The sequence below is a fragment of the Cannabis sativa genome, chromosome 8 (assembly GCF_029168945.1).
Source record: "Cannabis sativa cultivar Pink pepper isolate KNU-18-1 chromosome 8, ASM2916894v1, whole genome shotgun sequence".
NCBI classification, from domain to species: Eukaryota; Viridiplantae; Streptophyta; class Magnoliopsida; order Rosales; family Cannabaceae; genus Cannabis; species Cannabis sativa.
The window spans coordinates 48611836-48734486 of NC_083608.1; the positions used below are offsets into that span (position 1 = coordinate 48611836).

The 122651-nt window shown below is 35.1% G+C and overlaps 13 protein-coding genes across 19 annotated transcripts; 5 read left to right on the forward strand and 8 right to left on the reverse strand.

Annotated features, from left to right (window-relative positions):
* Positions 1-244: 244 nt before the first annotated feature.
* LOC133030014 (CRM-domain containing factor CFM2, chloroplastic) lies at positions 245-6896 on the reverse strand. 3 transcript variants are annotated; one of them, XM_061102192.1, is made up of 16 exons: positions 6623-6896; positions 6349-6491; positions 4674-5486; positions 3848-4466; positions 3643-3773; positions 3143-3427; positions 2907-3063; positions 2468-2760; positions 2292-2351; positions 2149-2208; positions 1948-2058; positions 1728-1781; positions 1529-1639; positions 1119-1350; positions 873-1003; positions 245-742 (listed from the first exon to the last, which is right to left on the reverse strand). In XM_061102192.1, the coding sequence occupies exons 3-16, from the start codon at positions 5376-5378 to the stop codon at positions 515-517; spliced, it is 3177 nt and encodes a 1058-aa protein (XP_060958175.1). In that variant the 5' UTR covers positions 5379-5486; positions 6349-6491; positions 6623-6896; the 3' UTR covers positions 245-514. The 3 variants fall into 3 exon arrangements, with proteins under 3 accessions (XP_060958175.1, XP_060958174.1, XP_060958176.1); XM_061102191.1 differs by having other exon boundaries at positions 6612-6896; XM_061102193.1 differs by lacking the exon at positions 6623-6896 and having other exon boundaries at positions 6349-6597.
* Positions 6897-7998: 1102 nt separating this feature from the next.
* LOC133030015 (uncharacterized) lies at positions 7999-9807 on the reverse strand. The gene is made up of 6 exons (XM_061102194.1): positions 9514-9807; positions 9157-9192; positions 8809-9010; positions 8605-8683; positions 8400-8517; positions 7999-8286 (listed from the first exon to the last, which is right to left on the reverse strand). Exons 1-6 carry the CDS (start codon positions 9705-9707, stop codon positions 8262-8264), a joined length of 654 nt encoding a protein of 217 aa, XP_060958177.1. The 5' UTR covers positions 9708-9807; the 3' UTR covers positions 7999-8261.
* Positions 9808-26624: 16817 nt separating this feature from the next.
* Positions 26625-28060, forward strand: LOC133030345 (uncharacterized). Its single transcript, XM_061103029.1, has one exon. It carries the CDS (start codon positions 26883-26885, stop codon positions 27858-27860), a length of 978 nt encoding a protein of 325 aa, XP_060959012.1. The 5' UTR covers positions 26625-26882; the 3' UTR covers positions 27861-28060.
* A 1571-nt stretch (positions 28061-29631) lies between these two features.
* LOC133030346 (metalloendoproteinase 3-MMP-like) lies at positions 29632-30675 on the reverse strand. Its single transcript, XM_061103030.1, has one exon. It carries the CDS (start codon positions 30624-30626, stop codon positions 29766-29768), a length of 861 nt encoding a protein of 286 aa, XP_060959013.1. The 5' UTR covers positions 30627-30675; the 3' UTR covers positions 29632-29765.
* Positions 30676-34983: 4308 nt separating this feature from the next.
* Positions 34984-37782, reverse strand: LOC115721426 (protein NRT1/ PTR FAMILY 5.8). Its single transcript, XM_061103031.1, has 4 exons — positions 37055-37782; positions 36713-36930; positions 36071-36588; positions 34984-35971 (listed from the first exon to the last, which is right to left on the reverse strand). The coding sequence occupies exons 1-4, from the start codon at positions 37116-37118 to the stop codon at positions 35131-35133; spliced, it is 1641 nt and encodes a 546-aa protein (XP_060959014.1). The 5' UTR covers positions 37119-37782; the 3' UTR covers positions 34984-35130.
* Positions 37783-44861: 7079 nt separating this feature from the next.
* On the forward strand, positions 44862-48094 carry LOC115702930 (uncharacterized). Its single transcript, XM_061103032.1, has one exon. The coding sequence runs from the start codon at positions 45090-45092 to the stop codon at positions 47673-47675; it is 2586 nt and encodes an 861-aa protein (XP_060959015.1). The 5' UTR covers positions 44862-45089; the 3' UTR covers positions 47676-48094.
* Positions 48095-50212: 2118 nt separating this feature from the next.
* Positions 50213-54293, forward strand: LOC133030348 (uncharacterized). The gene is made up of 15 exons (XM_061103034.1): positions 50213-50624; positions 50773-50870; positions 50966-51066; positions 51235-51313; positions 51401-51461; positions 51565-51611; positions 51716-51808; positions 51933-52023; positions 52408-52456; positions 52576-52695; positions 52774-52921; positions 53037-53129; positions 53217-53289; positions 53911-53949; positions 54030-54293. Exons 1-15 carry the CDS (start codon positions 50567-50569, stop codon positions 54128-54130), a joined length of 1251 nt encoding a protein of 416 aa, XP_060959017.1. The 5' UTR covers positions 50213-50566; the 3' UTR covers positions 54131-54293.
* A 195-nt stretch (positions 54294-54488) lies between these two features.
* Positions 54489-60037, reverse strand: LOC133030347 (alpha-mannosidase 2). Its single transcript, XM_061103033.1, has 4 exons — positions 59254-60037; positions 58799-58948; positions 58265-58297; positions 54489-57695 (listed from the first exon to the last, which is right to left on the reverse strand). The coding sequence occupies exons 1-4, from the start codon at positions 59818-59820 to the stop codon at positions 54957-54959; spliced, it is 3489 nt and encodes a 1162-aa protein (XP_060959016.1). The 5' UTR covers positions 59821-60037; the 3' UTR covers positions 54489-54956.
* Positions 60038-78776: 18739 nt separating this feature from the next.
* Positions 78777-82158, forward strand: LOC133030349 (E2F transcription factor-like E2FF). 2 transcript variants are annotated; one of them, XM_061103036.1, is made up of 11 exons: positions 78777-79253; positions 79369-79436; positions 79531-79583; positions 79695-79772; positions 79859-79912; positions 80009-80090; positions 80226-80293; positions 80382-80454; positions 80553-80614; positions 80728-81142; positions 81621-82158. In XM_061103036.1, the coding sequence occupies exons 1-11, from the start codon at positions 79165-79167 to the stop codon at positions 81632-81634; spliced, it is 1056 nt and encodes a 351-aa protein (XP_060959019.1). In that variant the 5' UTR covers positions 78777-79164; the 3' UTR covers positions 81635-82158. The 2 variants fall into 2 exon arrangements, with proteins under 2 accessions (XP_060959019.1, XP_060959018.1); XM_061103035.1 differs by having other exon boundaries at positions 78778-79253; positions 81668-82158.
* Positions 82159-83572: 1414 nt separating this feature from the next.
* On the forward strand, positions 83573-86943 carry LOC133030352 (uncharacterized). The gene is made up of 5 exons (XM_061103040.1): positions 83573-84185; positions 84321-84582; positions 86038-86136; positions 86250-86464; positions 86637-86943. Exons 1-5 carry the CDS (start codon positions 83719-83721, stop codon positions 86710-86712), a joined length of 1119 nt encoding a protein of 372 aa, XP_060959023.1. The 5' UTR covers positions 83573-83718; the 3' UTR covers positions 86713-86943.
* Positions 86944-87670: 727 nt separating this feature from the next.
* On the reverse strand, positions 87671-89144 carry LOC133030351 (probable galacturonosyltransferase-like 10). Its single transcript, XM_061103039.1, has one exon. The coding sequence runs from the start codon at positions 89008-89010 to the stop codon at positions 87880-87882; it is 1131 nt and encodes a 376-aa protein (XP_060959022.1). The 5' UTR covers positions 89011-89144; the 3' UTR covers positions 87671-87879.
* A 3424-nt stretch (positions 89145-92568) lies between these two features.
* Positions 92569-101705, reverse strand: LOC133030353 (paired amphipathic helix protein Sin3-like 2). 4 transcript variants are annotated; one of them, XM_061103042.1, is made up of 23 exons: positions 101391-101705; positions 101235-101310; positions 100183-100539; positions 99904-100084; positions 99719-99817; positions 99452-99622; positions 99054-99348; positions 97984-98120; positions 97710-97785; positions 97603-97632; positions 97287-97480; positions 97046-97200; positions 96565-96689; positions 96205-96459; positions 95423-96097; positions 95256-95311; positions 94505-95128; positions 94318-94418; positions 94095-94233; positions 93857-94009; positions 93496-93659; positions 93170-93281; positions 92569-93039 (listed from the first exon to the last, which is right to left on the reverse strand). In XM_061103042.1, exons 2-23 carry the CDS (start codon positions 101306-101308, stop codon positions 92830-92832), a joined length of 4383 nt encoding a protein of 1460 aa, XP_060959025.1. In that variant the 5' UTR covers positions 101309-101310; positions 101391-101705; the 3' UTR covers positions 92569-92829. The 4 variants fall into 4 exon arrangements, with proteins under 4 accessions (XP_060959025.1, XP_060959027.1, XP_060959026.1 ...); XM_061103044.1 differs by having other exon boundaries at positions 92569-93064; XM_061103043.1 differs by having other exon boundaries at positions 92569-93064; positions 99054-99351; positions 101391-101657.
* A 1804-nt stretch (positions 101706-103509) lies between these two features.
* Positions 103510-110796, reverse strand: LOC133030350 (ABC transporter B family member 15-like). Its single transcript, XM_061103037.1, has 7 exons — positions 110338-110796; positions 110173-110227; positions 109908-110086; positions 109362-109819; positions 108221-108761; positions 105685-106620; positions 103510-105198 (listed from the first exon to the last, which is right to left on the reverse strand). The coding sequence occupies exons 1-7, from the start codon at positions 110578-110580 to the stop codon at positions 103810-103812; spliced, it is 3801 nt and encodes a 1266-aa protein (XP_060959020.1). The 5' UTR covers positions 110581-110796; the 3' UTR covers positions 103510-103809.
* Positions 110797-122651: the final 11855 nt, after the last annotated feature.

A 122651-nucleotide genomic window follows, 5' to 3' on the forward strand; every position in this document is an offset into this window, starting at 1 on the left:
TTGGTAATAACACTGATGAAGACGTGGCAAAGGCCACTGGCCCAGACCACAAGAATGCAAAAAGCTCAATTCCCCAAGTTATGAAATTCGTTTTCTTTATCTCCCATTATTGCTTATCTTCTTCTTCTCCTAAAAATAAAGGAAAAATACACATAACAATCGACTCTACAAAGGGTAGTTTTTATTGGTTGTAAAGGTATATTTAATTACGTTAAATTTATGTAATTTGATCGACTCCAGCTTATGAATAACCAATGCATTAGTATATGGCCATTCTCATCTCATCCTCATTGGTAACATACAATTAAGTATTAATCTTAGTCTAAATAATTATATTTACTGATACAAGTATGAACATTGTATTTTGTATTTTGTATTTTGTAACCTCAAGGATAGTACCTGAAAGAGATAGAGAACAGTATGTAGTCCAGGCAATTGTGTTTCAACGGCGAAAATGGGCATACCGAAGTTATAAGCAGCAACAAACCAATTTTTACTTGTGTTAAAATGAATGCTATAGAGTTGAGTCGTCTTCCCTGTTTTGAGACTCAAATCCACACTCTGTTTTGATTGCTGCCAAGAGTTCAGGAGACACACCAAGCTGAGTTCCAAGTTTTCTCCTTGCATTTGCATCATTCCAGTTCTTCTTACCAGATTGATCGTAACTGCCCCCTGCGCCCCAACCTCGGTAAAGTATGATTTTGCTAGGCTCTTGAGAGACTAGAACTGCGCCTGTTGCTTGCTGAAAGTAACAGAAAATCCCATATCTTGTTAGCCTTTTTTCTCTTCGGGGGATGAGTTTGTCAATAGAATAAAGATTAGCATGTTTTCTTTTAGGAAAAATATGATCACTAGGAGTTAAGAGTTCAGACCTCAAGCATGAAAATGACTTCCTGTACTGAAGTTCCTTTTGCTCTGCCTTTCACATTCACAATAGCAAGTGGGTGCTTTTGAAAGTGAGTCTTGATTGTTTTAACAACGCCTGTTATAATGTTGCTCTTCCCTGATAAAAATATTGATATGTGATGAGCTCTTATAAGTCAACCCTTGTATGAATCAATAGCAAAATTTGTAACAAGGGAGAGCAGAAAAGCAATGACTGAGCTAGAACTATTTACCTACAGCAATCACAGGGCGTTTTTTCATCTTAAGGGCTTGCTTCCGGAGAAGAAGCCTCTCTCTGTTGGAAAGTTGTATAGCTGTAGAGGGCATCTCATTCAATCCATTTTCTACCTTATTTGGAACTGATGGTTCCAGTTCATTTTTGTCTGTAAATGAATCTATTGCTTTGGTATCAGAACTACAATGTTGCAAGGCATCAGCATCAGGAGTGTGGCTCATTCCCTTGGACTGAAATCCACATAAAATGAATCGTCACAATGGAAATCAAAGATATCAATTTAAACATAACACTCCTCGATATCAGTACAAATTTATCAGATGTGAAGACAAAACCAAATTGAAACAGGTTAAATAATTTTTTTTCTGATTCAAAATCATTTATCTATAAGCTAAAGTATTCTCTTACCCCAACAATCTCTTCCACTTTTGTTGTTGGAAAAGAGATAGAATCATGTTTGACTTCAACATCAAACCTCAAACTTTCAGCTGATTCGGTCTCATTCACCTTATCTCGAACCTATATCATATCAGTTGTAAATTTATTCCTACCAGGAACATTAACTGGTTCAAACAAGCATAAGTTAACAAAAATATGAGTGCCTCACCGAGCTACTTGAATCTGAATCACCGACTGACTTCTTTTTAATGACTTCATTTTCCTAAATATAAAAGCACAAAGATACTTAAGCAAAAGGGAGAAAAAAAATTCTAAAACAGCAAGCAGAAAAATAAAGAAAGTGATAGAATTCCCCAGTTTAAGCCTAGTAATCTAAATGTCTACTAAGAAATTCTTAACGGTAAAATGAAATGTGATATATATCTTACCGCAACAATACCTTCCCCAGAAGTTGTGGGAAGAGAGACAAAACCATGCTTCCCTTCAGCATCAACCATCAAACTGTCAGCTGAGTCTATCTCATTCACCCTATCCAGGACCTAAAATATATCATAAAATTAAGTTTTTTCCAACCAGAAACATTATATGGTTCAAACAGGCATAAATCAACTGAAAGATGAGTGCCTCACCACATTACTTGAATCTGATTCAACAATCGAGTCCATGTCATTGACTTCCTTCTCTTTAACCTGGGTTTCAAAAGTTTATGTACAGAAGGTACTGAGCAAAAAGAGAGGAAAATTTAAAAAGAAAAGATAGTGATAGAACTCACCATTCTAAGCTTTAAGTCATCTATATGTTTATTGATTCTCAAAACATGGAGTTTCAGCGACTGCATGATCAAATCAGGTAAAATCAACAAAAGGTGAAGTAGATATCTTGGAAGACTACTAAGAGCTATAGGAGGCATCTACTTTTCAAATAAGCATACAAAATGTGATGACTTACCTCACGACGTTGTGCCTCAATAGAGCGTTTCATTGCCGTTTTCTTATTCATAAGTGTCTTAGGCCTCAAAGTGGCAGGCCGCTCATAATTTTTTCCCCGATACACAATTATTGCATAGCCTTTACTCACCCTTTCCACTGCTACTAATATCCCACCGCTTTCAGCCTCTAAGGTCCGCGCTACTTGGTGAACAGCTTCCAAGCTTCTCTCATTACTTATAACCTTCACTAGTTCCCTATATTTCCAATGAAGATGCATGTTTTCAATTGTTCCATCAAAAACACCCCGCCTACCTGAGTATGTGCGAAAAATGATTATTGGACCCTCTTTGAGGAAAGCTATCATTATGATAAAGGCTTGATGTTCAATATAATTAACTCTAAAGCAAGCAATATTTGAACCTCGACTAGACTGGAGCCACTTCATCATATTGACTCACCCATTAGTAGGAAGGCATTCATTCTCAAACCAATCTTCCTCAGCATATATCTTTCTTCTTCAGTTATACCCTCTTTATCTGCTTCAGGAGTTTGGCACAACTCTGCCTTCTCCAGCTCAGCTAGAAGTTGCTCTGCTTTCGCTTTCTTTTCCAAGGCCTGTGTGTTCAAGAGATTAATACATATGTAGCCCAAAAGAGATATGCATTAATCAAGTGTAATACCCAAAAGACCATACCACAGACAATTTAAGACTAGTTTTTCTGACAGAGTCCTCAGTAAATGTTAGCTTTCGCTGTTCACGAATCACACTATGTTCATTTGGACCACTTGGTGTGGTCTCAAGTTCATCTTGTGCAGATGTAACTGCTGTGCTGTGCTCTGCCCTCAGTTTCTTTCCCTGCATTACATATTTCCTCCGTTCTTCTATTGCAGAAGAAACTGCAGGTGGTAGAAAATCCTTCCCTCTATACAAGACTATAAATTCTCTATCCCGTGCAATTAGAGTTCCTCCAGTCAAACTCTGCAACAAAAAGCAGTTCACATAAGAAGTTAGCATATATACATTTGGATAAGATTCTTCCTACTAACATGAACAAGTGAAAAGAAGCTGATATTCTATTTTTAATACTACTATGTTTCTTTTCTTTTCCTCCAGGATTTGCTAGTTTAATAAGATTGAGGTGCTACAACTCAAAACAACAAAAAATCTAAACATTATTTTGAACTATTGGTCACCTTTAACTCTTCTGCCATGAGTTCACTGTTAGTGTTCTGTACCCCTCTTTTAACAGCAATCTTGGCAACTTCACATTTTTCCCAAAGCTTGATGATAGAAGCTGCCAATCCCTGATGTTTCCTATTTCTCCCTGAAAAGACATGGAAGTAACTATATAAATGTTGACGGTATCAACTAAAGCTATGGCATTAGAATCCAACTCACCCAATGCAAAATGGCACGGCAATGGCCGAGCAAGTCTCCTCAACGTGGTCATTTCATCATCTGTGAGTTTAGGCTGCACACCATACGGAAGAAGGCGAAAAGGTTTCCTGTATCCAGGAACAACAGCAGGAAGAAGATCAGCATCCACCGGCTGGGGGTCATATCCCCACCAATCGGAAAAACGGGGACCCAATCCATCTAACATGCGGTCAGCTTCTTCAGCCATTTGTGCCTCTCCAGGCAGCTGAAATCGCACTCTATTCTGTAATCCAACACCTTGTACTAAAGCAGGTTTAGCCATTTTATTTTTATTTGTGGGAAGCTGAGCATCTACTCCATCCACACTAGAAGAAGCCCAAGTCTCATTTTGTTCGTCATCGTCACTTAGTGAATCGCTTAATGCACCATGAGAGGCCTCTTCAATAGAAATTACTCCATCCACGCTAGAACTAGGCTCATTTGATTCATCATCTTCACTAAGTGAATTGGTTAATGCACCATGAGAGGCCTCCTCACTCGAAATTTTATTGCTAAGAAAATAGGGATACTTATAATTTGTCCCTCTGTATAAAACTATCTTACTTCCAGACCTCCAAACGACCAAACCTCCAGTTTTTTTCTGAAACATCGGCATCAAACTAAAATGATTGATGCTACACTATTGTAAACTGACAACTGAAATATGATTACCGATACGTAAAGTTTTTATGCTTTAAAAATGCAAAATTGAACCCCAAAATAACAAAATCCTTCTCAATTATGAAACCTAAGATTATGGCATTGCAAAACCATAATTTTGAAGAAAAAAAAAAAGAGGGGGACTAACCTCCAATAATTCATGGGTTCTCTTCATATTCATCCTGCAAATATCCTCACAAAAGATTTTCACGACCTCCGATCGTCTCCACCGCTCATGAATCCCATTCACAATGCCTTCTGTAATCCCAGCCTTCCCTACCTTCAGCTTCTTTTTCAACTCAATCCCTAATCTCGTTAACCTCCTAAGCTCTGCCCTCGTCAAGGTTAGCTCTGCCAACGTCGGAACCGTGGGCTCCCTCATCTTCTTCGTTGACTCATTGTTCTTCTTCTCCTGCCTCACTTGGTCCCTCAGTTCATGAAACCTCTTAATGCCTGTACCGGTTCCCGGTTCTGGAACCGGATTGTGCGGCGTGCTCCAACTAGTGTCGATTGTGTGACCAACACGATGATTGGCCAACCGTTTTGGCAACGGTAAGAAAATTTCACCAGCAGAAGACTTCGCGACATGTTCGAGTTCAAGACTCGGAACTTCTTCTGTGAAGCCAAGACCTCTAAGCTTCTCGGCAATTCTTTGGATGGCGGACTTAGGTAGTATGGTTTGGGTTTCGGATTTGGAGCTGGAGTTTCGGATAATGAATTTGTGTGAGGTCCAACTCTGGCGGGTAGTGAGAATCAGCGGTGAGGAGAAGAAGAGTGTAAATGGGTGGTGAGTTGGGTGTTTTGGCGGTAGAGTTGGGGTGAGTAGTTGAGCTTGAGTTAGAGGGGCTGACATTTTTCAGTACACTGTCATGGAATTCGGGTTTCAACAAATGAGGGAGGGAATGCTACTCACGTGGTACAACACTAAATCAATCAGTTTGGTCGAATTATAGCAAGTAACCTGCCCAGATAAGAAAAAACATACTATTAACTTGTCCTGGTTGGGTAAAGTCGTTCAATCTAGCTCCGATGTATTTTTTTCCTTCTGATTTTAGTATACTATTATCTTTCTTATCATCCTAATATATTCAAAGTGGAAGCAATAAATTAACGTAACAATCAACTAAATTTAAACATCTCAAAAACTTTCAAACCCAAATCTCAGAATTTCATAGTGTTTCTATTATAAGTGCCATAAATTCAGTACTTAGAACACAATGGTTATGAAAAGGCAGTTCAGTAAATAATTTTCTTGCTAAAAAATTGTTGGAGGATGTGATCATGTTACTTCAAATAAGTAAAAATTCCAATAACTGTTTCCCTACTATCTTTACTTCCAGTAACTGTTTCTCTCATCTCCTCACTTCAACACAAATGCATTATTTTTTTCTACTTATTTTGGTATGAAGTTTTAAGTACAAAAACATTTTAATTAACTTTGTCAAGTTTAACCAATCTATAAAGTAAATGAGTAAAAAAAAAAGTGATAAAAGCTTTCTTTGATGCATTTTCTCAAACATGTGATTTGCATAAGAAAAAATTTGAAACCCTCTATCAAATTATGTTATCTAAATTACTCAAAAGATTATTTTATCATCATTTGAATTATCTCGGTAATCAAGTAAACCTACAATAAATTCAATCTAAAACGTATAAATATTGCAACAAAGGATTGAAACCCTCAAATTTTAAAAACAGGAATCGATCCAAGTAAAATTTCTAAAGAAAATAAAAGAAATTAAATCTCTTTTGCTCAAACAATTCATCAAAGAGAAAGATAAAGAAGTAAGAAAAACTGTATGGCAGGGAGATAAAGAACATACCAGGACAAAAGACAACAATGACGACGGTGGCAAGAGATGAGTGTCGACAATGGTGTGAGTGAGCAGAGAAGATGACGAGGGACTGTTTTCTTTCTAAAGAGATTCGATTAGGAATCCCACCATTTTAGTTGGGACTGATTATCCTACAGAGCAAGAGATAGAAAAGCAAAATAAGAAAATTTAGAAACAAAAATCAGAGAAGCACATTTATGTGATGTGCATAATAATAATCACAGAGAAGATGTTCGAGTTGTGGAAGATACAAAAGTTGAACCAATCAATTAGAGACAAAGAAGATGTTGCTCAAATGCTCAATTATTTGTTGGGAACAGGAGATGGAGAAGACAACTCTGCCGTGCGTGTCTCTGAGCTGCCGTGACCAGATTGCTCTCCCATGCGTAATGGAGTCGACGGTGCCGGTGCCGGTGCCGGTGTACCGTGAGAGTGAGAATGAGAGTGAGAAAAGATATAATTTTATTTTATTTTTTGAAAGGGAGAAGATATAATTTTGGTTTGGTAGGTTGTAAAAAAGTAAAATAAAATTTCTAAAAATAGTTTCAGATTAACCATAAAAAAAAAATAAATAACCAGGTTCACTTATTAAAAAAAAATAGGTTCATAATAAATTATTTTGTTGTTTGTCCCTGACTCATGTGAAATTTATCAAAAATAAGTAAATTACTTTGTTACAAACCTTTTGAAATTTATCAAAAATAAGAAAATTTATCAAATTCATAATAGATTGACTCCATTCATTACTCTCACAAGGTTCTCTTATCCTTACTCCTACTCTGATCTTATTGCATGAACAATGTCCTCCTCCTTAAGATTAACTCAAGTTGAACTGTGATGTCAAAGTAGATATAGAAAACATGTGTATTGCAGTTATCGCTGGAAACCACCAAAGTGAAGTGACTTGGGTGAACATGGCAAGGTTGGAATTTTTTGATGCTCAGTGTGGCGAGACAGCTGCTTGTTGCTTGGCTTTAGAAATGACAAAGGATAAAGGTTGCAAGTTTATTATTGTGGAGAGCGACTCTAGGGTAGTGATCAATACCATCAACAGTAAGGATTCTAGATGGAAAATTGTGAACTACCTTTTGTTTTGTAAAATAACTTATCTTTATTTTGTTGGTTGTTTTTTTTTAATACTTTTAGAACTTGTAATTTTACAGCTCATAATGTGACAAATTAAGTCTTTACCCACAATCAGTATAGTTATTTATCTCTCTACTATTCCACTAAATATTTTTTGTAGTGACCGTAAAATCTAATTTTCTTTTATCAATGCAAGTTTCTTTTAAAAAAAAACATTTTTTTTCTTAATTCATAGTACACCTTCTAATTGGTTTTGGTACATTTTTTATTTGTGTAAGCATATGAAAAAAAAAAAAAAGCTTAACCTCAATTCTTTTTATATATAATTGTAGGAAAACTATTTAAATTTTTTAAAAATTTATAAATTATTTTAATTAAATACAACATATACAATTATGAAATGAAATAAAAAAAATGAACTAAAAAAGCACACACACACATTATGAAAACCAACATTTTATTCTTTATTTTTTTGAACAATTTTATTAGATATTTTTGGTTTGGAATAATTACTTTAGAAATTAACGTGAAACGACGTCGAGGAGAGGACAATTCACGAGAAACGACATGTCGTAGTTCTGTATGAAAAACAACAGTGTACAATTTCATAGGAAGGAATATATATAAACAACAACAATCATTTCTTTCCACAACAAATGATCATCTTCATACCAATTTTGTCAAGTTATGGAGATGAAGCACTGTTTGTTGTATGAAAAGTAAACAATATTACATGATTATTTACATTATTTTTCATCCTAATCACAATTCACAACCACACAAGCCAGAATGAGAATACAAAAGTTGAGAACAATTCACAGACCAAAGGCAATCTCTTTCCTGATAAGAAGAAAAACTATTATTAGTACAATGAACATAAACACTCTCTACTTTCCAACCAAAGGTGAATAATTAATCATATAAAAGGGTATCCCAAACATGATTTTACTCACATTTTGGGATGAAGGTACTCATCTATAGTGAGAGGTTTAGGACCACCAAACCAATCTATCAAGAAAATATTCTCAATCTCTAATTTAAAGAACTGGAAGTTGTGATACTTAGGCCAGCCTGCAAAAACAAATACCCCAATATTAGAGACCAAAAGATAAAAAGAAAGAGAAAATACCCCAATTGGCAATACACAAGTATTTTTACCCTCCATCTCTGAATGTTTGGAGAACAAAGCACTTCTAGCAAACTCTACTTCTTCCGAGTTTTGATCGATCAACTTCAACTGAAAAATCATTCCCAATGTTTTGCTAGTTAGCTTTGAGTTGACATAATTTTACAAGTACCAAGTTAACACTAACACCATAACATGTCTCAACAAACAAAGTAACTCTTTGCATCATCACATACCTTTCCTGTAAGTGTTAACTTAGCACAAGTGGGATTCTCAGGATCTATCTTACCACAAGTTCCAACAGTATGTTCACTAACAGTAAGTGAAGCCCTTGGATCTTTCAAAGCATCTCTTGCAGTTGGATCAAGAGCTGTCAAGTAGAAATATGGGACACCTTTGCCTTTACCAGGTACCCCATCACTAAATGAAACCACATTCCTGGATAGTATTATTTAACACAATAATGTCAGGGTTAATATATTTTGGTTGGGAAGATTGGGTTTTTAACTAATGATGAAGTTTACAATAAACAGGCAAAATAAGCTGAACAAGAAGAACATATAAGAGAATAAGGAAAACCTTACCCAAAAGGTGCTCCTTTCAAGTCACTTGAAATGGTACTACAAAATTAAAACAATTAACTGTAAGTTACAAAGATTTAGAGCTTATTTCCAACAAAGATAATAAGGCAATTGGGAAGTATTAATCAAACTATGAACAACTAAGAATAAATAACCATTCTTAAGCAAAGCAGAGTAGAATAACAAAAATTCATTCCAGAATTAAATGATGCCCCAAAAGAAGAAAAAAAAAATGGGTTTTTGATCAGCAACAAAACAAAATTATATAATGAATCGAAAGCCCAGAATTCCAACGAGGCAGAGAATACAAGAGAGACGACCCATATAAAGTAAAAGAGAAAGAGAGGGAAATTGACATACTTTAAGACACCCCAGGAATTTTGAGCGACCAACCAACGAGCAGTAGCAGCAGCATCATTAGGGTCTGGTTTCTTGTTCAGTGATAAAAGCCGTCCCTGTACACAATCTTGGACAGCCAAGAAAACTGAAACCAAATACAGCAAATACAGAAAGGGAACACCTTTGCCTATTGTCATGTTGTTTATACCAATCATATATTATTTTAGTTCGTTTTCTCTTTATATATAATGAATGAAAGAGCCAAGGTTGAGTGGAGTATTTATTTCTGTATTCAATAATATGCTAATCGATAATGCATAAATATATATCCTAAAGGATAATATATATCTTTTAATTTTAAGAAAAAAAAATTAATTTACAACATAAATATTAAATTTAGTATCTTCAATGGAAACAATATTTATAATTGTTAAAATACACATATCATTCTGAAATATTTATTTTTTACTGTTAATTAAATTTTTTATTTTGACTTTGATATCTACCAAATCATTTTCTGACTGTTAAAAATTGGAATATTTACATGAATATGAGAAAAATGAAATTAATTTATATAAATATGATAAGAAAACTTAATAAAAAAATATGGTATTTAAAATAAAACATTAACATATATGAGATATGCCACTTTAAATTACCATAAAAAATATTAAAATTCGCTTTATATTTTTTTAAAAAAATAAAATAAAATAAATAAAACTACAGTGATTGCCGGAGTTGTCAACAATGCTGGAAAAAGGCATCGTAGTTTGATAGTACCGAAGTTTGCTGTCGGTACCAGAAAAGTCACCGGAGTAGCTATCGGTGCCAAAAAAGTCACCAAAGTTGCTATTGATGCTGGAAAATTCGTCAGAATTGCCATTGTCGCTGGAAAAATTACCAAGAAACTGGTTTATTCATCAATAAAGTTGAAAAAACAAGTTTCCTTGTGATTTTTTCGGTGACAATGCCAATTTCGACGACTTTTCTGGAGTTTGTTGTCGGTGCCGAAAAAGTCGCCAGAGTAGCTGCCGGTGTTGGGAAAGTTACCGGAGTTGCTGCTAGCGCCAGAAAAATCGTCGGAATTGGCGTTGTCGCCGAAAAAATCACCAAAAAACCAGTTTCTTGGTGATTTTTTCTGCTACAATGCCAATTCCGACGATTTTTTCAAAGTTTGATGTTTGTGCCAGAAAAGTCATCGGAGTAACTGCTGGTGTTGGAAAAGTTGTCCGAGTTGTTGCCGATGCGGGAAAAGTCATCAAAATTGACATTGCCATCGAAAAAATCACCAAGAAAATAGTTTATTCCTTAAGAAACCATTTTCTTGATGATTTTTTCGGTGTTTTTTTCGGCGACAATGCCAGTTCCAATGACTTTTCTGGCGTTGACAGCAACTCCGCAACTTTTTCGCCACCAGCAGCTACTCCAACAACTTTTCTGGCGTCGACAACAAACTCCGGCGACTTTTTCGACATCAGTGACAAATAAAACTGCCTAAACAAATAAAAAATATTAAATGTGGGCTTTGAAAATCTAATTTACATATATATGGCATATGAAATACCATAAAAATACTTAAAACAAAAAAATGTCATATAAATTGGCTAAACTTAAAAGTGTCATATTTAAGTAAACAACTTTTAACATTCCATGGTGAGTGTAATTTTCTCTTAAAAATTTCCTTGAACTATTGAGATTGTTTGATTTAAAGGCTTTTGTCTAATTTCATTTAATTTCACTAATTCAGTGATTGTCCATATACTAAATCATGCTCTCCAGACTTTGATATTTACCAAATCATGCTCTTCGAACTTTGACATGTACTAAATTATGCTCCCTGAACTTTTATCCATGTTAGACTTTTTTACTAAAATTAGAAAAAAAAAAAAATCCTTAAATCTAACAATCTCAATAGTTCAGGGGGCATTTTCAATGACCTTAAAAGTTCAGGGGACATGATTTGGTACATATCAAAGTTGAGGGGGCAAAAATCCTAATTAGCCTTTATTTAAACTATTTTTTTTTATAAAAATAAAAATTTAATAACTTAGACCAATAAAAAATTATCACGTGACAATTTACTTAACACTTAAAAATTATGTTCTTCCAAAATTTCTAAAATTATAACTTACATATTATTAAAAATTTATTTGCAATGAAAATTAAATTCAAATATTTATACAATAAATTAAAAAAAAAATGCCTTTTTAATGAATTTTTTATTTTTTTTTCATACAAAACAGCATGCCAACACTGGAACACGTGTCTTGCATTATTTATCCTGTCGTGTTGTATAACATAACAAAAGATATCATGATTATTATCATCTTTCTTCCATTAAAAAAATATTATCATCTATCTTTTTCAATTATTTTATGAAAAAAATTATTAGTGTTTTAACTTTTAAGAATGGTTAACGAAATTTTAAACATATAATGTTATTTATTTATTTTTGTTATTATTATTTTTTTGAAAAGACATATAATGTTATTTACAAATTCAATTTCTCAACTTTGTTTTTTTTTTTTTGCTTTTAATAGAAGTCATGCTATAGTTGAGAGTCCAAGATGAGGCAAGGAGTTAAGCTCCTTTTTTTTTTAAGAGCTAAAGAAAAGATGAGTTTGCAAATATCTAATTGTGACCCGTCAAATGAAAAAATAAAAATAATGTAATCTATTTAAACTGATCTTTATTTTTTTATTTTTTTTTTATTGTTGTTAACTTTTGGTGTTCAAATAATTGATTTGAAAAAATAAATGTATAGTATATGCCTTTCAAAATTAAATTAATTACCGTTTAAATTAATGTTTGTTGCTCCTAAAATCGCCCAATATACGTGGACCAGTCAGGAAAGGACACGTGGATCAAATTACTTGAGAAGAACTACTAAGTCTTTGAATGACACCAGGAAGCGTTACTCGCACGGGTCCAGGAGGATGCACCCGGAGTACAAGGTACTCCCGGAAGCGAGCATAGCTCAAAGGCACTCCGGGATGTGTCAGGTCTCTCCCGAGACATCAAGTCGCATTTAATGCTGCATGGGAGGAAGCGTGTTGGGACTGTACACGCAATAAAGTCTGACGGCACATCCCCCAAACAGCAGCGCTACAGTAATGATCATTTAAGTCTAGTGACGGCTACTCTGCGAAGAGTCACGTCCATCATAAGACAAAAAGGACATTCTCCATAAAAACCCTACAGCACCTAGGGATTTGACCATGCATCACCCATGGTATATTCATCGGAAATGCCCAACTTTATGGATACTTACAGACACATGTGTAAGTACAATTCTAGGGATTGCCCCGCTAAAACACTATAAATACCCCCTCAAAGCTCATTTAATGGGGTCGGAGAATCTTGGCTGCTTAAGAGCAAACAGAGAAAAAACTCACCAAGAACATTCTTTGTATTAAAGAGAGAAACATTCTCCCAAGTGTAGAATCTGTATTAAAGATATCCATAAATATCAGTGGCTCGTGGACTAAGGCTCATTAACGCCCCAACCACGTAAAAAGTCTTCATCTCGCTTTCTTACAGCTCATTATTATATTCATATTTTATTAGTTGCCGAAAACCTCGGTCAACATTTTGGTGCTTTCATTGAGAGCTGAGGAAAGCTGCTTCGCAACAAGCATTTAACTTCATAACAATGGTGGAGACAAGAGCTACACGTCACCCTCGCCCTCTAGAAGACGCTCAAGATCCCAATGAAGAGGATGTAGCCTCGAGGGCAGCGGAGGAGTCCGAGGAAGAAGTTCCAGATGAAAACCACGAGGAACACCTCGACGAATACGCTTACGATGATGGAAGCTACCAAGAGCTGGTGCTCCTCAGACAAAAAGCCATCGATCACGAAGCTGAGATCGAAGCTCAGAAAGTGCAAAATCAAAAGATGCATGAGGTGATGCTAGCCATGCAAAAAGCCATGGAGGCAGCTGGCATTCACGTGCATCCCAAGGCAATGGCCGCTGGACTCGAGGAGGAGCCAGCTACGTCTTCGCCTAATTCCCAGCAGCAAAGGCCTAGGGAACCTAGCCCTATAAGGCACCCTGCTGAGGAAAACCAAACAAAAAACCCTACTTCTGCCCCTGGTCGGAAGAAAAAGGCGCGGGATCCGCGCAAGGTCCGCTCGGATTTCCCTAAAGGGAAAGGTCCGCGAGAGGGCAAGCCCCGAAGAGGGAGTCTTGGCCCTCAGGATCGAGGGGACCGAAAGAGCGTTTCCGTGCACCGAACCGGGGGTAGAGGAAGAGGAGGACAGAGATGTCCACCCGTTGATTTGAGAAATCAAATCAATGGGAATCAAGGTGACCTACGGGATCACCTTGATCAAAAAAGATACAGACCCGAAGTCTCCTCGGGTACTGTAAACGAAGGGATTATGGCAGAGCTTGCCAGCCTTCGAAAAGATATTGCCCGAGTCTCCCGAAGGCAGAAGGGAGATGACTCCGACTCGGACAGTGAGGACCGGGAGCCTTGCGCCAAGCATATCCTGGAGGCGGAGCTCCCTAAAAACTTCAAAATGCCCGAAATGGCGGCATATACTGGGAACTCCGACCCCAGTGATCACCTGTCACGATTCAACCGAGTCATGACAGTCATGCGGGTCAGCAATGACGCCAAGTGCCTATGCTTCCCCCTCACTCTGAGCGGTTCGGCGGAGGAGTGGTTCAAGAAACTAGAACCAGGTTCGGTGGGATGTTGGAACAAACTCCAAACCAACTTCCGGAGACAATTTGTCGCCGCCAGGAAGGTCAATTTGGAAGTTAGTGCCTTGACTAACATCAAGCAACTACCCACCGAGACTTTGAAAAATTACATCAAGAGGTTCCGAGAGGAAGCCTCGAAAACCAAGAAGGTTGACGACGGACAACAGCTTGCGCTTCTCCAAGCAGGAATCCGTACTGGGACTCCCTTCTGGAACGAATTACAGCAAGAAGGCGCTGCTAGCCTTCAGGACTTCCAGAAGCGAGTCCAAAAATATATTAACCTCGAAGAAGCCCAGATCGTGGCTTACGGAGGCTATTATCCAACCGGGATGGCAGGATACATGCCAGGAGTATCGCCCTCGGGTACTGTCCCGACCGCGACCCCTCCGGTTAGTGGCATACAGTTGTCTGCCACTCCCGGGTACAACCAAGGGCAAGCTCTGCCCCCGGCATCTTCCCATTACGGCAACCCGTCCGGGGTGAATGGACGGGCTCCTTCACAGGCTGCCCCAACCGCTAGCTTAACAGGCCCCACTCAAGGGTCTAGAAGCAAGAGGTCTTCCAAGGGCAGCACCCGAACGAGAGAGAAGCGCCAAAAGAAGGGGTACACACCCCAATACACCCAGTACACAGAGCTCACGGACTCTCAGGAACGTGTCTATTTTGCCACAAGGCAGAATACGCACTACCGGAGGCCCCAGCCATTGTACAGGGACAGCTCCCGGAGAGATCCAAGCAAAAGGTGCGAATATCATAACGACATTGGCCACAGCACCAACGAGTGTAAAAATCTCAAGGATGAGATTGAGAATCTGATCCGGTTGGGCCACCTCTATGAGTGGATCAAAAATAGGTTACCCCACCTTAACCCGGGGCAGGTGGCCGGGGGCATGCCTTCGGGGACACCAGGGGGTACAGCAGGAGTATTGCCTCCAGCTGCTCCCGCAGGTGACACCCAGCATATACCCGGACTACCGCCCCGGCCTAATGGGCGGGTAGCCATGATCTCCGGAGGTCCCCATATCGGAGGAAACACTCGGAAGGAGCGAAAGAGGTATGCCGAGGCCGCAAGGCACAGTGAAGTGTGGGAGGTCACTCAACTCCCAGCTCAAAGGCCTCGGCTAATGGACCAACCCATAACGTTCACGGAAGAAGACGCCAAGACGGTGCGTTTTCCTCATCACGACCCGCTGGTCATAGAGACCCCCATTGCAAATAAAGTGGTGGCCAGGGTCCTGATTGATAATGGAAGCTCCGTGAACTTGCTCTTCAAGGAGGCCTTCACTGCGATAGGGTTGACCGACCGGGACCTCTCTCCTAGCGGATCGCAGCTCACAGGGTTTAACGGGACAACTCTAATCCCGATGGGAAAAGTCAGGCTCCCAGTTACCCTATGCCCGGACACTCCACAGAGCACGTTTAAGTATTGCACCTTCGTGGTGGTAGATTGTCCAACAGCCTACAACGCAATCTTAGGCCGACCGGCCCTCGTCGACTTTGGTGCAATAACTTCTATCCGACACCTGTGCCTAAAATTTCCTACTCAGGAAGCCGGAGTCGGAACGGTGAGGGGAAACCAAGGAGAGGCCAGGCAATGTTACAACGTTGCCACCCACTTGCCAGTACTCATGGTCCGGGGGCCCCCTGAAGTAGAGAAGGCTGAAGAAGACGAGTTGGATCCTCGTATAGGATCCGAAAGGGTTGTAGAACCAATGGAGGACGTCGAAGAGATCCCAGTGTGCGACGACGACTCCACCAAAGTACTCCGGATAGGGAGAGGCCTAGATCCGGAGGAAAAAAATAAAATAATAAAAACACTGAAGGGCGCCATTGATGTTTTTGCATGGCGCCAAGAGGACATGACCGGCATCAGCCCTCATGTCATCACCCATGTCCTCAACGTCAATCCGGACATGCCCCCTATACAACAAAAGAGACGCCCGCTCGACTCGGCGAAAGCCGAGGCCTTAGAGAAAGAGGTGGATAAACTTTTGTCTAACAGCATGATCCGCGACGTATACTATCCGGAATGGCTAGCCAATCCGGTCCTGGTGCCCAAGCCGAACGGGACTTGGCGGGTTTGCATAGATTTCACAGATCTAAACAAAGCCTGCCCAAAGGACTGCTTTCCGCTGCCAGATTGACCGGATGGTGGACGCCACCTCCGGATTTAAAGCTGCTATCTTTCATGGATGCCTATGCGGGTACAATCAAATAAAGATGCATACGGCGGACCAGAGTGCACTAGCTTCGGACCGATAAGGGGGTATACGTTACCTAGTCATGCCTTTCGGACCGAAAAACGCCGAGCAACCTATCAAAGAATGGTTAACCGGATGTTTAAAAGCCTCCTGGGACGAAACATGGAAGTATATGTAGACGACATGCTCGTCAAATCCAAAGCATGCAATAGCCATGCAGACGACTTAGAAGAATGTTTCGAAGTCGTCCGAAGATACGGCATGAAGCTCAATCCGAAGAAGTGTACCTTCGGAGTCAAGTCGGGAAAATTCCTGGGCTTCATAGTCAGCCAGAGAGGGATTGAGGCGAACCCGGAGAAAATTCAAGCTCTCTTGGACATGCCATCCCCCAGGAAACATAAGGACGTGCAAAGTTTGACCGGAAAGGTGGCCGCGTTGAGCCGTTTTATCTCACGATCCACGGACAAGTGCATACCCTTCTTCAACATACTGAAGAAATGCCAAAAGTTCGAATGGACGGACGAATGCGAGGAGGCATTCAAAAGGTTAAAAGACCATATGGCAAAACCTCCTATCCTATCAAAGCCCGTCCTTGGAGAAGACTTGTTCCTTTACTTGGCGGTCTCCGAACATGCGATCAGTGCTGCATTGGTCCGGGAGGAAGAAAAGATCCAGCATCCCGTGTACTATGTTAGTAAACGCATGATAGGGGCCGAGACAAGGTACCCGGTCATCGAAAAGCTAGTATTCTGCCTCCTGATGGCATCACGGAAGTTGAGACCATACTTCCAAGCCCATCCAATCAGAGTTTTGACCAATCATCCACTCCGGCAAGTCCTCCGTAAACCCGAAGCCTCCGAAGACTCCTCAAATGGGCAATGGAACCGAGTCGGTTTGACTTGCATTACGTGCCCCGATTTCGTAAAAGGCCAAGCCTTGGCAGACTTCATCACCGAATGTAATGAAGCCGAGGCAACAGCCAATACTCCGGAGCCACCCATCCCCACTTGGAGAGTATTCGTGGATGGAGCTTCAAACGAAAACGGTTCGGGAGCCGGAGTAGCTATGATATCGCCCACTGGGTTGCGGCTCCAGGCAGCACTCCGATTCAACTTCACAGCTTCGAATAATGAAGCCGAGTATGAGGCCCTAATAGCAGGGCTAAAATTGGCTAAAGCTGTAGGAGCCAAAAGGGTGGAAGTCTACAGCGATTCTCAGCTGGTCGTAAACCAAGTATCCGGAGAATACCAAACCCGCGGCGAAAGAATGGCCGCGTACGTAACAATAGTCCGAGAGCTGCTCCACGAGTTCACGGACTATAAAATAGAAAGAATCCCCCGAGAAAAGAACGCTCATGCGGACTGTCTGGCTAAGTTAGCCTCGGATAGTGAGATCGAAGAGCTGGGGGTAGTACCCGTGGAACGCTTGGCAGAGCCAAGCATCAAAATAAAAGAGACCACGCAAACGGTTGGGCAAGAACCCAGCTGGATGGTCCCCATCATAAAATACATAACCACAGGTGAGTTGCCCCAAGAGAGGGCACTGTCTCGAAAGATTCGGTATCGTGGCTCATCGTTATGTAATGATGGACCAAATTCTCTACGGAGAGGACTCGGCATACCTTATTTAAGGTGTGTATCGGACCACGAAGCTAGACAAATCATGCTGGAGGTCCACGAAGGGTTCTGTGGAGATCATACGGGAGGACCCACTCTGCAAAGAAAATATTGAGGCGGGGATACTTCGGCCAACAATGAAAAAAGATTGTATAGACTATGTCCAAAAGTGTGACTCGTGCCAAAGGTACGCGAACATACCGAGAGCTCCTCCAAATGAGATCACGCTGATGACAAGCCCCTGGCCCTTCGCGGTCTGGGGCATAGATCTCATCGGGTCTCTACCTACGGGAAAAGGAGGAGTAAAGTATGCAATAGTAGCAGTAGACTACTTCACCAAATGGACAGAGGCTGAGCCTATGAAGACAATAACCGCTAAGAGGGCGTTGGACTTTGTTGTCAAAAACATAGTGTGTCGATACGGCTTACCTCACAAAATAGTCTCAGACAATGGAAAGCAATTTGATTGCGAGGAATTTACTGACTTCTGCAACCGACACGGAGTAGTAAAAAGCTTCTCCGCGGTAGCCCGACCTCAAACAAACGGCCAAAGTGAGGCAAATAATAAAATCCTAAAGGTCACCTTGAAAAAGAAGGCCGGCTTGTAAAAATAACTGGCCCGAAGAATTGCCAAGTGTATTGTGGGCCTACCGGACGACCCCCAGAACCACAACCGGTCACTCGCCGTTCTCAATGGCATACGGTTGTGAAGCAATGGTCCCGGTGGAAACATTATTCCCATCCCACAGGAGAACGACTTATGATCCGGCCACCAATCAGGCCCTGCTCCAAGAAGCTCTGGATCAGGTCGAAGAACTCCGGGATGAGTCCCAAATACGGATGGCCGCTTATCAAAAGAAGGTGACCAAGTATTTTAACTCCAAGGTTAAAAATAGAAAATTCGCTATCGGTGACATGGTCCTAAGAAGGGTCTTCCCAGCCACCCAAGAACCCGGAGTGGGGGTACTTGGACCAAATTGGGAAGGACCATATGAAATCGAGGACGAAATCGGCTCTGGCACTTACAAACTGAAAAGAATGGACGGAACTACTGTCCCAAGAGCCTGGAATGCCGATCACCTCAGAAAATACTACCAGTAGCGAATTAAACTTAGCTTTTGTTCAAAGAGTTTGTACCGTCCAAATGTATGCCTCCTCTATATTAAATAAAACTGAGTGCCTTAAAAACAAAGTTTCTATGCCACTCAGGGGGGTACTAGGGTATACCGCACGGACAAACAAAAACAAGCTAAATAAAATATCCTGACCCAAAGGGCAGGTCAAGCTAAGTAAAACATCCTGACCCAAAGGGCAGGTTAAGCTAAATAAAATATCCTGACCCAAAGGGCAGGTCAAGCTAAGTAAAACATCCTTACCCAAAGGGCAGGTTAAGCTAAGTAAAATATCCTGACCCAAAGGGCAGGTCAAAAACATGCGCAAAAATAAAAGGCGTAAGTATGAAATCCTGAGCCGAAGGACAGGTTGAAATATATAAAGTGTGGAAAAAAGATCGCACATATATATAAATAAAAAAAAATATCCTAGCCCGGAGGTTAGGTCATACACATATAAATGGCCCGGGGACAGGCCTCAAATTGTCTCCCCTTTAAATAAAGGCTGCCGCCTGTAAGTAAACTGTTCTAAGGCAGCAGCAAGTATGTACAAAGAAAAAAAAAGAGTTATGAAAAGAACGGGTACAATCTGGGTCAATGATAGGGCAGCTCAGTCAGCCGCGGCGGAAGACGAGGTCCGATCCGTGCCTCAAGCTCGGCATCAAGTCTCTTCTTCTTCTCCCGAAATTTGGCAATCATGTCCTCGGGTTTGGGATAGAAAGAAAGCTTGATACTCTGATCGTTGGTGGCCCAAGCCATATAGACACCATCATCAAAGCGCTTCGGGCACCGGGCACAGGAGACGGGAGAAAGGAGCTCGGCCCTCTTGGCCTTCCTAATGGACTGATCTTTATAGTCCCGAAGCTCCTTCAACTCCGCAGCCAGAGCGGCCTTGGATTCAATATCCGACTGGTGAGTCTCCTCTAGAGACCTCACCTTGGCGGCCATTTCGTCCAAAGCCTCCCTGGCCTCCCGAAGGTCCCGCCTAGCCTTCTCGGCAGCCTCGGTTTGAGTCCTTAGCTCCTCCTGATGATGGGCCTCCATCCTGCCTCTCCGCTGGGCCTCGGCCTGGATCATGTCCTCCGCCTGAGCTTCCCTCCGGATGGCCTCCTCCTCCCTGGCCTTGGCCCTCTCTTCCTTAGCCTTGGCCGCTGCTTCCTGGCGTTCGGCGGCCTCCTGGTAGATCTGCCTCTCCGCAGTAAGGTCTTGGAGGACCTTCTTGACATCGTTCATATCCCCAAAATCGGACAGAGCGAAGCCATGGCTTATGATGTTCTTGGAGAGGCGACCAGCCTCAGCGGCAAGCTGAACCATAACGGGACGTAAGGAGAAATCTCTCAAAGGAAGAAAACAAAATGCAAACACCATAAAGGAAACGCAAGAAACTGCAAAGTACTTACCACTGTGAGGGAATGGCTGAGGTCCTGGACTTGGAAGATAGAGTTCAGGGAAGCGCAAGTGGCAAACCGCTTAGGCGCACAGCGTGTAAGCTGAGAGGCGAACTCACCGGTCATTTCCGCGGCAAAAGGAGCCAGAGTGGGCCCTAGGAGGGGGCGGAACCAGTCTGCCAAAGGATCCAGGTTGAGGTTCCACGGATCATGATAGTCCGGATGGTTAATGCTCGCCTCAACCTCCGATCGCAGAATTCTCCTAAGGGCCTCCACATCGGCATATCCCCGGGAGTACTCGTCCATAGCGTAGTTGTGTTTCGCTATGCGAAGCTCCTGCCTTGCCTCATCCCCCGGAATCGGGGTGAGCTCAATGCGAGGAGGAGCAGGATTTTCCTCCATCGGAGACACCCCGCCGTCTAGGCCATGAGCGGGAGTATCGGCCCTCCGAGGCCTCTTCGGTTCGTCTTGGGCGATCATCTTGCCCTTGCGCTTGCGGATCAGAGCCACTTCAGACTCCTCCTCGTCCTCCTCTGCTACCACTGGGAGAGCTTGAGGGTCTCCAGCACCCTCGGCGGCTTCCTCCGAGAAGTCCCACCCTTTCCCCTGGCCTTCTCCCGGAAGCACCTCCTCGTCATCCACCAAGTCGATGGTTTCGGGAGGAGCGCCGGAAGAAACCTTCAAGGAAGGGGCCGGGGGAGAGGGGGTGAAAGCCGGAGGAGCCACCGGAGTATGGACCCCAGCCAGCCGTTCCAGGATGGCATCCATGGAGGTACCTGTTCCAATAAAACAAGCAAGTGTTAAAAGTCCGTGAGAAACTACTTACAAGGAGGTGCAGCAAATAAACTACTCCTACCCGGACTCCCTAGTTCGGCCCTAGCAAAGTCCCGAACTTTAATGCTGGCAGCATCATCTCCAAGATAACTGTCCGAGGGACGAAACCAGCTGGACGCTATGTAAGCCGACGGACCTAAGGGAATAGGTTCGGAGGGCGGGGCCCATCCGGGACCGACCTAGGTAATCTCCTAAGTTTGTAAAATAAAACTCCTTCAAATGATCCCCCCACCGGGTCGACGGCATCTTAAACCTACGGAGACGCTCATCGAACCCTATGGGCCTACGACTGGTATACTCATCAACGGAAGGAACATATTGAATTATCAAAGGAGACTTACCACCAGCACCAGAAGTGCTAGCACCGGGAGCGCCCGAGTTTGGTTCGGACCGAAGGCCGGGGCGGGAAGTCTGGTTCTCGGAAGAACCTTCAAGACGAAGGGGTCCCCCGGCGGAAGGACCTCCAATCTCTTCTTGAAGTATCTTATCAAAAAATTTAGCTTCGGACTTCCCGCCAATGGCTTGGCTCCTCCGCACCACCGGGCTCCCCACACGGAGCCCTCTCCCAGAGGCAGCCTGGGCACTGGAATACGCCTTCTCCTGGGCCTTCCGGTAGAGATAATCTTGGTACTTCTTCTCTGCCGTAGCGATAAGCTCATCCCGGAAGGCCTTCTCCGCGACTGGCGCCCTCACGTTAGGGCAGATAACCTTGGAAAGGTTGGAGTCATCCACGGATTGGTGAGAAAGGATAAGTTTGGCCTTTCTACAATTCTCCGTGGTGACCAAGCCCCCGACGTCAAGATCGGCATGGTCATAAGAGGCGAAGGCTTGGGCCCTTCGAAGGAACGCCTGAGTGGTGAGCGTCCGCTGGTAAGGTGGGATCCGCACCCACTCCGTGAGCAGCTCCGGATGGTCCACGGCCCTAAAACCGGAGGAGAAGAAAAATCGGTGGCGGTACTCCTTAACGTGAGTCTCGCCTATTATACGGAACCACCCCTTCGTTAGCGGTGGTGGATCCGAACCCATAAAAACCATCCTTAAGTTTGTCCCCTTTCTTGGGGACGGATACAAGTTCGTAAAAATATAAAATTTCCGCCGGGCTGGGAGACCCCCAGCCGCGTGCGGCATAAAAAATAAATAAGCCTGAGAGCAGGCGGTATGCTTGGGGAATAAGTTGGTATGGCGCAAGGCCGACAAATACAAGGAAATCAACAAAATAGTCCTGGAGCGGGAGCATTGCACCGGCCATCAGATGGGTCTGACTCCAAGCCCCGAAGCCATCATAGTTGAGGTTGGGTGTCTCCGAATCACGGGGAGGCCGGTGAAAGGTCCCTGAGGTAGAGGGCTTGATTCCAGCTACGTTAATGATGTTCTCCAACTGGTGAGGGCAGGTCAGGGTCGATCGGAGCTCGGCCGCCTCCCAGCCAGTGGCGCGGGACTTGTACCCTTCCTGGGCAACAGGTCCCAGAGAAACCTCCTCCAGGGTGGCAATACTCTTCCCCTTCTTCTTCGAGGACTTTGAGCCAGAAGCAGACATGATATGCTCTGAGAAAAACGAAAAGAAAAAAAAAACCCAGCAGTTAGGCCCCATATCAAACCCTAAACCAGAAAAAAGGGAGTGGGGGTCCCCTAACCGCTGGAAAGAGGCCCCCTCCGGACACGTGTCACCTGGGAAACTCGAAAGAGAATCCCTGAACAAGTGTCGGGTGCAGTAAAATCACAGTAAAAGTGGTTTTGCAAAAAGGAAAAGAAAAAGTCTTCCTATGCCCTAAGCAAAAGCTAAACGAAGGATACACAGCCTTCTTAAAACAAAACTGTATGCCTACAACTAATACAGTAAAACGTAAGAGCAGAACTCAAAGAGCTCAACACTCACACTCCAGAAATCTCTGAGTGCGAACCCAGAAAACAAACAAAATAAATGTAAGCATGCTATTGTCTAAAGATGCGAAAGACTTACAGATTGATTGATGAACTGGGGGTACTGGGTATGGTTGAGCGAGAGCTGAGAAGCACTGACGAAATCAAACACTGGAAGATTACAGAAAATGTTCAAGTGTTAAGACGGTTTGTGCTACTTTGAGGAATTTTTCTCTCTGAGAAATTCGAGCAAAAATGGTAAGGAATGGAAAGTAACCGAAATGAAGGAAAGGTGGTGGCTTTTATAGGCAAAAATGCATGAGGAACAGGCGTCTTCACCTACCAATCGTACGGTAGGGGGAACGCACGATTCGAATTCCCAGCAGATCAACGGGCCAGATCAATCCGCCATTAAGGCGGTGCAAACGTTTGAGTATCCACCTGACACCATCAATGCGCCGCATCAATCATGGGGCGTGAAACGAATCGACCTCTGCAAAAGTGAATCGCTGCATTTAATGCCATTATTAGACACACCTTCACGCGCCCCACGCCGTATCGTAAGATCGAGGAGGCGGCTGGAAACATTCCTACGAACAAACGTATTGTCGCATTAAATACCATCATTTAATGTGCCCCCCACGCGCTCGAGACTCGAGCTGGGGAAACGAGGAGTCAACCGGAGACACATGAACAAGCCTTGGTTTATTTTTACTAAGTAAACAAGGCTTGGGGGGTAAATGTTGCTCCTAAAATCGCCCAATATACGTGGACCAGTCAGGAAAGGACACGTGGATCAAATTACTTGAGAAGAACTACTAAGTCTTTGAATGACACCAGGAAGCGTTACTCGCACGGGTCCAGGAGGATGCACCCGGAGTACAAGGTACTCCCGGAAGCGAGCATAGCTCAAAGGCACTCCGGGATGTGTCAGGTCTCTCCCGAGACATCAAGTCGCATTTAATGCTGCATGGGAGGAAGCGTGTTGGGACTGTACACGCAATAAAGTCTGACGCAAGACATCCCCCAAACAAGAAATGGGCGCTACAGTAATGATCATTTAAGTCTAGTGACGGCTACTCTGCGAAGAGTCACGTCCATCATAAGACAAAAAGGACATTCTCCATAAAAACCCTACAGCACCTAGGGATTTGACCATGCATCACCCATGGTATATTCATCGGAAATGCCCAACTTTATGGATACTTACAGACACATGTGTAAGTACAATTCTAGGGATTGCCCCGCTAAAACACTATAAATACCCCCTCAAAGCTCATTTAATGGGGTCGGAGAATCTTGGCTGCTTAAGAGCAAACAGAGAAAAAACTCACCAAGAACATTCTTTGTATTAAAGAGAGAAACATTCTCCCAAGTGTAGAATCTGTATTAAAGATATCCATAAATATCAGTGGCTCGTGGACTAAGGCTCATTAACGCCCCAACCACGTAAAAAGTCTTCATCTCGCTTTCTTACAGCTCATTATTATATTCATATTTTATTAGTTGCCGAAAACCTCGGTCAACAATGTTAAAAAATAAATATGAACTGAATAAACATTAAAGTATCAAACAATATTTTTTAAAAAATAAACTCATATGTAAATTCTAAATTTCAACTTCAATATTTAAATGCAATCAAAATTATCAACTAAAAATTCTAAATTTCAAAATAAACTCTATAAAATACAAACTTTAAATGTAAAATAGTTTAACTATTAAACGAAATTTATATATTATGTTATAAGTAATTTTATCAAAAAATATGTAAATCGGTTTATTTGGGTTATTTGGGCGGGTTAGAATAATATTAAACCCGCTCAATATATTCATTGGGCGGTTTGAATTTTTCATAAAGTTATTCGGATTGTATTTTTTATCGGTTTCTTCGGTTTGGTTTGGGCAGTTTATCTGGGTTGGGCAGTTTATTATTTTTTTTAACAGCCCTAATCACAAGGGATTACCCTCCCCTTAATAAATACTAGCAAAAAGTGTAGAACTTCTAACACTTTTAGCTAGACCATCAACAAAAACCAACCCCATCCGCTTAACAAAGGAAAAAAATACAAGACTTAAAACGCTTAGATAACTCTAAAATAGAAAGAGAAACATTAAGAAAATTTCAATTAGGAACACATTGCCCTTTCCCCAACGCCAACGCCTGAACAACAACTTTTGAATTTGAAAAACTAGAATTTTCGAACCCCTGCACTGATTTGCCTAGGATAAAAGAGCAAACGAGGCTGAAACTCTTTGAACGTTATAAGCCCAAGATTCATTTGTAATATTATACATTACCACAACCAAGCCAGCATCTCCTTGATACCACAATGCATTAATAAGTAACACCAAATCAAAATCTTCCCTCGAGATCCCAACATCAAGAGGTTGAACCTCCGAAGCCGTAGCAGCAACCTCAAAATAATCGAAGAACTCAACAAAATTCTGCTGAATCCGCTTAAGAGAGATGCCCAGATTAACAGCCCCACCTTTAAAGAAAAATCTATTCCTTATACTCCAAACTTCATCGAACATACATGCCATGTACACTAAAATAGATGAACGAAGATTAACAGGGACAAACAGCAAAATATTTCCAACAAACTCAATCATATTTGAGCAAGGAAAATTTCCAATAAGAGAAAACACCCTGAAAATCAGAGTGCCCTCGACACGCTGCATTCCCTAGAGGCAAAACTCTGTCTCAAAGCCACACAATAAATAATACTTGTCCCCACCAAAAGGCAGTTTGTTTCTAATAGGAATACCCTCATTTATAATCCTCCAGAGCACCAATGCCAAGCTCCTTAGGTTGATTTCATTTGGCACAAAATTATGTAAGACATACAACAAGTACATGGAAGTAGGGTGCATCAAACGAGTTTACTAGATCCGAGTTTTCGTATTTCAGGTGTGAGGATGTGTATATCAAACACATTCAATTAATTGGGTGCGAGAGAAAATAATTTTTTGAGCTATTTTTATAACAATAATATTTTTAAAAATGATTAAAAATATATGAATATTTATTAATTCTTTTTATTTGGACCCTTAATAGAAGTGGGCTCTAAGCACGGACCCAGCCCGCCTTAACCTAAGACCGACCCTGATATTGGGTTGTATCAAATTTCGGTTTGAGTTTGGGTTTTAAAGGGAAATTCAAAATAAAGATCTACTTTAAAAGAACAAGTATACATATAAGTAGATAAAAATGCATATATGAGTGAGGTGAGGTGAAAGAAGAGAAGTAGAGATTTGTTTACTGATTTTTTTTTACATACTTTTACGGAAATTCATATAGCACAAGAGTATCTCAAACTGTAATTTTTTTTATTTTTTTTTAAAAAAAATATTTAATAATTCCTCTAATATTTTTAGTTTGAGAAAAATTCTTACCACAAAACTCTACCATGATCATAGTTAACGTTTGGGAATAAATATATGTATTGAAAAAAAAAAATCTTAAAAAAAGTCAAGAAGAAGAATTCGAGAAGAAGTATTGAAAACAAAATGGAGGCCACCAATCAAAATTGACTGTTAACTAACAAAGCCTCAAAATCAACGACCAAACCATCTAAAACTACTTCTTCTATTCTACTACATCAAATCTCCCATCTTCCCCAATTTTCCAGCCTACAAATCCAGAAAACTAATCTCATCTCATACAGAAATGGGGTTCTTCTCCTTCGCCTTTGCTGGCGTTGGATTAATATTCATTGGTGCATGGGAAGCTTTCACCTTTCTTTCCTCAAACCCAAATCAAATCTCACTTCCATCTTCACCTCTTACCTCGATTCAAACCCCCTCACCATCTTCCAAATCAAATTCCCAGATAAAAACTCCATCTTTTTCTTCCTCCTCCTTATCGTTCATCTCCATCTCCATAGTCTCTTTCCTCTTTATTATAAATTCCTTGGTTTCCTTATATGACGCGATTGAGTTACGCGACCGAGTTGGAACGGCTCTTCAATTACAGGTTCTAGCAATTGCTTCTCTCTTCTTGCTCTACGGCATCATGGGTCTTATGGTAAATTTCTCTTCTTCGCTCGTCAGTTTAATCGGTCTTTTCGCTTTCGTCGAAGAATTTCTATTGTTTTACCTCCAAAGAAAAGACCCAAGTGGAATTGAAAATCGTTACTTTGATCTTTTGTTAGTTCCTATAACCGTATGTCTATTCTCCACAGTTCTTGATTTGAAATCACCCAAATCGATTTTTTCCAAATTCGCTCGTGGGATTGGGTTAATTTTACAGGGAATGTGGTTTTTACAAATGGGTTTTTCGTTTTACACCAATTTAATCACTCATGGTTGTACATTGCACGAAAAGAGCAGAGGAAATTACACGATCAAGTGTAAGGGACACCCTGATTATCACAGAGCTAGGGCTATTGCTACACTTCAATTCAATTGTCACCTTGCTCTTGTAGTGATCATAGTTTCGATTTTTTACTCAATTGTGTCTCGGAGAAATGGTAGTGCTGATTTTATGCAGTATAAGCCACTCGTTGCTGAAATGGCTACATTTGAGAATCAGAGCCAGTTCACTTTGGACTCTGATGAAGAAGAAGAAGAAGAGGACAAAGTGGCTAACCAAAAGGCAGCTGAAGTTGTGGAATTTGGTGTTAATGGTCATGTATCACATCAGTGAGTATACAAATTCAAAATTTTATTCAACATTATTAGATTTTGATACTGCTAAATTTGTTTTTCCTTTTCAATTTTGTATAAATGATCTTGATTTGGGACCTTCAATCTATGCAATGCACATGTTGAGTCATACTTTTGTTTCTTGTACTTAAAAAGTGTGGAAGTCCACACTCTCATAATGAATATTAGTTTAGTATTGAATATTGTGATCAGTTAGGCTAAATATAGTTAGAAATGAGCTAGTTTGGATAAGATTTGCTTTAATTTTAAAAGGGTCATTATCATCCAACATGGCTGCCACTTTTTGCAGTTTTTGCATTATAAAGTGTAGTGTGAACATGCCAAGTAAAGTTGTGCAAAGTGCTGTTCTTTAAATATCACCTTGACCTAACAAGTCCATGTTTATTTCGGTTTGGGGATTGGGAGCTTTCTGAACTGTTTTAATGGTTAATAACTTCATATACTTGTAAAGAAAATTGATGTTTCTAGTCGTTTGTTGTTTTGGGCTATTTTTTTTATTCAATTGGGAAAACTAGAGTTGTAATTTGCTATCTTTTGTATTAACTTCTTGAATGATATTGTTGGAGTGCTTAGAGTGAACTTTTAAGTAAGCTCTTTAGCTCTTCTAGGCACTCAACTTGTACACTTAGTGAAACATAAAAACCTTTTTAGGATCATGTTAGAAGTATTTCAGTGTTCATTTCATTGATCACCAGTTATCGCTAGTAGTATTTTGCAACAACATCTGAAGGTTGGAAACCCCTGGTTTTGGAACCAAAGGTAAAAAAAAATATTTGACCGATATGCGTTAACACTCCTGTGAGGTGTAATATTAGTATTGGTGCAATTCAATATCGGGTCTCATACCTTGGTGTCCCATAGCATGCTATGCTCTTAATTTATATTCTTTGTGAAACCAAGGAAGTGGCAGTTGGGGTTTATTAACTTTAATGAGCTCATGGATTATTGAGTTTTTTGCTCTTGACAACAAGATGTTCAAAGAGGAAATAGAGAATGGTCTCTGCCGTAAAGCTCCTATCTTATATTATGACTGTATCATATCATGGATTGGTATGGTTAAAATGCATCAACTTGGATATGTAGTATTTGTATTCTGATAAAGAAATGGGACTCTCATTTTTCTCATTTGCAATGTGCATATGTAAAATTAGAAATGGAATATGGATAGTCATTTGATCGAATGTATCAAGTTTCTCTACTTGATTAAACACATCAGTTTTTATAAAAGCTTATAACAATTGCTAATTTAGTAATTTCCTCTGGGGCTTCACTCTCTGGCCTAACAGCTTCATTTCTATCATAACGGTTGGACATTCTATCTTTATGGGTTCACTGTATAACAGCCAACAAGATTGAATATTTTATTTGTAACTAGAAAGCATATTAAAATATTTTAATCCAATTACTTTATTAGTTAAAACTAACTTGTGAAAATTTAATTTTATAAATCAATTTAGTCTGTCATTGTGATTTTTAAACTTTGAATGATGAAAACAATTTTTTTTGGACCTTATAAAATACAGTACTTTGATAATTTAATTAGGACTTTTCAATTTTTCTGAATAAAATATAATAAATAGTATTCAAAAAATGGCCTTTTTAAATAAATAATGATAAAAGTTTAAAAATAGTATTTTTGAAAAATAAATAAGAGCTTTTTTTTTTCTAAAAAAGTTTTTGAAACAGAAAACATTGTCAATCTTATCAAAAGAGATTAAATTATTATTAAATGAGTCGAAAATGATATTTATTAAATAAAAACTAAACAAATTTGTATTCCACACTGATTTAAAATGAATAAAAAAAACCACTTCAACAATGAATTACTCAGTAGTAAATCATAAACTATTACAGGAAAATTTATAATATTAATTAATTAGTTCAATCAAACAAGATTGTATAAAGCATTAATCCCTTGAATATCATCACCATGCAACCCTTTGGTGATTCCAGCACCAATCTCAGGATACATAATGGCCCCTTCCACCGAGCTATGCTGAAGCCCAAGAATATGCCCAATTTCATGCAAAGCAACAGTCTCAACGTCATAAGCCTCAGCAACAGGCCCAATAGCCCAACTCTCCTCAGCATCGAAATGGACTCTTCCATCGGGTGGTGAGAAAGCGTGTGCAAGGGTCCCACCAGCCCCATCAAATGGGTCCCCATCACCATGGTTCCTTCTCTCAAAACTCACCGTAATATCCGCCTTTTCATTGTTTTGGGCCTCAAAGAATGTGAATTGAGTGTTGGAGGCCCAAGTATTAAAAGCCCGGCCCACTGCGGACACTGCTTCGGTTGGAGTGCCGTTGAGGAACGTGTAGGTGAGGTTGAACTTTGTGGCTGGCCACTTTGGCTCTCCTTGGAAGAATGAGTAGTGAGACACTATGTGATGATGACGTGGCGTACTTTTATTGGCTGAGCGCATTCTTGTTTTATTTTTGGCAAAAATATCTGGGACTCCACAACGAGGCTTCATCATTTTGAATAAGGTTTTTGGGTCTAAGATTCCTGTGGGTTTGAGGTTGTAATTGATTTGGTATGTTTTAATAGCTTTTTCTAAGGCATAGTCGAAATCATCTTCATCATCAATATGATTAGTTGAATGTTTAGTGAAGTAACCAAAGTGTTTGAGGTAGTTTTTGAGATCACGAATGCCTTGGACATTGTCACCTTTTTTACAACCTTGGAGATTTTTGAGAAAATCAAAAGGTGATGATGATGATGATGATGATTTGATGATCATCATGATGAGAAAGGTGTACGTGAGTAGGCGTGAATGAAAAGCTAGTAAGGATTTAGAAGAAGCCATATATTTGATATGATTATATATTAATATAGTAATATATATAATATATGAAAACTATATAATTACTATATAGATTGATCTATATATATGTGCACGTACGTGAAGAATGGTGTATATAAACTAGCTTTCTTGATTTTTTTATATGTTTTAAGATTGAATATAATTTGTTGTAGTTTTTAAGGTAGTATTTATAATAGCTAGAATTCGATTTGTACTTATGATGATGTGAACATTCGATTCAACGTTGTTTCTTGTTCTCAAATTTTCAAAATATGACAATTGATAGACTCGTTTGGCTACAAAATAAAAGTCCATTAATTAATATATAAAATGGACTAGTCAAATATCTATATTATACTACCAAGGAAGAGGACTACTAACTATATATATATAGCTACTAGTAGGACCCATATGCAAGTGCAAGGCTGCAATATCTAATTTCCTTAGTTTGATCGAATTAAGCACTTATAGAATACAAAATACATTTAGTAAGGAAATTAGAATACAAAAAATAGAAATGTAGTTATTTGATACTGTGATTAGTCTTATCTCTGTGAAATAGTTTTTAGTATTTAGTTTTGTCTTTGTGATATGTTTTTGAATATTTTAGTCGTGTCTGTGTGACATGATTTCGTTTTGTTTTGTTTCGTTGTTGGTTTTTTTTGCTCTCTGATAGCTCGTTATCAAATATTTGTTAGTGGTTGAGAATAATAAGTTTTCTGCGACTAAATGGATTGTTATTAGTGCAGTTATTTACTTTCCACAATAATTGAGTGTTCAAGCTACGAGGTTGAATGAACCTACTGCAACAAGTTCTACTATTGAGTTTTCTGAGCAGTAGATGAAATTGAATATAGGTGTTCTTAAGATTAATTGTGATGTTGCAATCTTTTTCATCTTATTTTATTTTTAACTTTTTTTGTCAAACGATTTAGAAATTAAACAGCTGATTATCTGGCTCGTTTTTCTAATTCTAATTTTGATCGTGTCTCTAAGAGAAGATGTCACGATTGGATTGTATACTATTATTTTAACCGATGGCTATTAATAAAATTGCATATTTATTAAAAAAATTAGTTATTATTTAAAAATCACCTCTAATTATTACATAAACATTTCATATAAATTTTGTTTATATATTTTTAATTGAAATGATTGAATTGGCTAGGATATAGATTAGTATATTTAAAATATTACTCAATAAAAAATAATATTTCTTGATTTATCACATAATTTTTTAATGAAAGTGTTAATTACAACCTCCTATTATAACTTTTAGTCAACCTTCACGTCCGAAATCATATGCCGAAATATTTTTTTTCAATTTTTTTTCATAGCGGTATTCGTTATAGTTCAATATCATCCCTGTAAACTTTTGAAAAATTCCGAATAGTTTACAATACCAAAACCAGGGTTCCTGATATTCCACATTACCACGCGCGTTCAAAAAACTTCAAACGTATTTTTGACACTGTAAACTATTCGAAAATTTTTAAAAATTTACAGGGATGATGTTGTAAGCATAACGAACACTCCCGTGAAAAAAAAAATGAAAAAAAATATACCAACATATATTTTCAAACGTAGAAGTTGACTAAGACATTGTAACAGGACGTTGACGGTAACACTCCTCTTTGTTAATTAAGGTTTAATTTACTATAAATAATACTTGATTTTTAATAATTAATTAGAAGATCCACAACACAGATATATACTCCCTATATATGTATGCTCGTAACCTTATATAACGTGTATAATATACACATATTTATATATAATTAAATACAGTCAAAAGTGGTAATCTCAGTAACAGTAGTTGCAGAAGAGTCAAGTTCGTTATGTTCATATATATCAATATCATGTATAGTACGTATATATAAATATATAATTATATTTGCCTTCAATCATTTTCAATTGTAAATTAAAATATTTCAATTGAGAATTCATACTTAGCTACCTCCGCTAATTAATCCAAAAAATGAGGAGAGACGTGGAAGAAAAATATGACACATGAAAATCAATGATAAAACATATGGGAAAATCAACTCTTAATTTCATATTCATCTTGATTGTTGATTAATGTTCTCTAAACATGGAATTAATGATAAGACAAATCAGTACTAACTACTTTCTCTATATATGTATAGATGCATTACATATTATATAAATATATATAATATATATATATATATGTATATAATGTATATGGGTGTGAGTCTATGTTAGCTAGCTTAGCTTATCTTCTTTTGGGTATCTATGATCAGTGAGAGAGATGATCTTATTTTAAGTATTGTTTATTATAATTAAAAAAATCTTGCATTTTTTTGTCTTTAAGATGGTTGAAACTAGATATGTGTACAAATTGTTACATGAAAGTGGTATAAGGACTAATTAGTAAATTGTCAGTATTATTTAATTAGTATAAATATGTAAAATTATTCTAAAATGAATCAATAAATGAAAATAAATTACAATTAGGAGTATTCTTATCAGAAGATTGACATTGTCTGAAAAGTTTGGCACTAACTCGAAAACTACAACCCAATACTTTGTATCACAAACATATTTTTAAACAAGCCGGCTAGTTTAGTGGCGAGAGAGGAATGGGAAAAAAGGAGAGGTCATGGGTTTAAACTCAAGACGCTATAAAGCTATTAATTGATTGTAAAATATCATTATGCTACACTAAAAAAAACATATTTTTAAATTTTTAATTTTGAACCATAAATTTTTCAAAATTTTTAAAATACACAAAAATTTTTAATTAATATTACTAATCATAATAATATACTGTTATTATATTTAGCTCAATTTCACAATATACAAAATTCAAATTAATATTAGTAATCATCAATTAAAAATCATAATAAATCTCAAATTTTACACATTTTTTTTTGTTATATGGTATAAGAAAAAAGGCTAATATTATATAACAATGCATACCTTTATTACATTAAGGGTTAATTACGGCAAAATTCTTAATAGTTTCATTTTGCTTGCATTTAATTTTTATAATTTAAATTTTGACAGCAAAACCCCCAACACTTGTGTTTTAATAGCAATTTAACTTTTCAATATATTTTAAGTGTTAAGTTTCATGTTGGACTATCCATATATGTATTTACATGGACACAGTCTATACATGACACAATTTTATTGGCTAATTGGATTGCATTCCATAATTTATGTCGTTTTTTTTCTGTTGTTGAGACTGTCTCTTTTCTTGAGGATCTAGACTTTCTCGTTTGAAGTTTGTTTTGGTTTAAATAAAAAAAAAAAATCAATTTTTTATAATTATTATTAAAATAAAATCTAACATTGTATTGTGTCAGGCTATTTGAAGATTTGGTAAATGAAAAATTAATATTAAATGAAAATAAAAGTTGTTGTTCTTTCATTGTTAGTATACATAGAATTTATAACTAATTTGTTGTTAGTATTTGTTTAAGTTATTACTTAGTTGTTAATTTCCAGCTGTATAATTTGTTTGTTAATTTCCAGCTATATACTTTGCTTTTCTCTGTTAGTAGAGTTGTTAGCTTTATATGCTTGCTATAACAGAACAATATTACATTCCATACAAGAAATTCCTTCACACAAAAAACACTTTGTACATCAATTCTACTTGTAACTTTTATGGTATTTATATAGGGGAAATAAATCATGGTTTTTATCAATATCAATAAATGCACAGCAATAACTTCCACAATTACAAATGGTTAACCTAAAAATTGAAAAAAAAAAAAAAATTATGCAGTTACTTATTTTTTTTAAGGATATTTAGTAATTTGAATGCTTAAGATGTGTTTGGAAGTAACTGTGTAATTATTAAGGCGATAATTACACAATTAAAGTATAATTACATTGTCAAACAAATATGTTAAATTGTATAATTAGCTTCCATTACACACAAATTCAATTATACTGTAACTTTACAAATGCGTCCTTAATAATTCAATAGATGGGGTTATCAAAATTAATAAAGAGATTTCAAATTCAAATCTCATTTCTCAATATTAAAAAAATCAATAGAAAAATAAGAATGTGTTGGAATTAAATACACTCTACAATGGTAAAGTGATTAGTTTGATATGTTAAAATAAAAAGGCTCAAACTTTTTATGACAAAAATGCATGGTATATAAACAGAACTCAGAATGTTAATGGCATGCTTTTTCTTTTTTACAGATTTTTATTATTTACAGATGTTTTGGCTAGCTATGTTTGGAATTGGAAGTAGTAAAGATTGAAACTTTAGATATTGTATATTAAAGCAAACAAAGCTAGCAAGAATCATATGCATCATCAACTCTTTCTTCTTTTTTTTGTTCCTTTTCCTAATTAAAACTACACAAATGTTTGAACTTTGGACTTTTAACATTAACTGGTGTTCTTCAGTTGCTAAGAAAAGAAGTAAAATTTGAATGAGACATAAGAGTACTCATTTATGTTTGTTCATTATCTGAGTTTTTGGTACTAGTATAAAATCTACACAAAACAACATACAACAAAAGACTGAGTGTGCTTGACAAGGCCAAAAGCCAGTAGTAATTGTCTAGCCGCGCCTGGCTCATGTCATCAGAGAACCAGCTATTCCTTCCCTTTGTTCTTGTCAAGTCTTCAATAACTGTTATAAGAAAAGCACTCAAGAAACTCCCAACTCCAAAAACACTATTGTATAGAGCAAATGCCATGGTTCTCATTCTAACAGGAACTTCAGAATAGAAAAACTCTTGCATACCAACAACTGTAAATATGTCTGAAATGCCTAAAAGTATGTACTGAGGTAATAACCAAAAGATACTTAATGACACTGTCTCAGTATTAGATGATCCTTCTTTTCTACTGATCTTTAGCCTTTGTGTTTCAACACATGCTGCAATTACCATTGCTATGACAGAAAGAAACATCCCAGCTCCCATTCTTTGCATCACATTAATACCCTTTTTGTTTCGAGTAACCAATCGCGTAAATGGGATAAGAACTTTGTCATATAGAGGCATCAAGAGAATTATAGACAATGTAATTGAACTTTGTAGTGTAGCTGGTGGGATTTGAAAGTTACTTCCTATATTTCTCTTCATTGTCATACCTTGCTTGGTGAAGAAGGTTGCTGGGAGTTGAAAGATCACGGCGAACATTAGAAGCATTGTCCATATGGGCAAAAGCCGCAGTACTACTTTTGTGTTTTCGAGCATGTAATTAGTAGTACTGCTTTTCGGGTTCTTGTCCAAGCTTTCCATGGCTCCCAAGTTTTGATGATGACAAAGAGGTTTCTCTTGAAGCCTATGTAATAAATAAAGCAAACAGTTAAGATCATCACAATCTGATAACTTACATGTAAAGTAAGGCTATTTTACATAAAACAAAAGTTAAAACACTTACTCTAGCTCAACCATGTCATTGACATTTGGTAAGGCTATTTTGCAACTTATCAACTTTGATAGAGTTTCTCTGATGTTTTGAATTATGTTAAGAAGAGATTTATGATGCCCCATATTCTCAACCTGTTTGTATATGTAAATTCTACTCCCAGATGAGAAAAAAGCTATTGATATAACCATTGCTATGGCAGGAATAGCAAACCCCACAACCCAACCAAAAGTGTCTTGTATATAGGACATTAATGTAACCCCCAAAAGACTACCACCACAGATACCAAAATACCACCATTGAAAGAAAGAACTCTTGATGTTATTACTAGACTTTTGCTCATCTTTACTGCAGGGCAATTCTTCTTCCTCATCTAGTTGATCTGCTCCAAAGGCTTGTAAAGATGAGTTGTAACCACCTTGGCCTAGAGAAATTAAACAAAGTGACCAGAAGAGAAAGGTGGTAGATCTTGTTTTGTTTGCAGCAGACCGGGCCCATACCGAAGCAGATGTTGTCAATGCCACTAGTCCCTAGAGCCAAAAGAAGTACAAAATTTTATTAAAAAATAAAAGCTTTTGACCATATTTGGTTGGCTATAAGGACAATGAATTGGCCTTTAATGAGACAGAGTTAAAACTCAAATGGTTCACTTACCGCAACATAGAGAAATGAAGAAGCCAATATGGTTGTATACCTATGCAAATAAGAGTCAGCAAAAGGTGCAAACAAGAGTGGCAACATGGATGTGAAACCACACCAACTATTCACAGTTTTGGCTGCAGCAGAATTACTCATGTTTACAACATCTGTTAGATATGTCACTAAATTTGATGCCACTCCTTTGAATGCAAATCTCTCCATACCAGCAATAACTGTTGTTAAACAAACACATGTTAGTTTTAGTACAATTCAAAACAAGGTTGACATGGTCCCCTCCATTAATCTTGGGAAGCTTTTTAAAGCAAAAAATGATATCAAAGAACCATAGTTACTTACCTATAAGTAGAATGCATGAACAGCTGAGTCCTCCTTTCCCTTTCCCTTGCTTCCCTCCAGCCATGAGAAGAAGAAGAAGAAGAATATGAAAATTGAAGTAACCAAAGTAAGATTATAATCTGATCTTTATTATGCTGTCATCTGAGGCAAAATGTCCACCAACAAACGACAGTACTATCTTAATTAGTATCCATCATCATCACCAGTACAAATTTCCACTCTTGGTTTTCTCTGAGATTATCTAACAAACACGTCAAACAGAGTTTTCTTTATATAGCTCAGCTCTTTACAATATTGGTACACTAGATATGTCACTAAATAAATTCTACTCTCCAACATTGCTTTGCATTATTAATTTTTTTTCTTCTCACAAATGTAAAAGTTAAACCCCACTTTAGAATACTAGTTTGGACGGATCTCTATTATATATAGATGGTGTGTCAATGTGTCATGGTTCATAAACTTTATGTCGACATTAAAAAATAATACAATGTTCATGAATAACCAAATTTATATATTAATTTTACTCTCACATACTATTCTGCAGCAGAGATTGATATGATATGTACTGCACCTCCTCTTTATCATGTGCCACGTCATTGCCACTTGGCATCTTCTTGACACGTAGGTGACAGAATCTGTTCCAGGTAGACCAAAACAAAATCTCAAACTTAGAGCCATAAAATGCCATAGTTTACTGATATTACCATATACAAACTTTGAATCAAATCATGATCATGATCATGATCACTTCACATCATTTCAAAGACTATATATTTGGTCCCTAAAAGAGGACCAGACAAGACCAAACCAAACCAATCCCTTTACTTTAGAACGAAAGTAATCTCTTTTAAGTTTGATTAATGAAGATACCTTAGACCCTTTTCCTTTCAGGGAAAAACTCCTTTGAATCACGTAACTTTTACCACCTTATTATCTCAACTGTTAACTTTTGCTTTGTCCAAAAACCCATAAAAAGAAGTGCATTTTGTGAGTGTCACCAACAAAACTACATATATAGATTAAATATAATATATATATTTTCTTTCTTATTCTTCTCTGATAAACGTTACAGTAAACTATATGAAACGACAAAACGTTTTGAATGCATAATAAAGCGTAAGGCAGGCACAAACGAACACACAATTCACACAAGCAAACACACAAACAACACACAGACATAATATTAAGGCATTTGAAAGTTGAGTGGGCAGTGCTTAGTGACGAAATAGGCAAAAGGGTACTCAAAACTAGTGTCGTTTTAGCTATATAAGTCATCAATGGTTATCTCATATCAATCTTTTAACTCTTTAATAAATAGTAGTATGTTTTAGTAATGGATTATTAGCTTTCTTTTTTGGAAATTGGGTGCTTTTACAAAGTAAAATTTTTCCACGTTAAGAGGTTTGGTGTTTCATGAGAAGGAAAAGCACTTAATTTTGTTCCTAAATGGGTACCCCCACACACCACTATGATCATCAGCTTTGTTGTCAAACTTAGTAATCAATCAAATACAACTTCAACTAAAATTACAACATCATCATCATCATTATCATCAACTAATCAATTTCGTCGAAGAAACATGTAATCTATATTTTCTTTTTGTTTGGCTGATTTTTTTTGAGTGATGAGATAAGAGGACTTAATTAATTTGAGCCAAACTTCTTGTTTGCCTGCCACATGTTTAAACATGCACCTCATAGATATTTTATTATTAAAACTAGTCTCTCTTCTCTTCTCTTCTCATTATTTTACATTTTGTAATTATGAGAAACTTTTATTGTGTATAATTTGCCACCACCACCAGGGGTTTAATAAGTTTTATTTTATAGGAATCTCCATGTAATATTCTCTTTATGGAGGTGAAGATGGTTGAGATATGGATTAATATTTTTGGGTGTTTATACACTACACCGCTTTTTAAAATAAATGTACCGATACATTCTTATTTGTTTTAGTATAGAAAAAAATAATTTATTTTTGTATAGTCGTATGTTATAATTATTTAAAATATTCTGTAAAATTTAAAAAAATTCAAAATAGTTTATAATATTAAAAGTAATGTTCAAACAATTTATTTTAGAAGTATGTAACAAAAAGTTTAACCTTATTTTTAATGTGTTAATTTTTTTTTCGAATTTCTCAAAATTTTAAAAAATGTCTTAAATAGCTATAAAGTACACGATTATAAAATATTGCTAAAATAATTTTTCGAATGCTGAAATAGATAGGTATGTATCGGTGCACTGTTAAGATGCATTGTAGAATTTTTGAATGTTTTTAATGTAGTTATTTTTAGTCTAAAGATGATAATTTAGTATAGGGTATTTCTATAATACATCTCTTAAAAGAGGTCTATTGATGTATTTTCTATTTATTTCGGCATCTGGACAAATTTTTTAGTTCAATTTTTTTCTATGATCATCTACGTTATAGTTATTTAGTCTAGTTAACAAAACTTGTTTTAGTGGGCGTTTTCATCCAATTCTCATGGATTTTGAAAGAAGTAAGGAGACAACTCCAATAATATATTTTATTGCCTATAATATTTTCACTTGTAAAACATATTATCATCTCACAAATTTTTAGATCAAATGTTGACACCCTTGTAGTCAGAAAGACTTCAAACATAAGTGTTTTTATTCTTGAAAATAATAATTAGGCATACATTATTTCAATATAAAAATTCTTTATATTATTATAACTAATTGTTTGGCATGCCAATTTATTTTCTTTACCTATATATTTTGTAGATAGTTTGCTCAAATTGGTTGTTTACCTCGATTTACTTGATGGATTATCAACAAAAATTATGTAAACACTGATCGCTAATAATAATGCTTTTTATGAAAAATATATATATAATTATATAATTCAATTCTTTTTTTTGAAGGAAAATGGTAAACTTTATTAGAATGAACTTTCAACCATTACAATAGATAAAAGATCAGCAGGAGCAGTACTCTCACTGAAAATACGATCTGAATACAAACAAGAGCTACGAGCAAGACAATGTGCAGCTTTGTTTACAGAACGTTTAACAAAATTAATAGTGACTAAGGGTAAGGAAGCCAACAATGTACGACAAGCAGACACATGTTGACCAAAAGGAGATGGAATGAATACCGAACCTCGAACTGCTTGAACAACAACCAAAGAATCCGTCTCAACATCAACCCGACCCCATTGGTGTCTCTTTATCCAACTCAGAGCCTCCTTAACCCCCACAACTTCAGCTATGACCGGGTCCACGCACCCCTCCAAGAGGACCGTGAAGGCTTCAATGAACCGCCCATCATGATCACGAGCCACTCCAGCCGCTCCAAATTTTCTGTCATTTGCAAAGATTGCGCCATCAACATTTACCTTAATCTTTCCCATAACCGGTTTCACCCAATGCTCCAAGTCTATGTTCGAACCCGAAGGAACAAATAAAGACCCCATTCTCCTTTGTTGAGCATTTCTCCATTGATTAAGGACTACTCTTGCCAATAGAATAACCTCTGCCGCTGACAATGATTTCTCCCGCCAAACTAGCTCATTTCGGGCATGCCAAATTGCCCAAATTACCATCAATAATTCCTCCTGTGCCATAGTAGAATGCTGAAGTATCATCTGACTAAACCAATCCCAAAATGACGTCCAAGACACTGAGACCATATTTAAACTCGACCTCTGCCAACATGATCTTGCAAAGGGACACAGAACCAATAAATGGATGATCGTCTCAGATGATTGGTGACACATGGGACATAGTTGATCCAGAGGAATGTGCTTGGTATTAAGTTGAACTTTAGTAGCCAAACAGCCTGTCAAAGCACGCCACATAAGTTGGTGAACTTTCGGGGGGACTTGAAGCTTCCAAGCGATCTTCCAGATTTTTATCTCAAAGTCACTAATGTTAGTGACATCAGCCTGATGTAGCAAGCGATAGGCCTCCCTTACAGTGTAAACACCATGCAGATCCAGAGACCAATACCACGTATCAATTGTAGATTCCTGAACAATGTTGGTCTTCAAAATTAACTCCTTATCCCGATCATTGAAAATATCGGAGATCACTTCCAAATCCCAACATCTTTCTCCTGGCACCATGAGATTGTTGACCTTCCACTGCTCCATACCATTAGCGATAGTAGTGACCCACGGATGAGAAGTGTCTTCTAACCACGGATCAAACTGAACACTAATACTTGTACCAGGACCAACAACCCGTCGAGCGCCCTTCTTAATCAGCTCTTGTGTTTCGAAGATGCTTTTCCAAATAAAACTAGGATTCGGACCAAGAGAAGCAGTCAAAAACGACCCATGAGAGTAATATCGAGCCTTATAGACCCGACTAACCAAAGAATGCTCATTCGAGACTAATCTCCAAGCTTGTTTTCCGAGCATAGCTAAGTTGAAATCCCGCAAGTGACGAAAACCAAGCCCACCATGATGTTTATGCCGACACATATGCTTCCAACTAGACCAACTGACCCCACGTTTTTGATTGGAGCCCGAACTCCACCAATATTTGCTCATCATTCCTTCTAACTTATTACAAGTTTCCACAGGCAACAAGAAAACAGACATAGCATAAGTAGGGAGAGCTTGGGCAACAGTTTTGATCAGCACCTCTTTACCTGCTTTAGAAAGCAAACGACCTTCCCAACTCAAAATTCTTTTCTGCATCTTATCCTTCAAAAAACCAAGGATGGCATTCTTATTACGGCCCATAACACAGGGGAGGCCGAGATACATACTATTGTCAGGAGCTTCATGCATGCGGAGTAGATTACACATATCTTGTCGAGCAGTGGAGGTAGTGTTTAAACTAAAGAATATATTTGATTTTGAATAGTTAACACACTGACCTGAAGCTTGTTCGAAAAGTTGAAGTAAAAGAAGAACGCTATGAGCCTCCCTAACAATGGCTTTGCAATAGATGTAGCAATCATCAGCAAACAACATATGAGAAACAACAGGAGCACCATTACACACCCGACACCCATGAAGAACACCCCTGGCTTCAAATCTCTTTATAAGAGCAGAAAGACCCTCAGCACACAACAGAAACAAATAAGGAGAGAGGGGATCACCTTGACGAAGACCCCTCCCCGGTGTAATCGGCCCCATCTCACGACCCCCATGAGTAATTGTGTATGAAACCGAAGAAACACAGTGCATAATAAGATCCACCACTCGATCTTGGAAGCCCATTTTAAGCATCATGTGACGAAGAAAAATCCACTCAACCCTGTCATAAGCTTTGCTCATATCAAGCTTCAGAGCCATATAACCTTCCTTTCCGACCCTCTTCCGCTTAAGATAATGCATTACCTCAAACGAAACCATAATATTATCAGTGATAAGACGCCCCGGGATAAAAGCACTTTGGTTTTCAGAAATCACAGAAGGAAGAACACTCTTCAACCGATTAGCAAGCACTTTAGAACACACCTTGTAAAGAACATTGCAGAGAGCAATAGGGCGCAGGTCTCCCATGGTAGTGGCATTTTTCTTCTTAGGGATCAACACCAGATTAGTATGATTAAGACCAATTGGCAAATGACCAACTAAGAAAAAAGAACAAACCTGTTTAATTACATCAGCGCCCACAACCGCCCAAAACTTCTGATAGAACCCTGGTGTCATACCGTATAATTCAATTCTTAAACCACCTATTGTTCAAAAAAAAAAAACCTTAAACCACTTACTGAAAATTGGTTCACCATTTTTAATAGTTATTGGTAACATTATTTAGTTTAAAGAAAATCTCCAAGTATTAGTGCTACAGAAAAATTTACATATTGTTAAATATACATATGTGTGAGTCTTATCTAATTATGATGCTTACACCACTTATATATTGTAATAGTGTTATTAACTCATATGTTGAAGAGTAAAACAAATTAAAATTTATTCAAAATTTGGAAGGATGAGAGAAGTATTAGAAAAATTATATTGCAATTACTTTGAATTAACAAGTAGTGTAGTTAACTAAAAGATTTGGGTCACGTTTTAATTATATAAAATTATAGTCTTTGGAAAAATATTTTTAATTAATAATATGAGGAATTGGGCACGAAAGGAACAACAACACCATATTATATTTAATAAATTTAATTAGTGCGCCTAATAGGGCTAAAACGTAACGTTGAACACTTTCTTATCCGTCCAACAATTTCTTTTGAAAAAATATTTATACAAACACTAGTGTTTTTAAAGTTTTATTATCTATTGTTTCAAAAAATAATAAATTTATTATACATTCTTTATTTTTGATCAAACAATCAAGCCGAGCCACCACCCACCAGCCCTTCGTTTCCTCCTACATTTATCGGACATGAAGCAATCGGTAAGTTACCGAGATCATTTTCGATGTGACAATGACAATTTATACTAAATTCTCACACATTATTAATATAAGATTCTCTAACAAGTTCAACCATATTTTCTAACCAAAGTGAGGCACGAAAGTAATACTATCAGAACAAGCTCTTTGTATATCAATAGCTTTAGAATTGCTAGTTGTTTGGAGTCAAGCTATAATACCATTTTGATTTAAAGCATCTTCAATAAGAGTTGTTTATTAGAACGGTCTTATTACATATATAATGTGGTCTAATTTTTAAGGTCAATTTTATGTGAAGTGTTGCTTAATATAAACAATGACCACACGATAATTTTTTTTTATTATAAATGGCCACTCCTATAATAATGTATGGTTTTCAGAAGCTTCAATTCGAAAAACCAAGTTTTAGATGTGTTAGTTTCTTTCGAGTGTTGTAATTTTTATTATGTTCCTAGGAAGTTTTTAGCATGTGTAGATTCGTTGGCAAAGAGTACTAGAATTTCTAGTCAATCTGCTAGCATTGTTCAAGGGGAAGGAATCTCCATGTGATTCCTATGTTCTTTTCTTAGTTATTGAACTCAGTTGTTCTTCCAAAAAAAATGAAAATATGTTGTTGTTGGCATATCCATATATCCATGATGGAATTAGTAAATAAGGTATTGCAATCGGTTAAATACAAGGAAGAAATTACATTTTTTTGAGTTAATTGGCTGGGACTCGATCCCATGATCCTCTTTATCCAATTAAGCTTGCCCCAACTGGTTAGAAATTGTTCTATACAAGTAGGAGTAAAATAATATAAAGTTTCACAAATAGGTGTGAAATTTGAAATTTAAATTGGCCTAAGTTAGGTTAGGTTTATAACAATCACATAAGTTATAATATTGTTTAGACTTTTTCATATTTTGCTTTGTTGAAAAGATGAAGGTATTTGTAAGGGTTAATTTTACAAATGTACAAAAACAACAGAAAAATAATAAAAATACGGTTTCACGGAATTTTAAATATTTTTACGATTTTTTTTTTATTTTATTTACATAAAATACGGTCTTTTATGTTGAAATTTTGTTCATTTGTTATTAATTTTTTGTTATATGTGTTATTTTTTTGTTGTTATTTTGATGTTATTTTGATGTTACTTTTATGTTGTTTTCTTGTTGATTTTATGTTGTTTTCATGTTATTTTTTGGAAAGCCGTAAAAATATAAAAAAATATTCTTTGAACGTAAAAATATTAATATTTTACAGAAAAAAATAGTGTCTTATCTAATTATTCCTATTTGTAACTAGTTACAGTAGCCATATCACGAGTCCAGTAAAGCCCAATTTAGCCCAGTTGAAAATGTTAGTAAGTAACTGAGTCCAATAAGCCCAAAGGTGTTTCGACCCAATATGAAGAAAGCCCATTAATTTATTCTAGAGTGGTTAAGCAATTAATTACGTTAATTAAATATTTTTGGGCTCTAATGGCCTCAAGTCTCAAATCCAAAAGACCTAATAAAACCAGAAAAGGACAAAGCGCCATAGTCGTCTTTGCCGGGCTACGAGTCAGTCTTCGACGGACCCCAAACACTCCATCGGCTCACCATTATCAATTTCTTCACAGATCTCAATTTGGTTCTCCAAACCGATGCTTATGAACAAACCTCAAAGCTCCTTTCACTGACCTGACCTTAAAGATCACTCTTTTACTCAACCATGGCGGATCACCATCACCATCTTCAACAACACCGTCCTCACCGCCTTAAAGTGCCTTCACGCGCCGCCGCAGCTGCCCCCACTACCTTTGTTGCTACTCCCACCACATCTCGGCCTTACCCTGTATTTCCGTTCGCGTCTTCAACTCCGACTACTTTAGCTACTCCATCGAAACACCGTCTTTCGTCCCTAAGCTTGAAATCTTCAAATTACAATAACAACAATAAGTCTTCGCTTTCTTTTCTGTTCCTTCTTCTCTTCTCTCTCCGGTCACTTTATTCACTCCTCCCATTTCTTCGTTCCTCTCCTTCTTTTTCTTTGTTTCCTTTCTCGTTTCTGGTCTCACTTCTCTCGTTTCTTCTCACTTATGTCTTCTCCATTTTCACATCGTTCTCTTCGTCCTCCTCTTCCTCTTCGAGAGACCCTTTTCATCAAAAGCAAAGTCAGCCTATCTTTTCTCTGACCTCTCTCACTCTATCCGAGCATAGAATTTTAGTCGCCAGATCGATTCTCCTCGCCGTAGTTTTTCTACTTCGATTCCAAGCGCTTCGGTACTGTGGCACTGCCGCAATGATTCTCGCCGAGTTGTGTGGAAACGTGGCGGCGCGTTACGTCGGTGAGGGACGTAATCGGAACATGGATGATCAAAGTTTATCCTCCAAGGTTCGTGGATTTCTAGCTCTGTTTCTTGGGTTGTTTTTTTTGTCTCTGAGTTGGGATCGCATTGAATGCTTTCCTTTTTCGGCTATCAAGTTAGGATTTTTCATTTTCCCAAAAGACAATTGTCTGAGAATTTGGCCAATGTTGCTCCCTTTTCTTTCTGGATTTTTGGGTTGTTATGAACGTGTTTCAATGAACTTGGGAAGTGTTAGGCAGATGGGAAGAAAAAGGGTACGATTGATTTCACTGTTTTTCACAACGGTGGTGCTTTTCTTTCCTGCTGCTATTAGTATGATCATGTTTGAAGCCAATGAAGATGGTTTTTCCTTTAAGAATTTGGTTTGGCCACTGGCAAACACAGTTGTTTTTGGGGTCTTGTTGACTGAGAATTTTAGTGATGAGAAACTAGTGAGTTCTAAGGATTTTCGCAAAGAGTTTGTGGTTACCTTTGTTTGTACTCTTGTTTTGGAGTTGTTTTATTTTCCTGAGCTATCACTTTGGGGACTATTGCTCTGTGGTTTACTCTTGTATATAGCTGTTAGGGAATTGGATCCTTTTTATTCAAATTATCTTGAATTGGGATTGGAGTCTTCGGAATCGTTCACTGAACTTATTATGAAGCCTATTAGACACATTTTGAGTGAGAGGAAATCTAGAAAGATTGCACTCTTCCTGATGATCAACACTGCATACATGGTTGTGGAATTTGTTGCTGGGTTCATGAGCAATAGTTTGGGGTTGATATCAGATGCGTGTCACATGTTGTTTGATTGTGCAGCTCTTGCTATTGGACTATATGCTTCGTACATATCAAGATTGCCTGCTAATAATCAGTATAATTATGGTCGTGGGAGATTTGAGGTTCTTTCTGGATATGTTAATGCTGTTTTCCTTGTTTTAGTTGGATCACTTATAGTTTTGGAGTCTTTTGAAAGAATATTGGATCCTCAAGAGATTTCAACTAGTAGTTTGTTAACTGTTTCGATTGGTGGGCTTCTTGTTAACATGGTTGGATTAGTGTTCTTTCACGAGGAGCATCATCATGCACATGGTGGATCATGCTCACATTCTCACTCTCACTCCCACTCACACTCGCATAGTCACCAACAACATTCGCATGATCATGTTGGTCATGATCACAAAGGTTGTGAAAAGCATGAGAGCATCTGTGTTTCTCATGAAAGCCATGAACCTCCACACAGTGATGAAATTCATGGACATAGTCATCACATGAGCTCTGAAAGCTTAACCGATAAAAACCAGGCTGGGAGTAACAAGTGTGATGGTCATGATCACCATCAACATGATCATCACGGCCATGACCACGTCCACCATCATGATCATGACCATGACCACAATGACGCTCATCACCATGGTCATTCTTGCCAACATGACCACAGCCATGCGCATGGGGGGAGTAACCGGCACGATCACCATGACCTTATTTCCAATGGAGAACAATCACATAAGGATCGTCATCGCCACATCGACCACAACATGGAGGGTATTTTCTTGCATGTTCTGGCAGACACATTGGGAAGTGTTGGAGTTGTTATATCAACCCTCTTAATCAAGTATAAAGGATGGCTTGTTGCTGATCCTGCCTGCTCTATATTTATATCAGTCTTGATTGTATCTTCAGTTATCCCATTACTCAGAAATTCAGCAGAAGTTTTACTCCAAAGAGTCCCTAGGGTGCATGAGGAGGATTTGAGAAAAGCCTTAGCTAAGATTAAGAAGATGAAGGGTGTGTGTGGCATTCAGAACATGCATGTATGGAGTTTCACAAACAGTGATGTGGTTGGAACTCTCCGTCTTCGTGTCTCAGCCGAAACAGTCAAGGCATCTGCGAAGATGGAAGTGTCAGACATACTAAGTGAAGCTGGAATTAAGGATCTGACCTTGCAGGTTGAATGTGCTAAGTAAGGAGCTTATTAGATCTTGTTAACTCGTCACCATTTGAGAGGGTATTCAAGGAGAGAGAGAGAGAGAGAGAGTAGCATATTCTCTTACAAAACAGCATAGCATGACAACTGCATCAATCAAATGTATATCTTAAGAGTCCAGACAACATGAGATGAAAAGCTTCAAACACTGTAAGCTCTGTGATCCACCATCTCTGCCTAAAATCGCTGCATCTTTTCGTCTCTCCTAAGGATGATGATTCTTTTTCATTCTCACCGTCCTAAAGTACACAACAATTTAATTGGTTTTATATGTTTTTTATGCATACATGTAAGAAATACTCAAAAGGGAAGGATTTATTTTCAAATCTTACTGTTGTTCATGGCTCATTTAGTTATGTCCATACCCAAATGATATATAAACTCACTTTCTATGACCAAGTTTCAATTTTTGAATTAACAAACATAGTTACATCAAGCCCATTAAAGTTAACATAATTACTAGTAGTTTCATTCATAGCTTCTTGGGGATTGTTCATTTTTGACGTAAAAAACACAAAATCCATATCTTTGCTTTTGGGAAAGGGCAAAAAAGGAAGGGGCTTTAGCTTTATTTGCAGAGAATCAAAGAAATGAAGCTGTTCAAATCCCAATGGGTCATATATAGTGGGGACTATTGGGACATATATAGAGTGGGGAGAGAGAGAGAGAGAGAGAAAGAGAGAGATGGCATTGGAGGAAGAAAATGAGAGAACATGAAATTAAGCAATGTAATTTATACTTCCATAAGAGAGGAAAAAAAATGTAATGTATAAACTTATTATATATTAGTGGTATCTAGGCATCATCAAAGTCATCAAGCCAATGACCAAGTGTGGGAGAAGGTGTCATGGTCCACAAGATTTTCTTAATTTTTTAAAAAATTATATGTAAAATATAACTAAAATTCAAAATAAATATTTTTTTTATGTTTTACATGTATCCCTATTAATTTTGGATTTCGATATGTCATTGAATCTAGTGATTCTAGTCAATTAATTTATTTATTCACAGCATGGGCAATTAATTTATGATTTTATCAAAAAAAAAAAAATTATGTTCAATCACATTGACTGTGCGTAATATCAAATTGTTAAGAGGTCTAAATCAACAATATGAATAACAAATTGTGAGGAAAGAATCCAATACAACAACACTACACTTGTCATAAAGCAATAATTATATAATTAAATCAAATGAAATATAATTGTATGTGGTACCACTAATTTTTTTTAGCATTTTTCTCAAGGGCATTGTCATTATGTTTTCTATGGGTGTATATTGGTAGATTTGATCGAGTTGTATTATTATACTTGAAATTCGACTATTTATCAAAAATTGACATGTGTTTTACAAAAGGAATATGAATGATCCCAAAAGGATATAGTAATTAAATTGTATTATTAAATGTGATTTAAAATAACTCGTTCCATATAATTAAAGTTGATAGAAATATTCAAACCCGTTGACTACAGACGAGACATTAAGGATCGTGCAGTTCATTGACCCACATACTTGGAAATAAAAGCTTGCAACTCATTGACCCACACAATTATACATAGAGAAGATTACATTCATCCATCTCGCTCTTAACGCTACCTCGCTGATAATTTTATAATATGAAGAACAATGCGAGAAGAAGAACAACTATACTTAGCATTTTTTCCCTCAAAAAGACGGATCACAAAGATAACTCATATTCAGCGAGAAACAATCTTCTTAATTAGCATAACCGTTTAAAAGATAAAGACAAAGAGCAGTTGGGTAATTATTAAATATTATCTCACCTACATATAGATGAAACGTGAGAAATATCCACGTTTCATGAGCAGTTGTAAGTAAATAGATCCCAATAAAAATAACAGTCAATCTATACACCTATAAATAGAGGAAGAATCCATAGAAAAAGGAAATAGAAAAATTGAGAGAAAATACTATCATTTATCTTCATTGAAATTTGTACTTTGTATGTTTAGTTAACGAAAATCTATATTAACATGTATATTTTTACTAATTTAATATAAATGTTGGTTGCAAATATCTAATTATAACCCGCCTAATAAAAATATAACAAATTTAACTCGCCTAATAATTTCATCAATTTAGTTTGGTCAACCTATTCAAACATAAGAAAATGTATTTATTTTTTTTATTATTATTGTTAGTTTTTAGTATTTAAATAATTAAATTTGGAAAATAAATTCTATATATTTTAAGATTAAAAGTGTTGTAAGCTAATTTAACTGTTAAAAACTTTAAACAAAACATAAATATAAATTAAATAAATATTTAAGTATTGCAAAAAAAAAAATCTTTAAAAGATAGAAAAAATATATATATTAATGTAAAATTTTTAATTTTAATTTTATATTATGCAAAATATCATAGCCAATTTGAATAAAAAATATATTAATCGGTTTATTTAAGTAGATTAAAATATATTTTTTTTTTTGAAAAGGATTAAAATAATATTTAACCGGCTCAATATTATATATTCATTGAAATGTGTTTTTTTTTTTTATCGGTTTCTTCATATTGGTTTGTAAATTCTTTTAACAGCCGAGTTTCCTTCTTTAAACGACGTCGTAGTTGCTGACGAATATTCTGAATTCCGTGCAATCAAGATCCGATTTTCAAAGTTGAAACCAAAATTAGCATCTGCTTTATACAGTTGATTTGTTTTAAAAATTATTATTTATACGAACTCTGAACTCAACTCTGTTATATTATTTATACGAACTCTCAAGTCACACTGATTGAGCAACTAAACTCATCATAATTTATAGTTGTTGACACACTCCACTCAAGTTTTATTCTTTTCGACTTACTATAATTTAGATTTTACAGTCAATTCGAGATCTTCCTTTCCCCGGTATGGACAACTCAGAAGACAAGGTTGTCGCCGTCATTATGGTCGGCGGTCCAACAAAAGGTAAAACTTTTCTGGGTTTTCTTATTTTATAATATAAATATATATATAATTCATAGACATTAGTTCTTTCTTGGTTTTTGAAAATTAGAGTGGAAATTGTTTTTGGGTTGTCTGATGATTTATTTTATTTTTGTGGGCATATGGGCAGGGACTAGATTCCGGCCTCTTTCGTTCAATACTCCGAAACCACTTTTCCCATTGGCTGGGCAGCCCATGGTTCACCACCCAATTTCTGCTTGTAAAAGGGTTTGTTTTGCAATCACTTGTGGATGACAAAGTTATCATTTTTATGAATTTCAACAAGTTTACTGATACTTGCTTTGGTTTTCTCACTTGTGTAGATACCTAATTTAGCACAAATCATTCTGATTGGGTTCTATGAAGAAAGGGAATTTGCACTTTATGTCTCTTCAATCTCAAATGAGCTCAAAGTTCCAGTCAGGTAAACTTTTAATCACTACTTTATAATTATGCATCTCTTAAGTTTACTAACGAATAAGGAATCAAATATCTGAATTTTTCATTCCCAAATTTAGTAAGAAATCCATCCAAGACTATTAAATCTTGGTCAGCCCCATGATTTTATACATTGTTTATTTTATGGATGTAGGTACTTGAAAGAGGACAAGCCACACGGTTCTGCTGGTGGCATTTATTATTTTAGAGATATGATAATGGAAGACAATCCGGTTTGATTCTGCATCTTAGTTTTGAAATGAAAAGTTATGCTTTTATAGTTTTATCAAATTTTAAATGTGTTTTATATCTATTGGCAGTCACATATCTTCTTGCTAAATTGTGATGTTTGCTGCAATTTTCCATTGCCTGATATGCTTGGTGAGTTTTACTCTGGAAGAATATGCTGTTGTATAGCACATTATTATGTAAGACATTTAAGAATTGTAATTGTTTTGTGCGATTTTTCGATTTATTCCTTCAGAGGCTCATAAAAAATATGGTGGAATGGGAACAATGCTAGTTATTAAGGTAAGTGCATGCATTAACTACTTTGAAAAATTAGCAAGCAAAATATGTTTGTGGGGTGACTATTGTTTCTCTTGAAATTAATCAGTCAATTTTATTGAGTGTAGGTTTCTGCTGAATCTGCTCATCAGTTTGGTGAGTTGGTTGCTGATCCAATCACCAACGAGCTGTTGCATTATACGGAAAAACCCGAGACTTTTGTATGTTTACTTTGGTTTTTGCATTTGAATACCTTAACTAGTCTGTTAAATTTTTTAATATACTATTGGTTTGTCTCAAATGTCTTTCTTAGTGATACGGGTTTTATGTTTTGGAAAAATACAGGTGAGTAACTTGATAAACTGTGGTGTCTATGTCTTTACTCCTGAGATCTTTACTGCAATTCAAGATGTTTCCACTCACAGGGAAGACAGAGGTGAGTCTTCTTTTAGTTGTTTGTATTATTTACTGGTACTTGATATCAGAAGAGTTCACAGATTATTGGCTCTCAAAATTCAAGATCCGGAACCATCTAAATTATCGTTTGTTTATTAAAGGTTACACTTCTTTTAGCTTAATTTGGCATAGTCATTTAGTTCATGCATCAAAATTCGTTAGGAATTTATGGAAAAGGGCATGCATAATGTTTCCTTACTCGGAAGGATGCATCTCAAAATTACAAAAGATAGTACATTGCAATAAGCTACATATGTGCTGTTTTGATTGATCATTTTGCTACAGTAGTCAGTATTTGATCTTTTAATGGGGGAAAATGAATTCTTGTTTGCAAGTCTTTGATTTACATTTTCTCCAAATGCAGCTAATTTACGACGTGTTTCAAGCCTTGAAGCCCTCCAATCTGCAACAAGGTTAGCTCTTAACTTAAAAGAAAAAAATGGTATCAACAGCTGTTACTGTCAAATGCACTTCAATATTATACATCAACAAACAGTTCCACTACTTTCATACTGATACACATTTCTTTCAGCCGGACCTTTCCCACTGATTTTGTGAGATTGGATCAAGATATTTTGTCTCCCCTTGCTGGGAAGAAGCAATTATACACATATGAGACCATGGATTTCTGGGAACAGATCAAAACTCCAGGGTAGAGTGATTATGCATCAATTCTTCATTTGAATCATTTTTTGTTTTGTCTTGACCTAATCTGATGTTGAAATTACAGGATGTCTTTGAAGTGTTCGGCTTTGTATCTTGCTCAATTCCGACTTACAACTCCCCATATTTTGGCCGGTGGAGATGGTATTAAGAGTGCTATGATTATCGGTGATGTTTATATTCATCCATCAGCAAAAGTACATCCAACTGCAAAGGTAATTTCATCACATATAGTATTCAACCTCTACCTTTTGACCTCAACAGATTCATAGTCTGCTTGTATAGTCACATGTTTTTTCTTTTAATCTATGGCTCTCTTTCTCTCTACAGATCGGTCCCAACGTCTCTATTTCAGCGAATGTTCGGGTTGGTGCAGGAGTAAGACTTATCAGTTGCATCATCTTAGATGATGTTGAAATTAAGGTACGAAAGTCTATGCACATAAAGCTTTTATGACCTCAACTTGATTTATATAGTTATAAAAAATAAATTTTATGTTTCATCCAACAGGAAAATGCTGTAGTTATTCATTCTATTGTTGGCTGGAAGTCGTCTCTTGGAAAATGGTCGCGTGTCCAGGCAAGTACATCGATATCATATTGTAGCCATTACTTTTCTAAGACTTCAAATATTGGATTCGACATTGAAAACTTAGATTGAAGGGAATGTGCGAAATCCAATATAGACATAAACCCAGTGATTTTGTGTGGCTGATAAAAATTTGATTTTGGGTAAATAGCGGCATAAGTATTCCAAGTTTTGAGTTTGCAAGCGACATAAACTTTATGATTTTTTTAGCGGCATAAGTACATAATGTTTGTAAAACTGTAATTTTCCTCCGGTATCATAATACGGACTCTGATATTGTCTTAAACATGACACATACAAGGCTCAAATTTTAGATTTTTGGATTTGGACGGAAACATGTAGTATCAGTTACTTTCAAATCTTCTTTTGATTAATTCAAAACGGAGTCTGTACTGACGAAACTAGTGAAAATTGTAGTTTTACATACATTGAGTACTTATGCCGCTTACAAAGTTAAAACTTCTATTCCGTTATTTACCCTTTGATTTTTGAGGGTTTTGAAGCATCTTGGACCAGTTTCAAACACTTTAAAACTAGCCTTAACTTTTCCAAAGAATTTATACCTTGTTGAGACTTGTGTGGTTAATGAAAATTTGATATATATTCTTTCAGGCAGAAGGAGATTACAATGCAAAGCTTGGAATCACCATTCTTGGTATGCAACCATGCTTCTTGCTCTTCACTAACTATGATGCTCAAATGATTTTCTTTTATTGAATATGTTATTTTATGCAGGCGAAGCTGTGACCGTTGAAGACGAAGTTGTGGTGATTAACAGCATTGTTCTTCCAAATAAAACTCTCAACGTTAGCGTCCAGGAGGAGATCATATTGTAGCATTTGAGATCAGAAGAGCCAGCCAACTCTGTTATCTTAGTTCTGTTTTATGCTTGAATTTTTTATGTTGCTAGAACAGCAAATAAAGATGTCATTTGTTTATTACCCATTTGTAGACAATTTTTCAGATGAATAAAGGTTATGATATTTTTGGTCAAGAAAATTAGTGATGTGCAAATGCTTGTTCTTAATAAATGATCCAAATGCAAGAATGCTAAATATAAAATAGGTTTTTATTTTATGTGTTTGTGTAAAGGTCTCATATACTAGTTACAGCTACCCAACACCACATGAAGTCTTGTAGCACTTTCAAAAAAAGTGCCTTATAGCATCAATCAAATATCATATCTGGGCAAAATTCAAGCAATATAACATTATACTACTAGAGCTGTAATATACCATACTAGTGTAACAAGAGTGTACTCTCAAAAAAAACAGGAAAAGAAGTAGCAAAAAGATTAGGATTGTAATACTTGTACCAGCACAACCTAAAATCCTCAAATGCATCTAACTCATACAAGGAAAGCAAAATTGTGCGTGCGATTACTAGTACACTTTTCTCTCTGTTTTTGTAGTTTCAAACCTCAAAAGGTAGTTCCTTGAATCTTATCACAAGCCACATTAATCACCTCTATCAAATCATGTTAACAGTAACTGTACATTGAAAATATTCATGAGTCTATTTTCTTCTGATCATATTTCTCGGCAAGAATAAGTCCGGGTGGGGAAATCATTGCTCTGCTCATTTGGATGCATGGCCCCCCAAATCTTATTGCTGGTGAATGAGCTTAACTTCAGCAAAATGGCAAAAGACCAATCGAAAAGATTATTGGTGAGGCCGTAGATCCAGCTTGTATGCCTGTATTTCCATAGGAGAAATATAAACATTTCCCTCTTGTGAAACATCACCAAACTGCTCAGTATACCCAAGCATCTCAGTATCTTCTTGTAAGAGGTTTAAGGAGGTTGCTTTAGCATTCAACACTGAAAGATCCTTGAAAATGTAAAACAGATTCACAGGTTCTTCTGCGACACTGGTGCAATGTGATCTGCCCTTTCGACAGAAGGATGAATCCCACTTTTGCCTCTGCAAGACTAGTACGAACTTAGGATCTCCGTCTGTTTGCTGAGAATATTTCAAAGGTCGGGGAACCTTAAAACTGACAATGTGCAAGTCACATGGTAAGGACATAGCTAAAGGGGAGAAAGATCTTGGGGGTGGCTGCACTGATATATCTTGTGGTTTCTTGGCAATAAATGCATGTAAAGGATAGTTCAAGTGAGAACCAATACGGTGAGAAAGAAGGGAGGGACTTAATGGCAGATGGTTTGAAACTGGGTTTGAAGTGGAAGAAATGTTGGATTCCACGAGAATGTGAAAGATTACGTTCATTGCCCGGTTGTCCATCACTCCTTGCCCAAGACCACGTCCATCATCTCTTACCAGACGACGATCAAGCATTATCTCTAACCAACCATCTTTAAGGCTTGCCACACCCAATGACTGCCTGGAATGGACTGAGAACCGCCTGCCATTAGATCCTTGCAAGAAAGCATGAGCAGGCATTGGGTAGTAATTCCCCTGCAATGGAATTTTGTCATAGGTTTCTCTCCGGCTCATCTGGAAGCCATTTAAATCAGTATAAAATATTTTCTTGCTATCGATATCTGTTTTGTATCTTGCTATTATCTCTTTGTCATTGAATTCATCACCAAGAAGCTCCACATGATATTCCTTCTCTATGAGAAACTCCTGAATAGTATTTTCTCCATTATACAAACGGGTGCTATGGGAAATGGGGCCTCTCTCCCATTCTGTGTGTGGATGAGAGTACACTTCTTGCATCAGATGGCCCTCAGAGATCACGATCAGTCCACCAGATTTAACTATTGGTTGAGCATCACCAGTAGGTTTGAATAGGTAGGCTCCGCTTCCCCAACTTGAGTACATCGATATTTCCTCACCAATAACATTGTGAGAACCATTTGTGTATGTTACTTTCTGCAGCAAACCAGTCTTGGCATCAAAAGTGAGGGTTTGATGTCGATTATGGATTTGGACAGTGTCATCTTTGGCTTTTGAACAAGCATAAGAAGCTGGACAAGAAAATGAGCCAGAATTAGAAATGAATTTTAGTTTTGCTGGCTTGGCTTTTTCACACCTAACTAAACCTTTAGCAATGTAATATGTTTGCAGGCCTAGGGCAGGAATAGAAGCTTTCCAATAGACACGATGTTTCCCAGTGAAAATCTTGCTTTTGTCATGCTGCAATTCAGGAGATATTTGACTTTCGATGCAAGTCCAGTTTGAATCCAAAACAGCAACATCAGGCTTATTAACAACAATCATCACAACTTCTTCTCTTGTTTGCTCTGAAGGATTGAAAAAGACTACTGATTGGTAAGTTCCTTCATGAGCAATTATTGTCTTATGAACAGGCTGAACATCATATTTTGATCTCACCTGTGCAGGCTCAAAAATAGAAGGGTTATGGTCAGATTTTTCATGTCGTATCTTAAGGAGCACTTCAATTGCCTTAGACATGAAAATCTGCAGGTCTTGCAAAGACATATGCATCCGAGTACCATAGTCCGTAACCACGTGATCCTTTGCAGTACCAGTTACCCCATCATGATGCTGAAAAAGAGCCAAGTTTCTTCTTGCAGCTGTCAGTTTGTAGGAGAATCCCACTGGCAACTTTTCACATTGTGCCCTCTGACAGTACCCAAGCAATAAGGCCATCATCATATCTGTGGCACGAAGTGTTTCCTCCAATACCCGATCGACAGCCTTGAAGAAAGGTCTCGACACATAATAACCACTCCAATAGTCCTTCTGCCTATCAGCATAAGTAAAGAAGTCACCTGATAGAGAAGGAAAACCTCCAACCTGAATGGATCCAACCTCACCAGGACGGGAGTAATTTATTCTATCAGCCTCCTCACGTACAGTTCGAAAGTAGTCCTCCAAAGTTCCAAACTGTGCCTCCGCATTTAAGGATGGATTAGAATTGATATGATCAAATAACAATTGGTAATTCCTAAACTGGTTTTCGGCTTCATCAAGACTGATGTAGCGGAAATCATCTCCAAGAGGGACAAGAAGCGTATTTGTCCGGTATAGGACCGATTTCTTCCTATATTGATCTAGTAGTTTAAATGCCCTTTCCTTAACATTCTCCTGGTCGGTTTCTACTGGATGTTCACCCCATGGACAGAGTTCGTACATAGAACCACGCATCCGAGCAAAATCAAACTGACAACAAATAGCAGGCTCTGGGCCACAGGTATGTGGAATATCATAAGAATAGAAGGGCATCATGTGGACAAAAATATCAGTAGTCTCCTCTGCATCCCAACTCTGACGCCATATGTATTCCAAATTTTTATGGCGTGCAAGCTCCTTCTTCAGCTCGTAGTGAGTCCTCTGAATAAGCATATTTTCAAATCCCATTCGACGAAGAAGATATGCCATGGTAGGCGAGTAACCAAATGGATCTATTGCCCAAGAATTTTTGGGAACAACTCCAATGGTGTCATTCAACCACATATTACCCTCTGTGATCTGATACATCAATTACACAAGATAAAACAAATATTGAATCAGTATTTCTAAGTAATCACCCATTAAATACAAATACATGCCAAAAGAATCATGTTCTAACCTATGCAATCAATCTAACTGTGTTTAAAATAGAGAAGAACCTACTGGAAAATAAGAAAACGCACCGAGACTGACAAAACTTGCAATTAAATTACCAGAGGCCACAAAGAAAAAAAAAAACATATGCCACATCAATGCATGAATGGTACAATGAAACGATGGAACTTTGACGCTTACCTACTGGAAACCTAAAAAAAAATACTCAAAGAGTACCTCAAGATAACCATCAAGCCATAAATACTTTAAATTCTATGATTTAATGAAATTAACTCATCAACTAAACAATCGCCTATATACTCTGCAGATTATGATATGAGTAAATATCATTAACAATAAATAAATGCCTTTCCTTGTCACAATGCCCATATTTCTTGGAGAAGTGCAAGAAAAAAGACAAATGCCCGTGGAAAATACAGAATTATGTCGATGTGAAATGTAGTGAAATAGAACAAAGGAAGCTTTAAGTTTACCTGCTCAATTATGGCATAGTAATGTGAATTGGCCTGCATCACAAAAAAATTACAATTATAAGCAAAGATTCCATAATAGTATATCAGTAATGCCTAGATTCTAAAATGATTTTATACACAAGGAGTAAGATCTCAATAAGTAAGAACCCAAATTTTGCCAAACTAAATAATCCAAACGAACATAACCAACTCTTCACTGGCTAAACCAAACACTAACAAATTGTATGCACAGTATATTACATGGATTCAGATGTAGAAGAATTTTCACTTTCCAGCAGCCAAGCTACTTATTTAGCCAATTTTAAGGACATAAGAAACTAAGAAAGTAGAAATATAATACTGTGATCTAAAAGATATGATGCAACAGAAATATTGAGAACTGTTCCATTGAGAAGCAAGGAGTGTGTTCTTGGTATATGGAAAAACAGCAACATAACTATTTACAATGATATATAAAAGGAAACTTTGTGATTAAGCTATGGAAAAACAAAACCATTTGAAGACTACAATATAGTTTAGAATGAAATGACTTACCTCATCATTCATCACCCATCCACCACCAACAATTTCTAGCTGACCAGTCTTTACTAGATTAATGAAAGATTCCTTTTTGCTTTCTGACGAATCTCTCCACCATCTCTCCAAATAAGACATCTCTTCCCATATGAACTTTCGTCTAGGGTCCTACACATACAAGTCCAGACAATGCAACTAAATTCTTAAGAAACAAGACTAGTAAATATAGAAATATGAACCCAAAATACTTAATTGTTTTTCTACAATAGAACATACATACAGAATTTGATAAAAACTCACATAGAATATAACCTGTAACATTAACCAGTTCATCAAAACAATAAAACAAAAAGCACCCACTTCAACATACTCTACTTTGATTACAAAAAACATCTTAGGAAAAGAATTAAGCTAATCATAGTAGTTTAATTACTAAGTACTCAGAACAAATATATCAAAATCAAGGAAAGAACCTTGGAAAGAGTGTCGACGATAGTATCAAGTATGTGCTTAGATTGTCTAGTATAGTACTCCTCCACAGTGAGTTTCCAACCCGGATCATTATGCGAATGAGGCACAACAAAAATCTTCAATTTCTCCGAATCCCACTCATCCCCTTTATATGCAACATTCCACCCTTGCTTCCAAGCACCACCATCTTCATCCAAAAATTCAATCCTATCATACAAATCCTTGGTGGTGATATCAACAGTGGCTCCATCACTTCCTGAGTCAACCATAACAGGCTTCCTGAAACTAGGCTTTCTAGGTTTCACAATCCGGGTCGGCGTCCGCGATTTGAAACGCGAGGTAATGGGTCTGGGGACGCCATAACGAAGAACAACGATGAAGAAGAAGAAGAGAGAGACAGCAAGGCCGATGGTGAAGAAATTAGCGAAAAGAAAGTCCCGGAGCACAACCCTACGGCGAGATTTTCTGGAGAACTTAGATTTGGAATTGGAGGAAGGAGAAGAGGAAGAAGAGGCAGTGGATGGGAGGAGAGAGTTGCCCCAGCCTCCACGGCGGGTGGAGAAGGCCATTGATGGAAAATGATTGTGATGATTCAGAGAGATGATCGGAGGAGAAGGGTGGCGCCGGAGGTTTTCATAGCTGTGGATTTTGTGTTAAGTTAAGATCGGAGATGAGATCAAGTGATTGGGATCTATGAATAATAATGTAATAAGGTTGCAGAGGAAAAATCAACGAAAGGAACAGACCGACTTTTGTTACTGATAGTGATTGTGGGGCCTACTTACTAAGTATTTATATTTACACAATTTACAGCACAGTATTTTTTTTTTTACTATTTGATGGTCTCCAATGTAATTATGTAAAATGTAAAATTTGTGCTAAATTTTGCACAAAATTTGAGTTTGTGTTATATTTAGGTTATTTTTTATAATTGTGCTCCAATATAAAGATGTAAAAAAATATAATTATACTGATCATCATTAATATTGTATTAAAAATATACAAACATCGTTATTCTCTTTATGTTGAGATTTAACCCTAAATCTCAATAAACCTATCAATAGTTTCTTACATTTTAAGTCTAAAATATGCAAAAATACAATACATTTAAATGAATATACATAAGGAGAATAAATCTTACCTTTGACGACATTGTCGTGGTCGTGGTGGGTCGACCTTGTTGGGTCTATTTAAAGAGCTAGAGAGAGAAGGGACTGAGGGGGACGCGAGTGGTGGGTGGTGGGTTGAGCTCCTTAGTTCGTTCAGAGAGCAAGAGAGAAGGGACTGGTTGGATCTGTGCTTTGGGGAAGAATCTGGTTTTTTAGATTGGTTCGATGCAGGCCTAATATAGGCCTAATGTATCATGTTGTTGGGAAGGAATTTAGGTTGAAGATGTACGTCCAATATAGGTCCAATGTAGGGTCGATTGTAGTGCCCTGTCTACTTTTTGTGTTTTTGTGAGACTTGGTAGGACCAATGTAGGGTCCGATGTAGGTCCGATATACCTCATAATATTGGTATTTTTAACTTAGGCTCGATAGAGGACGATGCTAAGCCCGATGTATATTATAATTTTGGTAGTCTTAGACCCGATATAGGTCTGGGTAGGCACGATACCTCATTCAAGTTTGGAATTTTAACTTAGACTCGATATGGGACGAATAGGTGCCCGATAATTGGTCTGATAGGGGACCATTGTGATTGTTCATGCTTTGAATGTAATTTCTAGTTCGATGGAGGATGATGGTGGGCCCGATGTTGGGTCGATACTTTGCTACCAATGGTCTAACTTGTATTTTTTTCATAATACAAGACATCCACGCCTTATTAATTCTAATTTCAGAACATTACATAGATCGTATCACTTGGTGTGGCGGTAGTTTTTACTATCCAAAGATTAAAGTAAAATTTGCGGAATACCAATTATTTGAGAGGGTGAAGGAATCCCTTTTCTAAATAATTTTTTGAGAGGGGGCCACTTAACTTTTTTGGGTGTATTGATCCATCAGTTGTTCATGCACAATATTAAATCTGAGAAGGAATATGAACTCCACTTCTATATTGCAAAGAAAAAATGTAGATTCAGCCGAACCGAGTTTGCCTTGGTGACTAGGTTGAACTTGTTACTCGGGCCTACAGAGCAAGAAATAGAAGAGGAAGCAAATTCCAATCAGTTGATTGTGGAGTACTTCAATGGTGATCAATCCATCACATTTGGCCAACTACGCAAAGTTTTTTAAGGTTGCACAAAAATTGGTGATGACCTTATTTGTTATGGGCATTCTCATTGGTAAAGAGGAGAAGACCGTGGTTCTTCATTTTGTGATAAGAATGATTGACAATGTACAGTTATTCTATGAGTACCGGTGGGGAAATATTTCTTTCAACAAGTTGATAAGAACTTGTAATAAAGACTTCAAAGAAGTGAAAAACTATATGAATAAGAAGATTGAAAGGGGAACTTGTCAAAATGAGGTAAAGTACTCAGCATACGGCTATACCGCAACGTTACAATATTGGGCATATGAGTCCATATTAGAACTGGCTAATGAATTTGCAGTAAGGAAGTCGCATTGCTGTCCTAGAATGGTCAACTGGGAAAGTAAGAACAAGGTGAAACTCGACAAGGATGAAGTAATAAAATTATTTGCTAGAAATATAAGTTTTTTACGCTTTTGTCTTGGTCATATTTTTTTCATATTAATTTCAATCTTATATTAGTTCATTTTTTATTTGTAATTGACTGTACTTTGTATTATGTCCTCGACCTAATGAGGAAGTATTTGTGAGGACCATCATCGGAGGTGATGCGCCTTTATTTGTTGACTTGAGGAATTGATTTTTCATAAACTTCTCTTAGCTCGATATTGGCCCGATACTTGCCCAATACTTGTATTGATTTTTTTCATAACACCAGGCTAGCATTGGGTCCCACATCGGACCAGCATCGGGCCAGTCACTTTTTTATAAGAAAATATTGTTGTAAGTTGATGAAAACCTGTTCATGCCACAAATGCTCAACAAAGTCCAACAAGAGTTTAACAAGTATGCGTAACACTACAATACATAACAACACGATTACTAAAATTCAACAGTCATTTTTAACCTTTGTAGGTGTAAGACTTTCTGTTGTGCCCCTTGCCACCACACTTGCTATAGGTTCATTTTATCACAATTCTTTCACCATTACAAGCAGTTCGGTTTGACTTTATTCTTCAAATATTTTGCTTCTTAGGTTGCCCTACTAGTCGCTTCTCAACAGGCACTACAATTATCATATTCTTTATGTCATCAGACAATTCCTAATTATTCTTGTCACAAACTGGCATAATTGTGCCTTTATATGTGCTCCTCCTATATTATGTGGTGTAATATGGTGAGCATAGTGCGTACATGCTAATACTTCATTGCTAAGCTGCATCACATGCATGAGGACAATGAAACTTTATAATTTGGAACAAGCCACAAGTGCAGGCTTGTTCATGCAAGTCCACTACGACACCAATCTCAACTGATCCTCCAGGTGGACATTCAACATGTAAGGTCTACATGTTTCAACGTTCAAATACCGAGATTTCTCAAACTGCAATGCCAAGTCCTCTTCCATTTCTGGTGTTAGGGTCTTCGTCCACTTGTCAGTTTTTTCTTTTCGCGTAGCAAACCACTGTTGGACTTTGAACCTCAGGAATTCTACAGAAGGATTGATTGAAAAGCCTCTTAAGTCCTTAGTTGTGTTGTTAAAGCTCTTAGCCCAATTACTCATCATTACATTATAACGTACCCCCTAGAAAGTATGACCGAGCCTATTTCTCAAATTCAATTTTCTCAAGATATAATGCAACCGCAATATTCATTGCCCCAAACTTCTTAAATTCTGTATGAAACTTTGTTTTTGAATACTGTAGGCACACACCGTGGTGCGCATCAAAGATCACGAGCTCTAAAACATGAACAATGTTTTGATGCCTATCTAACACGAGTGCTAAGTTCTCAACATCACTAATTGCTTCTTTCAAGTTTCACATAAAATAGGTCCAAGAGTTATGGTTTTTGTTGTCAATTACCGCGAAAGCTATCAAAAAAATGTGACTGCCTAAATCCAGTGCCACTGCATACAACATTTGCCCACCATACCTAGTCTTCAAAAAAGACGTATCAATGCATACAACAGGTCAGTAAACACATAAACTCACGCCTACAAGGACCCAATGAGAAGAAACAATACTTGAAGCGACCATCCTCTACCACAACCGTGATGGTACTTGAATTTCTCAACTTTAGCATGTGCAAATAACCAGATAATTTCGAGTATGAAGCTTTAAGTGTACACCTAACTAGGTGTAGTGCCTTCTATCTGCACCTCAAGCTTTTTCATAACTCATTTGGATCCGGAAATCTTTATGCATATCTTTCCTTATATCGAAAGCCAAATGATCCGAGCTGTCAGTTGTGAATTTATCCTTAATTAGATGGGCAATTATGTTTAAACTGTCGGCTATAGTTTAGCCACAAATTTAAAACCGTCGCGTATTCCCTATTTAAAAAATCAAGTTAAACTCTTAAAAATCGTCGCAAATTGCCCTCATGAGTGTTCTAATCTGTTAGGAATATCTAATTTTTCTCAATAAGTTAAAACACTCATTTAATTTTATTAACGACGATTTTCTAAAAAAATATAGTGTTTCAAGGATCGTTGGAATGTCTAGTTTTGTAGTAGTAAAGAGAGATCGTTTGCCTTTTGATATAGAGTTCTTCGTTTTCGATGAAAAACAAATAAAATCTCATTTATCTAGGAGCAATCCTTAACTCTCCACAAGAGATAAAACCATAAGAAGAATTCATAAGCATTGGCATTAGAATGTCTTGTGTATGTTATGCATCGCACTAAATTAGACATTATGCAATGGAGTTATGAGTGGATATCAATCTAAATCGGGATTGAAACATTAGATAACAATTAAACATATTCTGAAATACTTGAAGAAGACTAGAAACCATATGCTAGTCTATAAGAGGGATGTTCTAAACCCTTTTAGGCTACATCGACTAGGATATCCAAACTTGTGTCGATCACAAAAAAGTCTACATATGGAATATGATTATTACTTTAGGGGTGGATGCGTGATTTAGATAAGCATTAAGCAAATCTAAAATCCCAGCCTCTAAATAGGTGGGAGAAGTATTCCCTTTCTTTTATCCTTATTTAATTAAGTTCTTTCATTCTTAATTTTAATAAATTAAAATAAATAAATATAAAAGAAAGAATGACTCTCTTACCTTTAATTCTCATTATATATTTGTAATACCCGGGATTAAGAAAAGGATTAGCAAAACCCTAACTAGATAATTATGAGTTAATTGAGGAATTATATTATTATATAGTTCAACATATGTGAAATTATATGAATTTAAGATGTTAAGACCCCGTTAGTGAGCCAGGGGCATTTTGGTAATTATGACCCGAGAAGGGTAAATTGTTGAGATTAATTTAATTACGTGCTTAATAGAACTATATTATTATATAGTATGCATGTGTTGTCTTTTCAGGTGTGTTCTGACAGGTTAGCACGGTATAGTCACACCCGGGAATTTCGGGCCGAACCGGGTTCGGGCCCGAAATGTAAATTGAATTGATTATTTGGCATTTTATTTGATGAATGATAATCTGAAATTTATTTGAAATTAATTGAGCATGAAATGACTTATTTACCCTTGTGAGGGTGTAGATGTGAATAATAAGCCATGAGGGCATTTTGGTCATTTGACCCCTATTTACTATGTTTGATTAAAATTGATTTTTAATGAAATGAAATGCAAAATTCTGGTTTTACTTTCACTCTTGGCCGACCCCCTCTCTCTCCCAAACCCTCTTATTATTTCAAAGTTAAATTTGAAGAAAAGCTTGGTTCTTAGCTTGTTTTGGAGCTTTGAAGTTGTGAATTCTTGAGCTTGGAGTTGAGGTAGATTCTTGCTAAGTTTATGTGAAATTTATGGTTGAATTCTTGCTGAAATTATTGTGGAAAAAGCATGCTTTAAGTTGTTTGATCTTGGTTTGCATGTTTAGGGAAATGGATGTTTAATCTTGATAATTTGTGTGTTAATCTCTTGATTTGTGTTTGATTGGGCTTAGAGTACAATTCAAGGATGTTTTACATGCTTAATCTAATTTTTTTATCTATTGTTTTACTGCTGGAAATTGAATAAGTATGTGTTGGGTTAAAGTTCATGTTCTTGAACTTGGAGTTTTGCTAGTTGAAGCATGATTTGTGATTATTGTGCAATCTGAAATTATGGGGTTTATTGTTGGATTTTGATGCATAATTATGTGTTTTAGACCCTATAATATTTGCTAGCTGCTGTAAGTGGGTTAATTGTGAAATTGGTAGTGAAAAGCAAGCTTGAGTTCATGGAACTCAAGCTTGGTGCTTTAATGGCACTTTTTGATTTTTAGTGCAATTGTTGGGTTTAAGTTGTGGAATATGTTTATTATGACATATATTGATGCTCTGGAAAGTTTGGGAATGTTTGGGAATGATTTGAGTGAGTTTTGGGGGTTTAAAGATTGAGAAATTTCGTGTTCTTCGCCAGGACAACCGGAATTCCGGTTGGTTCATCCGGAATTCCGGTTGGAGTTCATCGGGAAATGCTGAAATTTGTTTTGGCCATAACTTTTGACTCGGGACTCCGTTTGGGACGTTCTTTATACCGTTGGAAAGCTCTTTTCGAGCTCTATATGATTATCTGTATTTGAAATGCCATGAATTTATTTTATGAATGTGAAATCAGGGGTTAACCCTATTTGTGAAAATCCCGGATTGTGTGTGACTAGGATTACCGCACTGGTCGGGAGCACCGGGGATTTGGAATCTCTACTATTGCGGGACAACAGGTAAGACAGTGATTAGCACGTAGAGTATGCGCAGTGGCGCTTATGTTGAGAATGATATGCATGAATGTTAAGTAACCGGGATTAGGGTTATTACCCTAATAGGAACGGTCTAATAGCCTAGGGTTATTACCCTAGTGATATATGTGTATAAATGCCATGCCATGTTAATTGAAATGAGATTTAAGGATTATGTGCTCAAGGCATAATCAGGTTGGACTCGGTACTTATAACCGAGATGAACCGCTTCTAAGGCCTTAATGTATTTAGACGTGTGAGAGTAACACGTGGGTCTACGTCACGTAGATTTAATTAGATGTGTGAGCGCAACACATAGGTCTACGCCACGTAGACATAAATGGGCATGATGAAATAATGATCAGGTCTGTGCTATACAGACATATGTGAATGAGCATAATATATTTGTTATGATTTATCTTGTCTTCTTGGGCTTGGCTCACGGGTGCTCTACCGTGCGGGGAAAGTGGTAAGGCATTGGGCGATCGGCCATGAGTTTCGGGAGCGGGGCGAAGAATGTACATGTTCATGCCACTTCGGACCAAGCGGGTTATGGGTCTAACGGTGTTGACTTTTGTATTCGTTTTGCCGCTTAGGTCGGCTAGTAAGAAAGAACTTGTAATAAGTTTGTAAATATTTTTGGGATCCCAACTATTTTGAAAAGTTTTAAATATATTACAAGTTTATTTTCGGTACGTTTAATATAAAAGTTTAAATTCTGCGCTATTTTAATTAGTAATCCGGTTAGGGGATTAGGACTTTATAAGTATTTTGGGTAGCGTGCCTAATTATTTAGGGCGTTACAATTTGGTATCGTAGCGCCAAGGTTTTTAAACTTCCCGTAGGCCGAACATGTACATTCGTCGTCGAGATAGGCTCGACTCATGGTGCGATAAGTATTGAGAGTAAATACTTTAATGTTTGTGTGATCATTTGTTTACCGCTTTCCATTTTAGGCAGTATGCAAGCATCTAGAGTATGTATGTGTTATGTGTGATGCCATGCTATAAATACTATTTGTTTATGTAAATATGTATGAGATAAATAGATGAGTTAGGGTTTAGGGCAATAAGTGCGTAAGTGCGGTATTGGTGCTTAACTCGCAAGGGTTGTTGATAATAGGGGTACTAGTAATGGACCCTCCGCAATCATCCAGACCACAGGGCGAGCAAGTAGAGCCTGGGGTTACCCGAACCGATCCACCAGCACCGCCTCCACCTCCGCAAAATCCGGGGGATAATGCGGGGGCTGTTAATGCTAATCCTCCTGCCGGCGCGGCGGATGTTTCATGAAATGCGAAGTGTCATACTTCGTCAAGGGAAGAGTTGCAACGTTTAAGGCAACAAGCCGCCCAGTTAATCAAGGGTTACCACCAGCTCCTGTGCCAGTGGTGGGTAACCAAGGGTATATTATGCCGCATCGAGACTCTGTGTTCGAGCGGTTTGTGAAGCTGCAACCTCCGGCTTTTCTGGGAGGTATAGATATTATTAAGGCCGATCAGTGGATGAGCACTGTTACCCGCATCCTCGATAATATGGGGGTGACGGGAACTGAAAGGGTGAATTATGCGGCCTTTATGTTTCAAGATCATGCCCGTGTCTGGTGGGATATAGTGAATCAGACTCGAGATGTCAGTGTGATGCATGGGAAGAGTTCAAGAAACTTTTTGAGGAAAAGTTCTATAATGTGGATGTAAGGACTTCACACCAAGAAGATTTTGTGAAGTTGACTCAGGGAAAGATGTACGTGGCTGAATATACTCTGGAATTCGATCGGTTATCTAAATTTGCTGGTGATCTGGTGCCTACAGATTTCACCTGAAAGTAGAAATATGTTCGAGGACTAAATGCTACAATTAGTCGGGACTTGAAGATTACCACATCACATGACACTCTGTATAAGAGAGTGGTAGACTTGGCCTTAATTGTTGAGGAGGCCGAGCAGCAAGTAATGAAGGAGCGAGCCGCAAAGGATGCCGCCATGGCATCAAACCCTCCCCGGTGGTAATGTCGGTAAGAGGACCGACGGTGGCAACCCCGAGCACAAACGGAAGGCCGAGGCTTCGGAGCTTCGAGGGGAAATAGAAAGTTTCGGGGAAACAGAGGTGGCCGTCGGGGTCGCGGGTCCTCATTCCGATCATATCCAGGAATGTTCTAAATGCAAGAAGCATCATCCCGGTGAGTGCCGAGCCAAGGCATGTTTCCGGTGTGGCATGGTGGGCCACTTTATCGAGATCGTCCCCAAGCCAAGAGAGAAGAGCCTAAGAAGAATGTTGCTCGTAACCCGGGCGACTTTTCACTATAACTCAGGCAGATGCTGATGCTAGTCCGTCAGTTGTGACAGGTCAGTTATCTATTAATGGTTGTGCTTATACTGTGTTATTTGATTCGGGAGCTACTCATTCATATGTATCGAGTAGAGTGATAGAAAGTTTACATAAGCCATGTGATATTTATGCTTCGGGTTTGGAACCCTGTTACCCTCGGGAGACCTGATAGTATCCACAAGGTGGATTCGGTCCTTGTCTTTTTGGATTGACGGTTGTGAGTTGACCGCCAATCTAATTGAGCCGCAATTATCGATTTTGACATAATCCCGGGAATGGATTTTACGTCTAAATATGGAGCGATGATTGACTGCAAACGGAAGATGGTGGTGTTTGAGCCCGACGGTGCTAACCCAGCGGTGTTCGTGGGTAAAGTTCAAGGGGCACGCATACCGAGAATATCACTGTTGAAAGCTAAAGACCGATGGGTAGAGGTTGTCTAGTGGTTCATAGTTACTACGGTGGACACTAGCCAACTGTGACATCGGGGCCCGAGAATACGAGATTGGTATGTGAGTTCTTTGATGTCTTTCCGGAAGATTTGTCGGGATTGCCACTGTTCGGGAAATTGAATTTGTTATTGAATTGGCTCCGGAGTGGATCCAAAGGTTCAAGGCACCGTACCGAATGGCTCCAGCTGAGTTGAAGGAATTGAAGATACAATTGCAAGAGTTACTGAATCTGGGATTCATTAGACCGAGCTACTCACCTTGGGGTGCTCCGGTTTTGTTTGTGAAGAAGAAAGACGGAACCCTACGAATGTGTATTGACTACCGGGAGTTGAACAAGCTTACCATTAAGAATAAGTATCCTTTACCTCGAATTGATGATCTGTTTGATCAACTGAAGGGGAAGACAGTCTTTTCCAAGATTGATCTTCGCTCAGGCTATCATCAGCTGAGAATTCGAGAGGAAGATATCCCGAAAACTGCGTTTCGTACTCGATATGGACACTATGAATTTCTTGTGATGTCTTTTGGACTCACTAATGCCCCGGCGGCATTCATGGATTTGATGAATCGAGTGTTTAAGGATTACCTAGATAGGTTTGTGATTGTGTTTATCGATGACATTTTGGTGTACTCTGAGACAGAAGAAGAGCATGAGTTGCATCTCAGAGCGGTTTTGCAAAGGTTACGGGATCACAAGCTTTATGCTAAGTTCAAAAAGTGTGAATTCTGGTTATCCCGTGTCTCATTTCTGGGGCACATAGTGGATAAAGATGGGATCATGGTGGATCCGGCCAAAATTGAAGCTGTTCGGGATTGGCCAGCACCGAAGTCAGCTACAGAGGTCAAAAGTTTTCTGGGTTTGGCTGGTTATTATCGTCGGTTCGTTGAGGGTTTTTCAAAGATTGCTGTACCCTTAACGGAGCTGACCCGAAAGAACCAGAAGTTTGTTTGGACTGATCAGTGTGAGAAAAGTTTCCTGGAGTTAAAGCAACGCTTGATTACCGCTCCTGTACTAACTCTTCCTTCAGATAAGGAAAAGTTTGTGGTATATTGTGATGCCTCGAGACAGGGTCTCGGCTGTGTGCTTATGCAGGCTGGGAGGGTAATAGCTTATGCTTCTCGGCAGTTAAAGGAGTACGAGCAGAGGTACCCTACTCACGATTTAGAACTTGCAGCAGTGGTATTTGCGCTAAAGATTTGGCGGCATTACCTTTATGGCGAGAAATGTGAGATATACACTGATCATAAAAGTTTGAAATACTTCTTCACCCAGAAGGACTTGAATATGAGACAAAGACGTTGGCTAGAATTGGTGAAGGATTATGATTGTGAGATCCTTTATCATCCTGGTAAAGCCAATGTGGTTGCTGACGCTTTGAGTAGAAAAGGTCAGAGTCAGTTGAGTACTATGAAGCAAATCTCCCGACAGTTAGCAAATGAAATGACTCGAGCTCAGATTGAGTTGGTTGTGGGGCAATTGGCTAATATTACCCTACAATCCACTCTTTTAGAGAGAATTAAAGAAGCACAAAAGCAAGATTCAGAGTTGATAAAAACCCGAGCTAGGGTTTTGGCTGGGAAGGCTAGTGATTTCTCAGTAGATGAAACGGGAATGTTGAGATTTGGAAGTCGAGTTTGTGTGCCTATGAATGAAAACATCAAGAAAGAGATCATGGATGAGTCTCACACGACTCCTTATTCAGTTCATCCAGGGTCGACAAAGATGTACCAAGACCTGAAAGCCATGTTTTGGTGGCCAGGCATGAAGAATGACATCGCTGAGTATGTTGCAAAGTGCCTTACATGTCAGCAAGTGAAAGGCCGAACACCGGCGACTGCGGGGGTTCGCAACCACCGAAAATACCGGAATGGAAATGGGAAGATATAGCTATGGACTTCGTGGTAGGTATGCCTAGAACCACGGGACAATTTGACTCTGTGTGGGTCATAGTGGACGGAGTTTACAAAGTACGCTCACTTTTTACTGTTCGGACGAATTTCTCCATTGATCAGTATGCTGAATTATATGTTAGAGAAATTGTTCGTCTGCACGGTGTCCCAAAGTCCATTGTGTCGGATAGAGATCCGAAGTTTACATCGAGATTCTGGGAGAGTCTGCATCGAGCTATGGGAACTCAGTTAAAGTTCAGCACAGCTTTTCATCCTCAGACGGATGGACAATCCGAGAGGACCATTCAGATTTTAGAGGACATGCTACGGGCATGTGTGCTTGACTTTGAGGGATCATGGGTAAAGTACCTTCCCCTGATCGAGTTTTCTTATAATAACAGCTATCAGGCAACAATCGGGATGGCTCCTTATGAACTTTTGTATGGAAGAAAATGTAGATCGCCCATTCACTGGGATGAAGTGGGTGAAAGAAAGTTCTTGGGTCCCGAAGCTGTTCAGAAAACAAGTGAGGCAGTTGATAAGATTAGAGCGCGAATGCTCGCGGCTCAGAGTAGGCAAAAGAGTTATGCCGATCCAAAGCGTCGAGATATTGATTTTCAAGTCAGGGACATGGTATTTCTCCGAATATCTCCGATGAAAGGCATAAAACGCTTTGGGAAGAAAGGAAAGCTTAGCCCGAGGTTCATTGGACCTTTTGAAATCCTTGAGAGGATAGGGCAAGTAGCGTACAGGTTGGCTATGCCCCCACAATGTGTGTACATAATGTGTTTCATGTTTCAATGCTTCGGAAATATGTCTCAGACTTGTCCCATGTTCTGAGTTATGAAGCATTGGAACTTCAGCCGGACTTGTCATACGAGGAACAACCAGTGCAAATACTTGATAGAAGAGAAAAAGTCTTGAGAAGCAAGACTGTAGCACTGGTGAAAGTACTGTGGAAGAACAGTAAAGTAGAGGAGGCAACCTGGGAGCTCGAGACGGATATGCAGCAGAAATATCCGGAGTTGTTCAGGTAAATTTCGGGACGAAATTTCTATAAGGAGGGGGTAATTGTAATACCCGGGATTAAGAAAAGGATTAGCAAAACCCTAACTAGATAATTATGAGTTAATTGAGGAATTATATTATTATATAGTTCAACATATGTGAAATTATATGAATTTAACATGTTAAGACCCCGTTAGTGAGCCAGGGGCATTTTGGTAATTATGACCCGAGAAGGGTAAATTGTTGAGATTAATTTAATTACGTGCTTAATAGAACTATATTATTATATAGTATGCATGTGTTGTCTTTTCAGGTGTGTTCTGACAGGTTAGCACGGTATAGTCACACCCGGGAATTTCGGGCGGCAGGGTTCGGGCCCGAAATGTAAATTGAATTGATTATTTGGCATTTTATTTGATGAATGATAATCTGAAATTTATTTGAAATTAATTGAGCATGAAATGACTTATTTACCCTTGTGAGGGTGTAGATGTGAATAATAAGCCATGAGAGCATTTTGGTCATTTGACCCCTATTTACTATGTTTGATTAAAATTGATTTTTAATGAAATGAAATGCAAAATTCTGGTTTTACTTTCACTCTTGGCCGACCCCCTCTCTCTCCCAAACCCTCTTATTATTTCAAAGTTAAATTTGAAGAAAAGCTTGGTTCTTAGCTTGTTTTGGAGCTTTGAAGTTGTGAATTCTTGAGCTTGGAGTTGAGGTAGATTCTTGCTAAGTTTATGTGAAATTTATGGTTGAATTCTTGCTGAAATTATTGTGGAAAAAGCATGCTTTAAGTTGTTTGATCTTGGTTTGCATGTTTAGGGAAATGGATGTTTAATCTTGATAATTTGTGTGTTAATCTCTGATTTGTGTTTGATTGGGCTTAGAGTACAATTCAAGGATGTTTTACATGCTTAATCTAATTTTTTTATCTATTGTTTTACATTGGAAATTGAATAAGTATGTGTTGGGTTAAAGTTCATGTTCTTGAACTTGGAGTTTTGCTAGTTGAAGCATGATTTGTGATTATTGTGCAATCTGAAATTATGGGGTTTATTGTTGGATTTTGATGCATAATTATGTGTTTTAGACCCTATAATATTTGCTAGCTGCTGTAAGTGGGTTAATTGTGAAATTGGTAGTGAAAAGCAAGCTTGAGTTCATAGAACTCAAGCTTGGTGCTTTAATGGCACTTTTTGATTTTTAGTGCAATTGTTGGGTTTAAGTTGTGGAATATGTTTATTATGACATATATTGATGCTCTGGAAAGTTTGGGAATGTTTGGGAATGATTTGAGTGAGTTTTGGGGGTTTAAAGATTGAGAAATTTCGTGTTCTTCGCCGGAAAACCGGAATTCCGGTTGGTTCATCCGGAATTCCGGTTGGAGTTCATCGGGAAATGCTGAAATTTGTTTTGGCCATAACTTTTGACTCGGGACTCCGTTTGGGACGTTCTTTATACCGTTGGAAAGCTCTTTTCGAGCTCTATATGATTATCTGTATTTGAAATGCCATGAATTTATTTTATGAATGTGAAATCAGGGGTTAACCCTATTTGTGAAAATCCCGGATTGTGTGTGACTAGGATTACCGGCACACAGTCGGGAGCACCCGGGGATTTGGAATCTCTACTATTACAGGACAACAGGTAAGACAGTGATTAGCACGTAGAGTATGCGCAGTGGCGCTTATGTTGAGAATGATATGCATGAATGTTAAGTAACCGGGATTAGGGTTATTACCCTAATAGGAACGGTCTAATAGCCTAGGGTTATTACCCTAGTGATATATGTGTATAAATGCCATGCCATGTTAATTGAAATGAGATTTAAGGATTATGTGCTCAAGGCATAATCAGGTTGGACTCGGTACTCATAACCGAGATGAACCGCTTCTAAGGCCTTAATGTATTTAGACGTGTGAGAGTAACACGTGGGTCTACGTCACGTAGATTTAATTAGATGTGTGAGCGCAACACATAGGTCTACGCCACGTAGACATAAATGGGCATGATGAAATAATGATCAGGTCTGTGCTATACAGACATATGTGAATGAGCATAATATATTTGTTATGATTTATACTGTCTTGCTGGGCTTGGCTCACGGGTGCTCTCTTGTGCGGGGAAAGGGTAAGGCATTAGCTGATCAGCCATGAGTTTCAGGAGCAGGGCGAAGAATGTACATGTTCATGCCACTTCAGACCAAGCGGGTTATGGGTCTAACAGTGTTGACTTTTGTATTCTGTTTTGCCGCTTAGGTCGGCTAGTAAGAAAGAACTTGTAATAAGTTTGTAAATATTTTTGGGATCCCAACTATTTTGAAAAGTTTTAAATATATTACAAGTTTATTTTCAGTCTGTTTAATATAAAAGTTTAAATTCTGCGCTATTTTAATTAGTAATCCCGGTTAGGGGATTAGGACTTTATAAGTATTTTGGGTAGCGTGCCTAATTATTTAGGGCGTTACAATATTCGTAACATGTCATAAAGTATTTTATCATATTCAGAGTTGATGAAAGACTAAGAAGACAATGAATATGGTCATAACTTAGAGAGGGTGCTAAAGAGCATACAAAGTGAATACTTTAAAATCATTTTTTTTTTTTTCAAAAAGATGTTAATTAGGTTGGTATCTATGCTTATTTTGGTATTAATGTCAATCATAAAAATACAAAATTATTTTCTCCCTTTCACTCCATATCACTTGGACTCACTAATAACAATCACTTTTTTGTGACAACTTTTATTAGTGATGCTGTAAGATGTATAAAGAAGAATGACAAAGGAGACAGTTAATTATGGGGTAGAAAATGAGAAAAAAAAACATGTACAAACACTGATTATCACATAACATAATAATGAGCATACACCTTTATTTATAAACTCATATAAACTTTTCTAGTAATTGGTATTATATTTAGAAAAAGTATAACACCAATTTTACATTATTTTGTACACTATAAAGTAAATAAAGAAATATTTGGTTAAATTGCAGAGTGTGATTAGCTTTTTTAGAAAGAGGAGAGTGTGATTAGTTTTTTTCTCTTCTCAAATAAAGAGTGTGATTAGTTGGGTCACACAAAAGTTGCACGTTTATCTGAATTTCTAATTATTTTGGCTCTAACTTATATCTATAACTATATAAAAAGAGAGAATACTCTTTTCGGCTTTCTATAATAAATTACAAAAATATCTTTGGTGTTCTTATTAATTACCATAAAATCTTTTTATTTAATCACATGAATAATGATAGTTTTTCTAATATGAGTTATTGTGATCCATGGCATAGATTAGAGAGCTACATTTTTACTATTACCATTTTCAATTTTTTTTTGTTGAACAATATCATTTTGGAATATTATTTTAACTATGATAATAAAAACATAATATTAAATTATTCAAATCTTTAAGTTTTTTTATAAGTTATGCAATTTAATTTTTATTTAAAAATTAATTTGTAGCAAAATTAATTAGTAGTCTACAACATTACATTTAAACTATTATGTAATTTACATATAGTTTCAAAGTTGTAATTAAGTCAGTAAATATTTTTTTTATCTAACAAATTAAATTTTATACCAATTTAGTACTTTTTAGGCACCCTCCATTAATAGAACAAATTAATTAATTTAATTTATCTTTGTTTTAATTTATTAAATATTTTTCAAAATGATGTAATGTACTTTTTTAAAAATGAAAAATAATTTAAAAAATCTAGAAATATTTCTAACGTACGCGTACATTGTAACATTAACAAAGTATTTAAAAATTTAAAAATATAATAATATAAAATTAGTTTTAGAATAATTACTAAAATTAAATTACATAATTTCGTAAAGCTTTTACTAAAAAAAATTAATATGTGTGTGGTACTTAATTAATAGATAATTCAATTATTTTTACAATAATTATTGTGAGGTATAATTTTACAAAATATATATATAGAAAAATAATTTAGTTTAATTTAATATTATTTTTACAAAAATTTAAGTCTTTTTTCTCATAGAATAATAAAAAGTTTTTGGAAAATTCTACAATGCACCCCCTTAAAATGGATATATTAATGCTACCCTATCTGTTTTAACATCCGAAATATTTTTAGTCAAATTTTTTCTCATAGTCATGTATGTTATAGTTATTTAAGACATCCTGCAAAATTTTAAGAAATTGAGAAAAGTTTAACACACCGAAAATTATGTTCAAACAGTGTGTTGCACGCGTGACTATTTTATTTTATACACGTGTAAAATAGACTGTTTGAACATTATTTCCTATATTGTAAATTATTCCAAATTTTTCAAAATTTTGTAGAATATCTTAAATAGCTATAACGTACATGAATATGAAGAAAAAAAATTAGACTAAAAAATTTTTCTGGATGCCGAAACAAGTTAAGAGTGCATCAGTACATCCCTTTTAAGGGGGTGCATTGTAAAATCACCCAAAATTTTTTTATATAACATGAATCATATTTTATAAATGCATTATTATTAAATTAATTTTATATAATTTATTCTATTTTAATTATATAATGCACGTGCATAGCACGTGTTTTCTCTACTAGTATAATAAAAAGTGAGAAAAAATTTGTAGTTCATAATCTAAAATGATGTTTTAGTTGATTCTTTATCTTCTTTGACATTTAAAAAATATTTTAATTTATTTTTTTCATGATTATATATATTGTAATTATTTATAATAATTTATAAATTTTCAAAATAATTTACAGTGTTAAAAAATATTCAAACAATTACTTATTAAGTATATTAGGAAAAAACTAATAAAAATTGAATTTTATTTTAGGTAGAGATATTGGCAACAAAATTAATTGAATTTTATATTTTCTAACACTTAACTATAAAACTGATTTTTTTGACCGTAAAACTATTGCACTTCTGTTTTGGACACATGTATATTTGTGTACACACGCCACATGTACACTTGTGTGCACATGGACAGTTCACTGTAACAGTTAACTGAGACTTTTAGATAGAATATTAATGACCAAAATAGAGTACCGTTTAAGTAGTTTTACCACCAAAAAATCAGTTTTTTATGGCCGCCAATATCCCTTTTAGTTACGGTAAATAATTTAAAATTTTATAAAAAAATTATAAGTAACTTTAAATAATTACAATATCTACCATCACGAAAAAATTAGAATAAAAGACCTCTTAAATATTGAACAAGATGTAAGATCTACCAAAAATATACTATATACTTCTCTAAAGAGAAAATATACCTGTACTTATCCTTATTTTTTTAGCATTACTATTACCATTATCATTATATAAAAGTAGTGTCTTATAAATAGTTTTTTTTTTTTTTTTTTTTTTTTTGAAGAAAAGCGTAATAATACATTAAATGAAATTAGACCTCATGGTCGTTACACAATAAGTTCTTCGGAACGGAGTTGATCGGAATCGATCCATACACTTGGTGGGTGAAAGCCCACTTAGCAACATTATGAGTTGCATAGTTGCAGTTCCTACTAACATTTGAAAAATTACAACAAATAAAATAAGGAGAAGACCTAGTACAAAAGGAGACATAATTCTCTAGGGCCCAATGGGATACCTTCCCATTGAGAGCATTGATTGCTATGTCTTATAAATATTTAATAATATTTTATAATAATTATTAAATTAAATTATATTGGAGTTAACTTAATTATACTAATATTTATGCAATCTCTTGGCTTTTTTTTTTTTTTTGTTTTTTTACATTTTCCCATGAACACTCTTTTAAGTTAAAATAAGTATCAATTGTAAAGTGATCATTTACTGAACCAAGTAAAATTGAAATTAAGAAAGACAACATCATTTAAACAAAATGTGTCAGTCAGTCTGTCTGACAATTATTGTTTGTTAAAGAATTACAACCTTGGGCCTAAAAGAAATGTCAATAGTATACCAGCCCAGTACAACAAAAGCCCTTGTGGGTCCCATCCAATTCGATTCTTCCTTTTTCGGTTAAAAATAAGAGAATTGTTAAAAAGTTGTTAGTTGTCGTACAGTCAGTAATTATTTAGTTCCCGTATTATTATTAATGTAATTAAATATTAAAAAATTTATAATTTAAAGTTACCTCTAATAGAATATTAAAATATTAAGTTTAATAAAATTTTACATTAAATATAAAAGTTTTTTTAATTTTTATACTTTAAAATAGTTTTTTATTTTTTTTTATTTTTTATTTTTACGGAATTCTACATAGAAACCCCTCTTGCAACTAGCACTGTAACTTAAATTGCAATAAAAAATCGTACAGAAACCTCTATTGCAACTAGTGCTGCAACCACTTTAGAAACTCAAACCGTAAATTTGAAAAAAAAAATTAAAAAAATAGTATTTAGAGTAATTCTCCTTAAATTTATTTTAACGACACCCTAAAAACTATTCTATTTATAACAAAATCTATAATATCTTAGTGTGACATTATAGTGTTTATTAAGCCACTAAGGCTAGCTTAGTTGTGAGGGAGGGATGGGAAAAAGAGAGAGGTCATGAGTTCGAACCTAGAACCTTAAAGCTATTAAGCTATTAAATGATTATAAAATACAATTACGCTACACTCAAAAAAAAGAAGATATTATAGTGTTTATTTATAATTTAACAAAATAATATAATAATAAAAAAAATATGATTTTAGTGTAACTTTTAATATTGTGATTGGAATAAAAAAAATTAATTTTAAAATTTTATTATTTTTGTATTGATTTAACACTTAATTTAACATTTATCATTAGAGTTGTTTTAAGTAAATAACTTTTAAACTTGTTGAGTACCACTAATGTCCAATGCTCTAAAAATAATTATTCTAAACAAAAAATTAAAAATTAATAATCATCTGCCGTTACTGTAATTATCATTTTCCTGCAAATTAGGTTGCGAAATACCCAGTTTACCCCTTCACCAACTACATTAAAGTAAACTTAACAAGGTCAAATCAGTAATTCAACTCTAACCGCGCTGAGCAATGTTAATTTGAATTCCCGCGCCTTTACATTCTCAAAAACGCCGTGACCGACTGGTTTAAAGCCAGTTGATTGAGATTTAGATTCCAAACAAAAATAATAATAATAATAAAAAAAATAAAAAAAAATGAAAATAAAAATAAAAAATTCAGATCGATCAAATTCGAAAACTGACATTTTTCGAAATTTGTAAACCCGCCTAATAAGAATCATATTCTTCTTCATCTAACTTTCAATTCAATACTTTATCCTTATGATTTTCAGTTTATAAAGAGAAAAAAAATAAGAACTTGATAATTTTAGTATTTTTTTTTTTTTTGGGAGTTCAGCTTCAGCTGTTTTGAAACAAAAATGTCTTCTTCTTTTATGTTTATGGAGTCCGATTCTAGACCCAATGTATATTGCCGTAAAGAAAAATCTCTTGGAGTTTTGTGTTCCAAGTAAAAATGCTATCTTTTTTTGTTTGGTTATTCTTTTGAGCTGTATGTGTGTATATATAGATACAAGTTTTTGTTTTTGATCTTAATTCGTTTTTAATTTTCTCGTTTTAATTAGTTTCTTGAGGTTGTATAATCGGGAAGGCGTTGAATCCATTGGTCTCGATGACGCTGCTTCTCAATTAGGTCTTGATCTGCTCTTTCTCTAATCTATGATATGAATCTGGGTTTTTCTTCATTGAGTTTAATGATTGCCAATATTGATTTTTTTTTTCTTCAGGAGTTGAGCGGCGCCGCATGTATGACGTTGTCAATATATTGGAGATTATTGGAGTCAGTTCTCGAAATTTGGTTTTCTTATCATTTAATTTGAAAGCTTAGATTTTTGATCCACTCTTTCTTCGCATCTTAATTTTCCTGAAATGGGTCTTTTGGCTCATTTAGGTTGTCGCAAGAAAAGCTAAAAATCAGTATACATGGAAGGGTTTAGGGGAAATTCCACGTGCTTTGCAGCAGTTGAAGGTAAATCTAGCTTTTGTTATTCTTCTCCTATTGAGTTTATATGGAACCCATAGCTTTAACATACTTTAGTTTTGTTTTCCTTACAGGATGAGGGTTTGAAGGAGAATTTTAGTGCCTCAGTTAGCTGCAGCTCTTCTAGAGTATGTTGTTACTTGTAGATTTTACCTTAGATTTCCAATTGGTGGTTTGTTTCAACTAATCATATCATCTAATTTGTGAATTGCCCATTTTACTAGGTTTTAAATGACAAAGAGCTTAGTGGGGTTCTGAGTCTGAATTCGAAAGAGGAGGAGTACTCTTCTGTGTCTTCGAAAAACAGTAATCACCATTGCCTTTTTTGACCTGTGTGTTTGATCATGTGAGGTGGACTCACTTTTATGGTGGGGATAGTTTAGAATTCTCAATCTTCTGATGAATGACTTATTTGGGGGGTTTTTACACTTGTTGCTGCAGAAAACAAGAGAGACAAGTCTCTATCACTTCTCACCCAGAACTTTATCAAGCTTTTTCTTTGTTCAAATGTGAGTTAAGTTTATAAATTTATGATCTTTTATTAGCTAACTAGTTTCCTTAATTATAGCAAGCTGATACCTTAGTTTCCTTGTTTAGATGGATTTGATATTGCTTGAAAATGCAGCTAAAGGATTGCCAGGTGATGCAGAAGATCCAACGGCTTTGAGAAGTAATTAAATCTTATAAGATGTTAATAATAATTTAATTCTGATAGAGACAATAATTAAGTCCCAAAACTAATGCTTTCTTTGTGTTTTTATTTTCCAGCAAAGGTTAGACGTCTGTATGATATTGCAAATGTTTTATCTTCAATGAATCTGATTGAGAAGGTAAAAGATAATCATAGAAACCTTAGCACATGAGAATGTAGGATTAATTAACCATATAATAGCTTCGTTTATGACATTTTTCTACCCCTTTTTTTTGTTAAATTGATTTGCAGATTCGTCATCCTGATAGTGGGAAACCAGCATATAGGTGGTTGTGTTGGGGAGCAAAGACCAAGAATGAAATTGATAATACAGATTCTAACCAACCTATAAAGAGAATATTTGGTGCTGATCTCACAAATTACAATTTCAAGAGAAAAAGAGAAGATACCACAGAGGATTGCAAGTCAAATCAAGAGAAAAGTAAGCAAAAAATTTGTAAATCGTCTGAATTGGAACAAAATGAATGTGTCTGTGATGATGAAGAAGTGAAGCCGCGTCCAAAATATGCCTCAAAGGGTATTGTATTTGGACCTTTTGCACCTATTAGTTTGGCTATGGAAGGAGATGCAGCAAATAAAAGAGTGAGACAGGTTCAAGATTGGGAAAGTTTGGCTTCTACTTATCGTCCTCAGTATCGGAACCAAGGTACATTTTGAACTACAATGCACGGAACTAAGCTTTTGGTGATGCTCAATTTAGTGGAAAACACAAAAACATCAACATTGTCAAAGTTAACACCATTGTTGTAGGATTTCAATTTTTTTTATTATTTATTGGGACAATCTTTGATAGTGTAGCTACAAAAAGCTGAACAGGAACAACAACAAATCGATTCCAACCTTGGCTTTTTTGCTGTTTTTTTTGATTTGATACATCTAGTTTCCCAACTTTATCTATATGCTATCTACATTAGAACAATTCCTATGTAAATATTCTCTTGTCAAATTGTCCATATAAGCTGTCTAGTGTCCACATTCTGGCAAGGAACTTCCCATTAATCTCAGCTTTCTTGCCTTTCCCAACTTAAGCTTTTAGATTATTAGTAAATCCATCCTTGGTGGTCAAGTAGTGTTGCATGTTCTGAAAAATTTATATCGATCCCGGTTGTGTTTAACAATGGCAGCTACTAAATTTTAGAGACGGGTTTCGTTTTGTTGATGATCATGGCAGCTCTATGTGACCTCTTTGCTCATTACATGGAGGCTTGGAAATCATGGTTCGTGGATGCTGTAGAGAAGCAAGAAGGTGCGCTGACATTACTGTAGAATAATCTGTTGTTAACTTCATTTAGGATTCTCAACCCCATGGTTGACTGTGGATTACTCTTTTCTTCTTCTTCTTCCTCTTGCCACAAAGCATATAGGTGTTCAAGGAATAAGTTTCTTGCTATGGTAGCAAGGATTGTGATCATCACTTCCTACACTAATCATACATTAAAAGCCCTCATTTTTATTGTCAATCACTTCTTGTCATTCACTAATAAGAGTTATATTTATTTAATTAGCCAAAGAGTGTGGAAAATGTCTTGAGAGCTTTCTTTTCTTCCTTAGAATAATAAATAATTCAGTAGCTTTCTGAAGCTTCAACTCTTGTGTTTATAGCCATTGGAGATGTCTTATTACTATGTTTCTGCATATATTGATTTGGAATATCAATTTATTTACTCAGTCAGACACCTTATTTAATTGTCAATTTCTACTTAGACACCTTATTTAGTGACTAATAAGAATTATTTAATTAGCTAAATGATGTGGAAAGTTCAGAACTTTCTTTTTTCCTTTTGAATAATAAAAACACTTTTCTGAGTTTCAACTATAATTTTGGTAGGCAATAGTGATGTCTTATTACTTTGTCTCTGCATATATTGAGTTTGAAAGTAAGTTATTTTATTTCTCATCATTTTTTTTTTCATACATGCTTTGTTTTATTCCATGTGAACATATGAATAATTATTAATCATAAATCACTCCAATTTAAAATTTTGTCACTTGCAAATTTTGACCAAATAATGGGAATCACTAATTTTATTTATTAATCAGGGCTTTTTATTTATTTATTTTTCTTTTTGACAACTTTATGTATCAATTATTTAAAATCTTTGTATACATAGTATACTCAATGCATGCAAAGTTTATTTATTTATACTCTCAAAAGTTTCATAAAAAAATTTAACTAAAATCACCTTTTATAATCAATCATCTAGTGCATTATTAGCAACTTTATCTTGCATATATTATTTAATTTTAAAGAACTCAAAAAGATATTTTCCTTTGTTTTTTTTAAGAAAAAGAAATTATAACAAGGAAAGGAATCTTAATAGATAGTGAGTACCCCACACCTAATCGTATCAGTCCTTAATAACCACAGCTGTTATTATACTTGACCATTTTTTGAGTGTTCCTTCCAATCAAAGCTCAACCAAGAGCCATTAGCAATCTTCTAAGATGTTTTTCTTTCTAATGCTAAAATATAAGAAAAATATTAAGGGTAGTTTAAGGGTTAACAGCAACAAGATATTAAATACTGTTATTAGTGCATTTTAATATTGTGTCTCATAATTCTTTTAAATTTAAATTTTGAAAAAAGGTAGCCATAACACTATTAGTGCATTTCTATTGCCTTATAATTTAGAGAAATGCTAAAACTTTCAACTTTAAACTAATAATTTTTTTTTTTCAAAAATAACACAAGTTTTACTACTATCTATCGGAAATTAGTAACTCCAACTCTAAGGGCATGTTTACTTAAGGGAATGATAATTAATGGTACGATATTGATTCTCATACTATTTCTTAAATTAAAACATTTTAATTGTTTTTTTTTTATTTATATAAATAAAATAATATGATTCTGATTTTCTTTATAAATAATTTAGTAAACAACATACTAAAATATTATTTCTGATTATTTTTTATTTTAAACCGATTCTGTCTTTGATTATAATAATAAGAGGTTCTAATTAATACTCTCTTATTCTAACTGAGAATCCGTTATTATAATTTAAAAGCAGGGGTATTATAGTCATTAAACAGCACAAGTTACAAAAACAAACAGAGTTTGGTAGGTCCCAATGGGAGAGTAGTAAGAAAAAGACTCATCGCCGAAACCAAGCGACCCGTCTGAATGAAGTGGCAAAATCTCATACACAAAACAAACAAAGCATAGAGAGAGAGAGAGAGAGAAAGAGAGTCAGAGAGCTCTCGCGCTTAGCTCATCTTTCCATGGCAGCCACAGCTCGAGCTTTCGTTCTTTCTCGCTTCACAGACCTATCTCTACGGCCTCGACAGCCTCCCCAACCGCCACCACCTCCGTCACCGCTCTCCTCTTTTTCACGGCAACGTTTTCTTCCTTCCTTACAACGGCGTCGTTTTGCTAAGTCATCATCGCCCGTGGTCAAGGTTTGCTCCCTCATCTCTGGAGTTGACGGAGGTGGTGTTTCCGACGAGTTTGTTTCGACTCGGAGATCTACCTTTGACCGGGGCTTTTCTGTAATTGCTAATATGCTTAGGCGAATAGAGCCTCTAGACACTTCCGTTATTTCCAAGGGTGTTTCTGATTCAGCTAAGGATTCCATGAAGGAGACGATCTCTACTATGCTAGGGTTGCTTCCTTCCGATCAATTCTCAGTGACGATAAATGTTTCTAAAGGTCCTCTCGATCACCTTCTCGTGTCTTCCATAATTACCGGGTAACACAATTTTAGCTCGTGATTTTCGATTTTAGTTGTCAGCTCGTTTAACAAATTTTAGCTGGAATTGGAATTTCCTGTTCATGGATAGTGATTTTGATTGTACTAGATTGGATTGGATTGTTGTAAAATTAGGTATACACTGTGGAACGCAGAGTATCGGTTATCGTTGATGAGGAATTTCGATATTCCGACGGAAAGTTCTGAGAAGTTGAAACAATCATCGCGGGAAGGGGTTTCGGAAGAAGGAAAGATTGAAAACAAGGACGGTGAAATTGTTTTTGAGACGACTATTGAAGAATTAGAAACAACGAGTCCTCAGATTTTTGGGAACCTATCCCCGGAAGCTTTGAACTATATTCAACGGTTACAGACGGAGTTATCTAATGTGAAAGAGGTTAGTCCCAGTTAATATATGAATTTTGGACGTTTTTTCTCTTTCGAATTTGACCCTGAACAAAGAACTGAAATTTATATATTGTGTGTGATTTAATCATATGTAAATATAGAACATTTAACATAGGTGCTTATTGACTAGTAAAAATTGTGTTAAATTAGAGAGCAAAGCACATCTTTTTTCTATAAGGTAATTGCTTTGATGTCAAATCCCTAAGGCCTATGGTTTCCCCTTTGCACGCTTAAATGATATGATCACCATAGAACTAGTTTTCGTTTTCTGGGTTTCAAAGCTTATCTAATCTTTCCCTTATAAAATATTCTGTTTCCAATATTTTTGCATCAGTTGCATGATACTCTTTGACTTGCTTACAAACGTGACACGTGTGTCACATGCAATTGGCTAAATAAGTGCTTAATTGCTCATTTCATTGTTCTCAAACGATAGGTTTACTCATTGCTTAGTTTTTTCTTTTTTTATATGATTTAATGATAAAATAATAAATCTATTTTAAAAAAAATAAGTTGATATAAAGTATTCTAATAACACTCAAAGCAACTTTCTTTGATTTTTCGAAAGAGATACTTCTTTCTGTAGGAAGAGCTTATAAACATATGAAGTACTTCCAAAATTCATCCAAACACAAGAGGTAACTTTTAGGCTTTGGAAGAGCTTTAAAAAAGCGTGACATATAAAGCTTACATAGTCAATAACAAGTGTTAGAGTTGAGAATTTTGGGTGAAAAGCTTTGCATTGGCGTCTTCTTGATCTCTCATCTATGCCTATTGCTGTAATGGCTGCCCTTTTGACCTGTCAATTATGTTGTGGGAGTTGTAGGGTTAGCCTTTTCCAACTTCTGTTGGGCTAACACATTTGCTGACTTTAATGTGTTTTTATTTTCAACATAACTTGCAGTCATTGTCATTATAGTTTGCTGCTAAAAACATGTTTTGCTAGCTAGCCTGTATCCTTTTATCTACTGATGGAATGCCAATCGAATGTCATGAATGTGCTAACCAAGATGGAAAAGCTGATGAGATATTTGCAGCGAAAGTCACTAAAGGTTGCACCAAAGTCATTTCACACTAATTTGATGTGGGTGTGTCACCTTCCATTAAATCTAACATATTACTTACTGAATTTCGTCATGTTAAATTGGTGTGAATTGTGACTTTTGCCGCAAAAAAACTACTAAGTGCAATATTTCAGACTACACACTGATTTTCGTTTGTCAAAAAATATTACTTAGTGACATGCAACCTATAATACTACTTATTAACTTTCAACCCAAATTTCTCAAAATTGATTTGTAATTACTGAACCATGTTTATGTTTTTTTTCCTTAGGTTTATCAATTGTTCTCTCATTTAGACCTTGAGGTCTTATAGCTTGCCCTGTATGATTCCAGCGTCCTTGTTATGCTCTATTGAAACTGATCGATGTACTTCTTTGCAGGAACTGAATGCTCGAAGACAAGATAATCTACAAATAGAATATAACAGAGAACATCGAAATGATTTATTGGATTATCTTCGGTCTTTGGATTCTAATATGGTACTATCCCAAGGCTGAAACCTCTACTTCAAATTTATTGGAGGTTTAAAGTCCAATACATTGTTTTGTGTGTGTCTGTTTCGATTGATCATTTGCTTGATACGTTCAAACAGGTGATTGAATTATCGAAACCATCTTCATCAGAAGTGGAAGAAATAATACACCAACTTGTTCAAAACATATCTCAGAGATTCTTCAAAGACGACGGCGATTCAAATTTTATTGGGGAGTCAGTGACGCCAAACAGAGAAAATCTTCCTAACGACAATGATGAATTTTGCAACACCATGGGCACCTCACGGGATTACCTAGCGAAGCTTCTTTTCTGGTGAGAATTTCGTCAGTGTCATTCATAAATGGCTTGTTATAATATTATATATCCACATTATGTTTGTATATATTAGTGAATATGACCTGTGAGTTATCTTATCTTGACATGGCAAAGGAAGATGAACATACATAGTTCTCTCAGACACTGAATTTATCCTTCGTTTTGGCAGGTGCATGCTATTGGGTCATCATTTAAGAGGCTTGGAAAACAGATTACAATTAAGTTGTGTTGTTGGATTGTTGTAAAGAGAGGAAAGTGGGAAAATCATGTATATTCTTACTACCTCCTTTTCCTTTGTCTTTTTTCTTTCCTCCCCCTCCTTTTTTTATCTATATTGTTCTCATTTTCTTTTTATAAAATTAATCTAAGTTAAACCATTCTCAAGTTCCGATCGATCACTCTTTGTTGTCATAATAATGACATTTTGTATTTCATTCACTATAAAAGCAAGAGTACAGAAAATCAGAAACCTCAAACAACTTCAGGATTATGTGTAATTTGTAGTTGAGGTAGATCCTCCCTTCCATCCGTTTTGGCATTTAGAAATTTCTTTTAGTTTTTTTTTCCTCATAATCGCGTAGATTGTAGCTATTTAGGACTTTATGTATATTTTCAGAAAATTTTGAATAGTTTATACTAGTCACAATAGCTTCTCCATTTCCTTGTTTGTTTAGTGTGATTTCATTAGATGATATGCTTGCATGAACATGTTGCTCGCATTGTATTTGTAATTTTGAAGGTATTTCTCAAGGTTGTCTTTATTTTTCATCTTTAGACAAGAAATTCTTATATTACTGCTAGTAAAACTCTGATGGCATTTTATAATTAATTAATATTTTTTTAAAAATTAAAATAAATAAAATTCAATATTAAATTACACAGATAAATACATTTTTTTTTTCCATTAATTATGAAAAGGAGAAACTTTATCTAAACTAAACCCCAACATTAGTTCTTCCTTGCACAATTTTTTAAGGGTAGTAAACCTTACTTAACGGGATGTTTCGATATATTGAAACTGAATTGATTGCCAATTTGCCAAATGGCTTAATGAATTATGTAAAGAATCCAATGTGCATTAATTAGTTTTATTCTCTTAGCTGTTATCTTGCCATTCAGCATTTCCTTTCTCCACTATCAATAAATAATAAATAATAAATGAAATAAAATAAAATAAATGATATCTAGTACGTAACAGCAGTATTGAACAGGGTGTCAAAATCTGTGTCTCAACCACTGAAGTGGTTTTAATTTCAATAGAAAAATCATTTATGTGAATACAAAAACTGTTCACATTGTTGTATCTCGATATATATACACTCTTTTCATCTACATATTTATAATAAAATATAAATAAATTAATAATTAATAATGAATCAAATAAAAATAAATTAAATTCAAAAACATCCTCATCAACTGTCAATTTGTTGTTTTGGATTTTGATCATGATGTTCATCATACGATCTGTAAAGATCATAAGGCTCCCAAAGATAATCAACAGGACAAGGCATCTTGGATTCAAGCCTCACCCATGGCTTTCCCTTACCACTCCAATGAAGCAAACTGACTGGACCAGGGTGCAATGACCTACAATTGTTGACCACATTATCACCACCAAGACCATGTTGGTTCCACCTATGTTCAATCCCTTCAACCTCACCACCAAAAACCAACAAAAATGGTGGAAGAGAACCCAGTTGGTAGATTCTCCTCTCTCTTTGAATCTTCATCCATTTCTCAATCTTACTAGTGTAATCTCCTTCTCTCCATTTAACCAAATCCATAACCATAACACCTGTATTGAAATAACAAGGACTTTTCTTCTCATTATTATTATTATTATTACCTTCAAAAGCTTCACTAACCATTTCAATATCTGACCAAAACTCTTCAGAGAAATAGCTTTGAAAATTAGCATGACAGTATTCTGGTGCTCCTATTACTCTTGACCCACTTAAGGTAACCTCCCAAAGCTTCTTTATATCATCTACTACAATGGTATCTGAGTCTAAATAGATAACTCGGTCAACACACGAGTCAAGCAACTCAGCCAAGTAACTTCTTGCATAGTTTAATGGGTTATTAAGAGCTTGACGAATTGAAGATGAAATCAGATTAGTTACTACACTTTCTTTGAATAAATAAAGCTTGAATTTCAGAGAAGGGAAAGTGTAACGAAGAACACGATTAAGAAACTGGGTATTTTCTATTGAATCAGAATCAGAAGCAACGAAGTGAAAGAAAATATTTTCTGGGCAAGAAGTGTGTCTTAGAACTGAATGTACAGAAGCAATTGAGCCTCTTAAGTACTCTGAATCGAGAGTCATTGCTATGTGAATAGCTAAAGGATTACAAGATAATGGTAATGTAAGAAGTGGGCAATCTAATCCGTTTCTGTAATCTGGAGCCTCTAAAAAATGGAGGGGAATGGTTTCGGAATCGGTTATTTCTCGGCCTCTGTAAGTGATTTTCTCGGGAAACAAACGAGAACAAAACGATGATGAACATAACAATGAAAATATTAAAAAGGTAATGGGATTCATGGTAGAGAAGAATATGATTATGGAATGGAATGGAGTAGTGTGTATAGTGTTGGATTGGATTGGAGTTTAAAGAAAAAAAGAGTATTTATTGGAATGAAAATAGAAAAGGAAAGAAAGAAGAAAGGAATGGAGAACGTTAACGCGTAATTCAACAACAACGCGTTTACTTTCTTCTTCAAATATAAATAAATAAATAAATAAATAATAGAGGATTCGTATATCAAATTATTTATGAATGGTAAGGTAAGCTTACCTGGTTTGATTTGAATAATATTTGAGTCAATTTTGAAATTTCCTCAACTTTTCCTTTCCTTTTTTATTTTTTATATTTAATATAATTGAGGGAATATTTAATATAATATAAGGAATTTTCACCACACCATATTTTTATAATTTTATTTTATATAACATATATATATATTTAATATATACTATTTTTTTAAAAATATATTTATAAAATTAAAGATAAAATATATTTTAAATATTATAGCAAAAAATTAAAATAAATAATTATGTGAAATTTTGTGAAAAAAATGAAAAAAATTATTTATGATTTAAAAAAATGTGAAAATAAAATAAATTTAATTATTGATATCTTTTTTTTTTTTGAAAGGATTTAATTATTGATATTAAGAGAGAGTAATTTGAAAAAAAATCAAAAGTGATTTTTAAAAAAGATATTTATATAATGGCCAATATATTATTTGTAAATTAAGTGAAGAGTTCTCATAAGCCATTGTTAGTTTGTAAATTAACCTAGAACTAGAAGAAGAAGAACGAGATATTTTTTCAATGAAATCAAATTATTTTGCAAATTTTAGTATTTTATATTATTACTTTGACAAGTTTTTCTAAATTTTATAAGGTGTAAATAAGATTTTCTAAAATATAATAACATTTTTTTTTATGTAAAATATACTAGCATTTTAATATTATGGTATTATGGCTTGTTCTAGGTTGAAGGTAGGTAGAAATTTAATTAGGTTGATGCTTGAATATTTTGAATTGAATATACAGGTGACCACGTGCTTTGAAATCGTATTAAATTGAATTTAATTATACAATAAATTGTTGGGATTCTTTCATGAAATTTCATGTGACCACATGCTGTGACCATTTCTTATGTAACAATAGAAAATTAATTAAAGAAATTGATTAATGTTTTCTCCTTTCAAACCTCTTTCTTTGTCAACCTATTTTTCTAAGCTTTGAATTGAAATCTCTGCATGCATTAGTAGTAATGGATTTTGCATCATTTTTTATTTTTATTTTTAATCTCTGGTGGAATGAAATTTGAGGACGCGTTTAAATTTGGTTTGTGAAAAAAAATCGATTGGAAAGAAATAGAAATTTACTGAGTTTGTTAAAATTGTGTTTGGAAGTAAAGCTGTAATTATTAAGGTGGTAATTATACATTTTAGTAATTACATTATATAGATATAAAGTGGTAATTACGAAAATAATATTTTTAATAGTTAATATTTAAAATAGAAAATTTATAATAATTACACACAATCACATACAGTTAGAACTCCCCAATTACCTCATTACATAGTTACATAGCACACCCAACCTAGAGTCTAAAAAAAGTTACATTTTAAAATTATTTATTTCTTTTTATTGATTTTGAAAAATGTTATATTTTTTTTTCTTATAACTTACCATATTTCAGAGCCGACCTTAGTTACAGTATAATTACATAGTCAAACAAACACGACAAATCGTATAATTATCTCTAATTGTACCCAAAGCCAATTATACAGTAACTTTCCAGCGTCCTAAGTGTTGCTTTCTTTTTCTCTAGAAGGGTTTCGTGTTGTTTTGAATTTTGTTAAATTTGGCATTTAACAGGTCATGTATGAAACGGCTAACTAAATCTATTGACTCCCATTATTAAAAAGAGCCAAATAAAGAAATAATGGTGAGTCAAGTCTAGTTTAGTCTGTCTGTTCACTCCAAAAGAAGAAAAAAAAAACGCATGGAAGTACTTCATAGGACGGTGCTTTTGGCTCCACAAAATGGCATAACAACAAAGCATGAAATCAATTCAACACCGACAAATCCTTTTTCTGCAATTTCGTATACATAAATTTGACATAAAATAATGTTTTGAAAGATGATATATTTATATATATCCTTTGTTTTATTAATCTTTTAGTTAGAATATTATTAAAGGCAATTTCTTTAATCTCAAATCCCAAAGTTATAACGTGAGAAGAAGATGCCTTACTCTAAACTTCATTTGTACCATTATTTACATTTTCAAACTGTAAAATATTACAAGTTGGTAATGTGTGATGAACTCTCTATAACTTTGGTACTCATAGATTGATTGAGCTACTCTTACACTAACTTTGGAGATTTGTCATGTATTGGAGATTCATTAATCACTACACAATCATTTCGGAGATTAACCCAAAATTCTATTTTAAATCTTAAAGAGTATTTTTCGAGATAGTGTTAATCTTTGACATAAACCAAAATTTAAACTACACAATTATATAGCTATAGGTTTTACGCACCAATTACAGTTACTATTAAGTTCCTACACTATTTTCATATTCTAACAGCTACTCTAAAATTCATAAACTCTTCCCATTATTATTAAAGCTTCCATACATTATTTTTCTCTTTCAAATTACACAATCATAGTTCCTCATGCAGCCTGGACATTTTCCCATTAACCTCATCAAGAATTTCTTTATGACAAAACAAGCAAAATTTCAGTACTGCTACTCCATGGCTACAACAATGCCAGACTGATTTATTATGAGATTGGTTTTATTTTATCCAGGCACCCTTTTCATCATCATTGATTTCTTCTGCCTCACTGACACTACAAGCTATTGTGCTGATGCTGTTGTCCTTACCAAGCTGATTTCAATATACTTCCATTTCAGCTACTCAGAAATGACCCCAAATTAATTGCTGAATTTTATTGTTGTCTCCACTTGATAGTACAGAATTGGGAATCCACCTTACAATCCTTATTAGCCTCGACTGCATTAAAATTTTGATTAGATCAAGGATAAACATTGGGAAAGTCATCATCAGTGATAATAATATTGAGCAAAGTACAAGCCACCTGAATTGGCAGAAAATGTGTTTTATGTTATTTATGCTAATAATGTCTTAAGTCATTGTTATCCAGAGAGTTGGTATTTGATTATTGCACCTGGATTTGAATACATAGCTGAGGTGCATATCTCTTAAAATTTATAAGAACACTATATTATTTATATGATCCCTTCCGATAAGAAAATGTAATAATATCAACAAATTGAACCAACAAACAAATTGCTGCCAACGTTATATTACTATATTATAACAGAAGAAAACTGTTATCATCCAACCCAAAACAATCCCCCTATCCATTCTGTTAATATTATACATTATACACTAACCTTGTTTTGTTTTGAACTATGGATATTTATCCTATATAACAAACCAAAAGAGTGAAGAAAAAGATAAAGGTCATTATCTAATCCTGATTTGTATTGTGGAAACAAATTTGGAAAGTTTAAATATCATACATAGACTAAAATTTTAAGGGTGATATGGTGAATGAAAAATTGACACTTAAATTAAAAACCTCTCTACAAAAATATCATACATATCATCCTCCTTATGTACAAACAATAGATTAAAGGACCATTTATATGGCCTATGAAGTAACACACTAAAAGTAAAAAATAATAAAAAAAATCCAAGTCAAATATCCTTTTCTATAGTTTGTCAGATTACAAGATTTGATCGATCACCTGAGGCAAACCCTTAACGAGTTTTCTCAAAGAAGAGAAGGCACGCCTTATGTCATCTCTAACACGGTGATGCATCTCGTGATGTCTGAAACTGTCTACCTTGAACATCATTGTATTCTAACAAATACGAATGTTTATTCGAGGTTGATATGAATTTATGAAACCGTTGTACTCTTTGATCATCAGATGAAGATTTGCTTCCCGATGATTTAGTCCCCTTCCTCTTCGATCGGTAAAAGAAATCTTCTGTGTCCAGTACGTAGGAAATCTGCCACATTTCATGCATCATCAGACTAGGAAATGAAAGAAACATCAAGTTAGGGGAACTGATCGTTTATCTTATTATGACGGTTCGGTGACTCGAAAAGAATGAAGGCGTAAAATAACAAGCAACTTACCTTGGATGAATTGCAAGCTATCTTACACTCCAAACCATTGACTACTTTAACACCTTCCATAGCTTGGGCAATCGCCGAAGACTCATCTAAAACTGTATATTTACGCTTGTTTCTGCAATAATTAAATAAAACAATAAGCAAAATTTCAGAAAATCTTAACCTGAAAATTCGTATTATATGGAAGGTGTAGAAATGGTATCTATGATTCTTTATGTACATTACGGGTGGGAGAAAAATGCATTTAACCACATAAAAGATCACATGAGACAGATTGTACATTACCCATTGGTGCAAATGTAAGGAAAGGCTTTGTATTAAGTTATTACCTCCGCAAGGCGATGCCATCTTGATCCTTTTCTTCAGGAAAGATTGACAAAAATTCATTGTAAAGATAATCTGCAAAATTTGGATCCATTGAAACTGCAAAGACCTCAGGCTTCTCACTCATGTTGTCCATCAACTGGATAAAAAGGCGGGAGGGGGCAGAGGACTACAAAAGAAGACCAATGAAAATGAAGAAAAGAGGAACAGAGTCGGCTGTTAAAACGTATATAATTAAGGGGGAAAAAGAAGAAAGAAAAAAGAAAAAAAAAAACCTACCCTAAGAGAGAGTGGGGGGAGAGGCAGGTTATTGCCTCAAGAGAGAGATAGACAGACAGAAATGAAAAACAAGTTCTTAGAACTCACATATTCCAATCTATATATATTTTCCTCGTGCAGAAGTACTCGTGCATTTTCGAAATACACTGTGTCAATCAAGGATCCAGCTTTCCTAGATTTTTCGTACTCGAATAATTGAAGAAGCTTGTTGTCCATCTCATCAGTTGCTACTGTTTGAAGCTGTATGTACCAAAGAAACTCTCAATTACATTTCCAACCTCTGAAAAAAGCTAAAAGATGAGAAGAATTTAAAAGTTAGCAATACCTGTTTGACTAACTTATATATCAATTTGTCCAATGTAAACAGCACATACGATTGGTTTCCAAGTATAGCACGACATTCATCCTCAAACTTTGCATTATCAGAAGACCCATCAAGTAAATTGTAAAGCCCAGTCATAAATCTGCAAAAATGTGAAAAAAAATACTTCTAAACTAAATTTCCACCACTCACTCACTTATAATATAATCATTAAACCACTACTGACCTTCCATACAAATCCAATGAACTCAAGTCTTTTGAAGTTCTCCATTTTGTTTCTCCGCCTGTTGAATTAATTTTTGCTGAGAGAATCCTTTCATATAGAATCTGGCCCAAAAAAAAAAGGTTCAGCATCCAGCAGAAAACATTATATGACAACAAAATCAACAAAGAGAGAGAATATGTTTCCTTACTTGGTGTAGCCTGAAAAGTACATAGAAATCATCATTTCCATAGAAAACTTGATCTCCTTTCCTCTCCTCAGTTGAAGTGACTGGAACATGCTTTGCAAGAGGTTTAACTGACAAAAGAAATCGCTCTGATAATGGTAATGATGAGCGGTTTCTTCCAACTAAGTGTCCATCACTAGTACCTTCAGCCTCTCCTTCACTCCCAGCCTTACCATCAACCCCCTCATGCTCAGCATCTTCATCCTCTCCATGACCTTCCCTGGAGCACTCATCACCGGCAGACTCACTACCTGAGGCATCTTCACCAGCCTCGGAAACATTTTCACTGTTTTCATCATCAGCATCTTCATCATGCTCTACTCCAGCATCTTGACCACATGCCTCTTCACCATTTCCAGATAGATACTGCCTACTTCCATCAGCATGTTTTGTCTTAGACATAGAATGAGATGCATCATCTCGAGGGACTACAAAGTTGTCCTCCTCAAAATCACCAGTAGGCGACAACTCACCCTCCTCTTTTTCAATTTTGGAGGCCTCGACTGAATCTTCATGAGAGCTGCTAATTTTAGTACCTTCTCCAACAACACATTTTGTCAAAGATGAAGGTTTAGCAACAACACCCTCCTGAATCATCAAAATCCCAGCAAAGAAAAAGAAAAAATGATTTATAGTGGAGAATAAACGACATATATAACTGTTCATTAAAAATATCTATTTTATCTTAAATCAAGAGATAACTTAATTCTTCCACCTGTGATGAAGGTACAGCATCAGCATTTTCATCAGGTTTTGACAGACTTGCACAACCTTGAAAACAACAAAATGCAGAAACACAAGAAAATAGTTAACAATGAAAAAAAAAATATCAATATAAGAACATACTCTGAGCAATTAATATGCAAGAAGGGAAAAAAAAACCTGATGCTGCCTCTAAGCTGATTCTTTCATGACCATTTTCTGCTCCATTCGTTAACAATGCACTCAAATTGGCATCACGATCATTGGGGGTCACATGTTTTATCAGTCCACACATTTTATCAGTCACATCCACATTTTTCTTATCTTTGTCGAATTGAACACTATCAGACATTCGTTCGTCTTTGGAATCACAACTCATATCACGAGAACTATCTCCTTTATTTAAGGCATCCCCAGCTGATAACCCAATTCCACGAACACTCGGAGCTTCTGTTAAAGTGTTGCGGTCTTCAGAACAAACAGACTTTGGTTGCTCACCAATAGGACTTCCATCACTCTCTCCCATGCTTGATGCACCACAATTCGTAACATGATTATCGAGTTCATTAACATCTTCAGCGTCCTTTGAAGAGTGAACATGAGAAGGAACCCCGAACAATGGCTCCAAGAAGGTAGTGTAGAGTTTCATAACTTTATTTAACTGGTCTTTCGTTGTGCATATTTCATCACAGGAATACTCGACAAGTTTATACAAATCCTCATGAATACTGGCATCCAAGTATTCGTACTCTAGATGTGGACCTATGAATTGTCTACTTCCAGCGGCAACTGTAAGAAGAAATTCATCCTCTTTATGTTTGGTATCTTTTACTTCCTTGATTTCAGCCACCAAAGCTGCAATTTCAACAGGCACCATTAATAACATAGCTGATGCAAGAGCTACTAACCTTCAAATAACTCATTTTTATAAAATAAAGAAAAAAGGACAAAGTTGAACTTACATTTACAGCTCAAATTTTTGGAATCTTGTTGCTTAAAATAGAAGCTGCGGTGGTCAAGAGATTTGTAGTGGTTTTTAGTATAAATGTCAGCCCAAACCTTGTTAAAATCTGAACGACACCTTGTCCATTCTTCTTGCTTTTGCTTCAACCGCGTTAATATAACAGGCAATGCCACTGCTGTATTTTTACGTAATATGTCCAATACATCAAGACCATGGTCACCGTATAAGCGTTCTATGCACCTTAAATTCAGACCTACGATTATAGTAGTAACAAATCAGACAGAAAACAAACAAAAAAAGCTCAAGATGGCAGTGACAGATATTAGAAAATTGACTATAATAAGCTAAGAAAACAAACCAGTAAAGTGATCTTCAATGTTAATTGGAGATTCCGAATTGGTTTTATTGTCATTAATATTCAATAGTTCCTCAGCTCGCTTGGCAGTTGAAGTCACAGACTCTAGCAGCATATCCAGTTCAAACCTAAAATACCAAAAATATTAACAATTAGAAAGAACAGAGACAAATACATAATTTTATTACGATATCGTATTCTTGACAAAAAAAATAAAGAAGTACAAAGATAAAGACATAATTTCTTCATGGTCAAGATCAAGAGTTGGAAATGCAAGCATTAAAAATTACATTATCAAGGAAATCAAAACATATTAGAGAATGGTTATATGAGGTACTAATAGTGTTTTTGGAGCTCAATCAAAGCATACATGAAACGCTAGTCATTTATCAATGCAAATATTTACCAAAAGACGCATACAAATTTAATAGCACAAAATACAATGCAATCTTCCGACAGCAGAAGAACTATAACAGACTTTTACCTATCATCTTCGCATCTAAACAAACTTTCTTCATATTGATTTCTACGCATGTGCTTGAAAGAATAATCCTCACTTCCAGAAGTCACAGATACCCAATGGTCATTCAAAACTTGACAACCAAGCTCTGATCTCTGACTTACTGTAGGTATTGGATACTGCAAAATGATGAACAAAAACAAGTTTTCAATACAAGATCTAGATCTGAAGATGCAGTTTGCATATGTAATTAAAAATTGCATACATCATCTGGCAAGAAACGATAACTAGGAGTACATCGTTGGCAACTAGAGAGGTCAAGCTCCTGAATAGATTTTGCCAAATATTTTTCCCTGCATCTTTCCTTCTCTTTACTTGCTTCCGTGTCACGCTTCTGATCTTTTTCTTTGTCCTCTACCTTCAATGGTCTGGTTGTGTGACCATCAGTAGACAGTGATTCTGCATTAATAGTTAAGTTTAATCAATTATCAGAGCTCAAAAAATCACAAAATGAAACCCAACAGGAAATAAATTGGTCATAGATACATAAAAGGCTATGAAGTATAGAGAACGAAACGTACTTCTACTCATAACACCTGCAAGAAACCCATCTGCAAAGATAGATCCAGTAAGAAACAAATAAAAGAGAGAGCCGTGAGAAAATAACTTAATACTAATGTCAAATTACCAATATTCTCACAACGCTCTAAGAAATCAGTAAACTCCTCCATAAGATCCGGAAATTTTCCCAATAAATCAGTAACCTGAAAGAGGAGCAGATTGGAGAATGTCACAGCATATATTCACACTTAAAGTAAAGCTTTCATCGACTAAAAAAGTCTACACTTATATATTGGAATTGAAGAGGGCGTGATAGGTGGCTGATAATAGAAAGCATATGTCAGGGAAAATGTTAAAATGATACACGGATCAAATAATAACTGCCACAGTATAAAATGTACCAGATTTTGCAAGTCACTCCTTTTAATTATTCCATTGCTATAAATGTGAAGGCACTTTAAGAATGCTTGGTAATCATCTTGACTGCATAACCTCTCTTTAACTTTCTCACAGAAAACAAATCCCTGGTTGTATACACCTGAAATGGAAAAAAAAAACAAGTGAAAATAATGTACAAACAACTAAAGCAAACAATTTTTCCAATACTATTAGGTAGGTTTCAATATTTAATGCCAAGGTACCCATAGTTATTCCACACAAAACAATATAGTTAAATGACACTCAAGATTGCAGGAGAAACTTCACGCATGCTCACACTACATAATGGAGTTCGGCTTCAGTATACCAGTCACACATCATTCTTTCCATTTGTGCTATATTGCCAATATTCAAAACATAATGTATATATAAATGCCTAAATGAGATAACATATTCGCTTAAAATTTTCAAGGGGATGAGAGGTTAATTGAAATCTGACAGAACCCTATCAAATAACATACTCTCACAGCCCAGTCGTCTTGAATAAAATTACTCTTTATAGACTGAATGAGCTAGCAAGAGCAAGACCTTTTGGGTTACTTAAAGAGGGCTAGTTCTCCCAAATCCAGAATCCGACCATAAAGCTCCTAACTTTCATCTCCTTCTCTCTACCCATATATACAGTTGATACCCAACTAACAGGATACAACAAGCATGACACAAAACCTAACAAAGTTCAAATTCACCCTAAATAGTAACAGTTACAGTTTTCTATTTCATCATTGTAGGGCTAGGCATGAAGCCCCATTTCAGAATAAATAATTAAAAAATTAACTACTCACTAAACTACACAATAGGCTTCATTTGACTCACATAAGATCTATCAGAATCCTTTCCCAATCAATTACAGCAAATGTCTCAAACTCTCTTAAACTAAAAATACTCGTGCAATGCATTATCAGTGAGGGAAATTGGATTAAAAAAACCAGTGAGGGAGAATAAAAATGGAAAGATGTAGGGATGACTCGTACCACTTGAAAATGCAACAATGAGAAAAAGAAAAAAAAAATAAATGAGAGCAGAAAGTACTTACTCTTCAAGGAGTCTTTGTCATCATAAGAAGCAATATTAGCCGTTGCTCCAAATCCTTCAACCTTCCTTGCAGATTTCTTCTTGTCTGGGAGTCGCTGGTAACTGAAATCCTTATTGCTATTGTTCTCAGGTTCCCTGTCATCATGGTCACGATTTCTCCTATCTCTACTCTCCTTTTCGACACGCCTCCTTTGATCCTTGTGCATTTTTAGGGATTTATCATCATCCAACTCAGGACGATCAACACTAAGATCACGATCTGCATGGGGAGCAATAATCCTATCTCGTCGACGTTGCTGCTAAGAAAGATATAAATTTCAGCACCACCAAGAATCCATCAAATTTTGACACAGAAAGGAAGCTAAGGCAATAGCAAATATCTTCTACAAGTGCAATTACCTTCTCCATATGCACTTGATGCAAGGCAGGTGACACAGAGCTTCGTTCATTAAAACGCGGAAGTGAATTACGGCCAAATGGAAGTTGTTGTGTAGCTGTGGCAGAATTATCTGGTAAAAATCTAGTGAATTCCTCTAGCAAATCTGGATGCTTACGAAATAAAGCTGAAACCTGAAAAGAGAATAGATAATAAATATAAACTTTAGATGAAGAACAAAAGGGAAGGTATTGCAGTGGAAATAAAATCGATACAACAAAATGTTTTACCTCATCATAGACCGCATTAATATCTTTGTGTTCTTTTCTATACATATTCAGTATGTCTAGAAATGATTTATACACATGTTCATCATTTTGAAAACGCTTCTGCAAAATAGTCATCCATCTGTTAAACAACTGGCAACTGAACTTGCAAATTGAACGCTGAAACACAAGTAATAGTATAACTTCACCTTTATCTTGTTTACAAAACTAATAGCCTCATCAAATTCAACTATCTTTTTTGGTGGAGCATCATCCTCATCAATAGTTATCTCGTAACCTTTTGGCAAGAAGGTATTAAATCCCAAAATTAGGTTGCTATGCCCTTTAAATAACTCTTTCACTCTTCCAATGACACCAGTAGTGTCAGTTCTGAAACACATAAACAAAGCCATTAATCGATTGGCAGTTAATGGCAGCAAACAGTTCACATCACAAAAGGAAGTGCTTGACAGATGAAACTAGCAAACCTTTGGGCCTTGAAATCTTTCATGACCTCAAGAAACTTTTCATATTTATCCCTTTGATCTTGAAACATGTCCTTCACTTCTTTGAGATAAGTCAAGGCATCATTCGTTGTAAGTTTCTGAGAAGCAGCTGCTGCCACAGGCCCTCCACCACCAACACCACCACCGTTGCTGCCACCACCAACACCACCGCCGCCAATACCGACACCAACACCACCGCCGCCAATACCGACACCAACGCCAACATCAACAGCAACCCCAACATCAACACCAACTACTCCTCCCCCTCCTCCTCCTCCTCCTCCTCCTACCCCTCCCCCTCCCCCATCTCCTGGTCCTGAGACTGAGGACTGCCCATAGCTTCACACCCAAAAGATAAGTAAGTACTCATTAAATAAATAAATAAATACTTACCAATGACATATTTAATCTGTACTCAACTTCTCTCTAATACCATGCGCTTATAACGAACGTTCCTCTAACCCAAGCCAACTAGAACATGATATTAATTTAAACTTTTATTTCCAGAAACCAATAACAAATGCAACATTTCACCTTTTGCACAATTAGTTACTGATCCAAAGAAATTATACATTACTTTATCATGTCTGTTCTATTAAATCTAAAATTCCAAAAAAAAAACTAGGTTACCGACGGTATAGAATATGGATCACTCATTAACAGGTTCAATTTTAAACAAATTCGATGAAACCACGCCAACCTAATTCGTGTAAAACTCAACAAAAGAAACAAAAAAAAAATTGGAAAAAAAAAATTAAAAACAGCTTTAAACAAAATCCAGAAAGCTTTCCAAAGAATTTGAAGAGAAAAGCCCAAACATGTGAGTAAAAAAAAAAAATCCACAATCAAATGTTATAAATCTCAAGTTACAAAGATCAGGTAACCATTTATTCATCAACAAGGGTAAACAATGAAAAAACCAAACAAAAAAACACTCAATAGGCTTACATTAACAAACATTTTCCACCAAACCAAACAAAAACTTAAGCAAACATGCAATTCAGAAAATTATACACCTAGAGATAGAGACTTACGAGTCCCCACGGGAAGAACCAAAAGGACGTTTGAATTGAGCACTAACGTAAACATCATCTCTTATTCGCTTCATTTCTGTCACAGAAAACAAATCATAATCGCTCAGAACAAGACAAATAGAATAAACATTCATTAACAAAAGCATAAATTCTTACCTCAGATATTTTCTCGAGAAAATAAGCCGAACAGATCTCCGGAGAGAAAATAAAATAAGTAAAAGAAAGGGCTTGATCGCCCACAGAAGACGAAACAAGCGAAAATAATGAATAGTATCAAATCTCTATGGCTCAGTACGTTAAGAGAAAAAAAAATATATTTAAGCAATTTTGAAAAGAAAATTTGGGTTTTTATGGAGTTTTAATCTTCGGTTAAAAATAGAAAATGGGAAATTAGTAAAACATGGAAACATAGTGTTAAAAAGACGAAATTGTAGATATTAAAACTAAAATAAAATTATAAAATTCGAAATTGTTGTGAGGAATAGCTTGTGTTGGGGGGTTTTGTACCCAGTTGCCGCTATATTTAGTGTACTTTGAGTTTAGTTTGGGGCTAAGATTTTGGATGGGCCTCTTAGTTCGGGCCCAAACTATAAACACGCTTGTTTTTCAGATGAAACAATACAAGTACAACCAAACAAAGTGAAGTTAAGGGGGAGGACTTATCCTCTTGCAATTGCAGAGTGAGCATGTTTGAGTACTCAAAATGTACTTATCAATTAAATGAGTTACACATGTTCTGTGAGAGGCAGGCCTTTATCGCTTTGAACTCTCATTTGGTCCAACACCAGATTGGTAATTGGGCTAAGGCCGAAGCCCATATTGACAACTCAATATCTCCATGCGTTTTGTTATGTCCACTGGTTTGCTGGCATACTGGTGTGTATTTAGTTTGGGGTTTTACGTTGAATGGAGAGTTGAATGGGACATTAGATGCCATATTTGAGTGGTATTGCGCATCAACTGAGGCATCTTTGGCGCCCTTGTCTCGAGCACCAGCCACTTGCATCTCAAAACCCCCCATTGTCGCTGAACTCGTCGATGGCCATGTTGTGCCAATGCCAATACTTCATTCATTCATGTTATCTTTTATACATTAGCCAAATTCTTCTCACTATAGTTGTTCCCGAATTCTAGAATCAACCACTATTAATCCAAGTAACAAAATTTATATGCAAGGAAAATACCAGCATTCACTCCATATTAATTACCAAGGATCATGTCAAGTTTTCCATAAGGAAACCATGCATCTTAATTGGTGTCCAATTGTAAGACAAATCATCAAGCATAGAACTGTCAATGACCCTTTGATTTGACCATGGCCTCTATAATTGTCCATCCTGTTTTCTTTCTTAATCTCTTAAAATTTTACTTTTTATGATAAAGTACCACTTGTAATTTTATTTTTCATTTCTGTAAATCACATAAAGGCCATATTATTTATGTTATTACAATGTTCATGAGAAGGTGGTGCTTGGTTCTTGAAAGAAAAGACTGTCTTTCAGCATTACAAGTAAGACTAATGCATTAGAAATTTAGAATGAGCATTAAGAGAAATAGAATAATATAAGCTTAACAAAATCAACAAAACTAAGCATTTCTAACCATGCTTTCTAAATATATTTTTTAGCTAAAATATAGAGTGTATTTTTAAAAAAATGAACTCCAAAGTTATTGAAATTCACTCTCTAGAGAGAATGAATAAGGCTCCTTTTTTTTCAACAAATATTTTTAATAATATTTTAATAAAAAATACTACTATTTTTAATTATTTCATTAAATTAATTCATATTTAACTAATTCACCTTAAAAAATACTATTAAAATAATCAATCTTAATTAAAATAGAGAAAATAGTTAGAGTAACATTAAGAAAAAAATAACTCTATTTTAACATTTTAACTATTTTAGCTAAAATTTTACTAAATAATAAAGAGTTTGAAAATACTCAAACAACATAACAAACTAGCTAAACTACTACATTAACAAAACTGTCAATAGTACACTCAATAGGTGCCCACTTCGTGGGGCAGCTCAAAATCTCTTCTTTCTCACTAAAATTATACTGTATGCAAGTTTTGAACAGCAAGAATAATGAGTTTTGTTTGACTATAATAAGTACTTATCTATATACATATCCATGATATAGGTAACATCCTTAATGATATTTTGGGTGCTTTAGTCCTGTTGAAAGAAATAGAAGATAATGTAGTACCTAGTACCCACTCAGTTGTTAGCAATAATGTTGGCTTTATAGTTTAAATTAAAATAAAGAGAAATAAACATACAATAAGATATTAATTATAAATATATATACACAGTCACAGATACACAGTTCAATATTCTGAAACACTTTGTTTCAGTACACGTACAATTACAGACCATATTATTATTAAACAAAATTATATATATTTATATATTACTAAATAAACCTCCTTTGAAAGTTCTCGAACAATAATACCAATTTACTAAATCACTGTACATTTCCACCCGTCACTTCAAAAGGGCTTAAAAAAGTACAGTAAAATTAGACAAGTAGTGAATTACCAGCGCGTAGATGACACGAGAGGCTGAATATGTTAGTTGAGCGCGTGAGTGGTGGAAGCTGGCGTTTGTTGAAGGCTAACAAGAGAATAATAAGCTCCTTGAGGACCTTTATCTAACAGAGAAGAATGAGTACCTTTCTCAATCACTTTCCCTTTGTCCAAAACAGCAATGGTATCACACTTCTGAATTGTACTCAACCTATGAGCAACCACCACGCTCGTCCTACCAATCATCACGCGCTCTAACGCGTCTTGTACTACTTTCTCCGATTGACTATCAAGGGCACTAGTGGCCTCGTCCAATAGAAGAATAGCTGGATTTTTCAGTATGGCCCTTGCTATTGCAATTCTTTGCTTTTGACCCCCAGAGAGCTGTACTCCTCTGTCCCCGCACCATGTTTCGAATCCGTCCTTTAATGCCGAGATGAAATCGTGAGCGTTCGCTGCTTTAGCCGCTTCTATGATCTCCGCCTCGCTAATCTTATCGGACGCTCCATATTTAATGTTCTCTTTAATAGTTCCAGCGAATAGAGTTGGCTCTTGGCTAACTAGTGCCACGTGTTTTCGCAACGATCTTAGATGGTACGATTTTATATCTCGACCGTTGATTTTAACTACTCCTTTAAGTGGGTCGTAGAATCTTTCGATTAATCCAATAATGGTTGATTTGCCTGAACCACTTTGGCCCACTAAAGCAGTTGATTTCCCTGCTTCGATTTTAATCGAGAAGCCTTGAAATATCATCACATCGGGCCTAGCTGGGTACGCAAAGTGAACATCACGAAGCTCAACGTGGCCCATTATCTTTTCGGGCTGATGGCCCTCCGGGTCTTCGGGCTCAATACGTGTGTAACGGTCCAATATTGCAAAGACTGACCCAACAGCGTCCGAGCCCTTAGCTAAGTCCGTGGTCATGCTACCAGCATCAGCTATGACACGGCCAGTACTTACCAAAATCATGAAGGTTTCAAATAAGGCTTTGGATGAGATGTAGTGGTTAGCAATGAGTTTTCCACCGTACCAAAAGTCAAAAGCCCAAGTACAAGTAGTGAGGCTTTGAGAGCAAGCAAGCCCAATTCCTGCATACCAAGATTGACGCATGCTCTCTCGACTTGGGCCTTCTTGGGCTTTTTGAAGCATCATGAGAATTCTGTCTTGGGAAGAGAAAGCTGTGATGATTCGAAGATTGGAAACAGCTTCGGCAGCCAGTTTGCTGCTCTCGCCTTGGGCTTTAATGGCTTGATTGGACATGCTTTTTAGTAGGACTCGACGTGTGTAGAAGCAAACGATGATGAGGGGTTGTACGGCTATCATAACAAGGGCTAGTCTCCATGCAATTACCATGCCCATTGTGCATGCTACTATTACAGCTGAGCAGGTTTGTACAAGAAGAGCCATTCTATCACCTACTAATGATCTCACCTACACAAAACAACACCAAAAACCATCCAAATAATAAGAATGTATTATTACTCAAATAAACTAGCTTTAAATAATCTAATTTGCATCATAATATATAAAGGAAAAAGCCTTAAGTTTATCCTTATTAAATTAAAGTGGATTCCAAAACATTTTAATTTAATAAATAGTATAAAAAATCGTTAATAAATTATAAAATTAAATAAAATAATATAAAAAATAACTTACTATACCGCATTGTCTATCTTAATGTGGCTAATAGTAATGCTAATATACAAAATGAGAAATGTTAAAAAATACTATTGTTTTTAGTACTACATTTTCATTTTCAGTATCATCCACTTAATAAAATGTATAAAAGAAGCTTTGAGTTATGTTCTTACCTCTTAGGAACTTTATGTTTACGATTTTGTGCACACAAAATATGCTATTTTGGTGACTATGAGTACTATGGCTTTTCTATAAGCTAAAAATTAAGAATAAACATACCACGTTGGCATCTTTAGCAAGTCTAGCACAAACAGCACCAGTAGAATTCTCATCCTGATCGAACCACCCAACTTCAAAGGTAAGTACCTTAGAAAGCATTCTCTCTCTGACTCTTTTAGTCAAGTACTCTCCCATATAAGCAAAACTGTAATGCTGACAAATATTAATAACCAACGAAAATATAGCCAACCCCAAAAAACACAGCGCGTAAATCCGAGTCTTCTCCTTAATCTCATCATGATTAGGCAAGAAAAAAACTGATATCATCGAACCCATAGCGAAAGCATAGACCGGTTGAACAGCACCGAAAAGTACCGCGCTTAAGCACCCGAGGCTGGCCTGTTTCCACTCAGGAACATTCATACCCAAAAGCCTCCTAAAAGAAGGTACCGAGAGCGATCTACCACTACCACTACTTTCGGTTTCCAAAACGTTGTCGTTTCCAGTTAGCGAAAACCGAGCCGAGTTATTAGCCGAGCTGGAGCGGCTCACCAACGAGAGACGGCGGCTGCTTGTGTTGTTCAACTCCATGCTCGAGATAGAAGAAGAACCAATGTGTCTCGTTGTTGTTGTTGATGATGATGGTTCTTCTAGTGTTTTGTGCTTCTCCATTTGCTGTAAGCGAATGAGAGAAGCGTATAGACCGTCTTCGCGGTCTATAAGGTTGTTGTGTGAGCCTGTCTCCATAACATGGCCGTTTTGGACGACGGCTATGATGTCCGCATTGCGAACTGTGGAGAGGCGGTGGGCAATGACGATTGTTGTTCGGCCCACCGCGGCCTTATCTAGTGCCTCTTGAACCACTCTCTCTGATTCTGAGTCTAAGGCGCTTGTTGCTTCGTCTAGAAGAAGGATCCTTGGTTTTTTTATTATTGCTCTGGCAATGGCTATTCTCTGTTTTTGTCCTCCTGACATTTGAACACCTCTTTCACCAACCTGCAATCAAACCAAGCATAATATTTATTTAATTATTAAAATTAAGATAAATTAGTGATTTTTATTACCTTCTTATTTTACAAATATCATTCTCTTCATTATCACATTAATTCTAGTGATGTAATAGTATAAAGATATAAAAGTGAAATATTATAGTTTCTGTTTGGACACTAAATATTTTATTGGATTAGCCACTACTTGTTCCAATTGACCGAATCAAAGTATAATTTATAAAGAGAGTTGCTTCATAGTCTACTTTCCACTTTAAAGAGTAGTTTTCATGAATTGATTGGTGTTGTAATGCTATAAATAAATATCAAGCCCATATATTTTATTAATTAAAGAGACAGTTAAAGTTCAACGAACCTAATGAGTTAAAATAATGAGTATTGTTAATTTTGAATTAGTAGTAGTTGGCAATATTTTCTTTAAGTTATGTAAAATCTAATGTTTAATTTAGTATATTAATAAGAATATGACACTACAAAAGATGATAGTTGCATTTTAGCAATCCTTTAAACTAATTGATTATGTGAACCCTTCTCAACTCAACACATAACATATTGCTGAATCAACTAGATATATAATAATGCAAGAATTATTGTACTAATAATTAGTATTGAATATGTTAATTATTTTGATATGTTATTAATTGTCCTTTGCTGAAAACAAACAAAAAGTACTTTATTATGCTGTTTGATTTGACTGCAGAATATAGTCAATGGTGGTCCGCGTGGAAGTAATTGGATTCTAATTGTGAGGAGAGAAATAACAACGTTGGTATGTGGGGAACGAAATCATGAGTTGGTTGGATTAATAAGATTTGTAAATAAAAACACTAAAAATAGCATAGAAATCCTTCACCACTATTTCTTGTATGCCATTCAGTATGCCAATACAATCATGTGTTTGGATTTATATAGATATACATCTAATATTATACTCTAGTTAATTAACCTATATTTTTCTGAAAAAGTAAAAGCATAAAAGCCAAAGCAAGCAAATAAATAAATAAGTGTAATCATAGTAGCTAAATGATTTGTTTTAATTTTATACAACTTCTCAAATCTTATTTGAATCTCACCATTAAATGTTAATTAAATTATTAAGTATATAAAATATATTTTTATTATCTTCATACAATGTCTATTTCAATTAATATTTTACGGTAAAATTTATGACAAAAGTATGAATGAATATCGCTGCAAATTACCTAATAAATAATATCGTAAATACTACAATTTTAGATTTTATGTTTTGCAAAAGTTATTAATTAGACACTTTGTTTTGTTAAATAACCAATTAAATTATATATTTTCCAAAATAAAAAAAATAGTACTATAAATTAATTTTTTATCAAAATAAAAGTTAATAATAACCCAATTCAAAAATGATTACATTTTTTATATTTGTTCTTACTAGAAATTGTTTATAAGTTGGTTATACTAAAAAAATTATCTAAAATTGAACTCAATGTACTATTTGATACTATTTTACAAAAAGAAAAATTAATAGATAATTTTCGTAAAATACAGAATCCAAAATAATATTAACCCTAAATAATAATAATTAGTGGAAGAAAGAGAAAAAAAAAAATTACCTGAGTTTCATAGGCGTGAGGCAATTTAGAGATGAAATTATGAGCATTAGAAGCTTTAGCAGCCTGAACAACCTGATCTAAATCAGCATCTTCTTTTCCAAACAATATATTTTCCCTAATAGATGTTGCAAAAAGAGCTGGTTCTTGACTAACCAAACCCATTTGTGATCTTAGCCACTTGAGCTGTAAGTTATCAATGGGTACACCATCAAGGCATATGTGACCACCAAGTGGGTCATAAAATCTTTGCAACAGTGATATTACTGTTGACTTTCCCGAACCACTTCCCCCCACCAAAGCCACTGTCTTTCCCGATGGAATCTTTAAGCAAAAATCCTTGAAAATTATGCTTTCGGGTCTAGAAGGGTAAGCAAACTCAACGTGTTTGAATTCAACTTCCCCTGAAACATTCTCCAATACTTCACCTTCCATGCTCTCTGAATCAATCTTAGGAACTCTTTTAATTACCTCCATTATTCTCTCTCCTGCTGAACAAGCTTCTGAGAAGTACTTTAAGTTTGATAAACCAGCTCCTAATGATCTGTTTTTATCATAATAATAACACAAATTTGTTCACTTAATTATAATAAAAACAGAGTATATCGTTATGAAATGAAAGGATATTTTCGTAAATAACAAAAAATGACAAATGAATTACTACAGTTTCTTTAATATTTTTACGAATTTAAACTTTTTCTTTACAAAATGGGGACAGTTATTTTTGTGTTTGCATGTTACTGCTACATTATTAATATTGTTTTCCGAAAAGAATAATATGTGTAAAAAAATTGTTCAAATAAATCCGTAAAAGAAAAGGTGCAATTTTATTATTCTACCTAAAAAAGAAAAAATTATTTCTATGAATGAAAAAGAAGAAATATTTTCATAAATACCTAAGTGACAATAGAATTGCAAAAATGTAGATTTATAGTTTTTAACATTTTTACATAATTAAGTTTTTTTAAAAAAAAATAAGAACATATACATTGTTTTTGCGATAAGAACATAATTATGTAGCTGTAACGTGAAAATTAAGTAAACAAATTCATAAAAAATATTTAAAAAATTCCAAAAACAGAAAAACAGAGGAGAAATTTTTAAATATTTTGTGCAAAAATCAGAGGGAGAGAAAGAGACTTACAATCCACCAACGGCTATGGCTGCACCAACAGCAAAAACAGTTCCACCTTGAGCCCCATGATACATAACCATTCTACTTCCATAATATGACATAAAAGACCAAATAGCAAACACAATGCCATTACTTCCAATCGCCAAACCTTTAGCCAACCCTTGTTTTAACCCCAATTTCACCGATCCTTGTAAAGCTGCAGAGAACTCTGTTATGGTTTTACTTTCTCCTACAAATGAATAAACGGTGCGTATCGATGATAAGGCTTGCTCTGCTATAGTCCCAGCCCTGTTATACTCTTCTCGAATCTTTTTAGCTAATCCCATCAAAGTTCTTCCGTACATTAACCCAGGAATTACCAAAAGAATCACAAATGGAAAACCCACTATTGCCAATTTCCACAACATTATGAAAGCCGCTATATAGCTCCCGGCAAACATTGAAAAATTCATCAAAAAATTGGGTAACTGTTACAAACAAAAACAAAACAGTCAAAAATCTAGAAACAAAAATAGTACTAAATTTCCAAGACTTGAAATGATTTTTTTTATTAACCTTTTCACTAAGAACATCTTGAATTACAAGGCTGTCGTTGGAGACACTTGTGATAACCTCAGAAGTACTTGTTACATGTAAATCGAAGTACCCAACATCTTGTCGTAACACTGCTTTTAAATATCTTGCTCTCATTCTTGCTGCTTGTCTTTCCCCTGTTCTTGTCCAACAATATCCCTCTAATTTTTGAAATTAAATAATTAATTAATAAAAATAAAAATAAAAATATGAATTTAATTAATTAATATGTTGAATTGAAACCCACCAAAAAAACAAGTCACAAATGACAAACAAGCCAAGTACAATAACGCCACTGCATTCTGTTAAAGGCCCACATAAGAAGAAAACAGAGTATTTATATGTTAGTACAAAGAAGAAGAAGAAGAAGAAGAAGAAGAAAATTAATGAAATATGTATATAATAAATAAACCTTATTGATATTGTTAAGAAAAAGATCAGTTGAAGAGATTGAGGTTGATCCAACTCCACCAATATTGTTCATTAATTTGCTAGTGATTAACAACACCAAAGGAGTAGTGAAACCATCACCAACAGAACCCAGAAAGCCAAGGATCATCAAGCAATAATCAAAACCATCTGCATGTATGAAAATGGATCGTATAGACCCACCTTTCTTTCTCATCTTTACATCTCTCTTATTTTTCTCTTCCATATTTCTTTTTTAGTATTTTTCTGGGTAACCAATCACCAAATAATAGTGATTAATATTTTGATATAAAGATTCCCAAAACACGTCTTTTTCTTTTTCAGAACTTCAACTAAGGGTGGGTGTGTGTAAGATGACAGGAAATATACACAAGGCTAGCTTGGTCCTCCTGCCTTGGAACTTGCATATACATAATATATTTATATATATAGACACTAAATTGCCATAGTGGCATTTATTAACAAATCAAGCTTATATTAATTAAGAACACTTTTATTAGACATTAGTGTGTAGCATTTTTAAGAGTATTGTTATTAAACACTAGTAGTGTCTAGTACCTTCTCGACATGTCATGTTGCGATTGGCTAGCGATATTCCTCTAAAAGCTATTATATTAAATTATATAGGATCTAATATTTAGTTGGACCAATAGTAATATTGACACATAGGAAGGTGCTAGCCACCACGGGTGCCTTTTAGCATTTCTCATTAATAAGTGGCGCCTTATAATTAGTTAACGATATTTTTTAAAATTTATTTTTTTTAAATTATATGTAACCCGATATTTAATTACACTAATAACACCATGAAACTGGTGAGAGACTGAGAGTATTAGGCACCAATGATGCTTTTTAAAAAGAAGTGTTAAAAGAAACAAGTATCATTTTTAGTGTCATATTATTATTGGTATAATTAAGTATTGTGTCTCATATAATTTATAATAAAAACTTCTAGAGAATATCGCTAAATAATTAATGTAAACGACTTACAATTGGTTAACAATATTCTATTAAAATTATCATATTAAATTATATAAAACTTGATACGCACTAAAACGTCAAACACTATTATGAGGTGATGTCTTATAATTATAATTAATTAATAATTTTTTATAATTTTTTTTTAAAATAAAATAAATAAGATTCGATATTAAATTATATCAATAGCTATATTACACCTAACACTAGTATCAAGCAAACCTTTACTCATAGCATTTCTCTTAAACTAATTTAAAATAAAATTTAGTTAAATTCAGTGCATTATGAATTGTGTACATGTGTAGAGTTATGGTTGACTTTGATTGCACTCTTTTGTGTATTAGCGTCATTAAAGACGTATACAGGTGAAAGATGTGGTCCCCATTATTATCCTAAACAAGCAATTAAATTGTTTTCGTGGCAAATTTGAAAGAAAGGAAAAAAAACAGATGTTATAATGTCGTTTTTTTTTTCTTAATTTTATAATTAACAAATTAAGTAATAAATGTATATATAAGTAGTTAATTATTATGGTCTGTTGTGGTCTGGTACTGGTATTTCTATTTCAACAGTTGATATAGTTTACTGGTTTTTCCAGGTCTGAGCGCCACTCTGTCTAGAATTCTTAGAATCTAAGAATTGGATGGTCCAAATTTTACTATGCTGACAGAGTTGTCCTTGTTTCGAGATAGGTTTATATATATATTATCTCAATAGAATAATATTTTGCTAATAAGGTCCTCTTCTTTCCGGCTAAGTCTACAACATACATACCATTTAAAGGATATATTTGGATAGATTTTTCATCTTTAGTATTTTTAGTTCACTTTTATTTTTGTTTTCGTTTGCTTATGATGGTCATTTAAAATTATTTATAATTTTTTTTTGAGTATTTTAGAATATAAAATTTAAATATTTTATTAGTTAATTTTATTTTAATATTATAAATTATTTTTAGCGATATAAGTACTTATATTTATAAAATTAGAATTTTTTAAGTTCGTCAGATTTTATTTTGAATTTATTAGAAGAATATTTAAAAGTAACTGATACTATATGTTTATGTCTAGACTCAGATCTAAAATTTAAATCTTAGATGTGTATTATTTAAAACAACAACAAGGTAAGTAATCATAAAATTAAAAAAAAGAAATATAATTTTATGTACTTATATCGCTAAAAATAAATATTAAATTTATATCACTTATAAACTTAATTAAAACTTTAAATATTTATACTACTATTTACCCCGACAAAATTCTACTAACAAACTCTTCTAAATTTCAAAAGTAAAAGTATATTATCACTGCAAATTACTTATAACACAAATAGAAAATTGTAGTGAGTATTTTTATGAAAGATGAAGAAACAATTATCCTCTTGCCCCAAAAAAGAAAAAACAATTATACTTAAAAAACAATAACAATTTCAAAACCCCATAACTCAGTCATCAGATCACCCAACTATTCTTTTAATGAGCAGAGAAACATTAAAGTACTTACAGTATCAATTTTCACCAACTCGAAAATCGAAGAATATATATATAAAGCTTAATAATTATTAAATTAAATATATAAAACTTAATATTTAATCACAACAGTGTGATAACAATATAATATAGTTAAAGGTTATTTAAAATGAATTAATGCTAGTAAGATAATAGTAATGTTAACATTACTTTATTTATTTTAAGAATTTAATTTTACAATCTTATTCCCTTACTAATATAATTACTTTTAAAGAATATAATGTTGATAACTTAAGAAAGAATAAAATTAAATTATTCCCTTCTATTATATTATTTTAAAAACTATTTTTTAATTAATAAATAAATTTAAATACCATCAATATTTTAATTATTATAAAAAATTTTACGATATATATTTAGTATGTGAAATCGATTTTTTATTTTTAATTGAACAATAACATATATATACATTATACATAAATTTTATGTGGATGGTGTACATAAATAACATAGCGAACAAAAATAAATAATTATGATAAAATATATATAAAAAAATTATTTTAATTAATAAAAAATATAGAAAAATAATATTTATTAATTAATAAATATATTCTTTTAATAAATAATTATTTTATTTTTATGTATGATTAAAATTAAACAGATACAATAAAAAATTGTTTTTATTTTAATTTTTTAACATAATATATAAGATTCTTGTACATAACCAAACAGTGTAATTTAATTAACGGGAATATAATTATATATTATCTTGCACAACTAAACACAATTTACACATTTCTTTACAATTATATTTTCCTTCATAATATTCTCTATAATCAAATTATTTTGAACACTTCATTCCAAACGTCCAGTTAATGTTAATAATATGTAGTATTGACAGTCCACGCTACTACTGGTATCTTATATTTTTTTATTGGTTTTTTTTTTTTATTTTTATATTTCAAAGTAGTTTTTTTGTATTTTATTAAAATTCATATAAAAACTCATATAGCAACTAACAAAGTATCTTAAATTGTAATCAAAATTTACATAGCAACTCATATATAGAAACTACTAGAATAATTACTGAAGCAACCCAAATTATAAATTAAATTTTTTTAAAAAAATAATAATGTATGAAATAATTTTTTTAAAAAAATTCTTATTGGTTCCTGAGGGTTTCAAATAGTTAAGACATTTTATAAATATATATATATGTGTAACGTCCCCGCTTCAAGCCTCCATTGGGTCCTTACACCCACGGAATGAATGACTCTTATACACGAGTACGCCACTCTGGCTGCTTCCTGGATTGATGACTGACCCTACAGACCAACACAAGTGTTTTCAGCGTGCTTTGTCCTCACTCACACGCATCCTGGGAAAACTTCCCAGGAGGTCACCCATCCTTGAAATTGCTCCAAGCCAAGCACGCTTAACTGTGGAATTCTTTCGAGACGGGCTACCGAAAAACAAGATGCACCTTGTTGATATAGGTAGTACCAATCAATCCTTTTAAGCCCTCTTCAACTGTGTAGTCCCATACCTACTCAGTCTCAGAATCATCCCACTTGACCTTCCCCAGGCGATGTGGGATTGCACAGCTTACCCGGTAGTTTCCCTTACGGATCACGGGACTACTGACTGTCACAATATGTATAATTAAGAGTATATTGCTGTTCGTGACAATTCATTAAAGTTATTATATATATTATATAAATTATGTGAGACTTATTGATATATTTTATTTTCAAGACATAATGACACATTTTAAGTACTATTAACTACTATTAATACATTTGGCTTAAACAAGCTTGGGGTGATGGTGGTTTGATTGAAGGTTGGGTTCCGGCTCGAGTGCTTTTGGAGTCTGATTGCCTAGTTTTAGTGAATGCTATTAAAAATAATAGGCAAATTTATTCTCCTCTTGGCTTAATTGTTTCAAATTGTATTAGTCTTATACGATCTCTTTCGTTTCTTCATGTTTCAGTTCAGTTTGTTAAACGGTCTGGGAACCAAGCGGCTAATTGGTTAGCTCGTTCTTCTGGTTCATGTCCTGACCGTCTTTCCCGTAGGGGGTTTGTCCCTACTGGTTTGGATGCTATTTTAATAGCTGATTTGCTTTAATAAAGTTACAATCTTTATTTCAAAAAAATATTAAAAGAGACTAGTAATATCTAATACTTACAATTAAATAAGTTTCATATATATTAAATAAATATTTTTTTTAAAATATTATAAATTAATTACAGATATTTTTAAATAGTATTAGACTTTACTAGTGCCAATGCTCAATTTACATTCTATCATCAAGTAGTGGAAAATTAAAGTAACTTGTCCTATTTACTTAAATTGACATAGTCTATGAAAATTGGATACTAGCTAGCCACGCTAAGCTATTGTGTGTTAACTAGCACAAAAATATATGCATGCAGCCCTAAATTATAATATATACATATATGTGTGTCGTTTGTGCATATAAAAATACATATAATTGCATATTATATTTTGAGTAAAATGAAATATACACGCATGTGTATAGAAAACGACAAAATTGGTAAATGGTATCTCTCCTAAAAAAAAGAAGCCGCACATATATGTGAAGAGCATCATCAACCGGTATTTAGTACTTTTTAAAACGGTTCGCTTTATAATTGGTTAATAATACTCTATAAAATTATTATATTAAATTATATAAAATCTAATACTTAATTACACAAATAGCGATATTAACATATAAAAATTTATTAGATACTAACAGTATCTTTTAATATTTCTCATATAAGAATTATTGAAAAGTGTAATATAATTCAGTATTTAATTTTATATAATATAAAAGTTACTAAATATCATTAACCAATCATAAAACAAATAGAATAGAAGATGTTAAACAAATAATACTTCACATATATATGGCCCATTTTTGTACTACTAATTGATTGGATCTTAATAGTTCATAGATATCCACCATGTTTGGTTTATGATTATTTTTCCATCTTCCACGGGGCTGCACATGCCTACTCATAACTTCACTACACACAGTACCACTTTCTGAAGTTACTATATCTGTAACTAAATCTTATATATGATGATGATGATGATAAGAAATATATTATTTTTGCTAAGAACAAAAAAAAAATATATATATATATATATCATTTAAGGGTCAACAAAATTCAAAAGAGCAGCAGCAGAGTGTTTTTGTTTGGTCGCTTCTGTTGTGTGCGCAGATGAAATAATAATCAGGCATTAATGTCTTCAACATCACCATCTTTTTCTCATCTCGATGCATGCATTTTTTCTCCTCCCATATGTCTACAAATAAAGAGAATTATTAAAAGGTATTATTTGTTCTCTATTATTTTACTCAGTATCATATTTTTATTGATATAATTAAATATCAGATCTTATATAACTAAAGAAAATAATTTTTAAAAGATATTGTTAACCAATCATATAACATTACTTATAAAAAGTATTAAGCACTACTAATACTCAATAATAATACTCACAAATAAAGTACGAACTAGGGGCAAAATCAGAATTAAAATTTAAGTTGGGTGATTATTTAATTTTATAGTGAAATGCTAATTAAATGGTATTTATGGTGCCTATCATTTTTTATGAAGTGTTATAAGCTATAGGTATAGCCAGTGGCGGACTTAGGATTTATACTGAGAGGATGTAATTTTTTTTATCATATATACAATGTAGCTTAGCCATTCCACCAAAGCTATTATTATGTCACTACAAAAAATCTTACTTTTAGTCACAGCAAAACTTGTGGCTAAAAGTTAATAAATTGTGATTAATAATAAATTATTATTCGTATAGTGTGACTAAAAGGTTCGAGATAAAGGTATTAGTCACAAAAATTAAAATTTGTTGTGACTTAATGTATTTTTAGTCACAAGACATGTTGTGACTAAAACTAAATTAGTGACAACTTGTAACTAAATACTATGTTTTAGTCACAAATAATATTTTGTTGTGACTGATTAAAAGTCACATTTAGTCACAAAAAAATTGTATTGTAACTAAAAAATTGTCACTAAAAGTAATAATTCTTTGTAACGTGTCTGTAAATATCATCTTATTACAAATATATATCGTAAATAAGTAAAATACATATACATTTTTTTATCCAATTTTTTTTTAGAGAAGGCGACTATCCCACCTCACTTTTATGTGAGTTCGCCCGTAGGTACAACTTAATATCATATATATCCAACTTATTTTACTTTTAATAATGATAATATAATACAAAATTATTTATAACTATTTAATTGCAGCAATTTTTTTAAAAATTACAAATTTAAAACCGTCGGGAATTATGCTTTTTTTCGTGGCGACAATCTCATATGATTTCCTTAAAGAAAAAAAATTAATTAAAATTACTTTGACACTGAAAACACGAAGAGACATATATATATTAGTGGACAATGCACCTTCCCCAAAAGGGATATTTTTTTTCATTTTTTTTTTCATTGTGATGTTCATTATAGTTACAACATTAATCCTGTAAATTTATAAAAAAAAATTCAAATAATTTACAATCACAAATATAGGTTTGAAGTTTTTTGAACACACGTGGTAAACTGAAATATCAGAAACTCTATTTTCAGTATTGTAAAATATTCAAAAAATTTTATAAATTTACAAAGATGATATTATAACTTTAACAAATACTGCTATGAAAAAAATAAAAAATATTTTGGCATGTGATTTCGGGCGCAGAATTTGACAAAGAATTTGTCATAGGAGATAATAATTAGCACTCTTTATATATAAATATTTATATATAGATTATTTCTCAATTTGTAATATGAACTTTAAAAAAAAATAACTACAATTAAATGTTAATTTTGAATATAAATTTTTAAAAATGAGATTTTAATCTAATGATCGTAACAAAATAAAAATTAGAGTTTTTGTGCTTAATTTTACTATTTAATTAAAAATAATTTCTCTTTTTACTCTATCAAAAATATGTTTATATTTTTATCCCACTAAGTCAAACTCAATTTTTTTAATGTCTCAAATCATAGAACAATCGTGCATAATTTAAGAGAAAAGATTTTCTAAACAAAAATGAAAGATTTTTTTTAATTAGATAGTAAAATTAAATATATAAACTCAGTTTTTCTAATAATACTCATTCATGAGTAATAGCTATTAAAAGTGCACAATATATATTTACTTTATATATTATAGAGGAAATTACAAATTTTATTAATTTTTATATTTTTTGTGCAAAAGAATATGATTTTTTTGTTCAAAAATTATTTTATGAAAAAATTGAAAAAAAAGTTGACAAATATTAAAAAATGAAGTAAGGATAACAAATATTACTATAAGTGAGTAACCAGGTAATTATAATGTTTTGTCATATTTTTTTAACTCTTTTTCTAAAAAAATTCAATTAAATATATATTTTTTAAATAATACCATATTTTTACAAACTTAGAGCATGGAGAGCTATAAATGTGGCATATTGCTATTTTTTAGAATATTTTGCTAAAAGTTAACTTTAATGGTAATGTAAAATGTGTGTCAAATTTGGTCCAAGCTAAAAATTGTGTCGAATTTGGCACAAAAAATAGCATGTACAAAATTTTAGCACACAATAAATGTCACATTTTTTAATTATTTATTTACCACTCATTAATATTATTCATTAATAAAAAATATTTTTATATTTATAAGTTATTAAAATAATATAAACAAAGTTAATTGTTTGTATATTTTCAATGAGTATTAATAGTATTATTAATTTTTATATTTAATTTGTACCTTATACATTGTAGCACAAATATAAAAATTGGGTCAAATATAATTTTGTGTTATAATTTAGGTCAAATTTAACTTAAAATATACCATCCATTCGAGATGGACATATAATTAAAAAACTATAAAAAATAAAAATTCCTTAATATTCTCTGTAGACGTTTGCATGCAAATGCAATATAAATAATCCCATTTCTTAGTTACTAAACCACAATAATTAGCACCATTGAATCGTATGGTATACGTATAATTATACTAAGGATATTCGTTGCTAAGGAGTAAGGATGACGTGTTCTCTTACCTCATCATCTTTAAAATGTCGCACATCTAGCTAACCACAAGTCCTAGGTACATTTTGAATGTTATTAATTAGAGAATTATTAAAAAAGTATTATTAGTGTCTAGTATTTTTCTCGATGTTATATTATTATTGGTATAATTATTAATTGGGTATGGGCCTCAAGAGGTACCCAATTTTGCGTGCATGGGTGAGGATTCACACACTAAACCACCACACGCGCGCCGCCGCTGTCCGACCGATTCAAGCTAGGCTAGCGGGTGAAGTGCATCCTTTTCAATATCAAAAAATTTTCTTTCTTCCTTACGATTTTCTCGGAGCAAAATTTAGAGTGTAATAGAGCGATATAGTTCGGTGCAGAACATATCGTACGTATACAAATGTTGTTTTATCCTGGGGACGTCGTGGTTGCTAGACTGCCGTGCACACTTCGGGCAGAGCCGCGAAACGTCTTAAAGAAAGCGACATTGTCCGCGACTCAGCCAAAATTTTCTAACGGTATTTCGTTCCAATTTTATTGTTTTTAATTTCGGATTAACAAAATGTGTTAGGCTCCACTAACATCCAATAACAATCGATATTGCATGATTAGAAAGTTGGGTATTATTAATTGTAACTCATTATGAGGAATACTAAAAGGTATGAATGGTGTATAGTATGCTCTTCGAGTCTCATATAATTTAATGAAATTATTTTTAGGGAGTATTCCTAAAATTACGGGGTGCCATTTAGAATATATTAGGCACCACTAATGTCTAATAATAATAGATATTATATGATTAGAAGGTATATTATTAATTGTAACTCGTTATGAGGAATACTAAAAGGTACAAATGGTGTTTGGTATGCTCTTCGATGTCACTGTAAATATAATTTAAGATAATAACTTTTAGAGAATATTGTTAATTAGTCGTAAGAACACTCACAACAACTTCTCTAAAATAAAAAAAACTTCAAAAAATTTAAAGAACTGTACTAAGAACGCGTTACAACAAATGCTTTAAACTCTTTCTTCAATTTAAAGTTTTTTTAAAATTTATTATTTATGTTCTATATTTATAGAATACTATTGCTCTAAATATACTTTACAAATTATTTTGGATTTTAATAATAATTTTTGTATAGAGATGTGTGTATATATTAATATATATTATGTATTTTTAAAATGAATAAAATATAATAATTTTTTTTTAAAAAAAAATGGAGGTTTGATAATGTATTTTAAATAAAATGATGTATGGTACAATATAAAATTGTGCTATAAAATAAAAAAGTAAAATTTTAGTTTTATATCTTAAAAGATTAAATAGAAAAACTATTAGAAATACTTTAAAGTGTTATCTTTAAGTAGTGCCAAATTTAATTAGTGTTTAATATTAATGCTCTTTATTTATTGATGGGATGTGGGGTTTGTTGAGCTTTGTTTTTGTTTTTTTTTTTCTGCAATTAATTAAATTATTTAAATATTTGTTTTTGTTTTTTTGGTGCAATCAATTAATTTATTTAAATATTTTTATTTGAGGTTGAATTTATAATGATGTAGTAGTAGTCTAGGCTTGGTATTAATAAATGACATTAATTTCATTAAATGATCACCCGTTATTATCAGAGTTTCGGGGTCAGAATTTTTCTAAAAAGAGAGAAAGACATTAAAAACAGTGTCCCTTGCTTTGTAAATTGTGTAGCATGTGGCCACAAAAACAAAATCACTACACTTTATTTATTGTATTCAGATTGAGAAAGAACTGTAATTAATATTATTAAAATAAGAAAAATGGTAAGGGATATTGGCAAGCATCCATCATAAAATATGAAATATTATTATTTATGTAATTTAATATTAAATTTTATTTAAATAAATAATGTAGACAGTACTAGAAAAATAGTGTATATTTTCCATCTTTAATTTACAAGAAAAAATAAATAAAACCCAAAGACAAAAGTGTAAAAATAAAAAAAAGAAAGAATAAAATTAGAGACCTATACATCTTCGTATTATTTTGAAATAATTATAGATATGAATAATTATTTTTAAATAACCGAAGATATAGGTCTCCACGTGTCTCTGATATATGAGGCCTATATCTTCGGTTATTTAACGGCCTAACCTCATATCAGATACTCATGAAGACTTATGTCTTTGAGATCTCAAACTCTCATTTATCCTTTCTTCTCCATCTTTCTCTCAACGAAAAAGCACTGCCACCATTGCTCTTAAAGCTTTATTTTCTCCATGCATGAACCATCATTTTTTTTCTTTCTAAATTTTCAAATATTCTAGTTTCCTCACCTAAAAACACATATACACTACAAAAATAATTTATTTTAGGATATGAGAGTAGATGTAAGAGTTTAGGCCGACAAAATTTTAGAATTTTTGGAGAAGGGCAGTCGGCTAATGGCTATAATTTTGAGGGTTTCGATGTTGCCTTTTGGCTTGCATTGAGGTGTGCATCACGTTAATATATGTATTTTACCTTACATGGCATTTTGTGTGTGTATTTTTTATATTTTTAAGCGTGTGTGATATGTGGTTGGATACCTGTGGTGGTGGTCGGAAAATTCACAGTGGTGTTAGAAAATTAATGGCGGTACTCAAAAATTTAGTGGTGATGATCGAAAATCAAGTAAACATTTCTAACTTTTAATTTTAATCCGAAAATAATGTTGTTTATGGATTTTATTATTGAAAACCTATTAATATTTTGTATATAAGTGCAAGATTAAGTGGGTTCATAGTTAGAAAATAATTGTTTGATTTAGGATCGATTTTGGGGATCGACGACATCAGTGTTAAACAATGACTACAATTTAGGATAAAAATATCATGTTTTTTAAGAAAATAAACACCTATGTTTTCGGTATATTCTGGACCTATGTATTTGCCTCAATTGTCTTCAGTATCAAGTATTTATTTAACCGAAAATAAACACGCTTAAAAACTGAAGATAAGCAAATTTTTCTAGTAATCTTTAATCACTCACTGTAACGTCCTCGCTTCAAGCTTCCATTGGGCCCTTACACCCACGGATTGAATGGCTCTTATACACGAGTACGTCACTCTGGCTGCTTCCTGGATTGATGACTGACCCTACAGACCAACACGAGTGTTTCCAGCGTGCTTTGTCCTCACTCACACGCATCCTGGGAAAACTTCCCAGGAGGTCACCCATCCTGAAATTGCTCCAAGCTAAGCACGCTTAACTGTGGAGTTCTTTCGAGATGGGCTACCGAAAAACAAGATGCACCTTGTTGACATAGGTAGTACCAATCAATCCAATCACCCCCCCTTACGGATCACGGGACTACTGACTGTCACAATCACCCCCCCTTACGGGGTCCGACGTCCTCGTCGACCACACTTCCGGCTGGGTCAAGGCTCTGATACCATTTGTAACGTCCCCGCTTCAAGCCTCCATTGGGCCCTTACACCCACAGACTAATGGCTCTTATACACGAGTACGTCACTTTGTTGCTTCTGGATTGATGATCGACCTACGGACGACACGAGTGTTTCCAGCGTGCTTTGTCCTCACTCACACGCTTCCTGGGCAAACTTCCCAGGAGGTCACCCATCCTTGAAATTGCTCCAGGCCAAGCACGCTTAACTGTGGAGTTCTTTCGAGATGGGCTACCGAAAAACAAGATGCACCTTGTTGACATAGGTAGTACCAATCAATCCAATCACCCCCCCTTACGGATCACGGGACTACTAACTGTCGCAATCACCCCCCCTTACGGGGTCCGACGTCCTCGTCGACCACAC

Bases quoted from the DNA above. Each gene is read 5' to 3' on its own strand.
- LOC133030347 (XM_061103033.1), bottom strand. From the start codon at position 59,820: ATGGCCTTCTCCACCCGCCGTGGAGGCTGGGGCAACTCTCTCCTCCCA. The intron at 58,298-58,798 runs GTAAGTCATTTC...TTTGTGATGCAG, and splicing joins GATGGGTGATGAATGATGAG to GCCAATTCACATTACTATGC. The intron at 57,696-58,264 runs GTAAACTTAAAG...TTGATGTATCAG, and splicing joins ACTATGCCATAATTGAGCAG to ATCACAGAGGGTAATATGTG.
- LOC133030345 (XM_061103029.1), top strand. From the start codon at position 26,883: ATGGGGTTCTTCTCCTTCGCCTTTGCTGGCGTTGGATTAATATTCATT.
- LOC133030014 (XM_061102192.1), bottom strand. From the start codon at position 5,378: ATGTCAGCCCCTCTAACTCAAGCTCAACTACTCACCCCAACTCTACCG. The intron at 1,782-1,947 runs GTAAGATATATA...TTTTATATTTAG, and splicing joins CTGGGGAAGGTATTGTTGCG to GAAAATGAAGTCATTAAAAA. The intron at 1,640-1,727 runs GTGAGGCACTCA...GATATGATATAG, and splicing joins ATTCAGATTCAAGTAGCTCG to GTTCGAGATAAGGTGAATGA.
- LOC133030353 (XM_061103041.1), bottom strand. From the start codon at position 101,308: ATGAAGCGAATAAGAGATGATGTTTACGTTAGTGCTCAATTCAAACGT. The intron at 99,818-99,903 runs GTGAAGTTATAC...ACTATTTTGCAG, and splicing joins GTTTTGTAAACAAGATAAAG to AAGCGTTTTCAAAATGATGA. The intron at 93,040-93,169 runs GTAAGTTGCTTG...GAAATGTGGCAG, and splicing joins TAGCTTGCAATTCATCCAAG to ATTTCCTACGTACTGGACAC.
- LOC133030349 (XM_061103035.1), top strand. From the start codon at position 79,165: ATGTCTTCTTCTTTTATGTTTATGGAGTCCGATTCTAGACCCAATGTA. The intron at 79,254-79,368 runs GTAAAAATGCTA...CGTTTTAATTAG, and splicing joins CTTGGAGTTTTGTGTTCCAA to TTTCTTGAGGTTGTATAATC. The intron at 80,294-80,381 runs GTGAGTTAAGTT...TTCCTTGTTTAG, and splicing joins AGCTTTTTCTTTGTTCAAAT to ATGGATTTGATATTGCTTGA.
- LOC133030348 (XM_061103034.1), top strand. From the start codon at position 50,567: ATGGACAACTCAGAAGACAAGGTTGTCGCCGTCATTATGGTCGGCGGT. The intron at 51,314-51,400 runs GTTTGATTCTGC...ATCTATTGGCAG, and splicing joins TGATAATGGAAGACAATCCG to TCACATATCTTCTTGCTAAA. The intron at 52,457-52,575 runs GTTAGCTCTTAA...CATTTCTTTCAG, and splicing joins GCCCTCCAATCTGCAACAAG to CCGGACCTTTCCCACTGATT.
- LOC115721426 (XM_061103031.1), bottom strand. From the start codon at position 37,118: ATGGCTGGAGGGAAGCAAGGGAAAGGGAAAGGAGGACTCAGCTGTTCA. The intron at 36,931-37,054 runs GTAAGTAACTAT...GTTTAACAACAG, and splicing joins TTCATGCATTCTACTTATAG to TTATTGCTGGTATGGAGAGA. The intron at 35,972-36,070 runs GTAAGTGTTTTA...TTTATTACATAG, and splicing joins AATGACATGGTTGAGCTAGA to GCTTCAAGAGAAACCTCTTT.
- LOC133030351 (XM_061103039.1), bottom strand. From the start codon at position 89,010: ATGAATCCCATTACCTTTTTAATATTTTCATTGTTATGTTCATCATCG.
- LOC115702930 (XM_061103032.1), top strand. From the start codon at position 45,090: ATGGCGGATCACCATCACCATCTTCAACAACACCGTCCTCACCGCCTT.
- LOC133030350 (XM_061103037.1), bottom strand. From the start codon at position 110,580: ATGGAAGAGAAAAATAAGAGAGATGTAAAGATGAGAAAGAAAGGTGGG. The intron at 110,087-110,172 runs GTGGGTTTCAAT...TTCAAAAATTAG, and splicing joins ATTTGTGACTTGTTTTTTTG to AGGGATATTGTTGGACAAGA. The intron at 105,199-105,684 runs GTATGTTTATTC...TGTTTTGTGTAG, and splicing joins TTGCTAAAGATGCCAACGTG to GTGAGATCATTAGTAGGTGA.
- LOC133030346 (XM_061103030.1), bottom strand. From the start codon at position 30,626: ATGATGATCATCAAATCATCATCATCATCATCATCACCTTTTGATTTT.
- LOC133030352 (XM_061103040.1), top strand. From the start codon at position 83,719: ATGGCAGCCACAGCTCGAGCTTTCGTTCTTTCTCGCTTCACAGACCTA. The intron at 84,186-84,320 runs GTAACACAATTT...TTGTAAAATTAG, and splicing joins GTGTCTTCCATAATTACCGG to GTATACACTGTGGAACGCAG. The intron at 86,137-86,249 runs GTACTATCCCAA...ACGTTCAAACAG, and splicing joins GGTCTTTGGATTCTAATATG to GTGATTGAATTATCGAAACC.
- LOC133030015 (XM_061102194.1), bottom strand. From the start codon at position 9,707: ATGATTGGTATAAACAACATGACAATAGGCAAAGGTGTTCCCTTTCTG. The intron at 8,518-8,604 runs GTAAAAATACTT...TTGTTTTTGCAG, and splicing joins CAAACATTCAGAGATGGAGG to GCTGGCCTAAGTATCACAAC. The intron at 8,287-8,399 runs GTGAGTAAAATC...TCTTCTTATCAG, and splicing joins GAGTACCTTCATCCCAAAAT to GAAAGAGATTGCCTTTGGTC.